We start from the raw sequence: 135498 nt of genomic DNA on the forward strand, positions 1-135498 counted from the left end.
TTCTCAAATACTAATCTGGTAAAAATTAGTAACCACATGTCCCCAGGGCATGCTTTTAAGACATGTGACTCCTTTGAGGAAAGAGTACAAGAATCTAGCAAAGTAAATTACCGTGCTTGGGATTCCTTAATGGATGCTTGAAGAAGCAACGCTGCAAGACAAAGTAGCCAAAACTCTGCTCCATGGGCTCGAGTAGGACTGTGAACCAGAGGGGTCTCAAGGCCACCAAGGCCTTGCCTCAAGGGAATCCAAGACAGACCAGAGGGCTGAGAAGAACAGAGCAGGAGGGAAGAAGCCATCTATAAAATTGGTAACCACCTTCTCTGTTTGCCAAGCAGGAAGGAACTGCGTGAGGCTAGCGCAGGGCCTGTTTGTGTGTGTTTGTGAGAGACTCGCTAAGAGGAATGCATAGCTCTTAATGTCTAACATTGGAGTTGTGTGCTTAATATAACCCTTTACCGCTTGTGTCATTCCTTCTCAATAAGATGCTGTGTACTGAAGATAATTACTGTGGTCCTTTTTCACTGATAGGACAGTAATCTGCTCTACCAGGAGCCAGTAAAGATCCATTTCAGGGGTAGTAGCACCACCTGTTGTCAACACTCATGTATGCTGATATTATCCACTTAAAACAACATTCTTCATTAGCGTAAATCAGTTTTCACTCAAACATCTTACCCAATTGGAATTGATGACTTGCATGATGACTTTAGTATGCTGTAAAATTTCTTCAAATGTATACAGCACCTATTATTCAGTAGAATTTTCCAAATACTATGCAGCACAGCTGAACCCTAGCAACTTCGAGAGGACAATTGAAATTATTTGCTTCACAGTACTGCAAAGGTGTGCTAGGAAGGCAGAGAAAGAAAGGATAGAAATTTTAATACAGTGACTTTCAGTTCTGAGCAGTAGCAGAATCATTGAACTTAGTTTTAAAATCCAAAGATACAATAGACAAGGTGGGGCATAGAGCTTTTGGTGCTTACACCATACGGAGCAGTTGCTTAAGACAGACCCTGTCATACAGAGCTGTGCATTAGAGCTTGCCAAGTTGAAATGAAATTCTGAAGAGACTTTTGAGTCAAAGAAAATAAAATGATCTGTGAGGACAGCCTGTCAGAAATGAGTAGTAAGACAATTAAAGTTCCATTTGAAGAGGTATTTCAAAATAACATTTAATGTTAAAAGAATTACATTCAAAAAGATAACACTGAATACACGTAAGGCCTTTATTTCATATACCACGTTTCAACTTCTGCTGTTCTTTCGCAGTAATCACCTTTTTCTTCTGGAAAATTAAGCTTTAAACCTATGTGACTTTGAAGTTGCAGTTTCTATAAAAACCAACTGAACTAGTGTTTCTGCTTTACCTCATTAATTTTGCAAAGAAAGTATCCTTACTGGACACATACTAAGCAAAAGTATTTTTTACTGTTCCTAACGTCAGGCTTTATGCTCAAGTTTCTTAGGGCTTGTCTACACCCAAGTTATATACTGCATTATCCATACCAATATGGCTAACGTGTATATAATCTCCCTAGTATGGCTGCATTCATCAGTCTAATCTACACAGCATCAGATCAACACAGCATGGCAATACGCACTAGAAGATGTGATTTCTAAAGTGTACCAACATTTGGGGTATGTCTACACTACGAAATTAGGTCAAATTTATAGAAGTCGGTTTTTTAGAAATCGGTTTTATATATTCGAGTGTGTGTGTCCCCACAGAAAATGCTCTAAGTGCATTAAGTGCATTAACTCGGCGGAGCGCTTCCACAGTACCGAGGCAAGCGTCGACTTCCAGAGCGTTGCACTGTGGGTAGCTATCCCACAGTTCCCGCAGTCTCCGCTGCCCATTGGAATTCTGGGTTGATATCCCAATGCCTGATGGGGCTAAAACATTGTCGCGGGTGGTTCTGGGTACATATCGTCAGGCCCCCGTTCCCTCCCTCCCCCCGTGAAAGCAAGGGCAGACAATCATTTCGCGCCTTTTTTCCTGAGTTACCTGTGCAGACGCCATACCACTGCAAGCATGGAGCCCGCTCAGGTAACCGTCACCCTATGTCTCCTGGATGCTGGCAGACGCGGTACGGCATTGCTACACAGTAGCAGCAACCCCTTGCCTTGTGGCAGCAGACGGTACAGTACGACTGGTAGCCGTCATCGTCATGTCTGAGGTGCTCCTGGTCGCCTCTGTGAGGTCGATCAGGAGCGCCTGGGCAGACATGGGCACAAGGACTAAATTTGGAGTGACTTGACCAGGTCATTCTCTTTAGTCCTGCAGTCAGTCCTATTGAACCGTCTTATGGTGAGCGGGCAGGCGATACGGACTGCTAGCAGTCGTACTGTACCATCTTCTGCCAGGCAGGCAAGAGATGAGGATTGCTAGCAGTCGTATTGTACCATCTTATGCCAGGCAGGCAAGAGATGAAGATGGCTAGCAGTCGTACTGTACCATCTTCTGCCAAGCAGCCATGAGATGTGGATGGCATGCAGTCCTTCTGCACCGTCTGCTGCCAGCCAAAGATGTAAAGGATAGATGGAGTGGGTCAGAACAAGAAATAGACCAGATTTGTTTTGTACTCATTTTCCTCCTCCCCTGTCTAGATCACACTGCAGTCACTCACAGAGAAGGTGTAGCGAGGTAAATCTAGCCATGTATCAATCAGAGGCCAGGCTAACCTCCTTGTTCCAATAACAACGATAACTTAGGTGCACCATTTCTTATTGGAACCCTCCGTGAAGTCCTGCCTGAAATACTCCTTGATGTACAGGCACACCCTTTGTTGATTTTAGCTCCCTGAAGCCAACCCTGTAAGCCATGTCGTCAGTCGCCCCTCCCTCCGTCAGAGCAACGGCAGACAATCGTTCCGCGCCTTTTTTCTGTGCGGACGCCATACCAAGGCAAGCATGGAGGCCGCTGAGCTCATTTTGGCAATTAGGAGCACATCAACCACCACACGCATTATCCAGCAGTATATGCAGCACCAGAACATGGCAACGCGATACCGGGCGAGGAGGCGACGTCAGCGCGGTCCCGTGAGTGATCAGGACATGGACACAGATTTCTCTGAAAGCATAGGCCCTGACAATGCATGCATCATGGTGCTAATGGGGCAGGTTCATGCTGTGGAACGCCGATTCTGGGCTCGGGAAACAAGCACAGACTGGTGGGACTGCATAGTGTTGCAGGTCTGGGACGATTCCCAGTGGCTGCGAAACTTTCGCATGCGTAAGGGCACTTTCATGGAACTTTGTGACTTGCTTTCCCCTGCCCTGAAACGCATGAATACCAGGATGACAGCAGCCCTCACAGTTGAGAAGCGAGTGGCGATAGCCCTGTGGAAGCTTGCAACGCCAGACAGCTACCGGTCAGTTGGGAATCAATTTGGAGTGGGCAAATCTACTGTGGGGGCTGCTGTGATGCAAGTAGCCCACGCAATCAAAGATCTGCTGATATCAAGGGTAGTGACCCTGGGAAATGTGCAGGTCATAGTGGATGGCTTTGCTGCAATGGGATTCCCTAACTGTGGTGGGGCTATAGACGGAACCCATATCCCTATCTTGGCACCGGAGCACCAAGCCGCCGAGTACATAAACCGCAAGGGGTACTTTTCGATAGTGCTGCAAGCTCTGGTGGATCACAAGGGACGTTTCACCAACATCAACGTGGGATGGCCGGGAAAGGTGCATGATGCTCGCATCTTCAGGAACTCTGGTCTGTTTCAAAAGCTGCAGGAAGGGACTTTATTCCCAGAGCAGAAAATAACTGTTGGGGATGTTGAAATGCCTATATGTATCCTTGGGGACCCAGCCTACCCCTTAATGCCATGGCTCATGAAGCCGTACACAGGCAGCCTGGACAGTAGTCAGGAGCTGTTCAACTACAGGCTGAGCAAGTGCAGAATGGTGGAAGAATGTGCATTTGGACGTTTAAAGGCGCGCTGGCGCAGTTTACTGACTCGCTTAGACCTCAGCGAAACCAATATTCCCACTGTTATTACTGCTTGCTGTGTGCTCCACAATATCTGTGAGAGTAAGGGGGAGACGTTTATGGTGGGGTGGGAGGCTGAGGCAAATCGCCTGGCTGCTGGTTACGCGCAGCCAGACACCAGGGCGGTTCGAAGAGCACAGGAGGGCGCGGTACGCATCAGAGAAGCTTTGAAAACCAGTTTCATGACTGGCCAGGCTACGGTGTGAAAGTTCTGTTTGTTTCTCCTTGATGAAACCCCCCGCCCCTTGGTTCACTCTACTTCCCTGTAAGCTAACCACCCTCCCCTCCTCCCTTTAATCACCGCTTGCAGAGGCAATAAAGTCATTGCTGCTTCACAGTCATGCATTCGTTATTCATTCATCACACAAATAGGGAGATGACTACCAAGGTATCCCAGGAGGGGTGGTGGAGGAGGGAAGGAAAATGCCACACAGCACTTTAAGCACAGCACTTTAAAAGTTTACAACTTTAAAATTTATTGAATGACAGCCTTCTTTTTTTTGGGCAATCCTCTGTGGTGGAGTGGCTGGTTGGCCGGAGGCCCCCCCACCGCGTTCTTGGGCGTCTGGGTGTGGAGGCTATGGAACTTGGGGAGGAGGGCGGTTGGTTACAGAGGGGCAGCAGTGGCAGTCTGTGCTCCAGCTGCCTTTGCTGCAGCTCAACCATACACTGGAGCATTCTGGTTTGGTCCTGCAGCAGCCTCAGCATTGAATCCTGCCTCCTCTCATCACGCTGCCGCCACATTTGAGCTTCAGCCCTGTCTTCAGCCCGCCACTTACTCTCTTCAGCCCGCCACCTCTCCTTCCGGTCATTTTGTGCTTTCCTGCACTCTGACATTATTTGCCTCCACGCATTCGTCTGTGCTCTGTCAGTGTGGGAGGACAGCATGAGCTCGGAGAACATTTCATCGCGAGTGCGTTTTTTTTTCCTTTCTAAGCTTCACTAGCCTCTGGGAAGGAGAAGATCCTGTGATCATTGAAGCACATGCAGCTGGTGGAGAAAAAAAAAGGGACAGCGGTATTTAAAAAGACACATTTTATAAAACAGTCGCTACACTCTTTCAGGGTAAACCTTGCTGTTAACATTACATACATAGCACATGTGCTTTCGTTACAAGGTCGCATTTTGCCTCCTCCCACCGCGTGACTACCCCCTCAACCTTCCCCCCTCCCTGTGGCTAACAGCGGGGAACATTTCTGTTCAGCCACAGGCAAACAGCCCAGCAGGAACGGGCACCTCTGAGTGTCCCTGAAGAAAAGCACTCTATTTCAACCAGGTGACCATGAATTATATCTCACTCTCCTGAGGATAACACAGAGAGATAAAGAACGGATTTTGGTTGAATGCCAGCAAACATACACTGCAATGCTTTGTTCTACAGTGATTCCCGAGTACGTGTTACTGGCCTGGAGTGGTAAAGTGTCCTACCATGAAGGACGCAATAAGGCTGCCCTCCCCAGAAACCTTTTGCAAAGGCTTTAGGACTACATCTAGGAGAACCGCAAATGCCAGGGCAAAGTAATCCTTTCACATGCTTGCTTTTAAACCATGTATAGCATTTTAAAAGGTACACTCACCAGAGGTCCCTTCTCCGCCTGCTGGGTCCAGGAGGCAGCCTTGGGTGGGTTCGGGGGGTACAGGCTCCAGGTCTAGGGTGAGAAACAGTTCCTGGCTGTCGGGAAAACCGGTTTCTCCGCTTGCTTGCTGTGAGCTATCTACAACCTCCTCCTCCTCCTCATCTTCTTCGTCCCCAAAACCTGCTTCCGTATTGCCTCCATCTCCATTGAAGGAGTCAAACAACACGGCTGGGGTAGTGGTGGCTGAACCCCCTAAAATGGCATGCAGCTCATCATAGAAGCGGCATGTTTGGGGCTCTGACCCAGAGCGGCTGTTCGCCTCTCTGGTTTTCTGGTAGGCTTGCCTCAGCTCCTTCAGTTTCACGCGGCACTGCTTCGGGTCCCTGTTATGGCCTCTGTCCTTCATGCCCTGGGAGATTTTCACAAAGGTTTTGGCATTTCGAAAACTGGAACGGAGTTCTGATAGCACGGATTCCTCTCCCCAAACAGCGATCAGATCCCGTACCTCCCGTTCGGTCCATGCTGGAGCTCTTTTGCGATTCTGGGACTCCATCATGGTCACCTGTGCTGATGAGCTCTGCATGGTCACCTGCAGCTTGCCACGCTGGCCAAACAGGAAATGAGATTCAAAAGTTCGCGGTTCTTTTCCTGTCTACCTGGCCAGTGCATCTGAGTTGAGAGTGCTGTCCAGAGCGGTCATAATGGAGCACTCTGGGATAGCTCCCGGAGGCCAATACTATCGAATTGTGTCCACAGTACCCCAAATTTGAGCCGGGAACGTCGATTTAAGCGCTAATCCACTTGTCAGGGGTGGAGTAAGGAAATCGATTTTAAGAGCCCTTTAAGTCGAAATAAAGGGCTTCACTGTGTGGACGGGTGCAGGTTTAAATCGATTTAACGTTGCTAAATTCGACCTAAAGTCCTAGTGTAGACCAGGGCTTGGTGTACTAACTGACTCGTACAGACCCTGTTGGCACACACTAAAAGTTCTCTAAGTGCACGTTAACATAGTGCAACAGCACATTAGGGAACTTTTAGTGTGCACCAGCCGGGTCTACACAGTCCAGTTAGCATGCAACACATTAGTGTGCTCAAGAAGTCACACACCTAGTACATATTGCTGCACCACGTAGGCAAGCCCTTAGAGTGCTTTAAATGGATACAACTATTCCCATACAAAAAGAGGAATAAGTTATGCTGGTATAAAAGTGTTTATCTGCGTCCACACTAATGTGGTTGTACTGGTATAACTATTTCAGTAAAAAACCCAACACCACCCATAACCAAACTAGCACATAGACGACCAATGAGACAGTCTATATCCCTCTGTTCACCCCCTTTTACAAAACTATAATGGATTTTGTACAAAGTGTGCCTTGTGAGGTATCATTTGAAAACTCACTATGTGCTGATCATTAGTGTCCTGGTACAATGTGTGTGGCAGCATTGTATGTAAAGTTAAGATTCCTCTGTATAACAGTACTAAGACATATTTCATGTTTAGAAAAGCAGGCACCAACAGGTTCCTCGGAGACAAAAGGCAAACTGTCTCTGCCTCAGCCAGGTGTCAGTGAAGTCAAATGGACTATCACCTGGTTAAGCAGCCAAAGAAAGGGTGAGAGTAAAAAATTTACATCTTGGCAACAAAACAGCCGGAGGTTCCCATCTCCCCAGACTTCTTGTCTCCTAAACCCTAGCTGGAGATGATTTTCAAAGAAATAGAGCTGTAAGAATGGGAAACAGAGGCCCCCAATCTCTCTCCCTTCATGTCTACTCTCAACATCAACAGCACCTGAAGGACAAGGAAATTAACACTGAACTGAGGGAAAGATCCTGGCTGAAAGGATTTCAGCCATAAGACTGCTAAAGCATGTGGTGAGAGAAACCTTTGCTTGTATTTACTTAGCTTGTTAAGTTAGGTATTAGTTTGCATTTTGCCGTTATTTCTTTGTAACCAATTCTGACTTTTATGCCGCATTACTTGTAATCTCTTAAAATATCTTTCTGTAGTTAATAAACTTGTTTTATTGTTTTATCTAAACCAGTGTATTTGAATTGAAGTGTTTGGGAAACTCTATTGGTTAACACAAGATTTGCACATATCTTCTATTAACGAAATGATGGACTTTATATGAGCTTGCATTGTCCAGGAGACTGCTGGGCATTACAAGACGCACATTTCTGAGGGAAAGTCTGGGACTGAGAGTTTACTGCTGTTGTCTGCAGCATAATTCACGGGTGGCTGACTATAGCACTCATACAGTATAGCTGGGACTGATTTACTTGCTGGAGGCTGTGTGGGCAGACCAGGAGTGGTGGCTCTCACAGCAAAGCAGTGTAAAAGGTACCCCAGGTTGAAGGGGACATAGCTGTTCATCAGTCCAGATTGTCTGGGTAAATGTCACAACCAGGCCTTAGTCACTTAAAAATATAAACATGTTTTCTTCTTAAAAGTCAGCTGACGTTGTAGTGCAATTAAATCATTCTACAACTATGGGTCGGTGGCCCCCAGACACTTCTCTAGAGGTCCTTAAGGACCATGAAAACAAGCAGAATGCCATATGGAAGTTGGGGGGATTTAGAGCTAAGTGATACTCAAGGGGACCTTGTCTTTACAAAGTGGCCTGCAAAAATCAAGTACGAGAGAGAACCTGTGGTGGAGTGGTTAATGCTATTTGGCTGCTATGTGGGGAAATGTGTTTGAAAGTGACAGAACTCTAGTACTTGTGACAGCTGAAGCTTGGGGAGTCAAAGGTGATACCCCCTGTCTCACGGGATGTGGAAAGGAGAGCAACAGAAAGATGAAAAACCCAGGGAGACCGGTCCACCACATAAGTAATGCTGGTACTGTCAGTGCAAAAGGAATCTGTTCAGGCAGCTGAATAGATCTACAACTGAACTGTGGACCTAGAATGAAAGATTTGGTGGTGAACCACCCCGGACAGCCCTCTTGACATAAGCACTTCATCTGGGTTAGGCAGGAGGAGAATCCCTCACTGAAAACAAAGGGTGCCTCTCGCCACAAAAATTAGTTTACAAATAAAACCATCAAAATACCCTGAGTGTAGCCTGATTTGCCGATTACACTGAATGAAAAAATTCTAGAAGTAACATACGTACTTAACTTTAATAAATGTTCTGCTTCAGTTTGATAGTGATTTATGATTGAGAAGAGATACTACATCTTTGTACCCGTGATTAGGCCAACAGCTTTCACAGATCTAATTTGTCAATAAGTTACATTCGGAAAGAAGTCTGATAATTCACATTCATAATGAGTAAACAATACTACCCTTAATTTTATTTTTACTAGTGACTTAATTGTACCAACGTTTACAAATTATTAAAGTTCAACATAGGACTATAAGTAAATAACTATTCTTTAGTCAATGGTATAGCACAATTACAGCAAAGCATGTTTTGTACGTTTCACCATTTTATTTTGTATCAAAACAGATGAAAAACCTAAGTTTATCTGGAGGCCAACAAGAATTGCAGAGTAGCCTCCCGTGTTTCTCTATAAATCTTGAAAAAAAAAAATCTGTCTGCACCGTCCAATGCCTTTACTGTTTACGGAGACTTTTTTAAATAGAAAAGTGTGATAGTGTGTTTGAAATCAAAAGTCTTGGCATGTCTAGCTTGGCATTGAGGGTTCCAATTACCACTAGTAGCAGTGGCCAACTGCTCAACAATATTGCACAAAAACAAGTCTTTAGAGATGACGGTACTAAAACAGAACAAGTAAAGATCTTCTCCCTGACAAACATGAAAAATGTAAAAAGCCCCCAAATAATTCAACCTACACAATTTATTATCTTATCTGTTGATCTTAATGATTTTATACTTCATTGGATTAATAGGCAGTTTGAAAATTCAGCAACATTTGCTTTCTCAATTAAAAAAACCCAAAAACTTGTAATCCTTCTTCTGCAGGTAACTGCCAGGATGCTCACCATGAGGCCACAATCAAACACATGGCATCCTAGGCAGTTAAGACATATAGCCTTACTGTGTGGAGGGAGAATAAGCCAGTCAATCCCTTTCCTCTAAATCCATCAGAAGTGCTTTGCCACCAGAATTCAGAGGTTGCTCCTGAGCCTTTCAGTCACAGCCCCATGAACTGTCTCCTCCTATCTTTTGTGCCACCTAAAGCAGCAAAGACATTTACCTGTACAAAGAGTCTTTAAAAACTGTAAAAGGTTTTGCTTTTGATCACCTATGAAAGAAGTCTCTACGAAGGACATAATGCACATACATTTCAAGATGTGTAAGTTTCTTATATACAATCGTTTACATTTTTACAGGACTACCTTACTTAAATTGCCATTCAAAAGCTGTAAAGTGATTTTAGACTCTGAAAGAACAATTCCTGAACAAAGTTTTCATTTTAGGAAAGTGACCATTTTTGAATTATGGGAATAATTTAATTCAGCGATATAAATTGCAATAAATGTTACTGAATAGGTCTGTCTTCTAAATTAAATAATCACTGATCTTACAGAATATATTACTATAATACAGATTTGAGATTACAAATGCAGTACATCTGCACATTACTTACATCATCTTAAAGCTGATAAAATACACCTGTTGGTAATTTAAATTTACTTCTGTAGAAGTTTAGTAGATAAATATGTTTGGGCAATTGTTAAAGAAAGAGCACCATAATCAAAATTTAAACAGCTTCTGGAAAATATTTATATATGCAAACTGACTGTACACGGACGTGCAATTTTTGGAAAGTTACATTAGTTTCTTTTTACCTTTAGAAGAAAGGTTCTCAGAGTCAGATTAAAATATCTTCCTAATTTGTTAGATAAATAGTAAATTTGTCGCTTTCCTTCATTAGTCAAAATATTTCTACTTTAATTTCAAAAAGTTTTCTTCAATCCTATTCATGTTTCTATTGTGAAGAAGACTATAATGATAGCTTATCACTGGTACTAAATTATGTTACCTTTCTTTTCCACAGAAGCTGAGCAAAAATCCTCACAGTTCAACACAAAGCAAGAAACAAGACACAGGGAGGTGTACTTTATACCAGTACAAAAAAAAGATGAACTGCAGTTTCAAAACTGGGAGTGTGTGGCAGAAAACACAAAATAAAAAATCAGAAACAAATCTCTTTAACAATGTGGTTGTAGCTTGGTTTCACAATTTATACCAACATAAATCAATTCTCCTGTAATTGCCTTAACTTTCCAGATTTTCCAAAAAGTCACATTCAACACTTTCTTCTAGTTGTTTCAAGATCCTTGTGCTGTTGCCAACAGGATATTCCACTGACAGAGATGCTGAACTCTGTGCATTTTGGGACCTGTTACTTTGTGCTTTGAAAGCACAGCTCAGGGTCCTGAAGAAGGGCATTAACTGTGTGATGCTGGATATAGAACGAAGGTTCAAAAGAGGATATTCACATTTCTCTGAAGTTCTCTCATTAGTGTTTGTTTCCTGCAAACAAGCATACAAACCAGAAGATTCACTGAGTATTATGCAGAAAGCTAGTTTATTCTTCTATGACATAACTTGGTTGAAATTTGCACTAGATACTATTTGTCAATCAACGTGAGATCTGCAGCCTGCTACACCAGGCATTTCTTGCATCACAAGAGGATTTGTACAGCTGTTGCCTTAAAATGGAGTTTTACTTTAAAAAGTGAGTTTCTATCAATGGTATGTGGTTCTATATTCTCTCTCCCCCACAAGTAATCCCTGTTGGTCACCTGCTTAGGAACGGTCAGTGAGTGCTGTTCTGTAGACATATTAGCAATAGATCTTGAAAAAGAACCAAAAGGACTGGGTAGCAGCTTTACATCTTTACTTCTTGGAAGGTGTTGCATACATACTGGAAGGCAGACATGGAGTAGTATGGGAGAAGGATGACAAGTGGAGAAGGATGACAAGTGGATAATGGAGGTTAGAATAATTAACTGTGTGTGAGATGCCCTGCCACAATAAGGTTCTGTGTATGTAATAAGATTCTGAAGTCCAATTCTACCCTATTTATTCCTCACAACTCTGACTTCAAGGGGGTTGCACAGGTGTAAATTAGGGAGCACTTAAAACTTTGATACTGACTCTGTTGATGCACACGCAGAAAGAAAATATAGCTCGTTCACTGAGCTGCACTGCTTGTACTGAAATAGCAGAATTAGTAAAAACACTGACAGGTTTCAGAGTAGCAGCCGTGTTAGTCTGTATCCGCAAAAAGCAAAGGAGGACTTGTGGCACCTTAGAGACTAACCAATTTATCTGAGCATAAGCTTTCGTGAGCTACTGCTCACTTCATCCGACAAAGTGAGCTGTAGCTCACGAAAGCTTATGCTCAGATAAATTGGTTAGTCTCTAAGGTGCCACAAGTCCTCCTTCTCTTAGTAAAACATTGTGACGCTAAGACAAGCACATATTCCTCTGAATAAACACAGGAAGCAGATCTGAAGTTAGAAGATGCATTTCTAAAAAAGTCACTTTTCTGAGTAGAGCCACACATTAAATTTTCTTTTGTGAACAACAGAGTTCTTTGAGTGCGCAAATGCACTTTTAAATCATACTTCCTAGCCACAATCTGCTTTGTCTTCCTTTATAACCCTCCCCATTTTGCGAGGCTATGTTGCAGTATCTAAAGTGATAAATTAGTTTAGTTTAAAATACACATATGATAACTGTGTATTTGAGGCTATATTCTAGTCTCATTTGAGATGGTCATTTTTTAATATATTTGAAAGATTTCCTGTATTAAAAGAATTCCAATTTTTCTTAAGTTATCAATTCACAGTGCAAGATATACATGGAGATCCCATCCTTCAATATCCAACCAGAAGACCTAAATAGCTGCAGTATCTATTATGCCCAGGAGTGAAATGAGCAGGGTTGCAGTAGTTTAGCAAGTTGGTACTTTCCCCTGGAATTCATTCCATACTCCAGAATTTCAGCTTCCATGAAAATATTAGCCCTTATGCTTGCAAAGCTAGATCAGCTTGCAAATGAGACTGGATGGAAAGTGATGGCAGTGTATGCGTGATTCTACAGACAACCAGAAACAATAGCCCTGAGAATCATGAACACCCCCATTCATCTTAATGGGATTTTTGATGCTGAAGCCTAAAAATTTAAAATACCAATATTCTTATCAACTACTTCATTTTTGATCAAAGCATGTAAGATCATAATATTGTTAGTAAATGTTAATCTTTTATTATTCTTTGGAATATTAAAATCATGATTCTTTGGCTAAACTTCCCAGAAACATTTCTGTATTAGCCAAAGAGCTGTCTAAACTCTCATGCTAAAGAGTGCTTTGTTTTAGACTAATGAATGTCTGTAAATCAATAGTAGCACTGTATTTAATTATCCGCTCTGCTTTTTACCCTGATCTTGCTAACCTAGTACAGATGCCCTGGAAGGACTTCTAATAATTAACAAAGGATGCTTATAAATGCGCACTGTAATCGAGAAGATATTAGTAATAGACAAGCTGCACAAGGAACATTTGTTATAACAGATGTGTTCTACAATCAATGTAACAGCAAGCCACTGAGTAACGTATTGATTAATGTCTAAATGATTAAGAGCTAATTATGGTTACAAATGGTCTCAGTAGTAATAAATTAGTTATAGATGTAATTTACTTTTTGATTAGGTAAGTTCAGAATATTCAAAATAACACATGAGAAAGGATATTTCAGCAGGGCTAGCCCTGGAAAAGAAAAATTTTGAAGGATTTTCTTTGATCTAAACCAGAATACAAGGGATGAATTTGGGGGACTGAGTTAGAAGTGAAATGAGCTGCCAAACTTCTCCAGTCACAGACTGATATGTATGTTTTCTTCATTTCTGTATAGTGTTGTATTAAGTAAGACAAATCAATCAGTACTTAAATAAAACTTCAACTGAGTTGTTATTTGACATCAAATCTTATTAAATCTGAACACGTAACACTATGAAGACATGCCAAATCTCCTGTGATTAGTTTCTCATTTTGGGGTCATGAATGGAGGGAGTTTCCAGTCTGACCCTGGTCAGAAGATATTACCTGCATAATTGGTAGATGTGTCTATAGTGAATCACCTGAAATAAATGGCTATCTGGAATCCTCCAGGTAAATGTAATATAATAGGAATATTGTCAAGATAGATCAATTTTAAAGCCAAAGAGCCTTTTAATATGGAAACTGAAATCTACCGCCCAGCTGACTTTTCTGAATGAATAAAAATGGTTCTTTAAAGTTATCAGATTTAATGTTAAATAGAAAATATGTATCTAATGAAGCATTATCTTTACCCCATATTTCATCTTTAACGAGTCCATGATTCTAATGATATGTGGTTTACATTCCTGGTGATTTTCCATTAGATGAGAGGTCATGGTACAAGCCTCTGTGTCCACTTCTGGAACAAAGGCCCATCTGTACCTGAAACAAATGAATTGTACAAGTCAGAAATCATTCATTGAGAGTCCCTTCCCTAGAAATAAATAAAAAATGCTGAAAATTACAACACTAAGCTTTCTTATCCCACTGTTTTAATAGCTGTGCTGACCATGCTCTGTTATAAGAGCTGTATTTTGTGGTCAGTCTGTTTAAGTATTGAAAGGATAGATAAGAGTGAAAATGAAACAGACCCTTGCTCTTTCCCAACAATTCTCTCAGTGTTGGAAACAGCAAAATCTTCTCCAAGTCTGATATCTAAATAGTTGTCAGATATCCAGCAGGTTATGTCCATATGGGACACTGTCGGATTAAAATATAATTATGCAAACCACTGTCAGATAATTGCAACGAATCTTGTACAAAGTGTAACGTATGGCCAGAAAGGGTTAAGCAGCTTGCAGGCTAACTAACCCAGAGCCAGCTGTAGAGACATGTTAGAAATGGTAATTAAGGCCATTCAGTGCTAGATAGGTTTGCATTTCAAAGTTCTAGCCTACATTGTTAAAAGTTCAAAATGATTTAATAATTTTATTAAGATGATGTTGAAGTAAAAAGAAAACGGTACAGAGTTTAAGCATAGAAGTTTCTGGTTATCAGGGAATAAGGTACAGATTATCAAGGGATACAAAATTTGGTTTAGGAACGGATACGTAAGGAATACGTAATCTGCAATCTCCCCGATTGGGGGTAAAAGTTTAACAGGTCAAAGTACAGACATTGAGATATGGGGGTATGTTGTTCATATAATGGCTACGTTCAGGTGTGGAGTATAATGAGTGGATACGATGATGAGGATGGATTTACCCTCATTTGGTGGGATTTAATGTTCGGTGAGACGAATTGTATGTTTACTTATAGATACTAGCCATGTAAACAAACAGTTTTTGTCTTTCACTATAGCTATTGATTCAGAGATCAAAAGGGAATATTAACATTTAGATGAATCTTGGGTGAAATAATGTCTCTTTGAAGTTTGTGATAGATTGCTTAATAGATAAATTATTTTATGTTAATCCATGTAGATAATTACCGGCAATGCTTAGGAAATAGACCTACTTCAAAGTCGCCCTGATTGCCCATTGTTTACCCAGGACTGTATGGTCAAGTGGATGCGAGCACACTGTGTAAAAGACCTTTGGGTCATGATCCTGTCATCTCAGATCTGCTTGAGGTTTCATGCAGGGAAGCCTACGCCATAAGGATTGAGATCCCAGTCCTAAGATGGAACACTCTGAATATAATATTGGACTTTAACCTATGAACTAAATTCTAAAAACGCTTAAGCCTACCATCTCTGCTATGAATCTGAACCTAAAGAACTGAACTCCTGCCTGTATGTATATTGATCTTTTAACCACACTCTCTCTCTCCTTTTTTAATAAATTTTAGTTTAGTTAATAAGAATTGGCTGTAAGCGTGTGCTTGGGTCTGATCTAGAATATTCATTAACCTGGGAGGTAATGTGTCCAATCCTTTGGAACTGGAAGAACTTTTTTATATGATGAATAAGATTTTCATTAATCCTCATCATATCTGACTTGGGTACCTGGATGGAGGCCTGAGGCTGGGTTACTTTAAGGGAACTGTGGTGTTGGCTTCTGGGCAACCAGTGAGGTAATAAAGAAGCTGTTTTGTGCTGGCCTGGTAACTCTAAGTATTGGAATATCCACCAGCTCAGGGGATTGTCTGCCCCATTCTTTGCACTTCACCCTAATTGAGTGACCTCAGCTGGCTCCCCTGGGAATCCAGTCACACCATACCTATATAAAAACTTGTGGATGAGGAAAAGATTGATGAGAGACACACACGTTTTATTAACTATGGAGGAGAAAATAAGAGTCTTAAGAGTACATTTACATATTTTTAAATGGTGCACAAATAGTATGTTACCTACAGTACTATATACTGTATAGCTATAAATTAAAAAAAGTAACTTGAGGACTTACATTTGAAATAACTGCATCTTGTCAGGTGGAAAAGAAAGTGCTGTGTCCAGGAACTTACAAGCTGATAAATACAAGGACAGTTCATTCTGTTGTATGTCTGAAAGTAAGGGGCCACTGCCATCAACTGAAGTTTTCTGTCTGCTTACTTTGCTGTTGCTCCTGTGTGATTAACCAGGAAGGAAAGCACTATTAAAAAAAACCCACTAAATATTTTCCATCTGCCAAAGGATTACAGTCATCTATAAGGGTTCATTTGTACTATCTATTTTATCTTCAGACATTTATTAAAAAAACAACTACATGGTAAAATAGTCAAAAACTGATTAATCTCTTCACCCATTTTTTCCTGTAAGTAGCCCATTTCTAAAACATAATTGCCACATCAGCTGTCCAATGACAACATTTACTGTATGTCAATGCCAGACTTCAATATGCAACATTGCTTGCAAGCTGCAAATGCTATTGTGATTTTCAGAAATTCCAGCCAGAAAGCAACCACAACTCCTCGTACAAGATTCTGAGCCTCGTACAAGATTCTGAGTTTCTTAGACATGTTTTGTTAATTTGTTTCTGTTTTTTGGGAGATAAACAGTTCTTACTTTGATGGTTCATCCTCCTCAGCTAAGTCTTCTTCCAGCTGTATAAACGTCTGAATCTTAACCAAAAATAAAAAAAATAAAAGGCACATTTTTTTTTGGAAAGTTGTAAACTGTTAAAGTGTATACACAACTCAATCATGGAAAAGACTGCTTCATAAGAGATTAGGAAACGCAGGATAAGTTTTATTTTAACTTTGTCATTTATAAAACACCGTCAGCCTATCACAAGAATTAGTTCTTTGAACAACAAAATTTATAAATGAAAAGTAAAATATATTTTCAAACCACAACAGTACCCCCAAATTATCTAATTGAAAATGAAGATGTAAAATCATAAACCAGTTGCACAAGATGGAGTGTGTTTGGAAGGAAGGGAAAGGTGGGTATGGAAAGCAAATGGAATATTTTCTACATTGGTAAACGTAAAGGCATTATTGCTTACCAATTCAGTCACCATGATTGGCCACAGTGAGGTTAGATGCTGAGGAGAAATTCTTAGCAACAGAACTCTGAAAAAGAGAAACATCTGGGCAGCAACTATAGAAGTCTGTCCAACACGGAGGTTCTCTGTCAGTCGTTCTGAAACACATTTTCAAAAAAAAAGTTATAATTTTTCCATGTACATAAAACTAGTTTTGGTAAATTAGAAATGCAGGGAAAAAAATGTCGTTTGCTTTGATTATGTCATCCAGTTTTGATTGGCCGTTTTTTTCACTCCATCAAAGAAATTGTCAGTTTTTCTAAACATTTTCTCAAAACACGACAATGATTTGGAGATAGATTAACTTTTGTTTGGGTTTTTTTTTGTCAAAAACTAACTATGTTAGAGATCAGAGATTTTAAAGGTTTCTTCCCCCCGCCCCCGAACCTAGTAAACATTCAGAGGTGGTAGGGAAATAGGTATTACAACAAAAATATGTAACCTATAAGAAGACTGTATCTATGGAAACAAGGCACATTTAAAACATATACTCTTACCTTGTATTAATGGAAGGTAAAGGTGATACTGATCGATTTCTCCACTAAAGACAGCAAAAGCCTGACGCTTTAACAACATTGCTTTTTGCTCAAAACTTGGAAACATTTTTAAAGAACTGCTCTGCATACCTACAAAAAAGACCATATGTACACAGTTTAAGAGATACATCTTTACTTCAAAAACACAAGTTATTTTTAGGGCTATCAAGCAATTAAAAAAATGAATCATGATTAATTGCGAGATTAAAAGAATTAATTGTGATTAATCACAGTTTTAATCGCACTGTTAAACAATATTAGAATACCATTTATTGAAATATTTTTAGGGGGGTTCTATATTTTCAAATATAGGGTCAAGGTAGGGGCTCTGGGCTTCAGCCCCCCTGAGGGCATGGGGTTTCAGCCCCTCTCAGGGTACAGGGTAGGGCTGCAGAGCTTCAGCTACTCTTGGGGCTCCAAACCCTCTGCACTTCCCCCCCCACCCCCAGAAGCTGCGGATTGAGGCTGCTTCAGCCCCCTCCCCTCCTGGCCACTGATGCTTCCTGCCCTACCCATAGGTATGCGATTAACGCACTAAAAATGCATTAATTTTGCTGTCAATTAATTGCAGGCGTTAACTGTAATTAATTGACAGCCCTAGCTATTTCTTAGGCCGTTAAAACCCATTGAAAGGGGGGACAATTGGCACAGTGTAGGACTGCATGTATGGGTGGGGAATTCTGGTTGCAAGAGAAGCACTTCAGCTGCTAGGAGGTTGCCCAGCAATTCCAACTCCCACCTCCACCCCTGTGTGCCCATCTCTCCTCTACTTTGAGTTCTTATACGTATGATTTTGGATCTCTCAGAAAGAGCTCTGTGACACTGAAATACCTGCCACGGATTTAAAATCGATGGGTCCAAAATAAATTAAGGGTTTCTTTTTAAAAGAGTTTGTATCTTCGTTTTTTTTTTAAAAATTTAAAATGGCTTAAGGGGTATATGGAGGACAGAGACCAAAGTATCCTCCCCTCAACTCTCATGTGTGTTTTAGGGGTCTTCTCTTGTCCTCCCTTAGGCCTTGAGAGTTGGAGACTTCCCATAATTTGGTCGAGCCTGGTGAATGATGTTTTAGAGTGTGAGGGGTCAAAAGAATGCCAAAGCCTTCTGCTCTTATGATGGTGCTCCCCCCTGCATGGAACTCTTTTCTATCCTACAGACAGACGCATGCAAAAATACGATAGCAGGAATCCCTTATCTGAGCTATATGCAGGAGGTGCTACAGTAGGGGGTTTAAACTCCCCAGCAAGATAAGCATCGGTAAGTGACGTGTACAAGTGGCAATAATTCTGATGAAGTCTGTTTGCAGAAATCCAAGTTTATCATACATTTATCACCATTTCTGAAAAGAGAAATTTTAGAATATCTTCCTGAACATGGCTATTACTCTCTACCATTTTGAGCATGTTAATAGAGAAGGATTTCCATGAGTAAATTATTTAACTATAGCTAATCAAGGTTGGTAACATTATGAGCTGTGAAAATGCACTGAAGATAACATATTACCTCCTTAATCTAATGTAAGACAAAATATACGTTTGAGAGCTCACCAGAATATAAAATCCAAATTATTGTAGCAATAAATTACCAGCAACGAATACTTACTCATGAAATCTTTAAACATAGTTTTCTCATGTGTTAGAAGATGATCTATAATGGACCTCCAACTGAATAAAATATACAAAGAATTAAAGATAAACACAACTTGTCAGTGTAGACACACCATCATACAAAAGAGACCCTAGGATAACATTTCATACAAAAGAAGCACATTTTACCATTTCATTTTTGATTTGTGTTTGAAATGCCAGACATGGTTATTTTATGCTCTTGAACCCGATTATGTGAGGATCCCAAAGTTAACGTGGAGAATATGCATTTACACGATGTGAAGAGAAGTTATCCTGCCTCTACACACTGCTGAAAACCTAATCTTTTTATAAAACAATTTGCTAGGACTAGAAATTTGGCACTTATTTCAGTGTTAATATATTCTGTCGGGAAGTTCAAGATAAAGCTTCTTTTCAATAATAGTAGGCTTCCCCTTAATATTTTTGGAAATTTCCAACTGAATTACAGATGACCACAATTCCATTTCTTACTGAATGCATGAAGTGTCCATTTGGAAGAAAGCGGGGTCCACAAATAACTCCAGAACTTCTTTTTTCCAGGCTCGTTTAGTGTAGGCATATCCACTTAGGGAGCTGAGCAACCGAGCACCAGCACGGAAGCTAGGGGTGTTGTAGGCACTGCAAATAAACTTCAAATATTAATATTCATGACAGACATGCCCACCAAATGAGTGCCTTTCTCCCCAGAACTCCAAGCCTAGTCCTGACAGTAATAATTTACTCCAAATTCTGTTTGCTAGATATAGAAGAGGGTTTATTTTCCCTGAGGACTGAGGAAATGAATGTCTCTTCAATTATACAGATGAATTGGAATTAACCATTACATGGCAAAATGCTATCTCAGCTCTTTTCAGATGGCCTGCCATCTTCTGCAAAATTTAAGATTACTGAAGTTTCTAGTCCTTACTCTAAACTGAAGGACAGAGTTTACAGACTTAAACAATAGCATTAGTACCCCACTACTGCCCTGGTTACAACAGAGTCACTGTGACAGTTGCGCAGGGCACTTAGGCCATGCCTACAGATTCTACTCAGAGAAGGGGTTTGGTATTATTAGCAGTTAGAAAAGATCTAATCATTAGGAAAGTGCACGCCTAAACAAAACAGAAGGTGTGTGCCATCCTGCTATTGGCTGATGACCAACAACTAAACTACAGAAGGGATTCCTGCATGGGCAAGGGCATAGATCCACTATGCAAAGTTGCAAAAATTGTTATGAACGTTTACCTGATCGCCTGTGTTTTGTGATAATCATGATTAAACTGTGTTATACTTTATGTTAAAAAAGTTACCTTTATTTATTCAGAGTCCTAAAAATGCTAAAAAGGGCACACACCTTATTTATATACTGCAAGTACCCTTCACATATGTTAAAGATACATCCTTAATTTAAGGCAACCCACATCAAATCCGCTTTCACCCCAAACAAGTCCCCACCCATTATAGTTTCCCTTATGCCCCCATCTCATAAATGCATGGGAAATAAAGTTGAGCCTTACAACATGCCTTGAAGATCAGATTAACATTTAGCATGATTTAAAGAAAATATAAATATGTACAGCAAGCGCTATTACCTGTGATTGCGTAGATATGGAAATACATAATACAGCAGGCGTGAAATTAATGGCACAGCTTTCTCTTTTTCATCACTACGGTAAACCATGTCCAGGAGAGAAGCAAGAACCTTCAGAAAACCCAAATCCCACATGTGACCAAATGCACCCCTGTATTCACATCCTACACACCCTTACAATAATTTTGTACAAAATATGCCTTGTGAGGTATTATTTAAAAACTAATAATTATATGGTCAGTAACATCAGGGTGAAATGAATGTACTAACATTATATATAAAGTTATGAATGTAAGATGAAATCATGACTGAAGTGTGTTTATCAGACAAGTCTGGGGAGTGAGTAAACCTGTTTCTCAAAGACACAGGAAAAGCTGACACCTCTAGACAGGTGTAACCAAAGCTCCTGGGCAATCACCTATCAAGTGGGTACTCATGGGCAAGGAAGGGGGCAGGAACAAACAGATTTGCGTCTTAGCAAACAACAGTATGTCTCTTTCACCACCAGACTCCTGGTCTTTGTCCACACAGCCTGAAGGAACGTTATCTGGGTATAACTCTCAGGAAAATGCATTTCAAAGGGTGACTGGACTACAAAAGTGAGGGGGCAAAAACACCCCAAGTTCTCTTGCTATCCACCTGTCTTTCTTTCACCTAAGATGACAAAAGAAACAGTCTTTGGACTTTGGGGCCGGATCCTCAACTGGGAACTTGGTCAGCAATGTTACTGGGAGCACGTGGTAAGAATTTTATCTTGAACCAAGTCTAGTCTGCTAAGTTTTAAGACTAGGAAGAGTTATCTTTATTTCTGTTTAACTATTTCTGACTTTAATGCATTATACTTGTACTCACTTAAAACCTCTCTCTTTGTAGGTAAATAAACTTGTTTTATTCTTTAATTAAAACTAATCCAGGATTGTTGATTGTGCAGGTAACTCCATTTAGGGTAGCAGACTGTTACATATTAATTCCCTTCAAGGGACAATGGACCTAATATATATGCACTACCAGCAGTGGGCTCTGCAGAACACAATTTTTTGTGGAAAATACAGGACTGGAAGTGTGGTTGGGTCATCCTGCAAGTGGTAACCAAGGCTTGTGGAAGCCAGAGTGTGACTGATGTGTGGCTGACAGGCTGCGGCGAGACACAGATACTCCGGGTGTTGTCTGCATGTTGCAAGGCTGTTTGTGAGTAGCCCAGGTGGGAGCTATAGCAGCAAAAGCATTGTGAGGCACCCAAGTTTGCGGAGAAGGGATGACAGCACCTCACTGGTCTGGATTGTATCCTGGAATGTCCTATCATATTAAGCTGCAATAGAGACTTTTGGAGAGGGAGGAAGGTTAAACTTCAGAAAAAGTCAAAAAGGAAAACGGTCTCACCTTCACTATCATACCCCAGAATAAACCCCACACCTTAGTTTAGCTGTATCAATTGTTAACCACTATATAAAGAAGAATGGCAAGCATCTATCTTGTTAGCTCATATGCCTGACTCCCATAAAGCTTTACGAAGTAATGCTATGGGACGGTTGTCATATAGGCCTAGGACTCCCAGCTCTGTTCAGGGAACTAAAAGGTAAACCTAACTTTGAGCGTATTAAAAGTACATAAGGTGTGCTCTAAAAGCAATGGAAATGTATCTATTTTTACAGCTGCAGAAGGCACTTTTAACTGCATATGTGCTAGCAAATGCAGCAAATATGCTTGGTTTCAGTGCTTGAATAACAGGTTATGAAACTGTAACCAAGACCAAGAGAAAAGGATAAATGGGTAAACAAACATAACTGGAGGAAATGAATTCAGTACTAAGCATGAACCTTTGCATACATTATCGTGAAAAATAATGGAAAATTACTCATAAGTGAGCTCTGTATTGAGTATAGAACAGAACATATAGGGGACATGAATCATCTTGCTTGTGTACAGGAAATGTTACCTTACTGTCAAATTTGTGGTTATGATTAGATAATGTATGTATGTAACGAACTGCAAAGGGCAAAGTGAAGTAACTGTTTAGAAAGTGTTACATAGGAAACCATAAACTGTATAAGTACATAAACAGCCAGGGTATAAAAACCCCACTGAATTGCAACAAACTGGGACCAAATCTGCAAAGCTGTCCCCAGGAAGGGTAAAGTATCAATCTTTGCTTGTGTTCTGTATAGTCCTGATTAATCTTAGATGTAGTCTTTGATTAATAAATTGATTGAGCTTGATTTGAGTCTTGTTGATCAGTGATACAAATCTAATTCCTCTTACAATTTTGTCCTACTTAAGGAGATGTGTAGGAACTTTATATCTTACTTCTGCAAGGAGAGAGAGAGCTTGAACACTGTATATTGAGGGAGCAGAGGCGGACACCATTGAAGATGGTATGAGTGAAGCATCTGAAAAAGACAAAAATGTTTGATTTGCATTTTGAAGCAGAACTTATTGTGGCAAACCTATAAGTTTCAGGATTTGTTTGGTTTCCATCTGGGTTATACCTTGCATAGTGAGTTGCAGTGAAGTATTGCTGGGAACCCTGCCAGCTCCTTATATACATGCCCACCCTTGATCTTACAGGGATTATACATTATATCATTTTAAACTTCCTTAAAGCCATAAACATAGGCCAGTTTCCAATAAACAGGTGTTAACAGAGCTAGCATGTCTGTGGATACAAGCTTCTATCCTCAGATCTTTAAGTTACAGGATTTGAAAAAGAAGAGTAAATGATTATTGGAGACAGCCAATGCACTACTGGTCACATTACACATGTGCATTATACAAGTATTGATGATTTGAAAATTCTGCAGCCTCTATCTGAATGCTTTACATTTAGCAAAGACCTTAGGAAAAATGAAAAATTTACTAGAAAACACTTATTCAGCAACGTTCCTTAGTCAAAACGGGGCATATTTTTCACAGATGATTTGAATGGATTTATGAATCAAGGGTATAAAAGGCAACATGTACCGACCTGTATCTCTCCATTTCCTACCCTACTGCGAATCAGGTGAAGGTCCAAGCACAAGGAAAGGAGGGCAGACTGTGGACTACCCACAGGGACCACACATCTCAAAGAACTTCAGTGATTATAAGGTAAGTAATGCTCCTTTCTTCAAGTGCTGGTCCCTATGGGTATTCACAGTGGGTGATTCCAAAGCAATGCTCATCAAGGCGGAGGATGCAAGAAGTGTTCTGCACCACAGATTGTGAGATCACTGAACCAAAAGAAGTTTCCTTGAAAGAAGCTTGAACCAGGGCATAATGCCTAGTAAAAGGGGAAAAAAAGAAGAAGTGAATGCCTAATCTGCTGCTCTACAAATCACCGAGAGGGGAATTCCAGAAAGGAAGCCACCAAGGTAGCCTGAGCTCCAGGTGAGCGAGCCGTGACAGTCTGAAGGAGGGATGCAGCCTGAAATCCATTTATAGAGCCTTTGGGAAGACTGCTTCTTCCTTCATACCTCTTGGCAACGGAGATGAATTCAGATTCAATCCAATAATTATATAGCATGTGTGGGGGTTAAAAGGGACTTTTCTGGATTTTACTTGAAGTCCCAAAGAGTGAAAGTGGTGACTGCAGCCTGCACTTCCTGATAGGACCATCCCATGAGCAGCCAATGCTCTAGGTAGGAACCTACTGGGGTATCTTGTTGATGCAGGTATGCTGCCACCATGACAGTACCTTTGTGAAAACTCTCGGTGTTGCAGAGTAGCACTTTGTATTGGAAATGTTCTAGAGGCCCACCACAAAGTGCAGGGTGTATGTCTATATGAAAACAGGCATCCTTCAAAACAGAGGGCCGCAAACCACTTGCCTTTGTTCAGGGAAGGGATTATGGAGACCAAGGTGAACTGAATCTTGAACATCATATGATGACATTTAACTGTCTGAGGTCCAGGATGGGTGGGGTTGGGAGGGGGATGAGAAAGTATCTGAAGTAAAAGCACTTCCCCCTATGTTAAGAGGGTATGGGATCTATTACCCTTACCTGGATTAAGAAGTTCACCCCCTGTATGAGAATCCTCTCATGAGAGAAGTCCCTGAAGAGAGACAGGGAGAGGGGTTTTGGAGAAGGGGCAGAAAGGAATTCTATCATGTAGCCAGTTGAGCTTATGGCCAAGACCCATTTGTCCAGTGTGATATGCTCATGCATCAGGAGGAAATGGGCCAGGCAGCCACTGAAATAGGTGGGATGAACTGGCTATGCGGACACTGGCTGGTGGTGCTCGAGCATCCCATCAAAATGCCTTCTTGGTATGCAGGTTAGTCTGAAGAGGGGGTGGCAGTAGTGTGGCATGTCTGCTTTGCTGTATCCTCTGGCACTTCTGAGGGGGCTCATAGGCCCTTTGATGACAGAAAGGCTGAAGGGCAGGGTGATACCCTATGAAGAGGGGGCTTAGAATATTTCCTGTGGAGTGCCAGGAGCGAAGGGTTATGTGAGAGTGAAGTGACTTGTCTGTTTTCTTGCTAAGCAGGTTGTTACCCGAATCACCGTGGGGAAACCCAAGGATTGCAACCAAGAAGCCTGGCTCATAACTACCAAGGTTACCATGGAACGGGAAGCCACATCCTCTGCATCGAGTGATGCTTGAATGGACAATCTGGCAACCAGTTGCCCTTTGTCCAGGATGGCCTGGAATTGGGGCCTATGTTCCTGTAGTATCTTATTAGCAAATTACGACAGTATATTGTAATTAATAACGTCATATTTGGACATTAATTCCTGGTAATTTGCTATTTGCAGTTTGAGTTCAAATGCTCTGTGTAAATCAAATGCTCTGTATAAATCAATCCTGTTTTGTGTGTGAATGAGGAATGTGTGTGTTAGAAGATAAGTGTGAAGGCCATCACTGGACCAGATGGTCTAGGGAGGAATCGAGGACAGACGTAAGGGCGCCAGGAGATTGCAACACATCCCTATTGAAATGTCAGAGGAGGACAGATTGACCACTCTAAAGATGAGACAGGCATCTACCAAAAGGGACAAGATAGCTGTGATCAAAACCAGCATGGGATAACTCCCTGAGAGACTTAATGAAAGAACAAGATAAAGAATGAGAAAGACAATTTAAGAAAACAAGCACTCAAACGACAATTGAGTACAGCATGATGGTGCAAAACCCATTGGTCCCAAAGAAGGAAAATCACTATATAAATGGGGGGCCTTACCATGAAACTTTGGGTTCATCCTGCCAAGACTTCCCCAGAGCATCGTGTTGTGACTGACGGAACCCAGCTCCTCCCTACCCATGATCAACCTAGCTGGCCACTAGATTGATCCAGACTCTAGACTGGTAACTATAACATCAACTGGTGCGATTGTGTGTGAGTGAGTGTGTGAGTGAGAGAGAGATCGAATGCATATGCTAATTGTTGTATTTCCACTAAATGCGGCATATTGCCTTCTCCTCTGAAAAAGATCCTGTGTGCTTCTTATAAGCATAACACCTGCCTGTCCAGTTGGAGCCAGCCAACATGGGATTGAGCATCCTGGGGCTAGCTCTGTTGTAAGTATCTGATCAATACATATAACTACATGTTATTGTATAAATGTGATAACTGCTTAGGCATTCAAGACCCATTTGGAACAGCTATATAAATATCATTTGACCTCTGGATTTAATAAAGGAATTTATGCTTAAATTGTGTTGTGGTGGTATACTGTAACAAACAAACTCACTCGCTCTACCAACTTGCTGGAGGATTCCGATCTAGAGGGCACCAGTGCCAGAGAGGCACTACACAGAGGTTCAAGTCAGTGAGATGGGGAGCGGGAGAGCCCAGGACCATATTGGGGCCCCATGACAGCTTCATTACATGCTTATGGAGCCTAAACTCCAGCGACTGTCTGATAGAAGGGAGAAAGGAATGGTGGATGTCACATTTTGAGGGAACAGGGGATTCCCCAAGGTAAGTACCAGCTCTCGTGGGAGTTGTTAACTGGGAAGACCCAGGAACAGGCAGACAAGACCTGAAGCCTGGAATCTTGGGCATACTGCGTGCCCTGAACAATAGGGAACAAGGGGGGACCCCTTGAACCCCTGAACTAGCTAACTAAATTAACTAACAGCTAACTAGCTAAAGATAAAACTGTTTACACACTATTTACAAAGTTCAAGTGGGAGTGCTACAAAGGCTACTGACACAGAAAGGTTCTGTTCCAGACCATGAAGAGCAAAAAGGAACTGGAAAGGCGGTGGCTCTGTGACACCCTTTATGCCTTTGGTTCGGAGTATGAGGAGGAGTAGGGTGCCGGCACGGACCAATGAACACTACTATGGAAGAGTTTTCCAGTCTCAAGTGGGCGTGCAACCACAGTGAGTACCCATAGGGACCAGCATTTGAAGAAGAATGTAGAATTTCCTGGATTTCTAAAGTTTAGCTTTCATTTAAGAAAAAACTAAAACTGTATAGTTCTTTAAAAAGGAATTTGCCAGAAATATTACAGTTATACCCTATTAATCTCTACACCAAATAGCTCATTTGTGAATGGTAGAGAAAAGTGGCAAGAAGGTCAGAAGTGACACTGGATCCTTAAGAAAGAACCTTACCATACAAGTCATCTTCAGCACTGGATTCAACTAAAGAGATCTGAGGCTGGGCTTTCACCTCCAGGTTCCTGCTCAGCCAGCTAGTCTGTTCCAGGGAGGAACCAGCAACATTCCCCACAGCTTCCAAGATTTTTTGGGTCACCTCCTGAAAAGTAATCAATGCAACACTGTATCAGATGAAAGCTATTGCGACCTGGCCAGACAAGGAAGCTTTTGTTTTATTTGGAAACTGGCAGTGTTTTGTACCTGGTACCATATCTATAAGTATATGGAGGTGAGTAACAACAAACAGAGCAGAGAAACATTTATCAGCACTCTGCAGGTAGTAAAGTGTCACTCATTTCATTTGGTAATAGGCATGAACAATGAAAAAGAATGAAAAGCTTTGGATTAGAGTAGATTCACGTACAGGTCTTAATCTTACCTTTCCATGTAAAGGTCATTATGCACATGTGTATGCACGTATGCTCATATCTGGGCTAAACATTAATATACAAGAAAATTCATCTATGATAGCAAAAAATATGTCACACTATAATTAATCTACTCTTGATGACTATCCTTATAATCATAACGGGAAGGGGGAATTTTTCCCTTTTGACAAACATGCTCTTCAACTGTGGTATAAAAGTTAAGCACTGGCAAGAGAATAGCAGAATCAAAGATTAAAAAATGGAGAAACAAGCAACCCATTTCAGTTTTTCACTTCCTGTGTAGATTGGCATACACTGAGCACACACCAGAACAAGTCTGTTTAGAATGTCTTCATTCTTTCCACTTCCTCATTTGCCTTCTGGGCATTTTAAATTGTAATAATTTACATCAGCAGTTTAGTAGAATCTGTGTCACAGAAGCCATGGGTCTTGTTGCAGACTCTGTTGTATTTTCAGTTTGATTGGGACACCTATTGTTACCATTACGCCCCCTGACAAGTTTCTTTTTTCTAGCTTGAGCCAGGCTAGATGATTAGTTTATTCTTTATGGATCTTATCTCCCACTGCTTCTCTGGCCATCAGGATAAGAGTGCACAACCGGAGCATCCAATAGGAATACAATAGTACTGTTGTTAATGAGATAATCAGGGTCCACACACCCCATTGGTGAGCAGGAGGGTTGAACCCCAAAGAATCCCAAAATGTCTCACACAACATTTTCCCTCATATACTTTTTTAGGTCACAAATTTGAAACATATTTGGGATTCATTCTTACGATAACTGATAAATTCAAAGGTTTCAACTCACTGCGTATTTCCCTAATTGTTCACAGTATGGACTCTTACCTGATTCTCCAGATTTCCAGTCTTTTACCTGCCAAGTTACTATATTTTAAAGGAAGAGTTTTTGTCCCCTGAGGTTTCTTAACTTTGTCCCCTTGGAGGGCCACAGAATTTATCTGATCAAGATATTTTTCAGTTCTAGTGGAGCAGTCATCCAGTGGGTTCAAATGAAGATTGCAAAGTTTTCATTATACTGCATTAATAAGCAGTCCTCTCTCAAAGACTTGTACATTCTGAATTTATTCTTCAGATTTTCAAAAAAAATTGTACCAGTACCCTCTATTGTTCTTTAGGCTCTGAACTGTATGGTCTGAAAACCTGTCTGCTTTTTTCCTTTCCCTTCAGCTACAGGGCTTCCATGTGTTATTAAATTAGATGGGGTGTTGGTTACTTTTAATTGAGTGATTTAACAGTGTCGTTTTATTTTTTGGGAATTCATCTGGCCATATTTAAGTCTTCCCATTGTAGGGTTGGGCCAAACCCTACTTCCAGACTCATGTTTGAGCAACGGAGTTATTCACTGTAGGATGGAGACTCTGGTTCGGAAACTTCAGGTTTCCCTTCCAAGGTTGCCAGAGAAATCAGATCACTCCTTGGTAATGCTGTAAGAAGCTAGGCATTCGCTACACAATTATCTTGCTGGCCAGTTTATGGAGTAGAAGTGGAGGAAGTCACTCACATCTCTACCATATCTGCTGGGGAGCACAAGCACCACAATCACAGCTATTAGAAGATTCACTTTTCAACACTTCATCTTAAATTCAGAGCCAAAGATGATCGTGACAAGTCTGTGGTGCTTGAGCTAGCTTGGCAAAAGCAGAAACAGTTGGAGAAAAGAATCCATCTCTAATCCTCATCTCATTTCCATAATAGGTGAATGGATAAACAGTTGTTGAGATTGCCAAAGCCAACTAGGGGACATAGCTATACAGCTCCCATTGACTTCAATGGGAATAGTGCACCTAATTCTCCTAGTTGGTTTTGAAAATTTCAATGATAATGCAAATGAAGGGATCTGATGACATCATATTTGTGTTATGAATTTAAATCTAGAGGATGACATCACAAAAGACACCCAATCTGAATACAGCACTGGCCAATCAGTATCCTGAGCCATGTTAGAACTTTATCAAAAATATACAATATTGTTTTGTTAGCTAGAAGATTATGTTTTATGAATTCTCACACATTTACTTACTGGCTTGCACCATACCTAAACTTTCTCAGAGTATGTGGATATTCAGACATGGAGTTTGGTTTGGGCTAATCTCTGTTTATAATGAAGAGTGCAGTGCCAGATCTGTGAACTAAAAGTGTGCATATACAGTACCTGCAGGTCTTTTTGGTCTTTTTTATTTTCCAGGTTAGGAGTTCTGGTCACACAGTCATTCAGAGTACTGTAGGAAAAATAATTCATCCCAAATTAGTAATATGGACAGTACTACTCAATCTATCAAATCAAACCAAACCACCTTGTTTGTGCTATACCTCAGAAGCAGGAAATATCCAGGTGGAGCCAAGTTCAGTTGCACAGATTCCTTCAGCACTCCTAACAATGACTGAAAGTTCTCCTGCAGGGCTGAGACAGGAAGTCTGCCAAAAACAACATGCAAGTCTGATGTCAAACAATACACCAGCCACAGATGCAGATACTGCTGGCTCTGGGAGCTTCCCACCAACTTTAGTCTTCTAGTTCTCCCCAAGTCTAATTAACTACTATCCACAGTATTTGTCTAAGTACCATACCATCCTGTCAATACACGATGACACTTATATTACATCAACACACTACTGTGATTGGATATCAAAGTCAAAACAGTACGCGAAATTAACTCAGGTTGTCCTGCAAACAAAAGCTAGGCTTGGAGCATATGGAATATGCCAGTGCTATGAAAGAGGAGGGTCTCCAGGAATGATATAATGAGGAGAAGGCTTTGCAGACAAATATCCTAAGGTATTCCATGCATACACAGCAATGTATGCTAAGAAGAGTTTTGATCACCCCCATGCTGTCTAATATGATGAATGCAGAGTATAAATTGGAAACACAAGGAGCCCTCCCTAAGAAAGCCTGGAAGGGAGATTAAGGAGAAGTATCCTTCATACACTCTTCCAGCAGCTGGGAACAGTGTCAGAGCTGGAGAAAGGTAATACAAACATTTCAGCATAATGTCCTGACAACCGTTTGAGAAGGTTACAGCATGCTGTTGTGTCAGTACACAACGACACTGTCACAATGACACAAACACCAATACATCAATGCAATCACAGAACACCACACCACACAGTAATCGTATGTCTGTCATTTGACAATGTAGTGGTTGTCCAGTTCTGCTTCAGTAAGCACTGATGATGTAGAGGTTTCCTGTGGCAAGCAGATATGAAAGTCAAAGTAAAGCTAAAGTAATAATGCTAGCTGTTAGTTGCTGGAATAGCATTTGTAGCTAAATGCAAATCACTTTATGTAACAACCTACTTACCTTTGAATGAAAGCGTAGCTGAATCTCAGCACTGGGATATCCACTAGAGAAGATTTCTGAAAATAAAACAAGGAATTATGTTCTTGCTTTATAACAAAATGAAATTTAAGCTGTTAGAGGACTCAATGTTTAATGGGAGACTTGTTTTTTTTTCCCCCTGAGAGCAATCTGTCTCCCAGTCTTAGACTGATAGGCTGTGCCTTGTCTGTGTAGATATAGTAGGTAGTTCAGAACTTTTGCTAGGGAAGTCTGGAATAAAACAAGACACATCCTTTCTGTCCACCAGATACGTTCTTCCAAAGCTCTAGAAATACTTATAAATGTACCTCTCTGCATGGTAACAAGGCAGGCTTTGTTAAACAGCAGAATCACCACAGAAGCAACCTCACTAACTAGAATCATTGGAAGTCATTGTTATGCCAAACTGCTATCATGAACCTGGGAAGTGAAGTTTTGTAAAAAGCTCTGAAACCTACATTTCCTGGATAACCAGACCAGATGACAAAGGTCTCTTAAGTTCCACTTACAATTTTAACAGTCTTATTTAATAAAAAGGAAGGCCCTCAAAAAGTTTTACTAATGAAATTACTACATAACGAGTTTTAAAACACTCACTAGGATTAGATTTTGTTTAAAGCTTGTTTTCTGTTTGATAGGCAGGATGATTGTACCAATGTTAAGTATCCATTTCTGTTATGCTGAATTACAGACATATACACACAACTGTACCTTAATACACACATATTTACAGTTTCTAGGTGTTTATTTTATGCAAGTTACTCAATTTGAAGGGAAACATTGGCTCATCATAAAAACCTGAGGAATTTTGGTGTCTGCTTTGTAAATGCTGTTTCTAATGCTTGCTCCAATGTTTCAATGGCTCAAGAGTACTGGGACATAGGTTAGGCCCCAAATTAGAGAGGATTGACCAAACCTAATATGAAGAGAAATATTTTCATGTTTGTTAAGATTTCAATGAAAAGTTAGATTTTATTTAGATTTAAACATTCTCCAGAAGTGTTTGGAGCCTAGATAGATCAGCATTGTAGTCCATGAGAACCAGAAAGTGAAGCTACTAACCAAAATACTTAGTTCTTATATAGCTCTTTTCTTTCTCAAAGTGCTTGGCAAATGTCTGATAATCTTGAAGGGAAACTTAATATTTAAATTATCCAAGCAGAGTGAAATGCAAGAAATACAATAGGATAAAATGGAAAAAAATAAGTTAGATACTTAGAGTTATTTCATTTTTCATAATCTGAACTATGAATTTAAAATAGATGGAGCCAGATCCCTGTGAGTTGCCCGTCTGTACCCCAGGATGGAGTGGGGTCAAGGTGTTTTTTACACTGGAAAGGCCTTAGTGCAGCATCAGGACTGCTGTAAGTTGCAATGACAGGAAACAATCCCCCCACCCCCAGGCTGTTACAGCAGCTAGTGATCAGACAAACAGAATGGGTCTCTGCCCATGCCCCCTTTGCTGAAAGCAAGGGGGCTAGAACCACTATACTCGCCTTATGAAATCTGGAGATTCCTCTATGCTGGGAGAATGCACAAGAAGTCTGTTACGCTGGCTTTACCTCAGCTTTGTGCTGCCAAAGTAACACAAAAACAACTAACGACTACTCTTGTAAAATGAAAATCAGAAACTGTATACACATTGAGTACACCTTTAATCAGGTACAGAATATGATGAGGAAACAAATTCTAATAATAATTACCAGTAACAAAAAAAGAATAATGAATGTTGAAAACCTCTTTCCCATCTAATAAGGTTAGCAGAGATGTTTTTCAGGGACACCTTGGAAGAATGAAGACCTAGTAAAGCTGAGTATTATTTTAGCAGTTACCTCTTCGCCTTTGATTTGGGATGGTTTCTTGACAACTTCTTTTACCAGCTGTAATATAGTGTCAGTCTTCAGAGTGTTAAGTGCACACACTAAATCCACAAGAATAAGCTGAGATGCACTTGCCACTGGAAGAATCTAAATGACACAAACATAATTAAGTTCAATGTACCAGGGAACGATGGAGGAAAACAGCATTTCACACTACTAACCACATGCAAACATGCATATGAAACTCAAATAGGTGATTTAGGAACTACGCAACAAGTTATCATAAAAGGACCCCCAAGGGGATCAGAGTTTGGGTCTCATTCTCTCTCTCTTTCTGACCTGCCCTGGTAGGCTGGGTGCATAATGAGACAATGCATTCCGACTAAGGCAGATTAGGAAGAGGGCTTGTACTTAGTAACCATGTTTGGCTCCAGAGGGAGCTACCTCTAACTTTCCTCCTCTGGAAAGGTTTCTAACCTGGAGCCTTGGACAGCAATGGAGGAAAACTGGAGTTGTCTGGGCTCCAACAACTCAAAATAGCTTGGTATTAAAGTGCTGGACTTGGCTTGGCACAGCACATAGTGCTTACTGATAACTGTTCTTTGCATCTATGCATGAAAGTGGAGATCACCACCTTGGTATCCAAGAACTTTTCCTTTGCAGTTGTTTCTAAAGCTGGTCAGAACATTTTCATCTAAATGAAATTTAGTCAAAACATGCTGTTTCAAAGCCAAAACATTTCATGGAGATTTATATTTTCAATTACATGTCTCCTGGAAAGGATTTTGCGATTCCTTTGTTCAAGTCTGACCAGAGAGACAGAACAAACTGAAAAGCTGAGCTTTTCAATCTGAATACAGCTATTTTGCAAATTCCATTTTGCAAAAATGTTTGCGACGTTGTGTTTTTGTTGCAGCGTGGAATGAATGCAAATTTTTAAACCTTGAAAGTAGTCACAAAAGAGAAAGGTCACTCTCCGGACAGCTATTTAAATCTGAGATAAGATTTTAAAATAAATTGTAATAATGTGCAGAATGAGAGTCCTGTTTCAGTTTGCACATAAATTAAAAAAAAAAATGGTATTTAACTCACTTTTCTATTTTCATTTCCAACACCAAGTATTGACCAAAGTAAATAAGTTCTACTATTTTATAAAAAATAAAATAACTTTTTCCAGAAAAGGGGAAGCCAGTAAGATTATTTTTGTCATGGGAAAGAAATTCTTCAGGTTGTGTTACAGAAGTCTTCAGGTTGTGTTACAGAAGTCATGCCCCAGACAAATGGTCTCTTGATTCTTTAAGTAAAATATTTTCTTCTTTCAGTATTTTTCTTCAACACGCAAATTAAAATCTTTATTTTTCCTATTTGTTTATATTTGTTCCATTTACTTAGAGTCTTCACATTTTAAATTTTAACCATTATATTGAATTCAAATTCTTATCTAATGGATTGTTTTTGTCACTTGTACAACAAAACCAAAATAAAACAAAACGTGGGTCTTTGCAGTGAACCTAGGAACAAAACCTCTGTCTTTTCATTAGAAAAGAAACTATCATATGAATTAACATTTCTTTAACTTCACCTTTATTTTACTTTGATTCTTATGAGCTTTTTTGTTGTTCCACACTGCTGCTACTGCTGATATTAACTGGACTCCAAGGTGTGGCGTCAGCGGATTCAAGAAATCTAAAATTTTATTTTTTATTGTCTATAAAAAAAGAGATTAATATGTTATTGCTAAACATTGTCAAAAACGTTCAAGACTGATCTTCATTGTTCATTTGGAGATTCTGTGGCTTTTTTATGTGGGATTCAGAAGTTATACTATCATTAAAGAATAGTACTGTACACTTTTGATTCAGGTTAATTTAGATTATTTCTCATGGATTCATTCTCCTCCATTATTAAAAAGGTGTGATCTCAAATCCTGGAAAGCTAACAAAAACAAAAATCTATTTTTCATCATGCATATTCTCTGCCCAATCATTTTTCATACACAGTACTTCCTCATTATTAATCAATGTCTGTAAAATGGGGGGAGGAGGAGGAGGAGGAAACTAGTAGTATACATAGAATGACAAATATATAAAATATTTTAGAAAGAGTAGAGAATTGGATGACAATTTAGTAAAGGAGGATGGGATGAGGAAGTTAGTGAAGAGGGCAATGTAAGAATTAATGGAAAAGTGAGTTTTCAAGGAGGGAAGAAAGGATTTGAAGGACATGAGAAGAGTGGCAGGGCCAGCTTGGCAGAGAAATGAAAGGCTATTCCAAGAAGAGAGAGAATATACATTTTAAGTAGTATTTTTTAGGAAACTGTAAGTACTGTGTTTAGAGGACAACTGGAACACTAATTTTACATTTTCTCATTTGCTTCAATGGACTCTTTGCTGCCTTCTTCCTGTAAGAATCAAAAGGTTATAAGAGTATAGGAGCTCTTCAGTAAACCAGATATGTGTCTCAGATTCCCAATTGTTCTGACCTGAGTGGCTTCTTGAAAGAAAAAATGATTCAATATTCTTTGTATAAATGTTATCAAAGCAACAGATAAGCAAAAACAAAGTAAAGAAAACAAAGGATTATACTTCAATGTAAACGAATGATCAACTACCACAACTGTCTAAAAATAAAACCCTTACATACTCTGTTGGGGTATGTAAGGGTTCAGTAAAGACCTGGGTAACTGCTATCATGGTAATAGGGAATAAGGCACAGGCAAGCACTATTTCTTTGCTTGATAAAATTGCCATCCTCTTCCCTTCCCTTCTGCTTGTTAAGAATAGATAAGCGTTGCAGCTGCATAAGGAATATGGTTGTCTGAAGGATACCCTTTGTGTGGAAAAAGTGTGATCTCCCCCCTTCCTTCTTCTCCCAGGTACATAAAGGAGCTCAGGGTCATGGCCCCTTCCTCCCTCCCCTGTGAACTACTGATTAAGGAAACTTATGCTACAATTACTGCAATGAAATGTATCTTCAAGGTAAAATGTCTGTATAATATGCTTAAAGCTGTAAACAGGGGCGGGTTTAATTATATTCAGTATATAGCTATTAATATTTATTATTATTAAATAAAGGTTTTGCCAGCATTGCAGTAAATGTGGGTATTTACATATTAACTTAAATAAAAAAAGAGTGTGATGTAATTAATTTGGGGGTTACTCAACAATTGGGTCGAGGGGAACAAGTACCGTAATAAAGAAGCCCGTTTACTCAATCCGCCTCTGGGTCCTCCTGCTCCTACCTTCCATCTCTAACAAACTTGGAAGTTAGCTCATTGAATGAATACAGTAAACAAACAATCTGTACAAATCCGAAACCAACATCCAAGGAGGCAGCTGTCTGTTTGGTCATATCCCCCACTAAAAACAAAAAAAACCCATCGCCCCCACAACTTTCACCCATGGAAATATACTCAAAAAGGAAGAAACACAAAATTGTTTTCAAGCAAGTTGCCCATGCCCCCGCGCGCCCCCCCCCCCAATGGAGTAGACAACCACATCAATGTGTAATGGAGGGCCTCAACAGGCCCACAAAAAATAAGTAATTGCTCAACAAAAATACAGCTTCTCACCCAATCTTCTTATTCACCCTCCAATATTTCTTAAAATAAAATTTAAATCACACCTATGACAAACTGTCACATCATTCTTCTGCCCACAAAAGAATTGGGAAGCTGGCAGTTACAGGCTGACTAGGTGAAAATTTAGAATGGCTTCACTGGGCAAAGTTCACAGCTTATTCAAGAAAATAAAGATTAACTTCAATACAATCATCAAAAATTAAGATAAATTTATACAAACCCTATCTCTCATACATACTACTTATCTTACCAGTATCAGTTATTCAAAAACTGAGTGTAACAGTAGTTAAGGGGAAAATATGCAGTGTGCTGTGTCATGTTTATGATGTCATCAGCTTTAAAACTCAAATGTTGATCGATATGGCAAAATCTTATTACAATTCAAAACAAAAGCAGAACGAATTCTAAATACTTAAGTAAATGAAAGAGCACGCATAGCTCAAGTTCACTCCAGACAAGCCAGAAACTGTTAACTTGCATGAGGTCCTCTCTCACACTCATTTGGACAGACACCTTGTTTCTGGGTTGCAGTGTTTTTGTTTTGTTTTTGAAAGAGAGAATGGAGAAAAAAATACAAGGAAAGGAAGAGGATTTAATAGCGGGGCGAAAAGCACATGTATGGGAAAAAGGGGGCAGAAAAAAAAATCACCAAAAGGCAAATTAATTTTATACAAATTGTGCATCAATTTAGGTTTGGAAATCTGACACTTGCAACTGACTTGCACAAAAGGTGACAAGTCTTTTATAGTAGGAATTCTGCACCTTTGACCAGGAACATTCTCTGCAGCCTATAAATTTCAGAAACTGTAAAACTACTTTGCTATTTTGAGAATGGCAAAACCATATACAAGAACTTTACACAAAAGATAATGGGGGGCAGGGGAGAAAGAGTGCTTGGAAAGGATTCCTACTTTGGTTGCCTTAAAGTAAACTGAAGAAGAGCCTTTGGTTGCTCCAAGAAAGTCAACTGGTCTTTTTTGAGAGTCTTCCCTTTTTATAACGCTCCAAAGAAGGGCCATTGTGTTAACAATACGAGGCAATTCTTCCAAAATGGCATTCCTGGCATTTCTCAGGTTTGTGGGGTCAGATATAGGGGACACCTAGGAAAACAAATATCTATATTAAACAACATATTCTGTGGACAAACACTCAAGTGTATGCAGATTCATTATTCTTAATATTGTTACACAATCTTTAGTGCGGACATCTGCTTTCCATCCAAGAAGTCTTTTGTAATAATAATTTTGCAAAACATTAGATCATTCAGCTGTTGTGTTTATGAACTTTATTATCACTTACAGAATGGGTAAGTATGTGTAACTAGAGTATAACATTCTACTGATTTTGCTTTTGATTGAAGAGTTCATTTCTCTGTTTGAGACCATATCCTCTTCCAATACATGGTGCAAACTACATATCTCCATTTTCCACATAATTTGTAACAAAAAAAAAAGAGCGTGAAATACATTCTCATTTAGAATACATGCCACTAAATATACTTCTGATTATTTATTCTGTGGCAACTTTCCAGTTAAACAAATGAAGTAAAGTAACTTGGGAATAGAGCCACAAAATGCATGAGTATTTGGGTGGGGAAGATCAAATTAAACTTGTTCTGGTTTTGCAATATAAGGAAAAAAAAGTGAGAAAAAAGGATGCATATAGAGTTGTCTGCAGTGCGGTTTTTCAGATGTACAAATTTTGTTCACTCACTTTCATTTAACAGCATACTGAATATATTTATATTTATAAATGTAAAATTCATATTGTTCTAGAGAAATTTTTAGAAAAAATGCCTTTATAGCTTTTTTGACAGCATGACATTCACATTTCTTTCTTCACACATACAAATTACTTCAGAATAATTTGAGAATATTGTACTTTTTCCATAAACGAGTAGTGTCCAATAATCCAAATATATTTATTGTCAGCACACACTGAGTTGGGGTGAGAGAATAGTTACCTTATCATCTGCAAGCAGAGGGTTCTCCTCTACACAAGCATGTTCCTCTTCCTACATGGAAGGAGATTCTGCTATCCCTATGGTAACCGCCTCTCATTTTTGGGCCCACAATAATAGACATTAATGGTCATGATTCAGCCAAGAACGTAAGTACTTTGCTGAATTGAGGCCAAACTGTCAAACGTATGGTTGGCATTTGGAGACAGATATCTACTGAAGTAATAAGAAGCAGTCTACTACCTTTTTGGCTTGATTAGGATGATCCAAAAGGCAAAAATGACCAATGGTTGTTAAGCCTTCCAAAAGTGTCAGAGGATAATCTGGCGTAATGTTCTCCCTTTTAGAAGTTACACTTTGGAGAAGAACACAAAAGTTATTAATAGTACAATTGGATATTTTCATTCTTTACATGACTACTATGGTCAAAAGAGTATTTGGTTCTATGTTCTAACTGCTGAGGTATCAGAAAGCAAAGCTTTTAAAATAACTTGTCAGACAAAAAAAAGTAATTTTAGAATACTTTAGACAATAGTATGAGGTTTGAGAAAATAAGCTTATCAGTATTTTGTACTGAATAGTTAAAATATCAAAACTCTGCATTTAAGAATCTTACCTCACAGACATCTTCACAGTTTCATTTTCATATTGTTTAACAAGTTCATCCAGGTTTTTACATATCTGTATGATAAATGGTGCCACAGTCCAGCCTAAAGATTTCCCAAAGTATGGCAAAGAATGCGTGACTAAACCTACCCAAGATGGATGCATCCCATAGCCATACTCTGGCTGCAAACCTCTAACTACAGCAGAGACAAATAATCCTTGTGAAGTTATTGGGTGTGGATGCACATACTGCACTGCACTAATAGCCTGCTGGAAATTAAGAGCTCGTTGCCATTCCTTCGATAGGTCTGGCTGGTTCTCCAGTTCCTCATGTGTCTGTCCAAGATGGTGCTCCAAGGCAATCAATATTTGCAAAAGCTTCAGCAGCTCAATCTGAAGGGGGTGTTCACTCCATATCTGATCTTGCCCAAAATTGATAAGGCTTTCTTCAAAGAGGCTCTCTTCGATGACACTATTAATTTTATCAGATGTCATCAGTTCATACCGTTTTTGACTTGTATACATAGAAGCAGACAAAGAAAGAAGAACAAACTCTTGAATTTTGCATCTTCCAAGCAAGTTGTGTATAAACTCGATATTCTTGTTTTCTGCTGACTTTAGCATTGTGGCCAGCTGCACCATCATTCTAATCAAGACTTCTACACTTTTGACTTGGACATCTCTGTTGCCAAGCACATCTTTGTGGGTTACCTTCAAGTAACATGGATAGTAAGAGCGCAGAAAACTCAAACAGAGGTAAGCCAGCAATTCTATTAATAAAGAATGGGGACACATGGTTGGTGACTGAGTCTGAAGCTTACCATAAAAGCTCTGTCCCACAAGAGTTTCCTGGTGCCGAGCTAGAAGATTATAGATGAGATTTAAATGAGCTGTAGAGCTCGTATCCATGCTAGTACTGGCCACAGCTTCAATGAATTCTTTAGGGTTTGTTTTGAGTACTGCCTCTAGCACAGAAAAAGCATACAAAACCCTCTTGGAATCATAAGGCTGAAAATACAAGAGAATGTGTTTAAACAGAGCCTCTATCATCTCTTGTTTTTCTTTCTGCTGCTTGAGCAGCCTAGAAGTTGTAATCGCTTGGAGTTCCAAATCCACCTCCTCATCACTTGATAGTGATTCCGACGCTTGAGTTTTCTCAGAGTCTGCACGCACAAGATTTAATGTAGTACTGGGTTTGGAGCCATGAAGAGGGAAAGCATTAGATGAACTAACATTCTTCATGTTTTCTCTGCAGTCGATTGTAGCTCTGGAGTTCTCCTCATTGCTCATTTCCTGTGGATCCAGAGAAGGAGAAAAAGATGATGTATTTTCACTATCAATATGTCCTGTGCTGGTATCTGCTGATTCTGTGTGTTCACTGTTATCATGATCACCACTGGTATCCTGTGGAGTTTCTGTACAGTGAGAGAGTTCGTTTTCAGGCAGTCCATTTTTTAGCTGAGATGTCTCTGGATCTATTTCCACTTCAGCCCAAATAGCTTCCCTGTCCACAGTTGTAAATTGGCTCACTGGTATGTTTTCTTCAGAACTGCTTTCATGTAGCACAGAGGCTCCAAATGACTCTTTGAAAGAGGCACTTTTCTTGCTAAACCAATGATGCAAGTCTTCTGAAAAAAATATGAAGATTTCAAAAATTAGTGTTTATTATTACAGTTAAAACATTCAATAGCCTTTATGCTGAAAGACAAACTGTAAGAGAAAATGTAATGGTGATCAAGTAACTGACTTTACATTAAAAGTTAAAAATCTTATTTATGCCAAGGAAATAATTTCATTGAGCAGTTATGTTTTATGATGGAATTGTACAAGTCAGAGATACCATAAACCTTCTCAGACTGTAAACTCTTTGGGACAATGACCATGTCTACTTCTATGATTGCACAGCAGCTGGCACAAGAGACTCCCTTTGGGTGCTACTATAATGTAAATAGTGAGAACGATGATGTTTCGCAAGTCAATTAGATAGGAAACAAGGTAGAAAAACTGTTATGCAAACAGATAGCTGGATTAAAAAAAGCAATTCAACTATTAGGAGGTCTAGAAGCTTCTTTTGCAGAAATGCTAACCCAAAAGAAGATACTGATGGGCCTTATACCTTTAAAAAGGTATGACCTACTCTATAACTGCGTTTAAGCATTATTAGAGGTGTAACTGAGAAGAGTGATATATGCAGCTGGCATCGCTGCTTATAAGGAAACACCTCAAACTGAAGAGTATGACACCTAAGGTCAAAGACTGGCTTAAAATGGAGTAAGGTGACTGTCAAGGTTCCTCCCCCACTCTGAACTCTAGGGTACAGATGTGGGGACCTGCATGAAAACCTCCTAAGCTTACTTTCACCAGCTTAGGTTAAAACTTCCCCAAGGTACAAATTAATTTTATCCTTTGTCCCTGGATCTCCACTGCCACTACTAAACTCTAACTGGGTTTACTGGGAAACGTAGTTTGGACACGTCTTTCCCCCCAAAATCCTCCCAACCCTTGCACTCCACTTCCTGGGAAAGGTTTGGGAAAAATCCTCACCAATTTGCATAGGTGACCACACACCCAAACCCTTGGATCTGAGAACAATGAAAAAGCATTCAGTTTTCTTACAAGACGACTTTTAATAGAAGTAAAGAAATCACCTCTGTAAAATCACGATGGTAGATACCTTACAGGGTAATTAGACTCAAAACATAGAGAATCCCTGTAGGCAAAACCTTAAGTTACAAAAAAGACACACAGACAGGAAGAGTCATTCTATTCAGCACAGTTCTTTTCTCAGCCATTTAAAGAAATCATAATCTAACACATACCTAGCTAAATTACTTACTAAAGTTTTAAGACTCCATTCCTGGTCTATCCCCGGCAAAAGCAGCATACAGACAGACAGACACAGACCCTTTGTTTCTCTCAATCCTCCCAGCTTTTGAAAGTATCTTGTCTCCTCATTGGTGATTTGGGTCAGGTGCCAGCGAGGTTACCTTTAGCTTCTTAACCCTTTACAGGTGAGAGGATTTTTCCTCTGGCCAGGAGGGATTTTAAACTGGTTTACCCTTCCCTTTATATTTATGACAGTGACTAACTGTTAATTGACTTAACTCAAACAGTTACATTTTCAGCCTGAGAGCAGCTTTACCTGCTGAATTCTTCTGTTTGATGCAATGGATGGATGTGCGCTGTGTCTTTGGATGAAGAAGCAGCAATAGTACTGGCTCAAGAATTCGTGCAACATCATTAAGTGAGAGAGCACGTATCAACCAGCCCTGTGCTGCGGCACCAATTGCACCATCTGAACAATTTAGACTGTCCAACACCACAAACAGAGATCTGAATGGAGAAATTGCAAAGGAGAAGTAAAATTACAAGCCCTCTTTCACAACACATTTTTAGACTCCACTCCTGCAAATACTTGCCCATGTTTCAGCTTTACTCCTGATAGTAATTCCAATACCCAGAAGTAGTGCCACTGAGTTCAAAGTCGAGCACATGTTTGCAGGAGCAAGGCAAAACATACTATGTGTGTGTATATTGCACACACGCTATCTCCAATTAGAGAACGTTTTTATAATATCCTCTCCTACTTCATAAGGCTTGAAATTTTTGGCTCATATTGTATAAGACTGAGGAGCACAATGAGTAACATGCCACCCTTGCATTACTTTAACAATATTTTGAATGTAGTTGCTTTTGCCGGGCCCTTTTATCCTTTCCTAGGGAAAGGCCCCATCTTCTTGATGTAGGAAGCCACTCCTATTAGAAGATGGGCCTCAGCTGTTCACTCTTTGCTGACAACACGGAAAGCAACTCCAAACTCCTCCCCTTGAAGCACCAAACAAAACAAAACCAACCAAACAAAAAACCCCCACAGCACAAGTACTTTATTACTTTGGGTGAGAGTGTGTTACCAACACAAATAGGGGGTTTTATTTTTAAGTTAAAAATAAATAAATATTTGACGGCCTTACTTTGGTTCATGACTGTCCAGGAGATTTTTTTTTTCTAGCAAAAAAAGTATAATTTCCCTAAATATATTTATATAAACATTAAGCCAGGCAAATCAAAGTACAGCAATACCTGTCAAAGGATCGATTGTGGGAAGTGACTCTGCTGCCTTGGATTTCTCTGGTCAAATGCCATATAACAGAGAATCTGAACAGTGCCTCCAGCCTTGTCCCCTTTACAGAAGAAGACAGAAACTTTTTGATTCTGAGGTACATGTAGTAAGTTTAGTGAATTTAAAAGGCTCTAGTAAAAAAAATGCTTATTGCATAGATTACTTCTAAAATCTTAAGAATTCTGCACCTGTTTTTCCATTTCTAGATAGGATTAACATACAATGTCATTTTCCTGCCATGCACTCACAACCCAAGGCAATCAAAACAAAAAAGCACCTAATGCACAATAAAGCTGATGATTTCAAAGAAAAGACATGTTTGGAATTCCCATTTACAGTATTTTAATCTCTTGAGTTATTGGGGGTTGGATGACAAAGAAGGGTGATACGAAGGGACTGTTATTAGTAGGCAGACCTTACTGAGGATTATCATCCCTGAATGTGTATAAGAGTCTAAAATATAGGATTTCAAACTCTTGACTATTCAGATACCCACAACCCCTATATAGATCTTAATATATAAGAAGTTTCAGAATTGTGAAAGCAGATTAGATAGATATAGCTATATATAAAAATCTATCGTAGAATGTTTAAGACTGCGGTTATAGATTAGCATCAGGTTGTGACCTTTTACTTAATTTACATGTTAGCTGTCAGAAAAACTAAGAAAGAACTGATCGATCTTGAAAATAGGGAAATGAAATTGCTAAAGGGAATTGGCTCATTTTAAATACAGTTTGACTATTGCCTGGTCTAGGAGCTGTTCAGTGCTGTCTCAGACACAGGGTCAAATGACTTATCAGAACATAAGGTTGGGAAGAATAAGTCAACGTCCAGCTCAAAGTGTTTTCAGACTTACCGATGGATCTGGAAAATATTTAGAAATGCTGTGAAGGATTGCTAACTTTGGAGAATCTGTGATTTTAGGGAAAGTGTATAGCATCCAATGACTAAGATGGGTCCTATGTTGATTCATCCAGAGACCCTGAGGGAATTCACCACAGGGAGGAGTGATAGAGATTCTCAGCTGTGGTCTCCAGAGAAGCAGGGGTTGAGAAGCCCTGAAGCTATATGGCTAGGGAGCTGAAGGTTGGCTGGAACCAGAGGTAAGACACTACAATAATGAGGCAGCCTAGGAAATACAGGACTTACTTTATCGTGATCCAATAGCGTATGACAAATAATATCTTCACAAATATTAGCTGATGGAGCCAAGCAGTGCAGCCTATAAAACAGTTCCACACAGGTGATGTGGTGCTCCCTTGTCTCTTTGTTCAGCTGATTCCAAAGCACTTGAGCGACTCTCTGGGGGAACAGATAAAATACATTGTACCACCCCCCCACTGGTTTAAAAGCTTGGTATAAACACTAAAGTGTTTTGTATTTGTGAAAAGGGTAGTTCATATTTTCCTATCCTACATATTCTCAGTTTAGGGAAGAGCAAGAGGCTGATTCACAAATCCGGAACTAGGGGAACACAATAGCACTGTCCTGGAGCTGCAATCAACTCATGTTTGTGCACTAACGGGTGAGGAAAGCAGAGTTCTGCTTCCATTTCTAACTTTAATCCCAACCCTAAACATTCATAATTCAGATGATATAAATAATACCAAAAATTGCAACACAAAAGTGGCACACACGTAAGAAATGGAACACTGGGATGGTTTTACCACTTTGGCATACAAAGAGGAACAAAGTTGAAAGAAGTGGTAATGTGATAGAGCCATCTTTGCCTCACATGACTAAACAGTAGCTCCCAATTAAAGTTTAAGAATTGAATTTAGAATATCCCCCACACCGCACTTCGTTTTAAGAACTAACTAGCTGCTTAGACATGCCCTTCTCAAATTACCTCTCCTTCCAGCTACGCCTCTCAACTGCCCTTCACATTAGCTTTTACAAAGAGTTGAGAATTGACGTTGGGCTGAAGCAGAAAGAAATATTAAGATAACTTTACAGTTGTCCTTAGAAATATTTCCTATAAATAACATGGGATAGATCATAACATATTGCAGAATAAAAAAAATGACTATGGTATTTGATCAAAGAGACACCCATTGGATTTAGATTCAATATTTCGTCTATGAATAATATGGATGCTGATTGTCCAAAGCCATAATCCAAATGAAGACATCCTATCTATGATTAAATATCCAGTGACGCAGAGGTGTAACATTTCCACCTTATTACCAGAGTATATAATTTTAGATAATGGTATCCAGTCTCTTTTCCACTATCCTCCATCCCATCTATTTCTACCATACGGTTTTGTTCTTGTTTTGTTATTCCTGCTTCCCCTATCCCAGTTCATTAGCTTTGCAGGAAAGGTAAGAGAAACTGATGAGGTTAAAAAAAAAAAAAAAAGCAACCATTTTAAACTTCTTTTCCTGCCCCCTATGTTTTGCCTTTTAAACAGCATTTTGGGGCCCACCAGCCAGGTGAAATTCTTACTTTCTATTATCAATAGATAAAATGGAAGCTGTTTAAAAACTCTCAGTGAAGCTCTTTTACAGTAGTAGTTGACAGTGGCTATTGGACCACAAACAGCTACTGATAGGGTACCCTTCAGAAATATTTTTATTCCACATAAGGGGGAAAAAAAAAAAAAAAAAAAAAAAAGGAGAGTACTTTGATTTTCCCCCCCCATTTTATCCACCACCACTAATTTTTCATACTGGGAGCTCAAAAGAGCATAAAATCCTTTCAAATTGTAGTTTTCAAGTTCAAAAAACAAAATCAACTGAAGACATTTAGAGTTAGGGATCAAGATTTTCAAAAAGTGACTAGTGATGTTTGATGCCCCACTTGGGACACCTGGGTCTTTATTTTCCAAAAGTGCTGAGCATCCACCCTCAAACTCAGAGATCTTTAAATCTGTGCACAAGAAATTTTCTAAAAATCTCCACTGACTTTTGAAAATATCAGCCATGATCCATTACAAGAGACATAAGTTATGTCAGAGTGTGTATAACTATGCCATACATGAGACTCTCCAGTAGACATGAAGGCACTACCTTCAATGTTGTGTTAGAATTATCCCAGAAAATCCATTTAATTATGACTAACATATATTTTAGCTAAAGTATATTTGTACAGTAAAGAGTTTGACACCTGATAGAAGTCTGTTTTCTCCGATATTAGCTTTAGAACGCCAGGAGCAATGGGAGGAACTGTGACCATCTGCAGTCTCCCAAAGAAGGGGTTGTGTCCAGAGATTTTATACCGCTTCATTCGATCTTCAATCACAAGTGCCAGTGACTGAGAATGGTTGATAACTTCAAGCAGTGTGGAGATGGACACATTCTGAACGTAGCAGTCATTTACGCAGCAGCATATCGTCATTAGGGATTTAAGCCACAGAGGGAAGCTGGTATCACAACCTCCTCAGAGAAGACAGAGGGAAAAAATGCCTTTATAACATTTAAACGTTAGATTACTTTATCAGACATTTGTCAAATCTGAAGATGCCATGGAATTTACCTTCCCTTCTAGGCTGCACAAAATCATGAGCTTTATAACGACTCTTATATTTCAATGTGTAGCAATAGCTTGACCTACTAAAATATGTTATGTACTACACTTTTATTCTTTTAAATTAAAAAACATTTATACATATATTTTAGGCACTTCTAACACCAGTTAAATTTTATTATCCACTACGTTATCATGAAGCAGCCCAAAAGACTAGGAAAAAACATTAAAACAGCTAAACAACATAGCAAATCTCAACATTCTACCAAGAGCGTCATCCTCTCAGCACCTCCCCACCAAATGCACACATTTTCATTTTATATTCTGTTACATTCATGATACGTCCATTAACAGCTAGACTAATTTGTTTGAGAGAGAGAGATGTTGGGGTACAATTAGAACTAACTAAATATAAAAGTCCTAAAACACAAGCACCTCAAAAATTGTAACAGGAAAGCCACTGACAAGATTTGGTAATAATTACAAATATAAGGCTTTGGATTTTTAGTAACAAAACCCCCCTGACAAATCCATACTTGTAGAAGAATGCTAGTTCCTCATGATCTACTCTGAGCCCAGACATTCCTCTCACAATCAAGTGAAAAAAGACCAACCAATCTGAAAATTAAGAATGTGCATGAAGATGTAATTTTTTTCAAATTAACGTTATTCTTTCTCCTATTCGTGTAGCTTCTGTATGAACTCTCTTATAGAAAGTTACTCACCCCTCCCTTCCTTACTACAAATTCTCTGATTTGGGAGTGAGGTTCTTTTTGTTTCCCTGGAAACTGTTTACTTTGTATGGACTATAGAGAGTAAAAAGCCCTAAAAGTCAGATTGGAACCAAGAATGCCTATATTGACTCCAACATGATATTCTGGGAACTCAGACGCTGTATGACTCTAAACCCTTTAATTATAACACTTTACATAACTGAAGTGTCTTCCCTCTGAGCATCTCAAAGAACTCTAACGTTGAAGACTCAACTGCCCAGGGCGCAGGTAAGTATTATCCTCATTTTACTGGGATGAGAAATCTGTCGCAAAGCCAGAAGCAGAACCCAGGTCTCCCATTTCCTCACTCCTGTGTCCACCACAAGCCTGTCCTTCCTAAAGGCCCACTCTTACTCCCCTGGAAGAGGATATCTGAACTGTCAATGGGAACCAGCCCTAACTATGCAAATTGTTCTGATATTACAATGTTAGCCTGTGTTGACTCTTTCCGCAGGGAACCCTGAGGGGGTAGGGCGAATTGTTTTATCCAGGACCGGAACACCAACGTATTTCAAAGGAGAACAAAGTGGATTTAAAAACTGCAACACAAGCTCAATTCTAAAACATAAGATGCACTCTAATATTGGCATGTCTTGGCCATAGTAAGCAATTTGCCTTTAGTCTCTTCCCATGTCCCTCCAAATACCCAAAATGCACTATAACTGCATTCATAATACACACCCTGTCACATTATATTGTGTACACATTCTTGGTTGTGCCTAGTACATAGTGCACTTAGTTTGCAGTACAATTTACATTTTGGGACACTGAAGTTATTTGTCTAAAGACAATTCTTACCAGGAACTTGAAACAGAGATAAATACAATTGTTCTGTTTCTTTCTCAGAAAGGTAGACTGGGAAGGTAGTACAATCCAGTAGAAGGTGACAAGCAGCAGCAAAGGCCTCTCTGCAGTCTTCTTTCATGTCCCGCAAGTCAAGCATTACCTGGTCAATGTCCCATTCTTCTTCTTTTCCCTTTTTGCTACCAAGGTCATGGTTTGCAGGGGAGAGAGGCTCCAGACTTTTCTGTTTAAATGGTGACCCTCGAACTGTGAACAAGTCTGAAAGCATTTGTTTAAACTGAGGTACGGTAATTTGCTTTCCTTCCCAGGGGTTCTTTTTCTTGCTAGCATTTTCAGCAACTCTGTAATTATTTTCTTTCTTCTCTCCTACGCTCATGTTTGCTATCGAAATTCTGCCATTTCCTGGGTCTTGTAAATGCACCCCAAAAATGTATTTACTAGCAAACTTATCAACTAACTCTTGGATACAGTGCAAAGTCCTCTGAATACTCCCTCCATTTTTCCAAACATCATCCTTCTCAGGAGTCACTCTTGGCAATCCTAAGTGTTGAGAGAGCTCTGGGGATGAGGCACTTAGACCTATGCCACTGTCTTCAGACTTGAGGGGAGCGAAAGCAGCGTCATCTTCATTCTGTACTGCAGGCTTGGTTTCTAAAGTTATATCACCATTTTCTTGTTTCAATGGGCTCTGAAATGGAAGCAGTGGGTGTCTATTTTATTACACTGTATTTTTGGAGTTACTTTAAATAATTGAAATCACACTTGGGGCAGCAGGGGGAAAAGAGTGTAGGACAGGAATCCCTTCCCTTCTGCCTTGATAACTTGTGCTGTGGCTTTGTGAAAGTGGTATCAATAGACTTGTAAGAGTTATGGTCCTGCTGATGATTGCTGTTTAGCTAATATTCTCTTTTTGGGGGAGGAACATTCTATGGCCTGTATTATACAGAAGGCCAGATTACATGGCCACAATGATCCCTTCTGGCCTTGGAATCTATGAATCTCCTGAATTTATGAATAAACCTCCTTATCTGGCAATTGTTGGAGCCAAAGAGATATTTACATGAAATAGATGCGGCTACTGATGAGCGGCTCTGTTGCCTTTAAGACAAAATTATACTTGTTTTAAAACTATTCCTCACACCTCCTCCTCTCTGAGGCTCTGGGCCATGTTCAGCACCTTCATGATCTAATGTTGCGCAATAGTAGCCCAACAGGAAATTTAAGAAGTGATAAAGTGTGGAAGGAAAGGGTTTCCTTGTTATGCCATTGATTATAACGTCAATAACGCAGCAACTGCCAAGTCTGATTGTTTCTAACTTATTTCTATGCTTGTATTATTGCTCATCATTAGCAAACTGTGAAGTTTGTTTTCTACCTTATCACACATAAATTATTTGCCCTGTTCTTGTGAGCTTGTTTAACCATTTGTAGTATTAAAGTGCATCTTGTAGCAGGTCAGGTAATCGTGATAACAAAAAGGCTGGGCTTGATCTGGCCACTTGCACTCTTTATTTCAAATGCCCCAGGGCATCTTACCACTGCATTGAGTAGCGTCCACAGAAGACCAGGCTCTTTTCGGCAGATGGGATGGAGCAGGAAAGGGGTTTGCACCACATCCTAGTTTTAGACAATACTATGCCTTTGCATGGCTTGGACAACAAGTCAGCTAAGGTTGGAGTGGATTCTCAAAATGAGAACAGCTCAGACACATAGCACAAAGTGACTCAGAGTGTATGAAAGGGGCCTACATAGATATACTGCCGCAATGAGTAACCTAAATTTCAGTTAGAGTAGAAAAGTTAGTAGCATTCCATAAAATAATTTGCATTATTAAAATAAGGTGAGTACACCACTCTTGATTTGTGAATAGTTATTTATAATAATATGCAACAGGCCTTGCAGCAATACCTACCGAGTTTCCACTTCCAGTCTCATTATCCAAGTAGGCAGGAGGCATTTGTACTTTGCTAAGCACTTTGAAGCAGGTCTTTAAAGCATGAGTGAGTTCTGGTAAACTTAGAATCTCCACATTCTCCAGAAGAGACTGTACCATGTAACTGAGCATCTGTGGGAGATACTGAGTCTGCACTTCAGAGTAAAGTTCCTAAAATAAGCAGGGATTTAAAATAATTAAATGCTAAATAGCTTAGCAGACAGAAATGGATTTTACCATTGTCAAGCTGCCTAATATAAAGTCTAACTTCAGTGAGCACAGATGTGACTAATATATGATGCACATTGAGTTAAGTTGCATATGGTTGCTTTAAATAGTGCTATTACTCCACCCAGTGCTGAACGTAGAACCAGATCCTAGTGTTGAATGGAATTTGACTACTGATAATAGCCTTGCAAAACAGCCCAAATAACAGATCCACCCAAGCAGCAAAGTGGAAAAAAAACCTGACTTTTATATCCTTTAAAATAGGATACAGTTAAAGAAATTTTTTTTGATGGGCAAGTAAAATGAAAAGTAATCGCCCACAAGCAAGTGGGCATACAGAACTTTGCAAGACTGATAACTCATGCATGACCGTTCTAATTTCTATTTCAATAAATTACTGTTTTATTATAAGGATCCAGTTATAATTAGAAAATTTCAGTAATTTTCTCTTTTCACAAGTTCATTATTTGTATGTAAGTCATCTAATCAATATATTGTGTGATGGGGCAAGGCCAGATGGCTACAGAAAAGTAGTGGGAGATAGATATATTAGCTCCAGGCTCAACAAATCCCTGGTACCAGGTTAAGTGAAATGGAAGCTGCTCCAGGTCAATTAAGACACCTGGGGCCAATTAAGAACTTTCCAGAAGGCAGGGAGAATGCTAGGTTGATTGGGACACCTGAAGCCAATCAGGGGCTGGCTGAAACTAGTTAAAAGCCTCCCAGTTAGTCAGGTGGGTGTGCATGTCAGGAGCTGTGGGAGGAAGTTGTGCTGTTGGAGAGGCTGAGTAGTACACACCATATCAGGCACAAGGAAGGAGGCCCTGAGGTAAGGGTGAAGTGGAGCTTGAGGAAGTGAGGGCTGCTGTGCGGGAAGTAGCCCAGGGAATTGTACATGTCATGTTTCTGAAAGATCAGCTATCATAACTAATGCTATTAGGGTCCCTGGGCTGGAGCCCAGAGTAGAGGGTGGGCCCGGGCTCTCCCCGCCGCCACCTTTGCCCCCTGATTAATCACTGAGACTGGGAGACAGAGACTGTGCAAGGAAGGATAATTTCTCCTCACCTCCCTTGCTGGCTTATGATGAAAATGGCTCAGTAGACTGTGACCCTTGTCTCTAGAGAAAGAAGGGTTACGTGGAGGGTCACAGTGAGCCTCTGAGGCTAGCGAAATCCGCCAGGAAACGCAGGACCCACGGAGGCAAGGACAGAGCTTTGTCACAATTGATTTTCCAAGAAGTGCTGGTATTCTGAGACTGGAGTTTATATGTTTGTCAGATAACTTACGAAGATATTTGCCTATTAGCTGAGAAGCTCAAAACCATTCTTATTAGGAGGATGTGTTGCATACAATGCTGATAGTAAACCCCCCATTAACACCTCACTCTTATACATGCTGAGAAGATTAGGAACAAAGTTCTACTCTTGGTTTACATGGCATGAAGTGGTCTTGAATGGAACTCCTCACACGAGTAGAGTGGGCAGGATTTGGCTCAAAGCATTGTGTATTTATTCATTGGTATTCTTTTCAAATGAAAATATAGTTTCCCCCATTATAAAAATAAATAAATAAATAAAAATGTATCCACCAAAATAAAAGCAATGCTTCTGTGAAACTGAAACTTATCTGATAAAAGGAAAGAAAATGAGTCAGGATCTGAATGATTAACTTTAGGTCAAACTTGCCTTACCAAAGGAATCACATCAAGAAGGAACAACAGTAGTGTGCAGAGCTCTGAAATCGTAGGAGTGTTGACATTCTCAGTAAGGTATCTTGTCTGCATGGATTTATTCCTGGTATTGAAGGAGAATGTGTGTTCTTTCAAAATACACGATTTACTGCAGGATGTGGGTTTTTTTGTTTTTAAAAAAACCTAAACGTACTTTATATTGGCATCCGTGCTAACTACACAAGCCAAGAAGGCCGATTTGTATCCACCATCAGCTTGGCTATTTAAGTCAAGTTCTTATCAACATTTTATTGTGATCACAAAGTTGTATACAGTTTAGAATCCTACCATATGGTAGTTGAGAAGTACAAGAACACATTGTATTATCTTAATCAAGATAAGCACGAGATTCTTCTCTTCTTTAAGGCTCATATTAGATACTCAGCAACGTTACCTGTTAGTCTAATTCCTCTCTGCTGTGCTGAGGAAACCCCCAACTATTAGTAGCCTAGCATATAAAGGGATATTTTCTGGGAATTTCATCTTCTGAAGACAAATTTATAAAACTCACAGAGACAGGAGTAGAGTAAAGGAAGAGTGCTATTATGCCATTCCAATAAATATTGGCTCATTTCAAGCACTAGTTATGGTGCTTAAATACTATGCTTACTGAAATGACACCTCCTTTCAATTACCTAATTAGGTTTAGAATGAAAACACACTCATACTTAATTGCACACTTTGGAGGAAGCACTTTCACGTTAAAATTTTGATTACAGTAAAATAGGTTCACCTATTATAAAAAACAAAATATTGGCCACCTTGTGTGCCTCTTAAAGAATATTAATTTATTTCTACATAGCATGTGAGAAGACACTAGTCCAGATTTTTCTATATGGGGAGGCTGCTGCATGCTGTATTTTATGTACGTTAACTGAAAAAAAACAAGTGGCCAGGAAAGCTCATCCTAGGGGATAAGTATGATCTTATCCCATGTGATCTCCTTGCTTTCTACTTATGAACATGCAGTTTTTTTCTCCAGAAAACAACCATGTTGCTTTTTGGAAAGAGTGACCAAACCATGGCAGTTTATTTTGTATTTAGACAGATAAACAACTGCCTCAGATTTAACTATTTACATTAGATGGTTAGTTCAGTATCTAACCATGCATCTCTCTGCCCCTTTGGTTAGGATCATGACACTGGCATTTGAATCTTTCATTGACACTTCTGTTGTCCTAGCTGTTGTCCTATCTATGTAATTCTTAATTTATCTTTGCATTAACGCCAGACAGCATAACTACCTGAAGCAGTCCTCAAAACATCTGGTCATATAATCCCATAGAAAATCTGTACTTAGGGATGTGATCAACAAGTTGACTGTTTTAACAATTTCTGAGGCACTTCTATTCTCTTTGATCGCACTGTAAGAAGAACAAACAAATGATCAGTGAAGACTAAACAACAAGCATACACATTTTTGTATTATTTGATCTGTTCTTAGAAAGTTGGCCTGAAGAAGAGACATGAAGTTCCTTAATTCAAAAATTAAAACCAACCATTTTGGAATAGCTAAATTTTGCAAGTGTTTCTGAAGCCAAGAAAAATCTTTAAACCTTTAATTTGATTTTGTGGACTAAAAAGTTGAGTTCTATCAATACATTTTATGTAGTAAATCTGATGTTAGAGAGGCACAGTGGGTGTATGTATTTATGTATGTAACACTGCACACATAAATCTGATGTTATCAGCCAAGAATCTAAATCAATGATCTCAAATTCTCTTGGTTGGAAGAGAAAAACCCTGTGATGCCAAAGGAGACTCAAGGTAGGAAATATAAAGGAAAATAAAAGAGAGATTGGAAAAAAAAAAATCAATGATTTTCAGCCTGTTTACATCAAAAAGACACTGTTAGAACTTATGTTATTAATAAACAGGTAAGATTTACCCAATGTGATTACTGAATAGTTTACTTTAGTAAGCTCTCTTATGAAAGATACAATTTCAACTATTAGGTGAAAATGGTTACGGTATACCTTGTAAGTACATTGCCACTTTGACTGTAGCTAAGTTTAAGATCAGAACCCAGGGCATCCTGGCAATAAGAATAAAAGGCTCGAATCACTTCAAGGAACAAATCCCCAACAACTTGTGGCCCTGCAATCAAAGGAAAAATAAATCCAGTAATTACTGCAAACTGATTACAGTATTAATCAATTACAAGCTTTTAGTCTAAAACTGAAGTTCTGATTATAAAGAAAATGTACTATCCCATGGTTACTTACGGGAAATAAGGGGATGAGAAAATTTTCTATGACATTTTAAACTACTATCCAGATTCCACTTGTGAGATCAAAGGTGTGTGTATTAAATAACTTAGTTCTGTACTACTTAATAGAATGTGAGAGCCAGAATTTTACAATTTTTTGTGAAGTTGCTTGAAAGGTTGGGCTATTTATTCCATATTTGACTTCAAAAGATCACATGGTAGTTACTTAATGAATGCCTGCACTGTTTTTAAATCACTTCAGACATTTATATAAATGTGTGCTAATGACCTATTTAATATACAGTGTGCATGTCTCAAATGACAATTGTGCAATCAAATTCCAGAGTCCAGATTCAGGGGGTTCCCACTGCCAGTTTAATATGCTGGCATTACAGTGAAGTCTTCAACTCCATTCATGGAAATTAGAACAGTTGGTAGGATCACACAGGTTAATACATGGAGAAGAGAAAGAAAAAGCCTATCAAGGAAAAAAGGATCAGAAATACACTAAGAGGGCCTGATTTTCAGAACGGTTGGCAACTGTAGTTCCCATTGACTTTAACTGGAATTGTGGGTGCTCTGTGGTTTTGAAAAGCAAGTCCATAGTGCTAACAGCACATCTGAGGCCCAGCCATGAACCTAAAGAGACTGCATAGGAGTACTACTTCACGCTTATGTGACGCATGGCTAGAAAGGGTTAAACAACCTGCAAAATAAATAACCCTCAAAAGGCATGTGGGGAGATATTTGAAGTTTTGTGTATTTACATATATATGAATAGGGTCAACAATGTAATCAACAGTCCCTATTAATGTTGTACTCTTAATACAGAGATCAAAAGAGCATCCTGGCATTTAAATGAATTGTAAACATGGGATATCTCTGTATTCATCTCTCTTAAATGTACAGCAAGTCATCTGTGAATGGTGGAGGAACAAGCAAATAGCTATATGAATTAACATAAGGCAAAGTACCAGGGATGGACCTCCTTCAAAGTCCTGCTAATTACCTTTTGTTCCCAGAGGAACTCCAACTTGTTAAAAAGGACATGAAATTGTATAAAAAATCCTTGGGTCCTGATCCTGTTCATCTCAGATCTGCTTAGGCTTCAACTGGGAAAGTTTGAGTCGCAAGACTGAGGTCCCAGTTATGCTGGTACACCCTGAATATGATATTTGGACACTGGTCTATAACCTATGGACTATTTTTGAAAACTCTTTGCAACTAAAACAGCTCACCATCTCTGCACCTCAGTGAACTGAACTTATGTCTGTATGTATATTGACCTTTTAACCATACTCTCATTGTTTAATAATTTTAGTTTAGTTAATAAGAATTAGCTGTAGTGTGTATTTGGGTAAGATCTGGAATATTCAATAGCTTGGGAGGTAATGTGTCCGATCCTTTGGGATTGGTAGAACCTTTTCTTTTATATGATCAAAGAAGATTTTCAGAAATCATCGTATTTGAATTAGGTACCTGAATGGAGGCCTGAGGCTGGATCACTTTAAGGGAACTGTGTTGTTTTGGACTTCTGAGTAACCAGTAAGGTAATAAAGCAGCTGTTTTATGCTGGTTAGGTAAATTTAAGTATTGGAATATCCACCAGCTTTTGGGGGATTGTCTGTCCCATTCTCTGCAGTTCACCCTAATTGAGTGACCTCAGCTGGCCTGCACTGGGACCCTGGTCAGAGCTTATATAGTGCTTTTTGTTCATAAATCTCAAGGCACTTCACAAGGGAGTTCAGCATCATTATTTCCACTGTATAGATGGAGAAAATGAGGCACAGATAGATGAAGTGACTTGCCCATAGTACCCAACAGGCCAGTGCGTGAGCCAGGAATATAACCCACATCTCCTGAGTCGCAGTCTAGTGCTCTATCCGCTAGGCCACACTGCCTTGAAGAAAAATATTCTCTAAGTTACGTTTTGTTGCATAGTAAGTATCCTTGGAATATATTGATTTTGAAATTAAGTGTTTAATTCACATTGACTTATAAGTTTCAGAGTAACAGCCGTATTAGTCTGTATTCGCAAAAAGAAAAGGAGTACTTGTGGCACCTTAGAGACTAACCAATTTATTTGGAGCATAAGCTTTCGTGAGCTACAGCTCACTTCATCGGATGCATACTGTGGAAAGTTTAGAAGATCTTATTATATACACACAAAGCATGAAAAAATACATTTGGGGACAATGTATACCTTCAGATCAATGGCACTGCTATGGGTACCCACATGGCCCCACAGTATGCCAACATTTTTATGGCTGATTTAGAACAACGCTTCCTCAGCTCTCGTCCCCTAATGCCCCTACTCTACTTGCGCTATATTGATGACATGACCATCTGGACCCAGGGAAAAGAAGCCCTTGAGGAATTCCACCATGATTTCAACAATTTCCATCCCACCATCAACCTCAGCCTGGTCCAGTCCACACAAGAGATCCACTTCCTGGACACTACAGTGCTAATAAACGATGGTCACATAAACACCACCCTATACCGGAAACCTACTGACCGCTATTCCTATCTACATGCCTCCAGCTTTCACCCTGACCACACCACACGATCCATCGTCTACAGCCAACCTCTGCGATACAACCGCATTTGCTCCAACCCCTCAGACAGAGACAGACACCTACAAGATCTCTATCAAGCATTCTTACAACTACAATACCCACCTGCGGAAGTGAAGAAACAGATTGATAGAGCCAGAAGAGTTTCCAGAAGTCACCTACTACAGGACAGGCCTAACAAAGAAAATAACAGAACGCCACTAGCCGTCACCTTCAGCCCGCAACTAAAACTCCTCCAACGCATTATTAAGGATCTACAACCTATCCTGAAGGATGACCCAACACACTCTCAAATCTTGGGAGACAGGCCAGTCCTCGCCTACAGACAGCCCCCCAACCTGAAGCAAATACTCACCAGCAACCACATACCACACAACAGAACCACTAACCCAGGAACCTATCCTTGCAACAAAGCCCGTTGCCAACTGTGCCCACATATCTATTCGGGGGACACCATCACAGGGCCTAATAACATCAGCCACACTATCAGAGGCTCATTCACCTGCACAGCCACCAATGTGATATATGTCATCATGTGCCAGCAATGCCCTTCTGCCATGTACATTGGTCAAACTGGACAGTCTCTACGTAAAAGAGTAAATTGACACAAATCAGATGTCAAGAATTATAACATTCATAAACCAGTCGGAGAACACTTCAATCTCTCTGGTCACACGATTACAGACATGAAAGTCGCTATTTTACAACAAAAAAACTTCAAATCCAGACTCCAGCGAGAAACTGCTGAATTGGAATTCATTTGCAAATTGGATACAATTAACTTAGGCTTGAATAGAGACTGGGAGTGGCTTAGTCATTATGCAAGGTAGCCTATTTCGCCTTGTTTTTTCCTATCCCCCCCCCCCCAGACGTTCTTGTTAAACCCTGGATTTGTGCTGGAAATGGCCCACCCTGATTATCATACACATTGTAAGGAGAGTGATCACTTTAGATAAGCTATTACCAGCAGGAGAGTGGGGTGGGAGGAAGTATTTTTTCATGCTTTGTGTGTATACAATAAGATCTTCTAAACTTTCCACAGTATGCATCCGATGAAGTGAGCTGTAGCTCACGAAAGCTTATGCTCAAATTGGTTAGTCTAAGGTGCCACAAGTACTCCTTTTCTTATTGACTTATAAGGCTCCAGAAGCTTTTTAGTACTTTTTTGTGTACTACAGAAATAGGAATATTTCTAATTTTGTGGTTTAGATGAATGCAGGACAGGTTTTATTTCACTGCTTTTGCTCCTGGATTATAGCTTAATACCTATTTTCTACACTAGGATATAAACTGTTTGATTAATCCAATAGTTTTGTTTAACAGTGTTTTCCTGCTCAGAAATTTTAAAAAATAAAATAAAATCCATACACCAAACAGTGCTTATACATAACAAAAGGCTCTAAGTGTAACAACTTATATCATACAAATATTTCTTAAGCAAGAAAGCACCCTTTAAAAAGAAATCTGTGTTACAATGTGTCTAAAAGAAAGTCATGCCTGGACAAGAAAAACACGCATCCTGTCACATATAACTAAGCATCTGAAGGAATTGTTACTTTCACTCAAGAAGTTTGCTTCCTCTGTAGACAAATGAACACTGAGCCGAGTGCCTTGAACAAAATCTGTACAAGAAACTTTTCACTCTGTAAAGGACAGTACACGTGCATCCTGGTTTTTCACATAAATGCTGTCTGATGTTTTGATGAATTTGTAAAAAACAATGGGGCAAATGCATTGAGAGAGGCAAACAAAGGTATTTTCCTCCATCCATGAAATAGGAGAATCCTCCAGACAAATACTAAATAATTTAAGCCACTGTCAGCTAAATATTTATAAGTTCAGAATGTGAATTATTCGTTCATGGTATCATCTATACAGATACTGTGATAAAATCTTCAAAAGCGGGGTTACCATGCCCAGTTTCCTGCACAGCATTAAAAAACGTCATTTACTACAGGAGATGATTTACAGACATGGGATTCCTTCACAGAGAAAACAAATCTCATAAGCAACAAGTTGCCAAAGAGTACACAAGTTTCAAATAACCACAAGTTACTCATAAGCTTCTTATGTCTGTCACACATTCAAGTACAGTAAATACTTCTGAGTAGGTTTTACAAAATATTGGTACATACAGAAAATCAGGTATGTAATCTTGGCATCTGCATAGTGTAGGAGGATGTGCTGGCCCTTTTATGTGTGAGGCACAGCCAGTTTGCATTATAGGACTGTGGATCTTTTAAGCACATGACAGACTGAGGACCTGACTGCTGCAGGAAACAGGATATGCAGATCAGTCAGGGGAGACTCTGGAGGAGCAAGATGCGCCTGGGAGTCTCTTTATACGGGCCTAGGGAGGAGGCTTGCCAGGGACAGCCAAAGGTTGGGAAAGACACTGTACACAAAGAGGAGAGTTGCCCAAAAAACAAAGATAAACGAGAGAAGGCAGGTGGCACTGCACCATTTGGAGGTGATTAGCAGAAAGCCTTCTAGACATCATGTCATCACTATAGTATAACAGGTCTTAGCAGTCTGTGTCAGTAGTAATATTTAATATTACCTATTTCAGGTTTGTCAAGGAGACTAATTAGGATACGGAAAGGTTTCAGATATGCATGATCTTCTAAGGAAGACTCTGAGAACTTCTGATGCAATATTTCAATCAAAGCCTGTTAAAAGAAAAGAAAACACCAAAATGTGACAACTACTAAGGAGAGATACTGTCATTTTATTAATAATGTTAGGTCTTGATTCTTGCACTAGGTGCCAAACGTAGTCAAACTTTGATTATTGAAACAGAATGGGGGAGAATAAATTAATTCAGATAATCAAGGAAATTTTCAGTTTATTTAATACATACACAAGAAAATTTGGAATAAACAGGATTTGTTTTTAGTAATTCAGGTAGGCTAGCGAAGATGGAACTGGCAGTTTTCATTAGATTCCATTTACATCACAGGCCCATAAAATGGAACAAAACAGCACAACATGAGTTCAGACTTCCTGTCAAATGAATACAAAATAACGATCTCCTCCCATCTGTTATGCTTCAGGAAGAGAGGCCATGAAGGACATACAGTGAACAAGTTGAAAGGCAGTTTGTTCTGAGGTTAAACATAGCATATAAAAGTTATGTAGAATAAATACCAACCTCAACTAAAAGATCTTTGGAATATTTTCCAAAAAAATAGAGGGCATGATCTTCAAAAGCTGCAGAATCTGGAGCAAAAGTACCGCCTTTAATATCAGAGCCTACAAATTAAATAAAAATAATGAGTACAGAAAATACTGATGTAACATACATACCATAAAACAAGCAGTAGAAGCAATTATATTCATTTTAACTTGAATTTGTTCAAGATGTAGTTTATGTTCCAGTCTAGGCTGAATGCCTGCAAAAAAAAGTGTGCTTATGTGGAAAACAACCACCAAGTAACCTGTGTGTCATCTGCAGCTTGGGCCTCTATCCAGGTCCTTTAATACAGGCTATGACTGAATCATGCAAATTTTTCTGCATAACATCTGAAATACTTTCCTATCCATCCACACAGCTAAAACTCTTGTGCAGGCTCTCATGTCTATTACTGCATTTGTCCAGGCCAAAGAGAAGAATGTTGCAATCTTGCCCCACTCGGATTCACTTAGAAAGTTGCTGCAAAGATCATTTTCCCTGCTGGTTGTTTTGACCACATGACCTCTCTTTTTGCATCCCTTCACTAGGCTCCCTCTCCTCTAGCGCATCAAACATAAGCCATTTGTCCTCATTTTCAAGGCCCTTCATGGCCTGCCCCCGACATTCACTACTAACATGTCAGCTCCTGCCTCCAATTGGTCAGTGATGCCAGACTCCATTGCCCATTAGTTAAAATTTTCAAACAAGCACCTTTATGCCTTCTCCCACATTCCTGAGATACTCGGGAGGAAGTCCCCATAAACATCTGCAAAACTGTCTCACTGATATCCTTTAAAAAAAACTCTTAAAACTCCCCTTTTCTGTGATACCTACACAAAAAACTTGATAATGGCTGTGATGCTGGAGTGCTGAGATCGATGCCTATCATGCTGATCAATATTGTCTCATTGTTTCCTGGTTCTCCCACCCTCTCCCTGTCTACATCCATCTGTCTCTTGCCTTAAACTTAGATTGTAAGCTGCTTGGAGCGCGCACCATCTTTTAGCTGTCTTTGTCCAGTGCTAATCAAGGACTAGAATTCCTAGGCATTATGGTAATACATGTATCACCATCATCAACAGATAATCAAATCTCTCCCAACCCTTGAAATGGTGTCAGCCTGACGCACCCTTCTGGAAGTGAAAGATAGAGATCCCCACTTCAGAGCCTATCTATCAAAGTTGTCGCCTCCTCTCTCCCCACAGAGAGTAAGCAACTGGATGGAATTCTGGCTCCATGATATCAATGGGAGTATTGCAACTGACTGCACCAGGGCCAAGATTTCATCATGCTATTTTCTGTGCCTCTCCCAAAACCCTGACAGCCCTGTGAGTTATGACTGAAACTCTAGATCCAACATCAGTTCTCTGCAGAACAGAGCATTGCACTAGCAATAAGAACATACGAACAGCCATACTGGATCAGACCAAAGGTCCATCTAGCCCAGTATCTGTCTTCCAACAGTGGCCAATTCCAGGTGCCCCAGAGGAGATAAATAGAACAAATAATCATGAAGTGATCTATCCACTGTTGCCCATTCCCAGCTTCTGGCAAACAGACACTAGGGTCACCATTCCTGCCCATCCTTGCTAATAGCCATTGATGGACTTATCCATCATGAATTTATCCAGCTCTTTTTTGAACCCTGCTATAGTCTTGGCCTTCACAACATCCTCCGGCAAGGAGTCCCACAGGTTGACTGTGCATTGTGTGAAGAAATACTTCCTCTTGTTTGTTTTAAACCTGCTGCCTATTAATTTCATTTGGTGACCTCTAGTTCTTGTGTTATGAGAAGGAGTAAAACAACACTTTCTTATTTACTTTCTCCACACCAGTGATGATATAGTGGACCTCTATCATATCCCCCCTTAGTTTTCTTTTTTCCAAGATGAAAAGTCCCTATTTTATTATTCTCTCCTCATATGGAGAGAACAGACAACCAAGCCAGCCTGGTATTAAGATGTCTTATAAATGGAAGACTAACTTGGTAACTATTGTCATCAGTTTGTTACTCAAACTATGTTATACTCAAACTATGTTATCACTTTTGTAATTTTAATTGAGATAAGATTTTGATTCTGATTCACTACTTTAAAGCAACCCTTGTTCTACTTGACTGGAGCTCACATACTACAGTTTAAGAATTGCATCTGTACAGAATTGTTGTAGATACTCTTAAATGCTATGGAATGTAAATGAAGATTTACAGATTACAAAGAACAATCATTTCTGCTTCAAATTCAGGGATGTTTGCTCTCTGACTAAAGTTATCCCTCAAACTTGTTATAGACATTCCAAGACTGAACTGTGATGAGGGATATCAAGCATTTGTTAGACACTAAGATTTAAGAAGGCAGAATTTATTTAATTTATCATCTGAAATAATATTTGCTTAATAGAATTCTCAATTGCAAAAGAGTTGTCATTTATGAACAGAATGAAGAGACTTATGTTAATCATCTCTGGAAAAGTATATTCAAATGTAGTGGACAAAATACAAATTAGATATTTAAACTGAATGTCACCACATATTGCACAGTACCTAGCAACCACGCATATAATCTTCTATTTAGTGACATGTCTCTCCTCAAGAGTGTCTGTGTAGCTGCTGAGAGAATATGGACTACATCAGACCTGAGCAGTGGAACAGTGCTTTCATTGTAGTCCTAGACAAAGAATAAAGACAACTTAGCTGTAGGTGAACTGTAAAATTCACAATTAAATAATTTCTAATGGCTACCAGTATCAGATATAATACTGACAAAGATATGTTAATAGATCTAGCCTACTAAAGGAGAACAGGGACAAACCATCAACAATCTACAATTTAAAATCTCAGTAGAATTGATCCACTGAAGTCTTCCTTTAAAATTGTGTGGTCATTTTCAAATTTTTATTGCATAACCACAATTAAGACATCAAGCCTTGGTAACCACCATGTGGGACTTTTGGGGAAACAAAGTGGATGCCTGACCCTGCTGAAGTCCATGGCCAAACTACTGACTGCAAATGTTGCAGGATTAGACTCAAGGCTCTATCTACATAGGGTGGGGAAGAAAGGGAATTTAAAAACAAAACCCCCTCACAAGCCTGCATCAGCAAGTCTCAGAGCCCGGGTCTACAGATTTGTGCTTGCGGACCCCATGCTGTGGCACCAAAAATAACCACATAGATGTTCCAGCCTGGGCTGGAGCTCAGGATCTGAAACCCACTCCCCTCCCGAGGCTTCAGAACCCAAAGTCCAGCCCAAGCCGAAATGTCTATGTGGCTGTTTTTAGGGCCACAGCGTAAAGTTCCATGAGATCAAGTCTGTAGAACTGAGCTCTGAGACTTGCTTCTGCAGGGCTGTTTTGGTTTCTTTTGGCCATGCAGAAATATCTTTAGAAAGAGAAAATAACTGGTGTGTATTCACAGGAGTATCTAGATTATATAGGATCCTACAAGAATCTTTCCTCAGTAAGATCTTATTCTTCCTCCAATAAAGTAATCATAATGACATTCAAATAATGCTCTTACCAAAGATGTATAAAATGGGAAAAAGAAGAGAAGCACTTCCAAAGTGTTTCGTTGCACAAGAACGTTTGAATCCAATACTGACACACGCAAAGATTTTACCTGTAATGTGAGAAATAAATATAAACAAATGGTTATAAATACTGTTGATAGCTACTAAATACTTTATCTTCTTATAGGAATACCAACATCAGTACCTTTACTTGGTGTGACATTATATCATTAAAATGTGAGCATGTACATCATTGTTGCTACCACGGTTATCCAATTGCAACAAATCTTGTACAAAGTATATCATGTAAAGCAGGGGTGGCCAACCTGAGCCTGAGAAGGAGCCCGAATTTACCAACATACATTGGCAAAGAGCCACAGTAATACATCAGCAGCCCCCCCATCAGCTCTCCCTACCCCCACGCCGAGCGCCTCCCACCCACCAGCAGCCACACCGATCAACACCTTCCCCCTTCCTCCCGATCAGCTGTTTTGTGACGTGCAGGAGGCTCGGAGGGCGGGGGGGGGGGAGAGGAGCGAGAGCACGGCAGGTTCAGTGGAGGGGGTGGGTGGGGGCAGGGCCTGTGGCAGAGCCAGGGGTTGAGCCGTGAGCACCCCCGGCACGTTGGAAAGTTGGCGCCTGCTGCTCCAGCCCCGGAGTCGGTGCCTGTACAATGAGCCGCATATTAACTTCTGAAGAGCCGCATGTGGCTCCGGAGCCACAGGTTGGCCACCCCTGATGTAAAGTGTCAATGGAAAAGTTATGATTTGCTGAATATGATTATGTTTGTATGCATAGATCATCTGAAGTTATGAGTATTGACTACATACCTGTATTTCAAATGGGTTTGCTCTTGTGATAACTTACTTAGTTAGTTTACACCTAATCTAGCTAGCACAGTGTGAATGGACCATTCAAGTTGATGGCCCATCAACGAACATAATGGGCCATGGAAGCAGCTTATCCCTGCACAATGGGCCTTCATAGGCATATGGGTAATGCTCCTGGTATGACTCATCACAGCATGCAACGGCATGAACTTGCTCAAGTGACTCTGGACTCCATCTTGTTCCTGTACTTTTCCACAAACTAAGGGTTTGTCTAGACCACCACTTTTGTCGGCCAGGGGTGTGAAAAAAGCACCGCCCTGACAGACAGAAGTTTCTGTGACAAAAGTGCTGGGGTGGACAGCGCTATGTCGGCAGGAGAGGCTCTCCTGTTAACATGGCCAATGCCACTCGTTGGGGGTGGTTTAATTATGCCAGCAGAAGAGCTACTACACAGGAGACCTTACAGCAGCACAGGTGTACTGCTACACCTGAGCCACGTAAGGTCCGTAGTGTAGACATAGCCTAACACTGAGAGTTTTCCCTCCACATGGGAGAAAGTATAAAAGGCCCTGGAAGCATCTCTGTTTTGCCTCTCTCCTGCTCTGATCTCTGGACTATAGACTTACGTTAAAAGGAGCATTCTGATCAATGGACTAAGGACCTTCCAATCTTTCGGATGTTACCAGAGACATAAACCAGCAGTTCATTCCATCACTGCTTCAAACCCGATCCAAGAACTTTGCAATGAGTGTACGTATTTGATTCCTTTGACCATTTGAACTCTCTCCTCTTTCTTTTCTCTTATAAATAAACCTTTAGATATTAGATTCCAAAGGATTGGCAACAGTATGATTATTGAGTAATTTCACAGCAGTTTGCCCTGCATCTGGCATCTTCAGCCGTGACCCACCGAGGCACGGTGACACTTGAAAAGCATTGAAATCTACATATTTAAAAAGAACTTTCTTTCCACAAATAGGAGAACATAAAATTGCATTGAGCTTCATACTGTTTCATATATCATGATTAGCATTTCTACATATCTGGGTAGGCCACATTTTGAATATCTGCTGCCTGCCAATGATAACTAATTTGTTTAATATCTGCATCTTGAGACAACACATCCTGTCTGATAATTAGTTATGGTTATTCCAGTATTTCTGGTAAAAAGATAGGTGATTTAAAACCTATGAAACATTTTTCAATTTCAAGAAAGGAAATTAAATACAAGACAATAGATACTGGAGTTCTTCTGTTGGTTTACTGCTGTTTGGTTTAGTTGCACGTTATTTTAAATAATGTGCAAAGGTGCAGGGTGTTAAAGTTAAAAAAAACAAACAAGAAAATCTTAAACGCTGTGTCTGATGTACAATGACAGAGTTTGACATTCCATTCCTAAAGGCAAAATGGAGTAAGCAAAGATGGTCATATCAGCTTTATTTTTCATTTCTTGTCTTTTCTGATTTAGACCACACCAAATCCTTAATGCTGTATTTAATATTCCTGTAACCAAAGAAATTGCAGCCCAAGGTGAGCGCAGAAATGCTGGTGTTGTAAAGGAGTTTGGTTAATAATTATCAAGGACATGCCACCCTTAGGTAGTTCACTCCCCCACGCACTGCTTCTCTGCTCATTTCCTATTTTTCACATTTTGTCCTACTTTCTGGAGCCAAGAATGATGAGACTCTCCAAACCTTCTTCTCTCAAGCACTTCTGGATGACTGCAATAGGGTAGGCAGCTAATATTAGTGGTTGCAGAGGATAGTCTTTTCATTAATTGAAAGAATACATTGGATCTCACTCCACCTCCCCTTTTTAGTTTTTTATAGAGTATAAAATGGATACTGATTTTGAACTGTTTGTATACAATGCCTAACACAATAGGGCCTCAATTCTGACTGAAGTCTTTGTGCACTACTGCAATACAAATAAACAGGGTTAAATTAGTTTTACTGTAACAAGGCAACACCATCCATTCCTTTTTTGTATCATTGACCATGTTTTTAAATTACCTGTTTGCCATTCTACATATTGATCAAAATTTGCAAGAATTATTTTTCATTATTACCACTTCAGTTGAGATTCTCCACTCATTGAGCAAATTTTGAATTAGACATTTCATTCTCTTACTGATGCTCTTTAAAGAGCTTGGGACTTTAATTTGTACTGAGAAGGATACTGTTTTCGACTGTGTCAGCATTATGGTAGTTGAGAATATCCCACTAGCAACGTAATGAACTTACTGTGAGCTTATAATCAGTTCCCAGCATGTACTTCTGCTGTTTTCCAGACAACTCTCTGTTGATATGACTAACAACAAACAGAGAAGCAGGAAGTCTTATAGAAGGGCTGACCAGAACACTCCCCCAGATAGCAGCATAGAACACTTCTTGGCCTGTTAGTACAGACAGCTTCACAAGCAAAGCATCTGTTCTGTGTGTAAAATAAAAAAGAGGAAATAATATTATAAAGATTTACCTTTCCATGTAAAATACGTTAATTCCATTGAAGTCTGTCACTGAATTCAAGTGCAATACTTTCAGTTTGTTAATACCCCGTAGCTTTTTTAATGTCCATTTCCAATTTCCTCCCTTTATTTACATTTTCAGTGTTACCCTTTCCGAGATGATTTTGCCATAATGGCAAGTGCTGTAACAAATCTTTTATCATCATGCACACTCAATGGAACGTTTGTCTGCCCACTTTGGCAACTTCTCCAGTAACTACACGTTTTGCATAAATGTCACACAAACTGTAACTTGACAGTAAATAATGCAGTAGTTTTTGGTAGCTAATTCCTGAACCAGTTGGACTGAAAGGACTTGCACAGAATGATTATTTTTAGCTGTTTGTTAAGTCACTCTGTTTCAGTGAAACATCCATGCATTTCAGTGTTTTCTCAGTAGCTCCTCTCTGCACTAATGCAATATAAATACTTTAACTTTTCTTCAGTTATGAAATTTGTACAGTGTACACTTTAATACAACATATTGGGTGATCAGGCTCAATACCTATAGTAGCTAAATTTATTATTTTAAACATCTAAAAACTTAGTGATAATTATGCAGAGTTTAGCCCAAAGGATCGCAGGATCATCACATCCCCTTGCCTGAGGAAGCAAAAGTAGCATGTGAAAGCCTTTTCACAGATAGGACAATATCCTGGACAAACCTTATAGAATAAAGAAACTTTACTGAATTAAATTAACCCTTTCTGAATTAAGTTTAATGCCTTTGGGGGTCCATTGTATTAAAAAGGCAATTGTTTATATGTTATTGTGGAATTGTATGCCACTTCTCTCAGAGTCTTGACTAATGAAATCTTTGAATAGTAGTAAGAGCTTCAACTTTTGGGACAGTAAGCATGAAGTAGATTTCCTAGCAAATACTGGAGGTGAGGGGAATGCAAGTGACCCGCCTCTGAGTCCATCCTTTTGAAGCTCTGCCTTGACCAGAAATCCATTGTCTGGCTGACAACCTATTCGTAGTCTCTTCAAAAGGCCCAGACTGGGCAAATGAGTGCCTCACAATCTCATGAGGGTTCTTGTTCTGGGCAAAAGGATGTTATGATCTTGAAACCACAGGAACACCCAATGTGGGATTTTGAAGGACTGCAGGGGCATATGTTGGAGTTGGGATGAGGGATCTCTAGAAAGTTTACTAGCATTCGTGTAGGTTTTTTTAAATTTTTTAAATAGTTTTAAATTAGTTCTCTCTCTGTAATGCTTTTACCTTAAGACTAAAACATTCTTGCTTAGAAAGAGCCGTGTGGAACCTTATATCTGTCGCAACTACAGTGTATCGTCTCTGAAGAGAAGACAAAAGAAGCCTGCTTAGGGAGTCTTTTGTGGAGGATTTCACAGTATAGTCAGGGGACTGAAGTGTGGAAATCCCTTACTCAGAAAGGTATGTGTGTGTCTCTACCCAAGAGAGGCAATGGCTGGGGAGCTGAAAGCTTAAGGGGACCATAGAGGGGAAATACAGATGCAGTTGACCTGCACTGTGTCAAGCTTCTTCCATCTTTTATTTCCAATTGTCTGCAATAAAATTGCATGTAGAATATAAAGCTTGGCTCTACTCTAACAAGCAACCATGTAAAAGAGAAGCACCTTCCCTTAAGAAACCCGATTCCAGTGTACATTCAGTTAGCTTATTTACTTTAATGACCAGAATTTTCACTCACAAAAATTGCTAATCTTGCACAACCAATATAGCTATGAGTATGTGAGCTGCTAGTCTAGTTTATACACAGAATTATTAACTACATTCTGATCGTAGCAGATGTATTACTGCTAATGTCTGAGCCAAAAAGAACCTAAATTGACTTTCAGATTCTAGCGTCAGCTTACTGGGGGTGCAGTTGGAAAATATTTGTACATGTTAATTGAGCAGACTGAGTTTTAAATCATAAAATGGACACAAATATGGGATCACATGATATCTTTTTGCAAAGTCGCTTTTCACAGTATTGCTGCACTTAATGGTTAAATTTCAGCCACGTTAAGGTAACATGACAGAATGTATAAACCACACACACACACACACTTTCAACTCACTTTTTCATGCAGCAGTTGTAGAAGAGGCAACACTTATATTTATCCATCTGCCTAACAGCCAGTAATTCAGCAATTGAAAGCTATTTACCAGAAACTAAACAAACACAGCTTATTCTTGTTCACTCATAACAATAGATGCTAACTGTCAATGTAAATAAAGCTTTTTCTACACCTTCATGACTTGAGACTTTTACAAAGAAACATTACGTGAAGCTAAACAAAACATCTTTTGTCAAAACAGACAATTACAACTAAACTCAATTCCACCATTTCTTGGGAAGAACAGAATGCATCAATCTGGAAAACACATATGTACTGTATACGACAAACGTATTTAGTCACTGTCTAAGTAGAGAGAGTATTCAGTGAAATATAATGAAAGTTATCTAGTGGCGCAATTCCTGCAACAGGTTATTGCAAAATAGTTTTGTTACAGCTATTACTTGATGGAAGTACAATCATTACATAACCAAAAGTCTAGTGACTAAGTGTACTGCAACAGTACCTCTTCAACCAGGTATCTAGATGCATTGATACAAAGTGAGTTGAACTTTGTTGAACCAGACCACACCAGCTGGTCATCATTTTCAACACTGCATTAAGAGGCTTTGGGTGAAAAAGACATTTTTGATAGTGAGTTTTAGAAGTGGTACATTTACTAGTGCAGCCAGGAACACAAGGTGGTCTTCTAATATAGAATGCTTGCAATCTAGATATGTACAGAAAACAGGAATTCCCCTTTAACAAAAGATTTAAAGAGTGCAAAAAACACAGGCTTAGTTTAGTCTGTCAAAAGATCTCCTCAATGCCCCATTACAGATTTGAAATGTAAAGATAAGTATTCAGAAATTTTGAAAGGAGAGCTGTGTTGCTTTCTAAATATAGTGGACGACTCAACTTGATTTAATGCAACTTTCCCCCCAAAGTTTAACTACACAATTTCTTTTTATCCTTTTATTTCTTTTCTCCCTTACTCCTGCCCCACTTCCCCTTGCATTTCATGCATCTGTCTTTCCTCCATTCTCTTCCAACTTCTAGTATTTTTCCCTTCCCATCCCATCCCTCAGTAGCCCTGCATTAGACATCCTCCGTCTGGATGAGGATTTCTAGATATGGGTTCCTTCAAAAATAAATAAATAAATAAAATTCAATAAATAGGGAAGTGATTGAGTATTGCATTTTACGTTTCTCAAGTAACATAAGCAATCCACCTGTCATAAATTTCCGACCCCTCCTCCAATCCAGGCAGCAGTCCAATTACAAAGGCTTGAAGACTTGGCAAGAGGGACTTTTGCAGAGGAAGAAAATATTTCTCATACAGACCAAGGAGAATAGGCCTCACTGACATTGCTGCATTTGCAAGCAGGGGAAACAAACCAGAGCTTTAAAAAAAGAAAAAGAAAGATTTTGTCATTTTAAAAAATAATCTATTATGAAATTTTAAGTCTGAGTTTTCAAAGAGCAAGTTACCTGTAGAGGAATAAGTCTTTGGCAAGCCATTTTGTCCCAATAATTTTAAAGATGATTTCATAGGTCTCTAGTGCTTTTAAATGCACTCCACTAGGTAAAGCTGGATGTAAACACTGAGATAATCTCTTACTGATAATCAGACGTCTTGGCAAGAGGGAGTACTTCAAGTTACTTTGAAGAGCCTGTACAAACAGTGGGGATGGGGGAGAAGGAAGGAAGGAAGGAACAAAAAGTTATTGTACATGCACAACATCCAACATTAATCAACCAACATTTTAACTGAAAAAAGGTTTTGTGATAGAAAATTTACTTTGTAGAATTAAATAAGGCATTCAAGAGTTTTCTTCCATAAATGCATAATATTACATTAACAGAGCAGAGATCACTAGAGTTGAAGAATTGGTGTGGAAATTCTTTTCTTTGGAGGATGGAAGACAGCAGTCAAAGGCTGACAGTAAATCGGATAGGAATTGAGGAACAGAAGGAAGAATTTTTCTCAGCATTCAGGGTCTGGGAAAGGAGGAAAGAGTTCAGTAGTAACAGACTCTTTCCTTGTTGCACACAACCTGTAAGCGTTTTTTTTTTTTTGTTTCACATATAAGGATGGCTGATTTTGTTATCTCATATTGGACAATAAAGTGTAAGAAGTGTGGCAATGTTTAAAGAACATGACTACAACAATCATTACTAGCTCTAGGCCTTAGACTGAAACTACAGTAAAAGTGAAGATTCTTAGAGCGGCTCCATGTAAAGGACTGGTATGTTACAACATACTGAAAAACTGATCATCACTTAAAAAACAATTTAGCTGGACAAAATACACACAAATGTAACATTTGCTATGTAGAGGACTCATTACAAATCTAAATCCAAGTATTATCTCTTCTATTCATGACATAATAAAACTTTACATATAAAATTAAGGTAGAACACATTTATGGAGCGCCCCTTCAAATTTTAGAATGTTCATGAAAGATTCCTCTACATAATGTTAGTAATGCCTACAGCAGCAAGGTACAAAGACTGCCTGAATGCTGGACTTTGGTTGGTATACTTTCACAATCTTAACAAATGGCTCACACCCCCTAAATATATACTTAAATTGTTTACTCTAAAAGTTCTAACTCATCCGTAAAAAGAAAATATCTAGGCTGTAAATACTTTTTCTTCTTGTTCTGACTTATTCAAATCAAGACAAATACCATAATATTCTATCAGTAAATTAACAATTAAGTTACTTATTGACTAGTCATGAATGACACTATTCAGTAAAATCATGGAACAACTTGAGGTATTGCAAAAATATCATATTATATAGTACGTGTCCCTTGTACAAATTTACTTTCTAATGACTGCAAGTAATCTTCCCTAGCAGAATAGGACACTTAAAGCCCTGGGAATAACAAAAGAAAAAATACTCCTGGCATCAGCAAAAGCTGGGTGGAGGAAGGTGTGTAACTAATTCTCCTGCACAACAGCAAGTCTGTAATGTTTGTGTGTCTTCTGAAATTTGGACAAACATGAACTAGTCTACATTCTCCTAAATCCATGAGCTATGCTGCCTGCCATTCCTCAATCACAGAGCACCTGTGTGAGAATTTTGCTCAGTGAGTGAGCTCTCGTAAGAAGGGCTTTTCCATTTGAATCACAGCTTCACATGCAGGCTGCTTAATTCACCGCTTCTTAATGAATAATCCTACACTAAGCATAGAATCATAGAAATGTATGGCTGGAAGGGACTACAAGAGGTCATCAAGTCCAGACTTCTGTGCTGAGAAGAACCAAGTAAACCTAGACCATCCCTGACAGGAGGCTGTCTAACCTGTTCTTAAAAACCTCCAATGATGGGGATTCCACAACCTCCCTTGGAAGCCTATTCCAGAGCTTAAACTATCCTTATAGTTAGAAAGTTTTTCCAATATCTAATCTAAAACTCCCCTGATGCACATTAAGCCCATTACTTCTTGTCCTGACTTCTGTGGACATGGAGAACAATTGACCAGTCCTAGTCACAACAATCCTTAATATATCTGAAGACTTACCAGGTCCCCACTTTGTCTTCTTTTCTCAAGACTAAACATGCCCAGTTTATTTTAAAACTTTTCCTCACAGGCCAGATAGTCTACACCTTTTATAATTTTTGTTGCTCTTCTCTGGACTCTCCAATTTGGCCACATCCTTTCTGAAGTGTGGCATCCAGAAGTGGACACAGTACTCCAGCTGAGGCCTCCCCAAGGCTGAGTACAACGGGAGAGTTACCTCCCTGTCCCCAATGTTTTATATAAGACATCTGTTAATACACCCCAGAATGGTAACAGACTTTTTTGCAATTACGTCACATTGTTGATTCATTCAATTTATGATTCACTATAACTTCCAGATCCTTTTCAGCAGTACTATCGCCAAGCCAGTTATTCTCTATTTTATAATTGTGCATTTGACTTTTCCTTCCAAGTATAGTACTTTACACTTTTCTTTACTAAATTTCATCTTGGTAATTTCAGACCAATTTTCCAATTTGCTAAAGTTGTTTTAAGTTCTAATCCTGTCCTTCAAAGAGCTTGCAACCTCCTCTCAGCTTGATGCCACCTGTAAATTTTATAAGTCCACTCTATTATCCATGTCATTAAACGAAAATACTGCATAGTACCAGACCCAGGACTGACCTTTGTGGGACTCCACTAAATGCATCCTCCCAGTTGGACAGCCAGCCAGCCATGGATAACTACTTTGAGTATGGTCTTTCAACTAGTCATACATCTACCTTATGGTAATTTCATCAAGATCACATTTCCCTCGCATTTCCTTAGCCTTTCCCACATTTTATGAATGCATAAAATTATGTGCAATCATCAAGGCTTACTTCATCCAGACTTCCTTTCACCAAACTGGAAGAATTCGGAGATTAATTAAATTATTTTTTTGAAAATGATCTCATGCCTTCAGGATTTTTCTGGGGTAGTGGGTGAAGATTGTTTTTAAATCTTTTCCTCATTAGCAAGTTGCATTCTAATACTCTACTCAAGATGGACACTAGTAAGCAACATTAGACGAAAATACATGTATTACAGGTTAAGACTACCACTGGTTTTCCAGCAGATACAAAATGCCTTTACGTCAGACTGCAGAATACATTAGAATATTATGGAAGCACCAGTCACAGTTCCATTAAAAAAGGCGGAATTGTTTTAAACTTAAATCTTGGATTCAACCACTTCCCCCAAAATTGCAGAAATTATTCTTTGATTACAGATAAGAAATTTAGCAGTCTTTGTCAGAGCCTTTTTGTCCTGAACAAGTGGAATATGGCAGGCTCTTCACATTTTCCGTATTGTTAAAGCTCCTTGAAACCTCCTGCATAAGCAACATTTGAAGGAATTATGTTTTAATTAAGCTAAATTACTAAATATTTTATCTGTTACAATTAGAGGTTATAGACAGGGTCAGGTCAACAACTCAGGATTTATTTACACAAAAATTGGCAGAAGTTAATTTTAAGTAGATTTGGTAAAACAGGTAGGTTTTATTTGAAAGATAGGATCAATGGTAGTTTGTTTTGTTATTTTTCTTAACTGAAAGTTTATCCCTCAGTATGGAGTAGCTCACTGAGTTAGGAGAAATAATAGGCATATCTGGAAGATTTGAAAAAAAAAATCTGTCCTTTTATTTCTTTTCAGTTGTTTTTGGAGTCTTACTGAGCTAGAAATGATGGACGGCTGTTTTGTGGAAGGTAAATGTGTGAGGAAGAGGCAGAATTAGCCAGGAAAATGGAAAGAGTAGGTGGAGCATGAATCATTTATGCTTTACTTATTACATGTATAGCTACTGTAGCCATGGCAACGAATTTGAAGAATGTTGGTTTATTTTATAGAATTATAAACTTTACTTTAAAGATAGGATGCCAAAAGGAAGCCAATGTTATTAATTGGACTCTAAAATATGTCCAACTATACTGGAGATCAGCTGACATGTCAGAAGTGACAGAGAACCAGAAGCTGAGTGAACATTTTCCAACTCAAGTGCTTAGCCAATATTCACCAAATTTGACATTATTCCTAATTTGGATTGCATACAAATAACTGTTAATTTGTAGAATACAAACATAAGTAACAAAGACCTTGTTAAGAGTACAATAGAAAATTCCTAGTCATTTTCCCAGTTTCCCTCCCACAATTGTCTTAAACATATACATTAACTTGTTCTAATTCAGTAACTTTCCAAGTTCAACAAAATAGAAAATATTACAGCAAAGATCCAAATCTACATTTATGTTGTAACCTATATTTTACTTTGCTTAACGATATATTATGCATTTGAGTTCATTAGTTGCATTGTGTGGGATTGAACAGTATGGCCAGTAAAGGTTAGTCATATTATGTATGTCATTAGGATGTGCAGTCTTGAACAAGATCCAAGGGACATTTTTAGTAAAAGGTTACAATTTCATAAGAACAATTATATTTATTTTCAGACCTTAAACCTCTTTTCTGCCATGATGCCTACCAAAAAAAGTGACTGTTAGGTAGATGGTTTGCTATGTGGCCACTGTTCTTCATGCTGAACACTGTCATTTAAATTGTTTCCCTGTGATCCCCCATCTGGTTGTTTTTAATCTACCATTACTTACAGCATTACACTTAGGTCATAACCTCTTTGGGGCAGAGGTGTGCTTCTGTTATGTTTCTACAGTAGCTAGCACAGTGGGGTCCCAGGCTCAAAGCATAGTCATCTTCATTATAATACTCAATTTTGGGGGCAGGCATGAAAAGGAAGAAAGTGTATAACTGGAACAAATATACTACACCATAGTTAAGTACTCGGTTAACTTATTTCAGTACACTTAATTGTGACGTTTGGGAATTTTAATGTCGCAAAACATGGCTCACGGTAACTATCTAATACTACTTGGGACTTTGAACATGAAAAGTGCTTTACAAACATTACCTACTACATCCTTACAACTGTCAAATAAGGTATGTAAATTAACTTCATGAGGCAGATGGAGAAGCTAAGCAGAGCAGTTAAAGGCCGGATTAGCGCTCACAACTCCCTGTGAATTCAATAAAAGCTGTGGGTGCTCAGCACTGTTGAATCCAAAAGCCATAGATCGGGGTTTAAAACTGAATTAACGATGAACTAAAATTATGATAGCACCCACACCAGATGCTGTAAAATGAGCATTGCCTGATCTACTGATTGTATATTGATTAAATTACTGATTTAGTTTCCCCATTTAGCACACTGAAATTTGGTTGGTTCTTGTCCCAAGATCAGGCCCAGCATTATCAGAATTACCGTTCAGCTATGATCCCCAATGTGCATTGTTTGCAATGCTCTCTCACTTAGCACATCACACTATAGTTATAATAGTTTTAACAACACACTTAGCAAATTCACACACACACACACACACACACTCACTCACTCCCAATCCAGCAAGGCAGGTAGAGGTAATAACAGAATGAGCAGAGCATCCCGATATTTACACCATCCCTTGCAAAACAACCTGAAGTGTTAGTTATCTTCCTCATCTTCTCCCTCACCGTCACCACTGGTAGTCATCCTGGCCTTTCTCAAGAGCTACATCTCTCTCTTCCCTCGCACACAGGCTGGGATATAACTTTTATGTGTTACACTGATGCCACCATGCCTAACGCATATTCAGTAGGGGTTTCAGCCTTTTTTCCTTATTTGTAGTTCCTCACATTGCTAATGTTGGCATGCCCTTCCCCCACAGGTTATTACTCCTTTTACCTTAAGCTTATTAACATATACATCACTTAGTTACCATGGCATCCTTGTGGTCAGCTGTCCCGAACTAAAAATAGCCCAAGCTGTTATAAACTACCACCTCAGTGATTACCTACCAGCAGTTTAGTCATCACAGCATTCTATGTTTTGATATCTTTTATCTAGGATTAGTCTTGGTTAGCTACTTTTGCTAAGTTTTTTGGGCCTCATGCCTTAATTAGTTTGGCCAAGTTATTATCTTACAGGCCTTGAGCCTTGTAGGCTTACTGCATAAATTAAGGCAATAATACCTTACCTAGCAAATACCTATACCTGCTCTGAACAACTTCCACCTGGTTCCTAGTGCAACACTTGCAATAGACTACCATAGGTTTAGGAATTTATGATAATTTGCCAAATATATTTCTGATTCTCATGAGTCAGTGAAATCTGACTTCAGTTTCTTCAGATACATAGTTGCTTATGCTCACTTAGGATACATTTTTTTCCAACTGCTTTCCAAGTAACTGGGGGGAGGAAGAGGAAAAGTGCTAAACATCACAAAATGTCCATGTAGTTCAGCTTCTCAAATCAACTATTTTACTGGCAACAAGTTTCCTAACATTCATAATAATTCTATAGAGTTTTGTTCTTACAGTTCATTGAGAAACTACTGATTCTACAAATCTATAAAACATTTGAACTAGTCATATAGTCTTAAGAATTTTGTTCTTTCCCCACCTCCAAGCCATAAAAAAAACCCATGACAAATAAAGTTTAAGCTGAGAGGCCCAAAATGTTATTTAGCACAATTTTTTGTTGTGTTTTTCTTCAAAGTCCCCCCCCGTGCTCAAAAAACATTTACGGCTGCTTGTAACAGTGTGTTCTACATATTAAAATGCCCTCAGTGTAAATAAATTTTCCTCGATTTCTTTGAAGATTACCTGAAAACTATTCGCCCTTTTTTGGCAATAGGTAAAGGAGGCCTGGAATATAAATATAATATTTTTTAAATTTATTTTTATTTATTTAAGAGACAGTCCAATTTACATTCAGGTCTTATCTATACTGATTCCCTAGGACAAGGGTGGGCAAACTTTTTGACCTGAGGGCCACACTGGGGTTGCAAAATGGTATGGAGGGCTCGGTAGGGAAGGCTGTGCCTCCCTAAACAGCCTGGCCCCCACCCCTTATACGCCCCCTCCCATTTCCCGCCCCTGACTGCCACCCTCAGAACCCCTGACCCATCCAACCCCCCTGCTCCTTGTCCCCTAACCGCCCCCTCCTGGGACTCCCTGCCCTTAACCAGGCGGACACAGCAGGGGAGGGGCCGTGGGCTCGTCTCCCCAGCCGGGAGCTCAATGGCCGGACAGGATGGTCCCGCAGGCCATAGTTTGCCCACCTCTGCCCTAGAAAGACTATAGACAACTGGAGAACTAGTACAATTATGACTGAATCATCAAGAAAAGAAAACCCAAACAGCAGAAAGGGAACATGGGTTTGCTTGTGTTTTTGTAAACATGTATTTAAAGCAAATGCTTGCAATGCAGTTACGGGAAAAATATTTGCTAAAGAATCATCATCCCAAACTTTCAATTAAGAGCTTAGAAGATTCCCATTCCTGCTCCCTTCTCCTCCAAGATCTCCAGACAAGAGGATATTCCCAATATTTATAAAGGTAAAGAAACTGCAACAGTACATACATCACACAGCAGCAATGAACAAAACCCCTTTTTAATGACAAGCAAAGCAGAGGGAAAGGACTGAAACATTCCTATTTTTAAGCCTGATGGTATGAAATCTCAAATGATTTCATGGCAGCAACTCGTTCTCTACCTCAGATTTCATACATCTCAATCAGGTACTATTAATCACATCTAACTTCATTTTCTTAACCTTCCCAGCACTACAAACCCATGAGAATATTTAAATTGGAGTCTTTTGCATCTCTCCCTATTCTTCAGTATTCCTTCTGTAATGCAACACATACAACTACCACAACTACGTGCTTCCCCATCAGTGTTACGAATGTAAAATCAGCCCAGATAAAAATGTATACTTTATTAGTATTCAGGGCTCTCTTTACTTCAACAAGTAAATAATGAAATAGTTTTCAGTAACACATACATTTAGAAACTTATTTAATACATTTAATTTGGACAACAGTTTGCTTCCAAAAGCCAATTTACTTAGCTAATATATTGAATGCATCTGATGAAGTGAGCTATAGCTCACAAAAGCTTATGCTCAAATAAATTGGTTAGTCTCTAAGGTGCCACAAGTACTCCTTTTCTTTTTGCGAATACAGACTAACACTGCTGCTACTCTGAAACTTAGCTAATATACTGTTCATCTTCTTAAATGCAAATCCCCACCATATCAACATCTTCCCTTTATAGCTGATAGGTGAAGGTCATACACATAAAACGTTCTTATTCCCTAGGACTTCAAAACAGAATGTTTTTTCTGAAGGACAAATAATGTTCATGTACAGTACTGAACTGAACAATGTGATAAAGCGTGCTATTGTTAAACAATAGCACCACAGGTCAGTCTGACCAATTTTTGCTGAAATTTAACAACCAAGTAGGAGATCAGATTATATATATATTTACACACACACACTTACTTTTTAAGAGTAGACTGGGCCTTAACAGTTGATGAATCATAAGTTTTCAGTTTATTGCCTCTGTCTCAAACAAGTAAGTTGTTAATTCTTAATTAGAGCTAATGCTATAAATTAAGAAGTGTGTGGATCGTGGTTATAATACAGAACACACTTCTTAATTTATAGCATTAGCTCTAATTAAGAATTAACAACGTACTTGTCTGAGACAGAGGCAATAAACTGAAAACTTATGATTCATCAACTGTTAAGGCCCAGTCTACCCTTAAAAAGTTACATCAACATAGTTATGGTGCTCGGGGGAGTGAAAAAGTCACACTGCGTGCCACAGTTGAGCCACCTAACCCTTGATGTTGACGTGAGTAAAATCAATGGAATAATTCTTGGGGAGGTGGATTATCTAAAATCCATAGAACAAACCCTGTCGATGTAGGAAGTGTCTACAGTGGTGCTGCAGCTGTGCTGCTGTAGCACCTATACGCGCACAGGGTCTCAGAAAACAGGCACTGAAGACATTTGCTATAAAAACAGGGGACAAGAGTTTTTATGGTTTTCACAGATAGTGGTGAGGATAGAGTAAACAAGGAACACGAGTTTAAAAACACTTCCATAAGCTGTTTACTTGTGATTGCTGCGCAGAACAAACACCTAAAGCTAACATTCCATAGCCCTGCCCGCTGCCTTCATGTATTGGGAATACTGATGTTCTATTTAAATAAACCATGTTTCATGATCTGATTAAAAGGAAAAAAATCTGACTGTTCCTAGTTTTCTTAAAGACTTTTCTTCACTGGAGGGGACGTGTACTTACCTAGCGTTAAAAATCTGGGGAGCATAAGACAGGGTTTGTAGTTTTCATGTGAGTTAGCAGGTTAAATTACAGACAATAGAGGACTGGAGCCTCAGTGTTAACGTTTTATAGCTATGACAAGGTCTTGTATTATCGTGGATAAACCCTTGCTGAATTAAGTTTAACATCATTGTATCATTTAACTTCATTGTACTAAAAATGCAATTGTCTCTGTGTTATTGTGACAGGTTTCAGAGTAACAGCCGTGTTAGTCTGTATTCACAAAAAGAAAAGGAGTACTTGTGGCACCTTAGAGACTAACCAATTTATTTGAGCAGAAGCTTTCGTGAGCTACAGCTCACTTCATCCGACGAAGTGAGCTGTAGCTCACGAAAGCTTATGCTCAAATAAATTGGTTAGTCTCTAAGGTGCCACAAGTACTCCTTTTCTTTTTGTGTTATTGTGGCAACTTTTTTTAAGGGAGGTGGGGTATGCTAATGGAATGCCTCTGGTTATCAGCCCTTTGAAGCTTCACCCTGGGGAGGGAACCCATTATCTGGCTGGATTACCTTTCGAAGCTTCAAACCGGATTCTCTAGACTAGAGATCAACTGACAAAGAAAGGACATTGGGATAAGTAATTTAAGTTTAAACTGACTCCGGGTTTTTGTTCTGATTCAGCAAGCAGACAGACTGGTCCCCAGAGGGCCCCCAATCCTTAGGGAAGGTTTGGAAATACTTTGTCCGACCAAGGCCCCATAAGACTGGATTCTTGTTCTGAGCTGAAGCTACGATGAACCTGAAACCACAAGAAAACCCCTGGGTGGGGTTCTGAAGGACTGCTCCTGCCAGAGCCCATGCTAGAGTTAGGGTGATCTCTAGTAAGCTTATTAGTACGGTGTAGGTTCTTTTATTATTTTAAATGTTTTCTGTGTATTGCTTTTACCTTACGAATAAAATATGCTTGCTTTGAAAGAATAGCGATAACTTATAACTGTGGCAATTACACAGTTAATTATCTCTGAAGGGACCTGCTTAGGCAGACTGTCTTTCGCAGAGAACAAAACAGCAAAGGCAGGGAACTGTTTACCCTGGAAATACACGTCACAAAGGAAAGCAGCAGTGGCCTCCACCCAAGTAAGGCAAGGGCAAGGGGGCTGGACCACTACTGGGAAACAGGTGCTGCTGCCCTGAGCTGTAAAAAAGGCAACAGTGGAATGCTTCCTATATAGAATTAATCTCGTCTTCAAGCTACAGTATTTATGTCTTTGTCTATGATTCCCTCATCTCTCAGAGGGAGCCATAATATTGCTATAACCTGAAGAATGTGGGCTTGCTCATCACAGCCTCCTCATGAGGATCTCACAGGAGCCAGGAGTATAGCCTAAATGGTCTCTACAAGATCCTTTTTACAGAGTTCAGGATGGCACTATTTACTACAATGTTCTCAGAGTATGTATTTACAACCTCTCCCAGTACCTTCATATTTGGGGCTTTCAGAAATCTTCCCAGGAAAACTGATTCCTCCCACCTCCAACTTTTTTTAAACTTGCTTCAAAACTGATTAGAAATGCTTGTATTACAGTATTTATATTATTTCTTGAACTATAAAATACATATGATTGTGTGTTTTGGAATTTCTTCTCTTTAGAAACCATTTTAAAAAACAGTGAAACATGGAATCTTCTATCTAGATGCTTAATGTCTAGCCATCACCGTGGTCTGAGTGCAATCAGTGTAATATGATTTTCTGTAAGCTTTAACCTTTGTCAGTTTAGTTGGAGTAGGTTTGCATGTTTGTGAGCTAACTAGTTCTGATGGCAGAACTTAAATGTGTACGCTGTGACCAGGAAGAGGTGAGGCACATGTTCTGGCACTGAAAAACTTATACCTGCTGGGGAGCAAGTGAGAAAGATGACTTTGTCTATGCTACCATATCAAAAAGATTATATCCAACTAGGGATGGTGGAAGATTTGCGCCTGCAGTCAGTGTTACTCCTGCAAGAAAATAAATGGAGGGTAGCATGGAAGCGTGGGGCATAAGTTCTGCCACTCCCTGTTCCTTTCCTGAGGTATTACTAACTGAAAGGCTTGTTGGAGGGGATCCTACAAGGCCACGGAAAAGGAGCTTGTTTCTGAAGAGTTTGCCTTCTGTCTCTCCGAAGTTCTGCCTCATTTTGCGCCAGCCTTTCTGCCCCCCCCACGGCTCAAGTAAAAATATCACCAGTGGCCACAAAAATTCCCCTTCCTTCCAAACTTATTCAGCTTTATGTATGGTAGCATATTCTAAATCCGAGGTCACCCTAGTATTGCACAATTGGTAGAGGTATTAGTCATGGAGCTCAAACATTATAGGTTCTGTTATTGTTCCAATATACTTTACCAATACAGAGGTAAGCACCATTGCTATAGGGTGGACGGGGGGAAATGCTAGCCAAATTCTCCACCCTATCTCCCATCAGTAATTGAAGATTCTGCTGCTGCCAGATCACAATCAGAAATGTGCACATGAACAACAATCACCATCATCCACCTCCGCTGTGAAGCTTCTGTTGCTAGCTTACCAACTGCACTCATTGGTAGTCTGGTCAACCAGAGCCAAAATGGTTTTCCCAATGGATCTATCAAAAGTTATTGAATCAAAGAGCAGGGTGAATAAGAAACAGTGAGAACAGTTTGGCATATTCCACAACCATAAGCCATTCAGCACAAGGATTCTCTCTTTTTATGCTTGTACAGAACCTAGCATAATGGGTTGCAACCTGAAATGGAGCCTTTGAGAGTATTTACTACTAAAAACAACTACCACCACCAGCTATCCCTGCCTCTCCCTGAGGATAACTTGATACAAATTTTAATATATATATTTTGAGTTTTGATATGACACTCCAAATAAAATCAAAATATATATATTTTGAGTTTTGATATGACACTCCAAAAGCAGAAAGCCTCTTTAAAAAACCCACACCACTTTCGTGTTTCTTGTGTGGCTTATCAGATGAGCCTCGGGGTTTGGTCAGTGATCCAAACTGGAGGCCATTTGAGCAGAAGGTTCCTGAGATATAGCTTTTCTTAAAGCTGACATGTTCTGGCAATGAATTTTGCTGCCCAGAGAGAGATCAAACAAGGGCTGAGATCATCACACCAGGATCTCAGACACCTGAGAGTTACCCCAACAGGGTTCATGCCACTCATTAGCCCTCTGGAGAAAATCAGATACAATGCTATTAACCAAAGACTTTAGCTCTTTAGTTTGGATCATCAGCCTCTGAAGTTCTTGATGTTGCACCAAACAAATGAGCATGTGTGGACAGAAGAGTTAACAGAGTTTTTAGCCTTGAAAGTTTTAAGCAGCTTGGATGGCTTAAGAGAACAACCAGTAGTCCTTTGAACTTGACCTACCCAGCCAGTGTGAGCCTGAGTCCCACCTCATGCAAAAATCTGGAAAAGGTCAGAAGACCTACTGCTAAAAATCCATCTCCATCAGAATTGTGGGGGTTTTGTTTTTTATTTTTTTGGAGAACAAAGTATTTTTGTAAAACAAAATTAAATGTGCTTGCTGACAGGGGAGGGCCATTGTAGAGGGTGGAGGAGGAATGGCGTGAGGGGGTGGGGCCTCAGGTGAGAGGGAGGGACATTGGGAAAGAGACATGAAGGTGAGTGACAAGGGGAAGGGGGCAGGGAATAGGAGCAGGAGTGCCTGTGAGCCCTACACTCTCCCCTTTTGTGCACACCAGAATCTGGGGACCCATGTATAGCAGTTTGACCCCCTTCTATGCCCCTCCTTATGTAAGCCAGGTTCTCGGGGGTGTTAACTTTCTAGGGAGTCCCTCTTCCTATCCCTCCATAGGATTGGGGGTCCCTGCCCCTCTGGGAGTGTTTGAACCTCAGTCCCTGCCCTCTTGTGTGTGCCAGGAGCCAAGGGGCCCTGCCCATCTATGGTGGTCTGACCCCCATCATGTGAGCCAGGTTCTGTGGGGACCTGCCTTTTTGGGAGGGGGTCTGAACCCCACACCTTACATCTATGTGATCTGGGGGTCTCTGTCCCCATGTGAGCCAGGATCTGGAGAAGTAATGTCCTTGTGGGCGAGGAGGTGAGAACAGACGTGCTAGGAGCATGTACCAAGAACACACTGTTAACACTGGGATGAGGAATTGAGAATGGGCATGCTTGACACATCAGAGTCTCTCCAATCAAGCAGATCACACATCTCAGAGTGGCTATTTCAGGTTGTATTCATCTCCCTGGGAGGTTCTCATTTAGCTGAGACCATCACATGGAGATGACTACTGCCGTCTCTGCCACTGGCCTGCTGGGTGACCTTGGTCAAGTCACTTCCTTATTCCCAATTTATATATGGGAAACAGGTGAAATAAAGTTCTTTGAGATCTATTGCTGAAAAGCACTGTATAAAAGCTATGTCTTTTGAATACTATCCAGCCACAGTAGTATATCAACTGCATACTGAGGTGAGAACTACAACTGCCTAAATGGCCACTAACTTCTATGAATATACGTTTATCCAAAAAAACAAAAACAAACAAAAAAAAACAATCCCCCCTCCCCAACCCTAGAAAACTAAATTGCAAGAAGCTTAATTAACACAGAGTTAAGGTTGCCTTTTCTGATAGTTTGTGGCCTTTTAAAACAAGGAGTTTATCAAAACTCAAACTTCTGAAAACCAGGAAATACAGACTTAAAGAAAACACACACGTAACCTGAAGTATGCCCTCTTTGAGAGATGCCACAAAATACCATAACACACATACACATACTCTGCCTTTTTACTGTACTGGACGGCTGCTCTCTACACTGTGCCTACTCCCCTGAAAGGTTTCAGAGTAACAGCCGTGTTAGTCTGTATTCGCAAAAAGAAAAGGAGTACTTGTGGCACCTTAGAGACTAACCAATTTATTTGAGCATGAGCTTTCGTGAGCTACAGCTCACTTCATCGGATGCATACTGTGGAAACTGCAGCAGACTTTATATACATACAGAGTATATAAAGTCTGCTGCAGTTTCCACGGTATGCATCCGATGAAGTGAGCTGTAGTTCACGAAAGCTCATGCTCAAATAAATTGGTTAGTCTCTAAGGTGCCACAAGTACTCCTTTTCTTTTTACTCCCCTGAAAGAATACCAAACTTGTTAAATTTAACAATTTACAACCCCCTTCACACATGCACACAGGATACCACCTAAACCTATGCTTTCCCCTACCCACCATTAAATCCATAGACTGCTCTCCTATCTCATCACTACTGACAATACCCATAGCAAGACCACCCCAGTGCCCTTCTCCTGACACAGCCTACACAATTCCATATTGAAATGATGCCAGACTGGAACCTCAAGGTACACATGCACCTCTTTTCTTTGATCACACATCTCCTCACATCATCTCAATGACAGCTCTGTGATGCTCCTCAAACTAAATCCCAGATCTCCTCATATCACAAACACATCTGCACCAACCAGCACAGCTACACCTAACACGGGGACTGCAGCTGGAATGCATGCAGATAGATCCCAGTGGCTCTTGCCAGTTCCAGGGGACAGAGGTAAGACTGGATGGATATTTTATATTGTAAAATACCTCGTATTTCCTGGTTTTCAGAAGTCTGAATTTTGCTGAACTTTACATTTTCGAAGGGCACAAACTATCATTGGACAACCCTAACTCTGCATAACACAATTTTAGATCATTTAATTAAAGATATTTTGGCTATGAACATGTATGTTAAAAGCACTAACTTTACTGATATGCCTACACACAATGAACCAGCACCAGTTTCCAGACAAAAACTGCTGTTAGCTTCTATCAGCAGTAACTTTACAGAACCTCACCCCATTCTGTTAGCACACAAAGGCAAAATCTGCAATAGCACAATTACATTTTGGCACCAGGACTATTAAAAAAAAAAAAAAAAAAAAAGGATTACCAAACCCTGTACACTGCAATCTGTACTGAACATTCTAAATACCGGCATTCATTTTGTTATTTAGCAACAAAACAATATTTTCCTAGCAGTTAACACACACGTGTATATAGACAATAAAAATGCTGGTGAAAGCACTACTCGAGAATAGGAATGAGAAAAGAATAACCTTATTTCTAAAAATACATAGTGAACTAAAAAGGTATAAAAGCCTCATGAACAGTTTGTCAAAATCACTGCTGTGAAATAATCTTTCCACAAGACCTTGTATATTTCAATTATACAAAATAGATTAAGGGAATAAGGATACAGGATTTATTTTTATAACACTCAAATTTAATTGGACTCTTAAGTCTGGTCATACTGTGCATCCACAGTATAGGAAATAAGCTGTTTAAATCCCATGAAATGCACTTACATCAAACAAGGATTATGTTTTGAAGTGATACATAAGGACAAAGAACACATAAAATTCTAAGCAACAAAGATCCCATTTTCATGCTAAAGAGAAATATGGAGACTTATCTATAATTGAAATGTTTTTCATAGTTTTCCCACGAAACAAAGCAAGTCTTTAAAACACTGACGAAGGTGTCATTATTTAATTTTTGGTAATTAACACAGTCCACTTCCATGTATTTGGAATAGACCTTTTATAAACATAGTACATTATTTTCTACAGTAGTGCTTGAAAAATCCACTTGTAAGTGACAAATGGAAAGTCTTCCCTGGCAATCACGGGGTCATAAATCACCAATTTCCACAGACTTTAAGCTTTCATTATAAAAAATGAATTCTCACCGTTTCAGGGGAACTGCACAGAAATAAGGTCTCCAGGGTCCACTCCAGGAGCACCTAGTCAGGTCTCAGACCTCCAGTTGTCACCTGTCTCTGCGCAGGGTCCTGTGTCCTACTCCCTTCTGACAGGGGATTTTAAGGCTGCACAGCTGCCTGACATACTCTGTGATATCCACAACTACCCAGTCTGCCTTAAAGCCAGCATCTAGGATGAGCTTTCTCTCCAAGGACTATGAAAGGTGTGATTTACCGGTAAAGCTCTTTCTAAACAAGCACACTTATTCTTAGGGCAAAAACATCACAAGGAAAAAAAACAAACAATAAAAGGATTTTAATGCTCACTAAACACACCAGGAATCGCCCATCTTTCACTTGGGGCATCTGGTAGACCAACATTCCCTCTAACTAGGGTGACCAGATGTCCCCATTTTATAGGGACAGTCCCGATATTCAGGGCTTTTTTTTTTTTTTTTTTAAAATATAGATGCCTATTACCCCCCACCCCGTCCTGATTTTTCACACTTTCTATCTGGTCACCCTACTTCTAACCCTTCAGCAAGGATTGAAGTCTTACCTCTTGGACAGAAAGTTTTGTCCATTTGTTGAATCAAAATCAAAGTGTCTGTTTAAAGTCATCTTTTTATTAAAAAAAAACAAACAACAACAACAACAACTTGTTTTGTCCCCCAGTCTCCTGAAAACAGATAAAATCAGTCCTTCCCATAACTCCCCAGGCCAAGCTTCAAAGCTCCTCCCCCCCTTAAAAACACACAAATACGTATCACTCACACTGATACCAAGGGCTATGAATATTCTACAGCTAATAATGTCTAGCCCGTCTCAATATAATGGCTATTTCACATTCACGCATTAAAACAAAATACAACATGGTGCCCAAAAATACTGCACGTGGTTGCAGTATTATCACAGGGATCTCTAATCCTTACGGTTGCAATAAGCGTATTAAGAACATTAAATGAGGTAGTGCTGTATTTCTCAGTCTACGGACTACTCTAGTGCCACTGTTGCAGTTTTGTCAAGCAGCAACGGACTAAAACGAACAGAAGTCCAGTCGGCTTCACTGCTGCTATTCAGAACCCTGGGGGCAACAATGAAATTGCAAAGAACCACATCAGCTTCATGCTGCTACTGCTTGATAAGACTAAGCAGAGCGAGACATTGGAGATATTCACAGAGGAGAAGCACAAAAAAAAACCACACACAGCAGGGGGTGGAAAAGAGTGCTAGAGTTGCAGAGCTCTTTTCTCCCCTTGCTTCACCACAGCCACGAAGCTGGAGGAGGGGTAGTGGAGAGCTACTTCTTCTTCCCTTTACCCCTCATCCCCACAGGCACCAGTTTACCGTCTTAATACAGGAAGAAATGGAGATTACAATGAAGTTGAATGGCAACAAGTTTATACACCCACCCCCACAATTATCTTGTGGAATTCACTACTGCAAAAATCCGTGAAGCCAAGAGCTTAACAGAATCTAAATCAATCAAAATATAAGAACGTTGATAACTACATGAAATAAGAGAAGATTAAAAAGTTAAGAGAGATTAATTCTGATGCTTCTCCCAAACATCTCCTTGCCATCACTCATGCTACCCAGTATGCAGGAAGGATCTCCCTGAGCTTGTCAGCAAAGCTCCCCATTCTTTTCACATTCGAGTTCCTCCTGAAGGCCCACCTGTCACGATGCCAAGAAACTTGCTGTTAAGCAACACTGTCATGCTCATAGAGTATAACGGAGTATAAATTTTCATGTATTTTTAAAATACATCTATTAACACAGCAATATTTGTTGCTTCCCTCCGCACTGTAACTTTAGGTTATAAAATCCCTGCCCAGGGGACTGCACTGCCTATATAAGGAAAACACCAGACACTCCATGGGCACTCCTGGAACTAAACAGTAATTAATAATTATCTTCAGGCATAAGACAGCTAGTAACTGCTTAGGCAAGAGGAAACTTTCCTTACAAGCAGATTATTTTGTAATTTTCCATCAATAGGTGTTTTGGACCTTCCTCTGAAGCATCTGGTATAGTCTATAGCCTCAGACAAGATACAAGACTAGAGGAACCACTGGTATGATCCGGTAATTTTTATAACCCTAAGAAGATTAAGTCTAAAAAATACCAGGGCAGATGGACTGACGTAACAGATAAAAGCTTTTTGTTTGGTTTGCACTATACTGCTGCATGTTTTGTCAGTTACACATCTGAGCAAGAGTTTTCAGCTAGTAGATGTCAGCTGGCCCCAGTGAGCAAGACTAGCCAAGGTAAAAGATCAGAGCTCATCTTCCTCCACGTGCAAGTGCCCAGTGACATCTGGAAATGATCAGTGGAACTCTCTGAAGGTCCCAAGTTCTCCTGGCCATTCCATTCAACCTCTCTCTCTTGCAGGGACTAGCCTATCAGTCCAAAAAAAAAATGAAGGTTTGCTGAGGATGCGAGGGTATAACTGATAACTCGTGCAGCCCAGGTAGCACCATCCAACTTCTCTCTTCTGAAGACAGCACACACTGAAGGCAGTTAGTAAACCTACTAACTCCACTTTTTGCACAGCTGTGGAGATCTGTTAGTAAGGTTTACACAATGTAGCCAAAGAAGATTATACTAGTAAATGTGCAGTTTTGCTAGTATAACTGCATCTACATTGGAGGCTTTTGCGGACACATCTGAACTTGGAGATCTGCAGTTTCCACACCTGCTTCAACTGTATCTGAATCTGAATCTGTATCTGTATCTGTAACTGAATTCTGCACCAAAAAACTACAAATTGAGCACAATATTTTAAAAATCTGCAAATTTTATTTGTCAATAAATAAATGTGGAGGCTCCAGCATGGCAGTGGGGAGCACAGTCCACTGGCTGCATGGAGGTGGGAGATCACCCTGCAGCCCCCTCCCAAGACACAGACTTGGTGGTGAGGCTGCACCTGACCCTGACACAGCGCAAGGGCCGGGCCTGCCCCAGAAACACCCTGAGGCCCTGCCCCTCCATACCAGGCGCACCAGATGTGGGCAGACAGGTGCAGCCTGGCAAGATCCAAGTGTGGAGGGGCTTGGTGTGGGGTGAGAGGGTTCTGTGTGGGGCAATCTGGGTGCAGGCGGCTCGGTCAGGAGTCCGGGTGAAATCTGGATGCACAGGGCTTGTTGCGGGGTTCTGAGGCAATGGGACTCTGCATGGAGGTCTAAGTGAAGGTGGTTAAGGCTCAGCAGGGTGAGTGTGGGTGTAGGGGGGGATAGGGCTCGGTGAGGGAGGTCACTGGGGGGGTGCAGATGCTGGGGGAGTGGGACTTGGTGAGGTGGGGGTCCAGGTGCACCTGGTTGGGGTCAGTGGACTGGGGGTCCAGGCAGCTGGGGCTGGAGCTCGTCACGATAGGGGTTTGAGTGTGGGGAACTCAGCAGGCGGTGGTCTGGGTGCAGGGGGAGTGGGTCTTGGCAGGGAGGGCTGGTGCAGAGAAGGTGGGGCTAGGTGGGGTGGGGGTTCGGGTGCAAGGGGTCCAGATGCACAAGGATTGGGCAGACAAGGGAGCAGCTCCCCATACAATTTCCTCTCCCCCAGCATGGCTGAGGAGCGATGGGGGCAGGAAGCAAGGGGGGAGGGTTGCGGAGCCAGGAGAGGTTTCTGGGGGTAAGTGTACCCGGTCCTGGCCATTCCATGCAGGGGAAGTGAACTCCTCACCCACCCTGAGTCAGAACTATCAGCTGAGCTCAGTGCAAGGTAGGAGCCCCAGGTGGGGCTGGGGAGGGCCAGGAGAGTGGGGCTCCGGTGCAGAGAGACTCTGGGTGAGGCTTGGCGGGTGTGTGTCTGGTAATAGAGGGTCTGGATGCATAGGGATTGGGCAGATTGGTTTAACTGGCCCCAGTCAGGGCGTACCCAGCCACACAATTTACCTCTCCGCTGGCTGCTCCAGGCACCCAAAATGACACGCCCTGCTCCTGGGAAGGGGCACGTAACCACTCTTGAAGCTTCCCTGTCAGAAAGTCATTTCTGCAATGGACATGAATTCTGCACACACGCAGTGATGCAGAATTCCCCCAGGAGTAATAGCTGCATTAACTGAAAAAGCCCTTGGAATTTTTTGTTTTTTAAAAACAAACTTCCCACTATTTTGTCAACCTATAATTGTTCCCTAAGTTGTTTTCTGGGCTTCGACACATTATTAAAAAGATCTTTAGCTGTCCTAGTCTCAAAGCCAGCAATAAAGGGTAACCCTAATAAAAAACAAAACAAAACAAAAACACTTCCAAGATAGAATACCTTATTGAGTTTGCCAAGTGAAGATATGAGATCTGCCCATTCGCTTGAAGATTCAAAGTTCCTCAAAGCTTTTTCAATCACTGAAGAATAATTTCTGTATCTGTAGTCCCTGAACAGCTCCTGCTCTTCTGGATCCATCTTAGGTTCTCATAGCAAGCCAAAACTACCTGGCAAACTAAAATGAATACACACTGTTATGAAAAATTAACCAAGAATTAAATATTGACAAAGCCTACACCTGCAAAGATTGCAAGGGTGTAGTAAGTATGCAGACATGTTTGAAAGGGAACTGTAAACAATTTATTTAATTTAAAAAACTGAATTAAAAGTAATTTAAGGCATGACACCAATTTCCCATTGCCAACTTTCGTGGTTTTTCAGTCACAGTTTCCTATTTTTAGAAATGCTCTCTCCTATGTCTGAGTGATTCTTTTATACAGTACCAGTAGGGGAGAGTCACTACACAGAAGAACTCATTATACACAAAGTAAATAAACTGGGGATGAATAAGGGAAGGAGAGGAAGATTTTTTTCCTATTTTTTCAGCTATAGTAATCGATGGCATTTTACCTGCAGCAACAGAAAGTTAAAAATTCACACTAAAGCATGATTTTCTACTATGTGCCAATTTGCATGATTTTATTTGAAGTCTCACAATATTTAGTGTTTCTCTTAAAATCCCAGCTCCTGGAGTTGTACAAAGTGAGAATATCAGTTCTCACTTTTTAAAAAAAGTTTTGAGTCTTCATGGTTGTAGAACAAAGCCTTAAAACATTACCTGAGTGCATACCAAAGGCTCAAAAATCAGAAGTAAGTTGAAAGAACATAAAACATATTTTTTTAGAATCTCATGATTTTTAGACCCATCTCATAGTTCTGAGGCTCCTGATTCAAGTTTCAAACAGCTGGGATTGGCAATACTGTCAAACTCACTAAAAAATGTTCAGTGAGAGGCTCCTACTTTAGTCATTAAAATAAGTCTGTATCTGAAAACAATTCTAATCAACTTACTCTTTAAAATGTTGGTAGTTAAGGGACAAGTTCTATTCTTCCCTCCATCAAAGATAAAGCCTTTCCCCCTCCACCAGCAGAGCTTTAAGTACAAGTGCATTCAACATTCTGGAAAGGTAATGGCACCGCCAGTCAATATTAGCTCTGCATTAATGAAGTTTCTAGGCAGTGAATACATTAGGCTTCATCTTCACTTCAAAAAAGGTCTTTCCTTAATTGGTGATAGAGAAGACCAGGCAATCTGTAATTTTCACATGTTGGCTGGTGGAGCTGTAACCCAACCTCTTAACACATATGAAAACTACCTGCTTTTCTCTAGGATTTTATGTTGAATTAACTAGGTTGAGTTAAGAATACACCCTTTTTTCCCCTCTCCAATGAATATATGGCCTTAGAAAGTGGCAAATTATGAACAAACACTTGAAACTATAACACAACTTACTTATATTTCATCTTTCAAACCCATTTTTTAATCTTCAAATAGAAATGCATGAAAACAGGAAGAAAGATGTGGTTACTACCTCACTATCAGTTAAGAAGTTAAAAAGCAAAATTATCTGACATCCATCCAGGCTATGTCTAAACATACACCTACTGCGCAGCAAGCTGGGATATAAATCTACAACACTTCAGCGTGTTGTGTACTAGCTCTCCATGTGGACCCCGTTCTTACACCTTAAAAGTTCCCTCGTGATCTCTGACATATGCTGTTTCAAATCTATCTATTCAGCAGTGGTACTTTATGACTGGAAAAATTTGTGAGTGGGCTTGTACAATAGGGTTGCTTGTGATAACGGGGGGGAGGGAGGGGAAGAAGCGGGAGACAGGGCTCAGCAGTTCTGAGTGTCTCTTCTGAATCAAGTCAGATGTTCCTAAAAATCTCATGCTTCAGGGCTTCAGCCAATCACCTGCAGAGGTCAGGAAGGAATTTCCCTCTACTCCACCTCAACATATTCTGTTTTTTGGTCTCCTTCCTCTGAAGCATCGGAGATAGCCAGCTGGAGACAGGATGCTGGATGGGGGAGGCTGGTACTCTGAGGAGGTACTGAGTATTCACTCTCTCAGGTGCTTGGCTGGCTGGTTCTTGTTCATATGCTCACAGTCCAACTGATCACCCATCATATGTGGGGGTCAGGAAGGAATTCTCCCCCAGATCAGACTGGCAGTGCCATAAGGGTTTTTCCACCTTCCTCTAGAGCATATGTATGTGGGTTGCTTGCTAGATTCATCTGGGTATATCTCACTTAATCAAGTCCATGCCACTGCAGGGGCCATGGGCACTGGTGCAACTTGGTCCCTCCCATCCTTTGCCTATGGCACATAACAGTTTAGTCTGAGAGTTGTAATACCTTGGTCTAATTTCAGTTGCTGGGTTATGTTTCTAGCCTGTGATATACAAGAGGTCTGACTAGATGATCTGGTAGTCCCTTCTGGCTTTAAATTCTATGACTATGACACTTGGGCTTGGTCTACACTAGAAAATTAGGTCGGCAAAATGACATTGCTCAGGAGTGTGAAAAATCCAAACCTCTGAACAGCATATTTAAGCCAATCTAAAGCCCCATGTACACAGCAGGGTGGTGGATTACTTACACTGACAGGAGAATTCCTCCCATAAGTGTAGCTAGTGTTTACACTGAAATGCTACAGTGAGGCAGCTGTAACATTTTAAGTGTAGATAACCCCACTGATCTATAGTATGCAAGCAACTTTATTTATTATTACTTAAAATAAAGAATGCCATTTTTTTTTTTAAAAGAGAGTTTACCTTTTTCAGGCCCAATTCTCTCTCTCATTGTATTACATGCTTTATAAGTTAGAATTGTCTAGAGTGATGCTAAACATAGCAATGCCAGCTTTAACTACTAGAATCAGGGTACTTATAATGAAACAATTGGATATGTCTGATACAAAACAAAAGCACAAAAAATGTCAGTTAAGGTGTTACTCCGATAGTGAGCACATCAGTATAGTAATAATCTCCACATCCTATTGTGCCTACAGGTTGAAGTATAGTCCTAAGATTGTCACATTAATCTTTAATATTTTAAGGTAGGATTTATAGAGTAAATTTTAATGTATTAGTTTACAAATTAAAATGGGGCTTTCTAGCAATGGAATGTGGGCTTTAGGGTCACCAATAAAAAGTATTATTTAATTACTTGTTGCTGTCAGAATATTTTCTTGTATAATACAATCTTGCCTTCATTCAAATATTATTTTGCAGTTATTAAAATTGAATGTAAATTTGTTGACATCTAGCTACACAACTCAAATTGACTTCAGAAGTCAATAACAGGAGTAAATAACATTTCCCTATTTATTTTCTCCACAAGACACATTACTGTGCTTTTGGATAAATACCCTTATTATTTCTGAAATTGGCGTGCATTGTGGAAGTACTTTATATAGGATGAGAGTGTAACTACTAAACATTTAAGTACAAAAATGGATTCTTGATGGCAAATGGTCCATTGAGAGAAATAGGTACATCTTTATAATTTGAAAATGATTTGTGATTCCATGAAAATCAGTCACTGTTAAATGTGTTTATAATTTGATCATAAAGTGTTCGGCTGAATAAATTCCAATCTAAATATACTCAGACGCAGTTTTATACCAGGAAAATTGTGCAGTTCTGCTGGTATAGCTGTGTCCACACGAGGTGTGTTTTGCAAATATAGCTATTATTTGTAGTTTGTATTTTCTATATTACCTCAGAGTACAGTGACACTAGGATGCAGGACTAATCACAATTAGTATAGCAGTGCAAGTACCCTGATTCTAGTAGTTAAAGCTGGCATTGCTATGTTTAGCATCACTCTAGACAATTCTAACTTATAAAGCATGTAAGAGAGATTATTACTATACTGATGTGCTCACTATTGGAGTAACACCTTAACTGACATTTTTTGTGCTTTTGTTTTGTATCAGACATATCCAATTGTTTCATTATAAGACTATTGTTGAAAAAAAGTATTAAATGATCCATGTTTTGCATCATTTACTACTTTCAGAATTATCTTACCTTAGAATCTAATATACTGGAGTAAAGGCTTTAGTTTTATTTCCTTATGAATTCTCTATTCTTTTACTTTAATCTCTTGCTACCTCACTGTATTGCTCTTTACTTTAATCTACTGTGTCAACACAGTAGATTACACTAAAAAAAAGTTTTAAAAATCATATTATAAATCAAAATCTCTGTGATTTCTTTAAATGACAAAAGCTTGCTTTTAAAACACCCCAGCACTGATGAATAAAAGTGAAATTTGACCAGCCTGTTTTCATAGTTAAAGATAAGATCAATGAAAAAGTACATAGACTGAATAAATTATGTAAAGTAATTGAGACATTTCCTCCCATTTTTATCTATCTTTGATGAAAGAGAGACAAGAAAATACGTTTGGTTTTAAAATATTACTTTTAACCTGAGATGTACCTTTAATATTTGTGGCTGATCCCTATAGATAAACACTTGCTTGATAAACAAGAATGTTTTTGTCCAAACACACCATAACTTGGTTTAAGTTTCTCTGTTCTCTTTCCATTTCCCCTATTAATAATGACAATGCAGTGTATACGCCAAGTTCCAACCATGCATCACTGTGCAGACGGCAGGGCACTTTTGCTCACCAGGAATCAGGGGCTCCCTTTCCCTGGGTGCCAGACTAGACACCGTGCTTTGGGCAGAAGTTCACCCTAAGTCAGTGGGTACCGTTGGAGGAGGAAACCCTGCAGCATCTATGCAGCAAACAGGGCCCACACAGCCCTCCCCCGCAGCATCTAATAGCCAGGCACTATGGCAAAGACCACAGCTGTTACAACAGCTTGCCAATGCTGCAGGGAGGGGAGGGTGTGAGCTGCAGCATCTCAGACAGTCTGCACTTCTGCACTAGAATAGGCGTGTACATATATACATCCTCCCTCCCGGACACAGACACACAGATCCCCTGCTTCTCATACATAGGTATACACACACACACACACAAGAATGACCATACTGGATCAGACCAATAGTCCATCTAGCTCAATAGGCTGTCTTCTCACAGAGCCCAGTGGTTGGTGCTTCAGAGGGAATAAAGGGAACAGGGCAATTACCGGATGATCCAGCCCCTGTTCTAGCAACTGGAGGCACAGCGAGACCCAGAGCATGGGGCTGCGTATTGTGTATATAAATCTCCCCACTGTATTTTCCACTGAATGCATCCGATGAAGTGAGCTGTAGCTCAGGAAAGCTCATGCTCAAATCAATTTGTTAGTCTCTAAGGTGCCACAAGTCCTCCTGGTCTACCCACCCACCCACCCACACACACACACACACACACACACCGCTCTCCCTGTGGGTCCCGGCGGGGGCGGAAGCGGCAGGGTAGCAGGGAGAGCGGGGTGGGGCGGCGCAGGGGCCCCAAGGACCCACCTGGCGAGGCGGCGGCGGCGGCTCCAGCCGGGCGCGGGCGCGGACGCTGCCTCTTCCCAGCGACTTGTCCGTGTCCGTGTCCGGGGCGGGGCCAGGGCGAGGGGGGGAGTCCCTCCGTTTCTACGGTAACCGGGCGGGGTCTCGCGCCTGAGCTCGGGGACCCGCCTGCCTGCCCAGCCCGGGCGGCTCCGCAGCGGCCAGCTCGGGCAATACCATCCTGGACTGGCGAGGGGGGAGCCTCAGCCGCCGGAAATGAGGAAGTCCGGTCCACCTTCCCCCTCCCTCTTCCCCGCTGTCAGGGATGTGGAGCTGCTCGGATTCATGATGATTACATTGAGACGTATGACCCTCCCCCCCCCGTAGGGCCAGGGTAAGTGGTACATTCCGGTAGCCTGCCTGTGTATCTGGCGCCACCTGTCGGCGAAGGTGGGGAAGCGCAGCGGACCCGAGCGACCCCGCTCCTGCCGCTGCAGGCAAAGCCGGGGTCGCCCCTCGGGACGCTGCTGCGGGGTTGCGCTCCTTCAAGCCGCTCCCAGCGCCGATCTCTCACGCCCGCTCGCTCTGCGGTGGGCAGTGCATCTTGCGGAGCAGGTGCCAAGGCCACCTATGCAGAGGGGCGTTGTTCCTGTAACACAAGCGACGGCAACGCCGCCTGCTGAAATGATCAGCAGTGACATAATCGGCACAATAGAAACAGCGGTCACTGGGGAGTCAGGTTTCAGAAGGGTAGCTGTGTTAGTCTGTGTCAGCGAAAACAAGAGGCATCCTTCTGGCACCTTAGAGATAACAAATGTATCTGGGCCTAAGATTTCGTGGACTAAACGCCACTTCATCAGATGCATGGAATGAAAAATACATAGGCAGGTATATATATTACATCAGGTGAAAAGGTGGGAGTTGCTTTACCGTGTGGGGGGGAGTCAGTGCACTGCTGACGAGGCCAATTCAATCCGGGTGGATGTGGCCTATTCCCAACAGTTGACAAGAAAAGGTGAATATCAACAGAGGGATACTCACACCTTCTTGTCAACTGTTGGGAATGGGCCACATCCACCCTGATTGAATTGGCCTTGTTAGCCCTACAAAAAGTAATAGTCCAATGCCATTTCTATTGGTTTGCTGAAGGGAACATTTCTGAGAACCCAACAATGAAGTGTGAGGAGGAGAGCAAGTCTAGAAGAGGCTCTGCCTCTCTTATGAGATGGGGTATCTGACAGAAAAGTGTAGAACCACTACTCTACAATAAGGCTGGATGCCTACTGGCTTGCCAACAGTGCCTAAAAAGGCCAAGTACAGGCAGCACCTTGCAAGTGGTGAAGCCTAGGAAGGAGCAGCGGGTAGAGTGGCCTTTCTGTCACCTTTGCACCTCCAGAATTCAGGATCCAGTCAGGGACATACCTATCCCATAACAGGTCAGACCAGCCTCCAAGGCTACTCTAACTTAAGCTGTTTGTATTGCAACAGCTCTTTATGGATCCACATTACCTCCTGTTCCAGCATGTCCCCAACCTTTCAACTGCCTACAAGGTCCCTACATGAGAGAGTGCCAGCACAACAATGGCCAGGGAAACCCCTAATGCAGGGAGTATTCCTTGGGCATCAGTTCAGCAGAAGTGCTATAAAATGTGTGCAGCAGAATCCAGGAGGAGAGGGGACAATGTTTAACAAGCTGTTGCCAAACCAGGTTATATCACAGATTGGTAACTAGTATAAATGGAACTAAAAAGAGTGTTGGAACACCCATAGTTTAGCCTAGCTGGGAGCCTAGGGGTGCAACACTCTTCTACTATAACTAGATCCCATTCACAAGCGCTGGTCATGCCTTGTTAGAATCTCTTTGGACTACAAACATGTCTAATCTGATCATAAGCAGGGCTTGAAAGTCAGTGCATGTGGAGCCCAAATTGATCTCTGCTGGGCAACTTGACAAACAACTCAGAGCACTGGGGTGAGTTAGGTTATGGGTATACCTGTGACATTGTTCTCCTTTCACTCTTCTCTGAAATTATAAAGGAAAAAGGATGGCTTAGGTCTGATATATATGCTAAGTGACTAGCTGAGTTAGTGCATTAGCCTTTGAACACTAGAGGCTTAGATATAATAATCTTTGCTTAATTCTCAAGCAAAAATAAATGACTCCATTTGTCAACACAACAAAAACACAATGCAACTAGGTAAATCCATTTGACTCAAGAGAAAGACAGGAGTGGACAAGAAATGTTACATGAAAGAATTTTCATTGCATACATCCCATGAATTAAAGGAGACTTAAACTATGCCTATTTCACTGTAACTATTGTATTGAAAGATCTTAATATGACACTTTAATAAGCTCCAAGTTCACTCAGGTTTTGGGAGGGAAAATAGCTGGTGCAAAAGGACACACTTTAGAGACTTGAATTGTAGTAGATATTATTTCAGATACAGCTAACGTTGTATAATAGATGCACTGAACTCCCAAGTAACTCAGTACATCAGCTTTGCCACTTAATTTTGTTTCATTCATATGCACATTTTGTACTTCCCTTCTGTACATTTTTGTAGAAGTTAATCCAAACAATTTGAGATATATCTTACATAAAACATTGTAAGTCTCAAGCAGTATTTATGATTTAAAAATAAACAAATAATCACATGTAAAATTTATATACACATTGGTATCAAGCCAATTCATGGACACCTGGTTACACTGATAATATGTGATCACTTATATCTTGTAGTGTTAATCTATTAATGTCTAGTTGCATTCTCCAATAATATTTACCTCTCATATAGCAACATTCATGTCCAAAACTTAATTCTTTACAAACATTAACCCACACTGTGGCTTTAAGCCAGGGCCTGTGTTGAGGTGAAGGGGGTGAGAAAAAAACATGCAGCAACTGCATTCCCAGAGAAAATGTGGGCCAGCAGTCCAAGCACACTTTGAAAAGGCACTCTCTCACAACAGCTCAGCTCCACCAGCTGGTGCAAAGGGGAAAGTCTCTGGTCCACAATGCCTTTGGAGATTCTGATGCTGGGGTTGGAAATAGATTAGCATAGTACTTGCAATCCCCAATGTCAACGTGCCTGGCCCCTGAGCAATTTGAAGGGAAAGGATATAAAGAAGCTCCTTGTTCTCTCCCTTCCATACCCACCCTAGGCCACAATCCAGTTCATAATCTAACTTTTTTATGCATATGACACACAAAAAGTCACCACATGTGAACTGTTTTTTCACTAATCAACTGCCCATGGAGCCTATCAATATCAGAGGGTAAAACAGCTAAATATACTGCATTCTGAGCTCCCTCATCTGGAGTTTTAGGAGCATTCAGACCTACCAAGTCAGTCTTCAGTCATCTGGGGCAGTCAGAACTAAGAATTCTGTCAAATTTCTTTTTCTCATTCATCATCCTGGTTTGAGTCTTGGACAATACTACAATTCCTATTTCAGACATACTGTAGGCTCTATGTGGTCAGCCCTCCTTCTCATGTACTCCATTCTTGGTATCTTTCACAAATGTTTTCCATAAGCTTCACTAGCTGCTTCTTAATGATTGTATCACTGTGAAATTTCTGCTGCTGATCTTGGCTGCAACTTGCAAATGCCCAAACACCCATGACATTTGATATGTTTACACCTTTGGTTATAACAGGGAAAATACCATATTTCAATTATTGACAAAATACTGTATAATTTTAGAATAATGGAGAAAGAAAAATGATTGATTTCAAATAACATATCTGTCATTAAAATGAAAGAGTGAAATAGCATTGCAAAAAGTTAAATAGAAGAGTTTCTGGACAATGGTCCTAATTATAAAAAATAAAACCAAATAAGATTCTAAAGAATAAATTTGCAGATGACACCAAATGGAGAGGGTTTGCAATCACTTTGGAGGACAGGATTAGAATTCAAAAAGACCTTGATAAATTGAAGAATTGATCTGAAATCAACAAAATTAAATTCACTAAAGTACAAAACTACATTTTAAAGGAAAAATCAAATGCACAACTACAGAATGGGGAATAACTGGCTAGGCAATACTGCCAAAAAAATTCTGATAGTTATAGTGGATCACAAATTGAATGAGTCAACAAAGTGATGCAGCTGTGAAAAAGGCTAATATAATTCTGGAGAGTATTAATAGGAGTGTCATATCTAAGACACAGTAGGTAAATATTCTGCTCTGTTGAGACTGGTGAGGCCTCAGCTGGAGTACTGTGTCCAGTTTAGGGCACCACACTTTTAAAAAGAGGTGGACAAATTGGAGAGGGTCCAGAGGCGAGCAATAAAAATAATAAAAGCTTTAGAAATCCTGACCTATGAAGAAAGGTTAAAACACCAGGCATGTTTAGTCTTGAGAAAGGAAGACTGAAAGGGAACCTGATATATGCAAGGGAGTTGTAGCTGTGTTGGTCCCAGGATATTAGAGACAAGGTGGGTGAGGTAACATCTTTTATTGGACCAATGTATGTTGGTGAGAGACAAGTTTTCAAGCCACACAGAGCTCTTTCTCAGGTCATGATGGATCTGAAGAAGATCTCTGTGGCTCAAACACTCTTACTACCAGAAGTTGGGGGAACCTGATAATAATCTTCAAATATGTTGAAGGCTGTTACAGAGGATGGTAATCAATTGTTCTCTATGTTCACAGAAGGTAGAACAAGAAGTAATCAGCTTAATCTGCAGCAAGGGGGACTTAGGTTAGATATTAGGAAAAACTTTCTAATTATAATGATAGTTAAGTACTGGAACAGGCTTCCAACGAAGGTTGTGAAATCCCCATCACTGGGGGTTTTTAAGAACAGGTTGGACAACCACCTGTCAGAGATGGGCTAGGTATACTAGGTGCTGCCTTATCATGGGGTGACGGGCTAGATGACCTCTCAAGTTCCCTTCTGGCTTTACATTTCTAAGAGTCGATGAAGACTATGGCCCAGAGCTTCAGCTACAGCCAAGGAGTGCACATTTCAAGAGGGAAGTACAAAACTGAACTTTGATCTCTTCTGAACATGAGCCTGACCTGATAATGGTCCAGCCCTCTGGTGAAACTTGGGGCAGCCTACAGGATTCCTGTAAGTTACACCCCCAGTGATCAGCAGGAAGTAGGGACCTTGCTGGCTGAAAAGGAGGAGTTTGGTGTGAGAGCTGCAATACTGGCATGAAACCACTAGAAGACTCCCTATGCTAGCTTTAGCACCAAAATCTGTTGTCAGCAAATTGTAAAACCAGCCACACCAGAGGATCTGGGCCTGTATTTCTAAGCCCTGGTCTACACTAGGACGTTAGGTCGAATTTAGCAGCGTTAAATCGATGTAAACCTGCACCCGTCCACACAATGAAGCCCTTTATTTCGACTTAAAGGGCTCTTAAAATCGATTTCCTTACTCCACCCCTGACAAGTGGATTAGCGCTTAAATCGACGTTGCCGGCTCGAATTTGGGGTACAGTGGACACAATTCGATGGTATTGGCCTCCGGGAGCTATCCCAGAGTGCTCCATTATGACCGCTCTGGACAGCACTCTCAACTCAGATGCACTGGCCAGGTAGACAGGAAAAGAACCGGGAACTTTTGAATCTCATTTCCTGTTTGGCCAGCGTGGCAAGCTGCAGGTGACCATGCAGAGCTCATCAGCACAGGTGACCACGATGGAGTCCCAGAATCGCAAAAGATCTCCAGCATGGACCGAACGGAGGTACGGGATCTGATCGCTGTTTGGGGAGAGGAATCCGTGCTATCAGAACTCCGTTCCAGTTTTCGAAATGCCAAAACCTTTGTGAAAATCTCCCAGAGCATGAAGGACAGAGGCCATAACAGGGACCCGAAGCAGTGCCGCGTGAAACTGAAGGAGCTGAGGCAAGCCTACCAGAAAACCAGAGAGGCGAACAGCCGCTCTGGGTCAGAGCCCCAAACATGCCGCTTTTATGATGAGCTGCATGCCATTTTAGGGGGTTCAGCCACCACTACCCCAGCCGTGTTGTTTGACTCCTTCAATGGAGATGGAGGCAATATGGAAGCAGGTTTTGGGGACGAAGAAGATGATGATGAGGAGGAGGTTGTAGATAGCTCACAGCAAGCAAGCGGAGAAACCAGTTTTCCCGACAGCCAGGAACTGTTTCTCACCCTAGACCTGGAGCCAGTACCCCCCGAACCCACCCAAGGCTGCCTCCTGGACCCAGCAGGCGGAGAAGGGACCTCTGGTGAGTGTACCTTTTAAAATACTATACATGGTTTAAAAGCAAGCATGTGAAAGGATTACTTTGCCCTGGCATTTGTGGTTCTCCTAGATGTAGTCCTAAAGCCTTTGCAAAAGGTTTCTGGGGAGGGCAGCCTTATTGCATCCTTCATGGTAGGACACTTTACCACTCCAGGCCAGTAACATGTACTCGGGAATCATTGTAGAACAAAGCATTGCAGTGTATGTTTGCTGGCATTCAAACAACATCCGTTCTTTATCTCTCTGTGTTATCCTCAGGAGAGTGAGATATAATTCATGGTCACCTGGTTGAAATAGAGTGCTTTTCTTCAGGGGACACTCAGAGGAGCCCATTCCTGCTGGGCTGTTTGCCTGTGGCTAAACAGAAATGTTCCCCGCTGTTAGCCACAGGGAGGGGGGAAGGTTGAGGGGGTAGTCACGCGGTGGGAGGAGGCAAAATGCGACCTTGTAACGAAAGCACATGTGCTATGTATGTAATGTTAACAGCAAGATTTACCCTGAAAGACTGTAGCCACTGTTTTATAAAATGTGTCTTTTTAAATACCGCTGTCCCTTTTTTTTTCTCCACCAGCTGCATGTGTTTCAATGATCACAGGATCTTCTCTTTCCCAGAGGCTAGTGAAGCTTAGAAAGAAAAAAAAACGCACTCGCGATGAAATGTTCTCCGAGCTCATGCTGTCCTCCCACACTGACAGAGCACAGACGAATGCGTGGAGGCAAATAATGTCAGAGTGCAGGAAAGCACAAAATGACCGGGAGGAGAGGTGGCGGGCTGAAGAGAGTAAGTGGCGGGCTGAAGAGAGTAAGTGGCGGGCTGAAGACAGGGCTGAAGCTCAAATGTGGCGGCAGCGTGATGAGAGGAGGCAGGATTCAATGCTGAGGCTGCTGCAGGACCAAACCAGTATGCTCCAGTGTATGGTTGAGCTGCAGCAAAGGCAGCTGGAGCACAGACTGCCACTGCTGCCCTTTTGTAACCAACCGCCCTCCTCCCCAAGTTCCATAGCCTCCACACCCAGACGCCCAAGAACGCGGTGGGGGGGCCTCCGGCCAACCAGCCACTCCACCACAGAGGATTGCCCAAAAAAAAGAAGGCTGTCATTCAATAAATTTTAAAGTTGTAAACTTGTAAAGTGCTGTGCTTAAAGTGCTGTGTGGCATTTTCCTTCCCTCCTCCACCACCCCTCTTGGACTACCTTGGTAGTCATCCCCCTATTTGTGTGATGAATGAATAAAGAATGCATGAATGTGAAGCAACAATGACTTTATTGCCTCTGCAAGCGGTGATTGAAGGGAGGAGGGGCGGGTGGTTAGCTTACAGGGAAGTAGAGTGAACCAAGGGGCGGGGGGTTTCATCAAGGAGAAACAAACAGAACTTTCACACTGTAGCCTGGCCAGTCATGAAACTGGTTTTCAAAGCTTCTCTGATGCGTACCGCGCCCTCCTGAGCTCTTCTAACCGCCCTGGTGTCTGGCTGCGCGTAACCAGCAGCCAGGCGATTTGCCTCAACCTCCCACCCCGCCATAAACGTCTCCCCCTTACTCTCACAGATATTGTGGAGCACACAGCAAGCAGTAATAACAGTGGGAATATTGGTTTCGCTGAGGTCTAAGCGAGTCAGTAAACTGCGCCAGCGCGCCTTTAAACGTCCAAATGCACATTCTACCATCATTCTGCACTTGCTCAGCCTGTAGTTGAACAGCTCCTGACTACTGTCCAGGCTGCCTGTGTACGGCTTCATGAGCCATGGCATTAAGGGGTAGGCTGGGTCCCCAAGGATACATATAGGCATTTCAACATCCCCAACAGTTATTTTCTGGTCTGGGAATAAAGTCCCTTCCTGCAGCTTTTGAAACAGACCAGAGTTCCTGAAGATGCGAGCATCATGCACCTTTCCCGGCCATCCCACGTGGATGTTGGTGAAACGTCCCTTGTGATCCACCAGAGCGTGCAGCACTATCGAAAAGTACCCCTTGCGGTTTATGTACTCGGCGGCTTGGTGCTCCGGTGCCAAGATAGGGATATGGGGTCCGTCTATAGCCCCACCACAGTTAGGGAATCCCATTGCAGCAAAGCCATCCACTATGACCTGCACATTTCCCAGGGTCACTACCCTTGATATCAGCAGATCTTTGATTGCGTGGACTACTTGCATCACAGCAGCCCCCACAGTAGATTTGCCCACTCCAAATTGATTCCCAACTGACCGGTAGCTGTCTGGCGTTGCAAGCTTCCACAGGGCTATCGCCACTCGCTTCTCAACTGTGAGGACTGCTCTCATCTTGGTATTCATGCGCCTCAGGGCAGGGGAAAGCAAGTCACAAAGTTCCATGAAAGTGCCCTTACGCATGCGAAAGTTTCGCAGCCACTGGGAATCGTCCCAGACCTGCAACACTATGCGTTCCCACCAGTCTGTGCTTGTTTCCCGAGCCCAGAATCGGCGTTCCACAGCATGAACCTGCCCCATTAGCACCATGATGCATGCATTGTCAGGGCCCATGCTTTCAGAGAAATCTGTGTCCATGTCCTGATCACTCACGTGACCGCGCTGACGTTGCCTCCTCGCCCGGTATCGCTTTGCCAGGTTCTGGTGCTGCATATACTGCTGGATAATGCGTGTGGTGTTTAATGTGCTCCTAATTGCCAAAGTGAGCTGAGCGGCCTCCATGCTTGCCTTGGTATGGCGTCCGCACAGAAAAAAGGCGCGGAACGATTGTCTGCCGTTGCTCTGACAGAGGGAGGGGCGACTGACGACACGGCTTTCAGGGTTGGCTTCAGGGAGCTAAAATCAACAAAGTGGGTGTCTTTACATCAAGGAGTATTTCAGGCAGGACTTCACGGAGGGTTCCAATAAGAAATGGTGCACCTAAGTTATCGTTCTTATTGGAACAAGGAGGTTAGCCTGGCCTCTGATTGATACATGGCTAGATTTACCTCGCTGCACCTTCTCTGTGAGTGACTGCAGTGTGACCTAGAGGAATGAGTCCCCTAGACAGGGGAGGAGGCAAATGAGTACAAAACAAATCTGGTCTATTTCTTGTTTTGACCCACTCCATCTATCTTTTACATCTTTGGCTGGCAGCAGACGGTGCAGAAGGACTGCATGCCATCCACATCTCATGGCTGCTCGGCAGAAGATGGTACAGTACGACTGCTAGCCATCCTCATCTCTTGCCTGCCTGGCAGAAGATGGTACAATACGACTACTAGCAATCCTCATCTCTTGCCTGCCTGGCAGAAGATGGTACAGTACGACTGCTAGCAGTCCGTATCGCCTGCCCGCTCACCATAAGACGGTTCAATAGGACTGACTGCAGGACTAAAGAGAATGACCTGGTCAAGTCACTCCAAATTTAGTCCCTGCGCCCATGTCTGCCCAGGCGCTCCCAGCCGACGTGGCCAGGAGCACCTCGGACACGACGAGGACGACTACCAATCGTATTGCACCGTCTGCTGCCAGAAGGCAATGGGTTGCTGCTACTGTGCAGCAAAGCCGTACCGCGTCTGCCAGCACCCAGGAGACATAGGGTGACGGTTACCTGAGCGGGCTCCATGCTTGCCGTGGTATGGCGTGTGCACAGGTAACTCAGGAAAAAAGGCACAAAATGATTGTCTGCCCTTGCTTTCACGGAGGGAGGGAGGGAACGGGGGCCTGACGATACATACCCAGAACCACCCACGACAATGTTTTAGCCCCATCAGAGTGCTCCATTGTGACTGCTCTGGACAGCACTCTCAGATGCCCGATTGTTTGCCATTGCTCTGACGCCGGGAGGGGCGCTTACAGGGTTGGCTTCAGGGAGCTAAAATCAACAAAGTGGGTGTCTTTACATCAAGGAGTATTTCAGGCAGGACTTCACGGAGGGTTCCAATAAGAAATGGTGCACCTAAGTTATCGTTTTTATTGGAACAAGGAGGTTAGCCTGGCCTCTGATTGATACATGGCTAGATTTACCTCGCTGCACCTTCTCTGTAAGTGACTGCAGTGTGATCTAGAAGAATGAGTCCCCTAGACAGGGGAGGGGGGGAAGCAAATGAGTACAAAACAAATCTGGTCTATTTCTTGTTTTGATCCACTCCATCTATCTTTTACATCTTTGGCTGGCAGCAGACGGTGCAGAAGGACTGCATGCCATCCACATCTCATGGCTGCTCAGCAGAAGATGGTACAGTACGACTGCTAGCAGTCCGTATCGCCTGCCCGCTCACCATAAGACGGTTCAATAGGACTGACTGCAGGACTAAAGAGAATGACCTGGTCAAGTCACTCCAAATTTAGTCCCTGCGCCCATGTCTGCCCAGGCGCTCCTGATCGACCTCACAGAGGTGACCAGGAGCACCTCGGACATGACGATGATGGCTACCAGTCGTACTGTACCGTCTGCTGCCACAAGGCAAGGGGTTGCTGCTACTGTGTAGCAATGCCGTACCGCGTCTGCCAGCACCCAGGAGACATAGGGTGACGGTTACCTGAGCGGGCTCCATGCTTGCAGTGGTATGGCGTCTGCACAGGTAACTCAGGAAAAAAGGCGCGAAATGATTGTCTGCCCTTGCTTTCACGGAGGGAGGGAGGGAACGAGGGCCTGACGATATGTACCCAGAACCACCCGCGACAATGTTTTAGCCCCATCAGGCATTGGGATCTCAACCCAGAATTCCAATGGGCAGCGGAGACTGCGGGAACTGTGGGATAGCTACCCACAGTGCAACGCTCCGGAAGTCGACTCTAGCCTCGGTACTGTGGAAGCGCTCCGCCGAGTTAATGCACTTAATGCACTTAGAGCATTCTCTGTGGGGACACACACACTCGAATATATAAAACCGATTTCTAAAAAACCGACTTCTATAAATTCGACCTAATTTCGTAGTGTAGACATACCCTAAGAGTTTGTTAGTTTCAATAGCTTAATTTCTTACAGTGGAAAATGATCCCAATAAAAATGTGAGATTCCCTTATGATCCATAGATCATAATACAAAATAGCAAAATTTCTGAGAAGAGCTGTTTAATGGTTTGTGGAGTTCATGTTACTGGAGGGGATCTTAATTTGTATTTATTTATGCATTTAAAAACATTTATTCAACACAATAAAATTAATTATTCAGTGCTTCAGGGTATATTTTGTCACTGCATGAATTTAACTCCCATTAACCTGAATTGGAGTTATACATGTGCACTGAAAAGAAAACACATTTCTTAACTCACTAATCTGTGTTACTCAGACCAACGTTGTAATAAACATAACATTTTATATTGTTGGCAATCCACTCGTGATGCCTAACAGTTTAATTGCAAAATTAAATACCATGTGTCCTTATTAATACACCATTACCATGTGTCCTTATTAAGTATTTTTACATCAAGCCTTTTTCAGATCAAAAGTTCAGATTCCCCAGTCCCCCATCTACATATTTTTACTTATCCTCTCTGTAAGGCTCTGTCTATAGTACACTTTTTTCTTAGTTTCCTACAGTTGTTGCTACCAGTGCATCTTCATTGGTGTTTCCACCATGATAGCTTATGCCGGCCACAAACAGGTCTAGACAACACGGTGCTTAAAATGCTGCTGGGTGCTGCACCTTGATTATGCTAGTGCTTCTACTGGTGGAACTGAACCAGTGATAGAAAATGTGAGTAATTTTAGGAAAGTGAGTCTACTGGTGATGAAGCTGTGTATGAGCTTATATTTACAGTAATAAAATCTCCTCAGTTTACAAAATGAGATCGTGAAATACACTGCAGTGATCTAGTACCTCACCTCAGTGTGGAAGAGATTGTCACAATATTATGAGTTGAGTTAACCATGTGGTTTTGTGAGTGGTAATAATTCATTGCAGACCATCTCTCTGCCTGCAAAAAAGTTAGTTTTTAGTGTTACCTCTGCTTGAACGTGAAATGGTGTGGGATCAGCAACACCTTATATGGCAAGAAAAATAAAAACCACAGTAATGAATCAAGCTACCATACTGTACAAATACAGAATTCCAACATGCACATTATATAACGCATCACATCCCAATTCCTGTTTAGAAAAGGAGAATTTATTGACCCTGTTTTTCTCCCCCCATCCCTGCAGGGCTGGAGCTATGGGACAGACTTCACCCCCAGAGGGGCAGCAAGAGCACCTACTCTTGCACACAGGAGCATCCTGAGCACACAGGTGGGGAGAAATACCTGGGTGCAGCTCCCACTCCAGCTGTGCTCTTTAGGCAGGTCCTTGCCCTGGGCAGACAGTGGCTATGGGGGAGGAGCCTGGAATCTTCCCCATCTCTGTGGGGTAATTATCGGGGTTACTCTCTACCTCAACCCTCTAGGGTGCCTCTCGCGTGTCTGATGTACTGCATCTTGAATGCAAGCTTTGTTGGTGCATCAGCAGCTAGCTCTTGTAGGTGCTAGCCCTAGTGGGTCCCAATAACTGCCCAAACACATGGCTAAGGGAAAGGTTTTTACTAGGGCTGGCAGGAAGGGGAAAGGTTGCAAATACCCTAGGTCAGTGGTTCTCAACTTATTTACTGTTGTGGGCTGCATGTGCAGCTCTCTGTGTGTTATGTGGGCTGCATCCACACAATATATATACTGCCTGTATGGCCCTGAGGATGTCACACAGGCTGCAGCAGTGTGGTGATTGGGCCTCAAGTGCTTACACAGCGACAGCTCAAAATGTGCAATAACAGTTCTTGTTTGGGTCCCTGGGGCAGTCCAATTGAGAGTCGGCATTCTTCAGGCTGAGTGCCCGGGTGCCCTCTCCAATCCAGTCTCTGTTCAAACAAATAAGCATTTGTGGGTTTCCCAGCCAGGCTCAGTTAGTGAAGGAGGCATCACCACAGGGAATGAGGGAGCCAGGTGCCTCCACTCAGCCACATCCCATATACCTTCCCTGCTTATGGGGAACAGATTCTTTATTGTTATAGCCAAGGGAGAACTTACCCTCCCTCGCTCCCTGCAGCTTGGGTGAGATGGTACATTCCAGCATCAGGTGAGTGGTAGGCGTGAGCACTGCAGAGCACTGTGGGTGGCTTCCTAAAGCTGGCCTGGGGGAAGGCCTGGGTACCACAGGCTTGTGCCTACGACTCTGTTCCTGCAGTTACGCTCTTAGGTCCCAGCAATGTCCCAAGAGCCGTAGTCTAGCCCAGCTACCCTGTTTCCCACTCCCAGGATTGTATTATGAGCCTCAGGCTATTTAGTGATTTTCCAGAAGCCTCAGCTCCTGGAGTCCTCTGATTAAGTGAAAATTTTAGGTTTTTAAAATAAGTTTCTTGCTTCCCTGCCCCCCAGCCCCGGATGAGCAGAAAAGCTTGAAAATGGGATCTGCATGTATCTTGCAAGCTCAGAAACCAGAAGGCAGATTAAAAGGAACCAAAATTTATGATTAAAAATAAATCTAATGATTTTTTAACTGCTGGGGTTAGTAATAGCATAGCTAGGAGTATAGGGTTACGTAACGGGGTAGGTCACCTCCCAAATGTTCCCACATGGTCAGGTTGGCCAGTAGCCTGCCTCAATTTCCCTCTTCAACAGGGCTCCTTAATAAATTCCACACACCCAGGTCATCTTCTTCTTACCAGATGCGGAGTTTGCCAGGTCAATCTGCAGCAGCCTCATCAGTGAAGTGCAAAGCCCTCAGCGAAGCAAGCTTGAGTCCCCCTTTCCTTCCCCCAGGTGTGCTCGACCCCTGTCCCCGGCAGCTAAGCCTGGGCAGGGAATGTACCACCACTGCCTCCCAGCCAGGCTCTCTCAGACATAAGCGGCTCTGTCCCACTCCTCACCAGGCTGCCAGGGAGAGCAGCTGAATGTGTAGGGGTGGAGACCCAGGGAGAGAAGGACAGAGCCCCTCTCCCTACCAGGCAGGCCAATCTGGGGAGGGACACTTGACCCTGCATACCCTCGCTATGCGTTGCCTTTGAACTGACCCTCTTAGTTCTACCCCCTCAGGCTGGGAATCAGCTGATTAATTATGGCACAAGTAGGGCTGGCCCTAGGGTTGCCAACTGTCTAATCACACAAACCCAAACACCCTTGCCCCGCCCTCTGCCCCACCCCTGCCCTGCCCCTTCTCTGAGGCCTGCTCTGCTCACTGCATCCCCCCTCTCTCCATCACTTGCTCTCCCCCACCCTCACTCACTTTCACCAGGCTGGGACAGGGGATTGGGGTGCAGGAGGGGGTGTAGGGTGCAAGCTCTGGGAGGGAGTTTGGGTGATGGAGAGGGCTCAGGGCTAGGGCAGGGGGTTGCGGTGCGGGAGTGGGTATGGGGAGTGGGCCCCAGGAGGGGGCTCAGGGCTGGGGCAGGAGATTGGGGTACGGGAGGGGGTGAGGGGTGCAGGCTCTGGGAGAGAGTTTGGGTGCAGGAGGGGGCTCTGGGCTGGCACAAGGGGCTCTGGTGCAGGAGGGGGTGCAGGCTCTGGGAGGGAGTTTGGGTGCAGGAGGGGGCTCAGAGATGGGGCAGGGGATTGAGGTTCAGGAGGGGGTTTGGGATGCTAGCTCCAGGAGGGGGCTCAGGGCTGGGGCAGGGGGTTGCAGTGCAGGAGTGGGTGTGGGGTGTGGGCTCAGGGCTGGGACAGGGGATTGGGGTATGGGAGGGAGTGTGGGATGCAGGCTCTGAGAGGGAGTTTGGGTGCAGGAGGGGGCTCCGGGCTGGGGCAGGGGGCTGGTACAGGAGGGGGTGCAGGCTCTGGCAGGGAGTTTGGGTGAAGGATGGGGCTCAGGGCTGGGGCAGGGTGTTGGGGTGCAGTGTGCAGGAGGAGTTTCGGGGTGCTGGCTCCAGGAGGGGGCTCAGGGCTGGGGCAGGGGGTTGCAGTGCAGGAGTGGGTGTGGGGTGTGGGCTCAGGGCTGGGACAGGGGATTGGGGTATGGGAGGGAGTGTGGGATGCAGGCTCTGAGAGGGAGTTTGGGTGCAGGAGGGGGCTCCGGGCTGGGGCAGGGGGCTGGTACAGGAGGGGGTGCAGGCTCTGGCAGGGAGTTTGGGTGAAGGATGGGGCTCAGGGCTGGGGCAGGGTGTTGGGGTGCAGTGTGCAGGAGGAGTTTCGGGGTGCTGGCTCCAGGAGGGGGCTCAGGGCTGGGGCAGGGGGTTGCAGTGCAGGAGTGGGTGTGGGGTGTGGGCTCAGGGCTGGGACAGGGGATTGGGGTATGGGAGGGAGTGTGGGATGCAGGCTCTGAGAGGGAGTTTGGGTGCAGGAGGGGGCTCCGGGCTGGGGCAGGGGGCTGGTACAGGAGGGGGTGCAGGCTCTGGCAGGGAGTTTGGGTGAAGGATGGGGCTCAGGGCTGGGGCAGGGTGTTGGGGTGCAGTGTGCAGGAGGAGTTTCGGGGTGCTGGCTCCAGGAGGGGGCTCAGGGCTGGGGCAGGGGGTTGCAGTGCAGGAGTGGGTGTGGGGTGTGGGCTCAGGGCTGGGACAGGGGATTGGGGTATGGGAGGGAGTGTGGGATGCAGGCTCTGAGAGGGAGTTTGGGTGCAGGAGGGGGCTCCGGGCTGGGGCAGGGGGCTGGTACAGGAGGGGGTGCAGGCTCTGGCAGGGAGTTTGGGTGAAGGATGGGGCTCAGGGCTGGGGCAGGGTGTTGGGGTGCAGTGTGCAGGAGGAGTTTCGGGGTGCTGGCTCCAGGAGGGGGCTCAGGGCTGGGGAAAGGATTTGGAGTGTAGGAGGGAGAGAGGCATGTGAGCTCTGGCCAGGCGGCGCTTACCTCGGGTGGCTCTCTGTCAGCGGCGCAGCGGGGCTAAGGCAGGCTCCCTGCCAGCCCTAGCTCCGTGCTGCTCCCAGAAGCAGCCAGCACATCCCTGCAGCCCCTTGGGGGAAGGGGACTCCACATGCTGCCCCTGCCTTCAGGCACCGTCCCCACAGCTCCTATTGGCCGCAGTTCCTGGCCAATAGGAGCTGTGGAGTCAGCACTCGGGGTGGGGGCAGCACGCGCAGACCCCCTGTCCTCCCCAGAGGCCGCAGGGACATGCCAGCTGCTTCCAGGAGCAGCATGGAGCTAGGGCAGGCAGGGAGCCTGCTTTAGCCCCGCTGTGCCACCAGACTTTTTTCAGCGTAAAATCTCCCAGTTTGGCTTCAGTAGCCTCTGGGAGATAGAGCCTGATTCCAGGAGACTCCCGGTGAAACTGGGAGGGTTGGCAACCATAGCTGGCTCCCATATCTCCTTAAAAGGGCCAGTCAACCTGTAACAAGCTAGAACACTAATTTTGAACACTCTTCTACTAGCTTGATCCAATCTTCAATAGCCAGTCACCATTTTACAACTCTGTTTTGCTCTAACCACCTTTAAACTGTCCTCAGTTTGAAAACCCATGTCAATATAACCCAAATTTATCTTGGCTTGCCCAACAACCAACTCAGAACACAGGGCTAAGTTAGTTCATGGGTACATACATATGTGTTGCCTCTCAGTTTGTTCAAACTGAATATGATAAAGGATGGTTTGGAAGATAGTCTATAACTCTGTTCAGGCAGAGAGCTGAATGGATGGACCCTTATACCTGCATGGAGCCCCAATGTCTTCAACAGAGCTCCATGCAAGTCCAGGATCTGCCCTCAGGATGCTCCTGGCAGGATCAGGATCTAGGTATCAGTCTGAGTTACCACTGTACTAGCCTTGAACTCTAGCGGTTTAAACCATAATATTGGCTGAATTCAAAAGTAAAAGTAAGTTTGGTGCCATTCTTGTCACTGTTTGTCAACTTCCATTTTGCCCATGTAAACAGGCAAATCTGCTTCATTGAGTATCTCATGAAACTCATTCCTGTCTTGGAACATTACATTGCCTGCATTACAATAAACATACAAGGAATGCTTGCACAATGCATAGTTCACTTTTGCTATTATATGGAAAACTCTTCGCCTTACATTCTGATGAGCACTAAATTCGCATAGTTTCCAGGATGTATATCACAACTTTGCACTTGCTTACTTTATTTTCATCCATGTACACATTCTGAATTTCATACATTTTCTTGTTGTAAAGTGGGGTGGATATTGATACATAACAGTAACTTAAATGATTTTGTAATAAACTGTGTGTAATAATAATTTGTGCATATTAGGGTGCATGCCCTCAACCTTAAGATGAATTTATGGTTTTAAATCAAAAAGTAATCACATATTAGAGTTACATATACATTAATATTAAAACAAGTTAGTGACTTGTACTGTTATTAGTGTTAAATCATAGCAAATATGTTGCCTAATTCTGTCATATAGCAATGCATTTTACAAACATTGGCCCAGATTGTGGCTTTAAAACATGGCCTGTGTTAGGCAGATAAGAGAAAAAGCCACGCAGCAATCATAGTTTTATGGAGAATCTCTACTACCCCATGAAAAGATATAGTACGTGCCCCCTCCACCTACTACACAATGGTTCAGCTCCACTGGCTGTTTTGGTGAAGGGTGTCTAGTGTCAAGCATGAAGTTAGATTAGTACCATGCTTGTAAGCTTCACAGTGATTTGTTACTGGTGGATGGGAAGAGAACTCTTTGTAACTTCACCCTTGAACATCTACGGAGGGACAGAATCTCATTATCACTTGAAGAGAGACACACCCAAAAATTGCTGTTCACCAAGTCTGTACAGCTTTTTCACTAACAAACTGCCCGTGAGGCCCATCAGCCTCAGGGGCTAAAAGCACTAAGTAAACTAGAGTCTCGGCTCCCTCATCTGGACTTTTAGGGGCATTGGGACCTGCCATGTCGGTTCTCATCCATCCAGGGCAACAGGCATTCAGAAGAATTTGATCAGCTTTCCTTTCCTCGTTCAACATCCGAGCTTGAATTCTGGACAAGACTGTGACTCCAATTTTAGACACACCATAAGCAGTATTTGGCCAGCCCTCCTTCTCATGCACTCCGTTCTTGGTATCTTCCACAAACTTCGTCATGAGCTTCACTAGCTCCTCCTCAGTGATTGTGTCACTGTGAAATTTCTGCTGCAGGTCTTGGCTACATCTCTTGAGTGTCCGAACACTTATGAAACTGGATACATTCACCACTCTGCCTATAAGAAGGAAAATACCACAGTGCAATCATCATCAAAATACTGTGAAGTATTAAAGTAAACAAGAATGGAAAGTGACTGATACCACAATAATTTGTCTATTAAAATAGATCAAATATTTATTAAAAAATAAATGGTCAAGTAGCATTGCCAAAAACTAAACAAAAGAATTCTGGACTAACAGCTGATACAAATGCTAAAAAACGAATAAACCAAATGAGAGTCTAAAAGTAATTTATAATGTATATATATTGTTGCTTAAGAATGCTAAAGACAGCCACAGATCCTCAGCTAAGACCAAGGAGCATGCAGTTCAGAAGGTGTGGAAACATGGTCTTTGCTTTTCCCCAATCCTGTACCCGCTGGGTTTCAGCAGGTCCCCAGTGTAATTTAGAGCAACGTACAGGTCTACAGACTCCTCCAACTTACTCCAGCTGCCAGTGCCCCAATAGAGTAGATGCAGTACCTGGGGATTAGCCAGGGACTATCTGTCTAACCACAAGGAGACGACGAAGGGGACATGCCCCAACATTTTAGGCATTACCTTTTGTCCTTTTGTTACTTTAAATGAGAAATGGATGATGGTGCAACTTTCACCAGGTTCCATTTCTTATTTAAAGTACCAGTGTGCCAGATTGAGTGAGACAAGCGCTCCAGAACTTTTTTGGGCTGGGAGGGCCTCTCCACATGATGAGGAATGCTGACCGTGGTTGTTATGCAGCAAGCCAGCTACAGGGCCAGAAGAGGCAAGCACCATCCCTCCACCAGTGCCTGTACCCTGGGGGATGCCCATTTAAGAAAGTGCTGGGGGCAGCCTCCATCTTGGTAGCATAGCTGGAATTATACTGCAAAAGAGGATGGGGCTGGAAATCTCCAGAGCCATCGCAGACTCAGCACAAGGTCTCTGTGGTGCTGTCTTTGCTCTTCTGTGGATCACCCAGGGTGCTCACACAGCTTGACAGATTCACTGGGTTCTGGGATGTTATGTGACCCTGCCTCAGCCAGTTACTGACCAGAATCTTTAAAAAAGCTATTTTCCATCTAAGAGAGCAGTTCAGACTATTTTGGGCCACACGATCCTTTCTCAACCAACTGTATTTCTCAGCCCGAGAGCGTGTAATAAATATAGTGGGCCAGATCTCAGCCGGAATGAATCAGTTAATGGAATGAGGTCACTTTCTAACTGCTGAGGCTTTGGTCCAGTTTTTATTATATTGTTGTAGATGTGCAGCTTCCACATTAGTCACATCCAACAACTTTTATAGCCAAACAGCCCAGGTCAAATGTCCACTTGTAAGTGTTTTTACACTCAAAATATCTCAGAAGTTTTTTTCTTCCCAAATTTGTATGTGGTTCCTTCTTTGTTTCTAAGGGCCTGTCTACACTTAAAATGCTACAGCGGCAAATCTGCACGGCTGCAGCTGCACCATGGGAGCACTTCAGTGTAGACGCTACCTACGCTGATGAGAGGGGTTCTCCTTTCGGTGCAGTTAATCCACCTTCCTGAGAGGTGGTAGCTAGGTCAACGGAAGGATTCTTCCATTGACCTAGTGCTGTCTATACCAGGAGTTAAATCTGTTTAGCTACATCTCTCAGGGGTAGGGTTGCCAACTTTCTACACGGAAAAAACTGAACACCCTTGCCTCGCCCCCCCTCCAAGGCCCCGCCCCCCGCTCACTCTGTCCCCCCTCCCCATTGCTCGCTCTCCCCACCCTCACTCCCTCGCTCATTTTCACCAGGTTGGGGCAGGGGGTTGGGGTGTGTGGGGGGGTGAGGGCTCCGACTGTGGGTGCAGGCTCTGGTGTGGGGCCGGGGATGAGGGATTTGGGGTGCAGGAGGGAGCTCCAGGCTGAAGGGTTTGGAATGCAGGAGGGGGCTCTGGGCTGGGGCAGGGGGTTGGGGATTGTGGGGAGTAAGGTCTCAGGCTGGGGATGCGGGCTCTGGGGATGATGGGGCTGCAGGAGGGGGCTCCGGGCTGGGGCTGAGGGGTTCAACGTGTGGGAGGAGGCTATGGGCTGGGGAAGGCGGTTGGGGTGCAGGGGGTGTGAGTGCTCCAGATGGGGATGCGGGCTGTGGGTGGAGCTGGGGATGAGGGATTTGGGGTTGCAGGAGGGGGCTCCAGGCTGGGACTGATGGGTTCGGAGGGTGGGAGGGGGATCAGGGCTGGGGCAGGGGGCTAGGGCACAGGAGTGGGTCAGGGGTGCAGGTGGTGCTTACCTCAAGCAGCTCCCAGAAGCTCTGTGCTCCAGCTCCAAGGGGAGGTTCGGCCAGCAGCTCTGTGCACTGCCCTGTCTGCAGGCGCCGCCCCCACAGCTCCCATTAGCCGCAGTTCCCAGCCAATGGGAGCTGCAGAGCTGGCGCTTGCAGCATACGTAGCCCCTTGCCTGCCGCTATGTGTAGGAGCTGGAGGAGGGACATGCCACTGCTTCTGGGAGCTGTGTGGAGCCAAGGCAGGCAGGGAGCCTGCCTTAGCCCCGCTGTGCCGCTGACTGCACTTTTACCGGCCCAGTCAGTAGTGCTGACTGGAGCTGCCAGCGTCCCTTTTTGACTGGGCTTTCCAGTCGAAAACCAGACACCTGGCAACCCTACTCAGAGTTGTGGATTTTTCATGACCCGAGAGACGTAGCTATACTGCTGTAAAATCCTAGTGTAGACCAGGCCGAAGGCTGTGTCTAGACTAAACTTTTTCTTAAAATTACCCACCCTACTACCAATACAACTTCACCTATGGTAACAACGGTGGGAGTCTCTCACTGGGAGAGTTAATAAAGACTGACCACTGCTGTTTTCACTACTGCGCCAATGGACTTTGGTCAGAGTGTGTATATATGAATGACATGGTAGTTAAATGCTGCCAGGTGACTCTGCCCTGTTTATTCTAGTGCTCTCACATTGGGACCACTGATGGAGCTGAATCAGTTGTAGCAATGGTGGGAAATTGTAGGAAAATAAATCTAGTATACAGATTTGTAGTACTAAATAGTATGAGCAGTATAATAGTAATAGCATAATACTAAATATTGGCTACTTAAAATGTATGGCAAAATACACTGCGGTGGTCTAGTACTTCACCTCATTGAGGAAGAAGTTGTGACAATATTGTGAGTATGTTGAGCTTACCATGTGGTTTTATGAGCGGTAATAACATATTGCAGACATCTCTGGTTCCAAAAAAGTTGGTTTTCAGTGTTCCTCTGCTTGAATGTGAAAGGGTGTGGGATCATCAACTTTTTATAGAGAAAAAACAGCAACAACACAGGAGAGAGTCAAACTGCAAATCTGAACAATTACGTAATTATGTAAAAATTGACAGACAGGAACATGCGTCACACCTGAATCCCTATCTAGAAAAGGAGAATTTATTTGGGCTGGGGTGTGACTGTTCCCCTAGTGCAGTCTGACAGTTTTCTCCTTAAGAGACATGCAGGTAGTAGCCAACAGGAGCTAAGCATTCTCCCCACACTCTCTCCCACCAGGATCAGCACCTCTTCTTTTGTCTGGAAAGGCTAGTTGAGAATTTTGGACTACAACTTTGACTATGATTGGTAGGTTGCATAGAGAGAAAAAATAAATAAACTGGGCTAAAAGAACATTATTAAAGTTGCAAAATCAAGCGCTTCCAAAAGTTAAGAAATGCAAAAATTAAGGTTTCTTGTGTATATGCTGTCGTTAATTATATAATCACATACTATCTTTTCCCACACCTACGCAGGGAACGTTTTGCGGCATGAGAGGGCAGGGCATGGAGTTCTTTGGACCACTGTAGCCAGCAGCATTTAGAACAGCCTTAAACTCCTGCAAGCCCCAGGCTTGGGGTGATAGAAAGGTGGCATAGAGACACTCTTCCACATCTCAGCTGTCCCAACTGTGAGCTTGATGTAGATGAGTATTCAACCCAAATATTTCAAACAGCACTTACAGTGGAGCAAACTCAGATTCAAAAATTCAGAAGAGTCATCTGACTTAGGGTATGTCTACACTACGGAATAAGGTCGAATTTATAGAAGTCGGTTTTTTAGAAATCGGTTTTATAAATTCGAGTGTGTGTGTCCCCACAGAAAATGCTCTAAGTGCATTAAGTGCATTAACTCGGCGGAGCGCTTCCACAGTACGGAGGCTAGAGTTGACTTCCGGAGCGTTGCACTGTGGGTAGCTATCCCACAGTTCCCGCAGTCTCCGCTGCCCATTGGAATTCTGGGTTGAGATCCCAATGCCTGATGGGGCTAAAACATTGTCGCGGGTGGTTCTGGGTACATATCGTCAGGCCCTCGTTCCCTCCCTCCCTCCGTGAAAGCAAGGGCAGACAATCATTTCGCGCCTTTTTTCCTGAGTTACCTGTGCAGACGCCATACCACTGCAAGCATGGAGCCCGCTCAGGTAACCGTCACCCTATGTCTCCTGGGTGCTGGCAGACGCGGTACGGCATTGCTACACAGTAGCAGCAACCCCTTGCCTTGTGGCAGCAGACGGTACAGTACGACTGGTAGCCGTCATCGACATGTCCGAGGTGCTCCTGGTCGCCTCTGTGAGGTCGATCAGGAGCGCCTGGGCAGACATGGGCGCAGGGACTAAATTTGGAGTGGCTTGACCAGGTCATTCTCTTCAGTCCTGCAGTCAGTCCTATTGAACCGTCTTATGGTGAGCGGGCAGGCGATATGGACTGCTAGCAGTCGTACTGTACCATCTTCTGCCAGGCAGGCAAGAGATGAGGATTGCTAGCAGTCGTATTGTACCATCTTCTGCCAGGCAGGCAAGAGATGAAGATGGCTAGCAGTCGTACTGTACCATCTTCTGCCGAGCAGCCATGAGATGTGGATGGCATGCAGTCCTTCTGCACCGTCTGCTGCCAGCCAAAGATGTAAAAGATAGATGGAGTGGGTCAGAACAAGAAATAGACCAGATTTGTTTTGTACTCATTTGCCTCCTCCCCTGTCTAGGGGACTCATTCCTCTAGATCACACTGCAGTCACTCACAGAGAAGGTGCAGCGAGGTAAATCTAGCCATGTGTCAATCAGAGGCCAGGCTAACCTCCTTGTTCCAATAAGGACAATAACTTAGGTGCACCATTTCTTACTGGAACCCTCCGTGAAGTCCTGCCTGAAATACTCCTTGATGTACAGGCACCCACTTTGTTGATTTTAGCTCCCTGAAGCCAACCCTGTAAGCCGTGTCGTCAGTCGCCCCTCCCTCCGTCAGAGCAACGGCAGACAATCGTTCCGCGCCTTTTTTCTGTGCGGACGCCATACCAAGGCAAGCATGGAGGCCACTCAGCTCACTTTGGCAATTAGGAGCACATTAAACACCACACGCATTACCAGCAGTATATGCAGCACCAGAACCTGGCAAAGCGATACCGGGCGAGGAGGCGACGTCAGCGCGGTCCCGTGAGTGATCAGGACATGGACACAGATTTCTCTGAAAGCATGGGCCCTGCCAATGCATGCATCATGGTGCTAATGGGGCAGGTTCATGCTGTGGAACGCCGATTCTGGGCTCGGGAAACAAGCACAGACTGGTGGGACTGCATAGTGTTGCAGCTCTGGGACGATTCCCAGTGGCTGCGAAACTTTCGCATGCGTAAGGGCACTTTCATGGAACTTTGTGACTTGCTTTCCCCTGCCCTGAGGCGCATGAATACCAAGATGAGAGCAGCCCTCACAGTTGAGAAGCGAGTGGCGATAGCCCTGTGGAAGCTTGCAACGCCAGACAGCTACCGGTCAGTTGGGAATCAATTTGGAGTGGGCAAATCTATTGTGGGGGCTGCTGTGATGCAAGTAGCCCACGCAATCAAAGATCTGCTGATATCAAGGGTAGTGACCCTGGGAAATGTGCAGGTCATAGTGGATGGCTTTGCTGCAATGGGATTCCCTAACTGTGGTGGGGCCATAGACGGAACCCATATCCCTATCTTGGCACCGGAGCACCAAGCTGCCGAGTACATAAACCGCAAGGGGTACTTTTCGATAGTGCTGCAAGCTCTGGTGGATCACAAGGGACGTTTCACCAACATCAACGTGGGATGGCCGGGAAAGGTGCATGATGCTCGCATCTTCAGGAACTCTGGTCTGTTTCAAAAGCTGCAGGAAGGGACTTTATTCCCAGACCAGAAAATAACTGTTGGGGAATGTTGAAATGCCTATATGTATCCTTGGGGACCCAGCCTACCCCTTAATGCCATGGCTCATGAAGCCGTACACAGGCAGCCTGGACAGTAGTCAGGAGCTGTTCAACTACAGGCTGAGCAAGTGCAGAATGGTGGTAGAAAGTGCATTTGGACGTTTAAAGGCGCACTGGTGCAGTTTACTGACTCGCTTAGACCTCAGCGAAACCAATATTCCCACTGTTATTACTGCTTGCTGTGTGCTCCACAATATCTGTGAGAGTAAGGGGGAGACGTTTATGGCGGGGTGGGAGGTTGAGGCAAATCGCCTGGCTGCTGGTTACGCGCAGCCAGACACCAGGGCGGTTAGAAGAGCACAGGAGGGCGCGGTACGCATCAGAGAAGCTTTGAAAACCAGTTTCATGACTGGCCAGGCTACGGTGTGAAAGTTCTGTTTGTTTCTCCTTGATGAAACCCCCCGCCCCTTGGTTCACTCTACTTCCCTGTAAGCTAACCACCCGCCCCTCCTCCCTTCAATCACCACTTGCAGAGGCAATAAAGTCATTGTTGCTTCACATTCATGAATTCTTTATTCATTCATCACACAAATAGGGGGATGACTACCAAGGTAGCCCAGGAGGGGTGGTGGAGGAGGGAAGGAAAATGCCACACAGCACTTTAAGCACAGCACTTTAAAAGTTCACAACTTTAAAATTTATTGAATGACAGCCTTCTTTTTTTTGGGCAATCCTCTGTGGTGGAGTGGCTGGTTGGCCGGAGGCCCCCCCACCGCGTTCTTGGGCGTCTGGGTGTGGAGGCTATGGAACTTGGGGAGGAGGGCGGTTGGTTACAGAGGGGCAGCAGTGGCAGTCTGTGCTCCAGCTGCCTTTGCTGCAGCTCAACCATACACTGGAGCATACTGGTTTGGTCCTGCAGCAGCCTCAGCATTGAATCCTGCCTCCTCTCATCACGCTGCTGCCACATTTGAGCTTCAGCCCTGTCTTCTGCCCGCCACTTACTCTCTTCAGCCCTCCACCTTTCCTCCCGGTCATTTTGTGCTTTCCTGCACTCTGATATTATTTGCCTCCACGCATTCGTCTGTGCTCTGTCAGTGTAGGAGGACAGCATGAGCTCGGAGAACATTTCATCGCGAGTGCGTTTTTTTTTTTTCTTTCTAAGCTTCACTAGCCTCTGGGAAGGAGAAGATCCTGTGATCATTGAAACACATGCATCTGGTGGAGAAAATAAAAGGGACAGCGGTATTTAAAAAGACACATTTTATAAAACAGTGGCTACACTCTTTCAGGGTAAACCTTGCTGTTAACATTACATACATAGCACATGTGCTTTCGTTACAAGGTCGCATTTTGCCTCCTCCCACCGCGTGACTACCCCCTCAACCTTCCCCCCTCCCTGTGGCTAACAGCGGGGAACATTTCTGTTTAGCCACAGGCAAACAGCCCAGCAGGAATGGGCTCCTCTGAGTGTCCCCTGAAGAAAAGCACTCTATTTCAACCAGGTGACCATGAATTATATCTCACTCTCCTGAGGATAACACAGAGAGATAAAGAACGGATGTTGTTTGAATGCCAGCAAACATACACTGCAATGCTTTGTTCTACAATGATTCCCGAGTACGTGTTACTGGCCTGGAATGGTAAAGTGTCCTACCATGAAGGACGCAATAAGGCTGCCCTCCCCAGAAACCTTTTGCAAAGGCTTTAGGACTACATCTAGGAGAACCGCAAATGCCAGGGCAAAGTAATCCTTTCACATGCTTGCTTTTAAACCATGTATAGTATTTTAAAAGGTACACTCACCAGAGGTCCCTTCTCCGCCTGCTGGGTCCAGGAGGCAGCCTTGGGTGGGTTCGGGGGGTACTGGCTCCAGGTCTAGGGTGAGAAACAGTTCCTGGCTGTCGGGAAAACCGGTTTCTCCACTTGCTTGCTGTGAGCTATCTTCTTCGTCCCCAAAACCTGCTTCCGTATTGCCTCCATCTCCATTGAAGGAGTCAAACAACACGGCTGGGGTAGTGGTGGCTGAACCCCCTAAAATGGCATGCAGCTCATCATAGAAGCGGCATGTTTGGGGCTCTGACCCAGAGCGGCTGTTCGCTTCTCTGGTTTTCTGGTAGGCTTGCCTCAGCTCCTTCAGTTTCACGCGGCACTGCTTCGGGTCCTTGTTATGGCCTCTGTCCTTCATGCCCTGGGAGATTTTCACACAGGTTTTGGCATTTCGAAAACTGGAACGGAGTTCTGATAGCACGGATTCCTCTCCCCAAACAGCAATCAGATCCCATACCTCCCGTTCGGTCCATGCTGGAGCTCTTTTGCGATTCTGGGACTCCATCATGGTCACCTGTGCTGATGAGCTCTGCATGGTCACCTGCAGCTTGCCACGCTGGCCAAACAGGAAATGAGATTCAAAAGTTCGCGGTTCTTTTCCTGTCTACCTGGCCAGTGCATCTGAGTTGAGAGTGCTGTCCAGAGCGGTCATAATGGAGCACTCTGGGATAGCTCCCGGAGGCCAATACCATCGAATTGTGTCCACAGTACCCCAAATTCGAGCCGGCAACGTCGATTTAAGCGCTAATCCACTTGTCAGGGGTGGAGTAAGGAAATCGATTTTAAGAGCCCTTTAAGTCGAAATAAAGGGCTTCATTGTGTGGACGGGTGCAGGTTTACATCGATTTAAGGCTGCTAAATTCGACCTAAAGTCCTAGTGTAGACCAGGGCTTAGAAGAAGGAAGTGAAACTGGTCTTTGGGAGAATGGTGGAGTTTATTTGCCATTTATTTATTCTTCAGTTATAATCAAGTCACCCCCCTGGTGACTCAGCTATCAGTCAAGATAGCATGCTGACCCAGTTACAACAGTTAAAAGTTGTACAGTTAACAGGACCTAGTTGCACTGTAACCAGGCCCCTGTAAAAGGGGCCTTAATCCTGTTGGAGGATGGGAAAGCTGCTTAAATTGATTGCAACCTGCGTGACAGTCAATCAAAGGAGGGATTTGGCCCCAACTCAGTCACAGAACAGTAAACTTTCCAGGGCAGATTCAAATTGCTCAGACATTGGTTGCACAAGAAATTGAAGTTTGAAATGTGATACTTAGTTAATACACCTGGAAGTATTATGTGTGGTGAACAGTATAATTAAGTGTGCAATACAATTTTCATGGTATCACTCTGCTTCTATGTGCTCAGAACTTTCTGGAGAATTCCTCACATCCCAGTCCTCAAAACACCAGCTCACATGCTTAATTTGATGATTGTAATCAATGGGACTATTTATAATAATAAAGTTAAGTATATGTGTGAATGCTTTCAGAATCAGGACTATAGTTTGGAAGTTTTCATGCTTATTTTTACTCCAAAAATGGAAGAAAATTCTCCCCACCTTTTTGGAGATATATAAATGAAGAAAAATATCCCTTTGTCAAAAAAAAACACAAGTAACTCTTGCTAATTTTTGTTACCTCATGTAAGTAAAAAACAACAACCAGAAACTGAATATTTAATTTTCAAAATGTAATATTGCATTGACATAAGTTTATTACTTGCTTTTCTATGTTTTAAATGTTAGTACTGAATTGCATACAATACCTACAAGGCTGTTTTTCTTATTCCCTGACATATTTTGGATGAAGAGGATCTCCAGCTATGTCTTTTAGGGACCATAGCACGGTCTGTTTGTTAGCTCTGTTTTCCAGAGCCATAACAGTGTGCTTCTGTTGGATTTGCACTATCAGCAGAGCTAGTTTCTTCTAAAATGGTCAACTGGATTGAGGCAGTGAACTTTCTCTTTGATATTATTTGTTATTATGATGATTTAACTTTAAAATAATAATGAAGTTTAAATGGAAAATTTAAGGAAATCAAACCAAGTTACCACTCCACTCCTCTACCCAAATTCCACTAATAAAATGTGTGCATAAATTTGGGTACCATAATAGAGCCCTGATCCAGATAATGGCCTCCTGGTGTTAATACAACAATAATTATTAACAATTATAACACCAAGCACAAAGCAATGCACATTACACCACATATTTTGCTACTATCCTAATCTTATGTACACTGAAGCCCTGTCTGCACTAAAATGATAGCTGTGTCAGCGAATCGAGTCACTACACAGTGTAGACATAATCTAATTTTGTCCATGGAACCACGTTCAAACCTTGCTCAGGCCAAAGCAAGGTCTTGTCAATCAGCCAGCATTCTATCTTTGAACCAGAATCCTGTGTTGTTAACCAGCACATTCAGCCCTCCGTATTTCTCCTTCAGGAAGTTGGTGATGTCCAGCTGGTGGAAAAGCGGGCTCAGTCCCTCCTCCTGCAGCTTTGCCACCACAGCTTGATCCCGTCCTGGGTCCCGGGCTGTCAGGTACACATCCCCAGTGAACTGCTTACACAGAGCCCGCACAATAGCAAATCCAATCCCTTTGTTGGCCTCAGTCACCACAGCTACTGGGGTGCTGCTGGACATCCTCCTGGGCTAGTAAATTCCAAAGCAAAACTCACTGGGGACTACTTCCTGCAAAAGGCAAAAATAGGTCTGCATCAATGGACTTGGCACATTAGACCATTATTACCTCTCTGCCAGCATGCTGTATAATTCCACTCACAGGTGCCAGGATCTGAAAGTAACAGAAAACTCTGAAGGTTAGCAAACCTCAGTCACACAGCAACGCCTGCTCTGCACAGCCTGTGCTCCACCTCTGCTCCCATCCCAGCCTGAAACCAGCCCCCTCCTAGCAGCCTGCCATGCATAATACACAGTCCCAGGCACTCCTCCTGGCTTCCTTCTAGCACCCTGTGGGGGAAGGGAATAGGGAGACTCAGCATGCAGTGGGGATATCTATGCCTGTAGTAAGTAATTTAGCTGATAACATAGAGCCTATGGGTATTTGGGGAAGAGGGTTTTTCACTCCAATTTCTATCATCAAGCAAGTAGCCCATCAGGAGGTAATGTGGCACTAGTACTCTCATGGCTGCACCAGTCAGACATGCTTATTGGTGCTGGGCTACTTCACTTGTAGCTGAGGCATTGAGCAGAGCTGAGTTAGAGCAGATCTAGTGCCTGATGTTGCCCCTGCTCTCAGCCTAATGCCCGCTGCTCCAGTTATTGCCCTGTCCCCAGCGACTTGCCTGCAGTTACTCCTGAGGGCATTCTGCACCAAAAAATTAAAAATTCTGCACACAATATTTTAAAATTCAGCAAATTTTATTTGTCAAATAAATGTGGAGGTGCTGGCAGTGGGGAGCACAGGCCACTGGCTGCACAGAGGTGGGCAATCACTGTGCAGCTCCCCCCCTGGAGACACTCAGCGGTGAGGCTGCACCCAACCCTGACACAGCACAAGGACCGGGCATGGCCCAGAAACACCCCAGGGTCCTGCCCCTCTATGCCAGGTGTGGCAGGTATGGGCAGGCAGGCTCAGCAAGACAGGATCCCCCTACTGTTACTCGTACCTTCTTGTCAACTGTTTGAAATGGGCCACCGTGATTGCACTACAAAAGTGATTTTTCCTCCTGTTGATAATAGCTCACTTCCACTTTAATTGAATTGTCTTGTTAGAACTGACTGCCCACTTGGTAAGGCAACTCCCATCTTTTCATGTACAGTACTGTGTATATATATTCTGCATACTGTATTTTCCACTCCATGCATCTGATGAAATGGGTTTTAGCCCATGAAAGCTTTTGCCCAAATAAATTTGTTAGTCTCTAAGGTGCCACAAGGACTCCTCCTTGTTTTTCCTGACACAGACTAACACGGGGACCAGTCTGATACTCTGTGCAAGTTTTGTTGCAAATGTAAAACAGTGCTAGCAACAATGATCTACATGGTCATATTTTAATCATATAATGTCACACCCTGACATCTAGTTTTGAGCTGGGGAAGAAGACATCAGGAACTGACCTTGTGTACATTGACGCACTCACTCTGCCTAGGTGCGCAGCATGATGGAGCCGTTTGCCCACATGACCTCTTTTGGCTGCTGTTGGATCGCCTATCACTTTGTTACTGGGTGCAAGGGTAATAAAGTGTTGTTACCCTTGTTGTGTGAGTAAAGGGCAACAGCACTGTGCTTGACATGCCCTGACTGAGGAGTTCAAAGTCAGCTGAACTGCACTTGCTAAGCAGAGGATAGGGGTGCCAAAGCCCAGTGGAGGAGAGGGAGGGAGGGGAGAGATGTTTCTGTCTGGTCCCTGCATAAGGGTCCTAGACACTATTTGAAACGCACCCCCCCCCCCCATTTAATGACAGAGCTGATTAAGGCTCAATTGAAAGTCTTTTGTTATGGATACTAAAGCTGAAATCACTGATAACCAGGTCTAAGCGTTAGACCTGGTAGGTGACAGTCTCTCTAGAAAATGAGACTGCCCAGCCCGCGGTAGCAGTGAGGCTCCCCCACACTAACTGCTGAAATCCCTGAGAGCTGAAAGAATAGAGTGGTGGGATCTCAGGACATTCCAGAGGTTGCAGGAGAGAGGGCAGTGGTGGAGCGAGTAGCCGTGGAGCATGTGGCGACTGGGCTAGTGGCCAATGGCAGCGCGAGTGCTGGCAGAGTGAGTGGCCAACGTCAGAACAAGTGGTGGAGGAGCAGCATTGCTCAGTGCCTCCCTCCTACCCTCCACAGGTAGGAGGGGAACTCACACAAATGGACCTCTGAACCTTTGCTGACTAAAGACAATTGTGAGTGGGGTGTGGTGAAGGGAGAGGGGAGTGGTGTGTTAAAGCATCTTTGTCAGACTTTCACACTGCAAGGTGAGAGACTGAGGAAAAGGACACTGCCTAGCATACTCTGGGGTGGGTGTTTTGTTCATGGTCATATGTTTTCACATCATGCTTGTGGTGTTTTCCCAAATTTCCTCCCTTGGTATCCTACTGTTAATTGAATTGTCTCACTAGACTGACCTCACACTTGTAAGGCAACTCCCATCTTTTCATGTATTTATACCAGCTCTTGTATTTTCTACTCCATGCATCTGATGAAGTAGGTTCTAGTCCACGAAAGCTTATGCCCAAATAAATTTGTTAGTCTCCAAGGTGCCATAAGGACTTCTCTTTGTTTTTGCTGATACAGACTAACACTGCTACCACTCTGAAAAGTTTTGCATGGTGGCTGAAAAGGACTTCTGGTATGGATCTAGGAAATGTTATTTTAACTGGCCTATGTGTTGTTTTACACCTAAATTTCCTGTGGTGATAAATGGAGAAAAAAAATCTATTTTGTACCAGTTTTTTTTACAATTCAATTAAAGTAAAAGCAAAGTTAAAATTACAGAAGGCTTCTTTACAGGTGTAGCAATCTTAAAATGTGGGATTACATCCTGGTGGATTATTCCATAGGTTGTGATCTTACACCCCCTGGTTCGTACTTTGAGCCTAGTATTATGATGATTCAAATAATTCCAACTATTGGGAATGTGTTGCAAGGTAATAAACTTAAGAAGGCACAGAAGGACAGGAATATGATGCAAATGAAATGAATAATTATGGAGAAAAGAAAAGAAATAAAAAGAAGAAAAACAGTGGAATATAAAATGGCTTGACATAAGTAATTGAACATAGGGGAAGCCTCATTTTTTGGAAGACAGGATTAGGGAGGTAACTGGATCAGCAGACTGAAAATGGAATGTTTTTGCTAAAATAAGCAAATGGGTCAGTAAGCTAAAAAACAGAAAGTCTGAGCTTGCTAATATAAGCAGGGGAACATCCAGGGAACCATTTACTAAGAACAAGATACCAATGGACAAGAGAAATTGGGAGTGTAAAGATGAGGCAAAAAGTAAAGTCAAACATGGATAGCATGTGGACAGAGCATGCTGTACAGAGATTGGTTCCTGCAAAGTAACCAAGCCAATCCCACATATGATGCAATGTATAGTGAATGAAATGTGAAGAGTAAATCTACATTAAGGAAGGAGGTTTGGATGTGTGGTATCCCTTGTACCCACTCCCATTCTTCATCCTGATCTACTCAAATATAGTTTGATTGTGTGCCAGTAAAGAAACCTCAGTAATGAGTTTGGAGTAGAGCGGAGTGTGACACTGCACCCCATAAAGCTTTATGGAAAAATGCTTATGAATGTATATATGTCATAAGTGAAATATGTTTTATGCTACATATATCATGTAACATATCTCTGTAAAGGTTAAGATCTACTGAATCTATTCATCCTAGTTGTATGCATGTATCATTTTTGTATTCAAAGTTATGAATATTGGCTGTGTACTGGTTTGATTTTAAGTAGCCTTAGTAAGGCATTTGGGCAGCTTCTTTAGAAAAGAATTTGCAAGTTAAGTGCCCAATCAAGAAACACTTAACGAACAATGGATCTTGGAAGGCTCCAATCCACATAAGAAGTCAACTTGAGGATGTACAAGGTAGCATGTGAACTATGGCTGCTACCTGTAAGTTCTGAGTCATGCTGGGCATGTGTCTTGCCCATGTGACTCCAAAACTCCATCTTGTAGCTGGGATTCTACAGAGGGGGAGGGAGGGGTGTCCAACCACAAGAGAAAGTCTATTTAAACGCCTGGGAGAGCCCTCCATTTTGTCTTCAGCTGGCTCAAGAGATAGCCTCTCCATCCCCAAAGGATACCTGAAGGAAACTGGAACAAAGGACAGTAACCACAGGGGGTGTGAGTGATTGCTGGACCCAGACTAGAAGGAGACTAGTCTGTAAAAGGAAACTTACTGGAACACCTCTGAGGGTGAGGTTTTATATGTATTCAGTCTTCTTATGTATTAGGCATAGGCTTGCATGTTTTATTTTATTTTGCTTGGTAATTCACTTTGTTCTGTTTGTTACTACTTGGAACCACTTAAATCCTACTTTTTGTATTTAATAAAATCACTTTTTACTTATTAATTAACCCAGAGTATGTATTAATACCTGGGGGACAAACAGCTGTGCATATCTCTCTATCAGTGTTATAGAGGGCGAACAATTTATGAGTTTACCCTGCATAAGCTTTATACAGGGTAAAACAGATTTATTTGGGGTTTGGACCCCGTTGGGAATTGGGCATCTGAGTGTTAGAGACAGGAACACTTCTTAATCTTTCAGTTAAGCTTGCAGTTTGGGGGACGTGGTTCAGACCGGGGTCTGTGTTTGTGGCCGGCAAGCATGTTTGGCACAACCAGGCAGGGTTCTGGAGTCCCAAGCTGGCAGGAGAAGCAGGGGCAGAAGTAGTCTTGACACATCAGTTGGCAGCCCCCAGGGGGTTTCTGTGATCCAACCCATCATACAGAGTTCCTGGGAACCAAGCTGATGAGGTCTCAGGAACCACCCCAACATACTCCTGAGTGGATAAGAACATAAGAATGGCCACACTGGGTCAGACCAAAGGTCCATCCAGCCCAGTATCCTGTCTACCGACAGTGGCCAATACCAGGTGCCCCAGAGGGAGTGAACCTAACAGGTAATGATCTAGTGATCTCTCTCCTGCCATCCATCTCCACCCTCTGACAAACAAAGGCTAGGGACACCATTCCTTACCCACCCTGGCTAATAGCCATTAATGGACTTAACCTCCATGAATTTATCCAGTTCTCTTTTAAACTCTGTTATAGACTGAGCCTTCATAACCTCCTTAGGCAAGGAGTTCCACAGGTTGACTGTGCACTGAATGAAGAAGAACTTCCCTTTATTTGTTTTAAACCTGCTACCCATTAATTTCATTTGGTGGCACCTAGTTCTTATATTATGGGAACAAGTAAATAACTTTTCCTTATTCACTTTCTCCACACCACTCATGATTTTATATTCCTCTAGCATATCTCCCCTTAGTCTCCTCTTTTCCAAACTGAAAAGTCCTAGCTTCTTTAATCTCTCCTTGTATAGGACCCTTTCCAAACCCCTAATCATTTTAGTTGCCCTTTTATGAACCTTTTCTAATGCCAGTATATCTTTTTTGAGATGAGGGGACCACATCTGTACACAGTATTCAAGATGTGGGCGTACCATGGATTTACATAATGGCAATAAGATATTCTCCATATTATTCTCTATCCCTTTTTTAATGATTCCTGACATCCCGTTTGCTTTTTTGACTGCTGCTGCACATTGCATGGACGTCTTCAGAGAACTATCCACGATGACTCCAAGATCTTTCTCCTGATTAGTTGTAGCTAAATTAGCCCCCATCATATTGTATGTATAGTTGGAGTTATTTTTTCCAATGTGCATCACTTTACATTTATCCACATTAAATTTCATTTGCCATTTTGTTGCCCATTCACTTAGTTTTGTGAGATCTTTTTGAAGTTCTTCACAATCAGCTTTGGTCTTAACTATCCTGAGCAGTTTAGTATCATCTGCAAACTTTGTCACCTCGCTGTTTACCCCTTTCTCCATATTATTTATGAATAAGTTGACTAGGATTGGTCCTAGGACTGATCCTTGGGGAACACCACTAGTTACCCCTCTCCATTCTGAAAATTTACCATTTATTCCTACCCTTTGTTCCCTATCTTTTAACTAGTTCTCAATCCATGAAAGGATCTTCTCTCTTATCCCATGACAACTTAATTTACGTAAGAGCCTTTGGTGAGGGACCTTGTCAAAGGCTTTCTGGAAATCTAAGTACACTATGTTCACTGGATCCCCCTTGTCCACATGCTTCTTGCCTCCCTCAAAGAACTCTAACAGATTAGTAAGACATGATCTCCCTTTACAGAAACCATGTTGACTTTTGCGCAACAATTTATCTTCTCCTACGTGTCTGACAATTTTATTCTTTACTATTGTTTCAACTAATTTGCCCTGTACTGACATTAGACTTACCGCTCTGCAATTGCCAGGATCACCTCTAGAGCCCTTCTTAAATATTGGTGTTACCTTAGCTATCTTCCAGTCATTGGGTACAGTAGCTGATTTAAAGGACAGGTTACAAACCATAGTTAATAGTTCCGCAATTTCACATTTGAGTTCTTTCAGAACTCTTGGGTGAATGCCATCCGGTCCCGGTGACTTGTTACTGTTAAGTTTCTCAATTAATTCCAAAACCTCCTCCAGTGACCCTTCAATCTGTGACAATTCCTCAGGATTTGTCACCTACAAAAGACAGCTCAGGTTTGGGAATCTCCCTAACATCCTCAGCCGTTAAGACTGAAGCAAAGAATTCATTTAGTTTCTCTGCGATGACTTTATCGTCTTTAAGTGCTCCTTTTGTATCTCGATCATCCAGGGGCCCCGCTGGTTGTTTAGGAGGCTCCCTGCTTCTGATGTACTTAAAAAACATTTTGTTATTACCTTCTGAGTTTTTGGCTAGCTGTTCTTCAAACTCCTTTTTGGCTTTTCTTATTACATTTTTACATTTAATTTGGCAGTGTTTATGCTCCTTTCTATTTATCTCACTAGGATTTGACTTCCACTTTTTAAAAGATGCCTTTTTATCTCTCACTGCTTCCTTTACATGGTTGTAAAGCCACAATGGCTCTTTTTTAGTTCTTTTACTGTGTTTTTAAACGTGGGTGTTTTTAAATACATTTGAGCCTCTATTATGGTGTCTTTGAAAAGTGTCCATGCAGCTTGCAGGGATTTCACTCTAGTCACTGTACCTTTTAATTTCTGTTTAACTAACCTCCTCATTTTTGCAGAGTTCCCCTTTCTGAAATTAAATGCTACAGTGTTGGGCTGTTGAGGTGTTCTTCTCACCACAGGAATGTTAAATGTTATTCTAGTATGGTCACTATTTCCAAGCGGTCCTGTTATAGTTACGTCTTGGACCAGATCCTGCGCTCCATTCAGGACTAGATCGAGAGTTGCCTCTCCCCTTGTGGGTTCCTGTACCAGCTGCTCCAAGAAGCAGTCATTTAAAGTATCGAGAAATTTTGTCTCTGCATTTCATCCTGAGGTGACATGTACCCAGTCAGTATGGGGATAATTGAAATCCCCCGCTATTATTAATTTCTTTATTTTGATAGCCTCTCTAATCTCCCTTAGTATTTCATCATCACTATTACTGTCCTGGTCAGGTGGTCGATAATAGATCCCTACTGTTATATTCTTATTAGAGCATGGAATTACTATCCATAGAGATTCTATGGAACATGTGGATTCATTTAAGATTTTTATTTCATTTGATTCTACATTTTCTCTCACATATAGTGCCACTCCCTCACCCCGCACGACCTGTTCTGTTCTTCCGATATGTTTTGTACCCCGGAATGATTGTGTCCCATTGATTGTCCTCACTCCATCAGGTTTCTGTGATGCCTATTATATCAATATCCTCCTTTAACACGAGGCACTTTAGTTCACCCATCTTATTATTTAGACTTCTAGCATTTGTGTACAAGCACTTTAAAAACTTGTCACTGTTTATTTGTCTGCCCTTTTCTTATGTTTCAGATTCTTTTTGGAAATGTTTCTCATCTGATCTGGCCCATACTTTATCCTCTTCCATCCTCTCCTCCTGACTAAAACCTAGAGAATCTCTATCAATAGATTCTCCTCTAAGAGAAGTCTCTGTCCGATTCACGTGCTCCTCTGCAGCAATCGGCTTTCCCCCATCTTAGTTTAAAAACTGCTCTGCAACCTTTTTAATGTTAAGTGCCAGCAGTCTGGATCCACTTCGGTTTAGGTGGAACCCATCCTTCCTGTATAGGCTCCTCCATCCCAAAAGTTTCCCCAGTTCCTAATAAATCTAAACCCCTCCTCTCTACACCATCGTCTCATCCACGCATTGAGACTCTGAAGCTCTGCCTGCCTACCTGGCCCTGCATGTGGAACTGGAAGCATTTCTGAGAATGCCACCATAGAGGTCCTGGATTTCAGTCTCTTTCCTAGCAGCCTAAATTTGGCCTCCAGGATGTCTCTCCTACCCTTCCCTATGTCATTGATACCTTGGATATGGTCATTGGATAAGGTCTCAGAAGCTACCCCAACAATGTAGAGCCACACTTGTGGTCTTTCACTGTGCTGGAGCAGTGTCCACATGGGACACTATTGTGCAGCAAGCTGGTGCACTGTAGATTCACATCCTGGCTTGCTGCAACTTGCTGCGTAGACAGGCCTTTATTAGTTTTACAATCAGTGTAGCAGTGAGCACTATCAAGTTGGTCTCATCAGGCCCTTGTGTTCAGGTTGCATTTTCCTTCATGACTATTTTTATTATTAAAATAGGTTGATTTCTTTGGGAGTAAATCAACAACTGACAGCTTGTATGCAAAGAGCATTCTGGAAACTTTGACCAGTAAAAATACAAGTATTGCAGCTACACATCCTAAATATCAAGTACACACGGCATATCATAGTATCCTGACAATATTTATTTCATTTATGTTTATGGACCTGTATTCAGGATAACGTGAAATTGTTACTGACTGTCTAGAATTGTGTTCTCACGTTTTTTGGTGCCTGGTGAAATAGAAAGTGGCTATAATATGCAGAAATGTAGTAGAGCTCCAATAACTTGTTTATGCTCAGATCGCAAACATTGGACAGGGCCAGATTGAGTGGTATTTCTGTGTTGCTGAGTATGCCTGGGAGGCAGTTTGAATTAGTTTTTCATTTGGTATTATTATTAAATTATATTTATTACAGCAGTGATACTCAGATCTCAGTGGTTCAGGAGCCAAATTAGCGATCAACATTACCAAGAAGAGCCACAATAGTGTGAATGACAGGGGAAATATTTAGTTTTATATATCTAAAATATTCTCACAGCAAGTAAGTTGATAACTTAAGTGGCTGATAACATAGTAAAAGCCTCCTGATGGGCTAATGATTAAACCACAGTGTGTTAATATGTGCTGCAGAGAGCCGCAGGAGACACATTAAAGAGCCACTTGCAGCTCGTGAGCCCCAGTCAAAGTGTCACTGTGTTACATTTATGCCTAAGGCCCCATTGTATGAATGCATAGTAAAAGACAGTCCCTGTCCTAATGAAGTTACAATCTAAAATAATCCTGATAAATCAGGTTTACCCGCTATCCTTACAATTCAATCTGTGCATAGAAGCCTGGGGATGAAAGTTTGGAAGAAAGATTAGGGAGAAAGAATTATAAAAATACTTAAACAAAAAAAAAAAATTTCACTGCCTCTCTTGGGCGTATTGGTCAGGGCATTCAACACAGAGCTGGAATAAATTAAAATAATTTGTTTACATGGCACTTATCAAGCAGTTGAACTGTTCATGTTTTGTAGTATTAGAAGAGTGAGGTGAAAATCAGCAATAAAATGTTATCCTATTTTTTGTGTTACCAGAGGAAATAGGTTAATTTATTCTGAAGCTGTGGACAAAAGGCTAGGACTACCTGAATTTATTAATTCACTGTGGGCATGAGAACAACACAAAATGTGAATTAATTTACAATGGGCTAAAAATTACTCTCAGGGTGAATCTGACTATAGATCTAATATCTCCAAGCTTTTACTTTGAATTATCAAACTGCTCTTTAGCTTCAGAAGATTGAGTATCCCAGATGGGTCCTACTCTCATTGAAGTCAATGGGATTTTGCTGCAGACTTCAGTGGGAGCAGAATGAGGCCCTATTTACTGAAGAGTTTGAGGAAGCATTCAACCAAACAGCATATACAGTTTCTTGGGGACCTCTGGGCTGAGAATATAATGATTTGCAGGAACGGTTTAGCATTAATCAATGCCAAGTCATCCATCTTTCCCATCTCACTTAAAATGAAAAGACTTTCTATTCCAGAGGTGGGCAAAATACGGCCCACGGGCCACGTCTGGCCTGCGAGACTGTACTGCCCGGCCCCTGAGCACCTGGACCAGGAGGCTTGCCCCTGGCCCCTCCCCCACTATTTCCCCTCTCATGTAGTCATGCAGGCAGTGGGGCTGCGAGCCCCTCTCCTGCCGCTCTGAGTGGCATGCTAAGGGGGCGACAGGAGCGCGGCAGTGGGGGGGTTGGGTAGAGGGTCCCAGGGGGCAGTCAGGGGACAGTTGGATGGGACGGAGGTTCTGGGGCGGTCAGGGGCTGGGGAACAGGGGGGGTTGGATAGGGCATGGGAGTCCTGGGGGGCCTGTCAGGGGGCGGGGGTGTGGATAGGTCGGGGAAGTCAGGGGATAGGAGCAGGGGGGTTGGATAGCAGGTGGGATCCCAGAGGGGGTGGTTTAGGGCAGGGGGTCCCAGGAGGGGGTGGTCAGGGGACAAGGAGCAGGGGGGGGGTTGGATGAGGTGGGGGTTCTGAGGGGGACAGTCATGGGGCAGGAAGTGGGAGGGGGCAAAT

General features: G+C 42.0%; 2 protein-coding genes and 1 pseudogene across 7 annotated transcripts; all 3 read right to left on the minus strand.

The window, feature by feature from the left end:
* Positions 1–4515: 4515 nt before the first annotated feature.
* On the minus strand, positions 4516–6006 carry LOC311512655 (uncharacterized protein). The gene is made up of 2 exons (XM_084614006.1): positions 5578–6006; positions 4516–4990 (listed from the first exon to the last, which is right to left on the minus strand). The coding sequence occupies exons 1-2, from the start codon at positions 5981–5983 to the stop codon at positions 4905–4907; spliced, it is 492 nt and encodes a 163-aa protein (XP_084470132.1). The 5' UTR covers positions 5984–6006; the 3' UTR covers positions 4516–4904.
* Positions 6007–8685: 2679 nt separating this feature from the next.
* Positions 8686–96123, minus strand: DOP1B (DOP1 leucine zipper like protein B). 5 transcript variants are annotated; one of them, XM_084611781.1, is made up of 37 exons: positions 96010–96123; positions 90579–90753; positions 70425–70606; positions 70166–70336; positions 66643–66832; positions 63581–63679; positions 62607–62730; positions 60044–60144; positions 59453–59561; positions 54084–54204; positions 53352–53471; positions 52069–52171; positions 50130–50321; positions 48212–48905; positions 46281–46552; positions 44322–44474; positions 43130–43230; positions 42192–42382; positions 39060–40674; positions 38687–38798; positions 37395–37583; positions 34486–34611; positions 32916–33050; positions 31066–31121; positions 30074–30178; positions 29916–29982; positions 27309–27453; positions 23073–23155; positions 20770–20879; positions 19667–19813; positions 19170–19231; positions 17529–17657; positions 16993–17129; positions 16551–16606; positions 15952–16110; positions 13858–13987; positions 8686–11028 (listed from the first exon to the last, which is right to left on the minus strand). In XM_084611781.1, exons 2-37 carry the CDS (start codon positions 90714–90716, stop codon positions 10771–10773), a joined length of 6882 nt encoding a protein of 2293 aa, XP_084467907.1. In that variant the 5' UTR covers positions 90717–90753; positions 96010–96123; the 3' UTR covers positions 8686–10770. The 5 variants fall into 5 exon arrangements, with proteins under 5 accessions (XP_084467907.1, XP_084467906.1, XP_084467904.1 ...); XM_084611780.1 differs by having other exon boundaries at positions 39060–40677; positions 46281–46549; positions 96010–96122; XM_084611778.1 differs by having other exon boundaries at positions 39060–40677; positions 96010–96122.
* Positions 96124–113752: 17629 nt separating this feature from the next.
* Positions 113753–124995, minus strand: LOC311514390 (carbonyl reductase [NADPH] 1-like; annotated as a pseudogene). The gene is made up of 4 exons (XR_014714701.1): positions 124914–124995; positions 124513–124822; positions 117311–117417; positions 113753–114190 (listed from the first exon to the last, which is right to left on the minus strand). The product of XR_014714701.1 is annotated as a carbonyl reductase [NADPH] 1-like (transcript).
* Positions 124996–135498: the final 10503 nt, after the last annotated feature.

Source organism: Lepidochelys olivacea (genome assembly GCF_965140295.1).
Source record: "Lepidochelys olivacea isolate rLepOli2 genome assembly, chromosome: 1".
Taxonomy (NCBI): Eukaryota; Metazoa; Chordata; order Testudines; family Cheloniidae; genus Lepidochelys; species Lepidochelys olivacea.

Excerpts from the sequence above, each read along its gene's own strand:
- LOC311512655 (XM_084614006.1), bottom strand. The coding sequence starts at position 5,983 with ATGAAGGACAGAGGCCATAACAGGGACCCGAAGCAGTGCCGCGTGAAA. Across the intron at positions 4,991-5,577 it reads AGGCGGAGAAGGGACCTCTG|CTGCATGTGCTTCAATGATC; the intron begins GTGAGTGTACCT and ends TTTCTCCACCAG.
- DOP1B (XM_084611778.1), bottom strand. The coding sequence starts at position 90,716 with ATGGATCCAGAAGAGCAGGAGCTGTTCAGGGACTACAGATACAGAAAT. Across the intron at positions 59,562-60,043 it reads CCAAAGATCTTTTAGTTGAG|GCTTTGATTGAAATATTGCA; the intron begins GTTGGTATTTAT and ends TTCTTTTAACAG. Across the intron at positions 33,051-34,485 it reads AGAATCAAAGTAAAATAAAG|ATTCTTCCAGTGGCAAGTGC; the intron begins GTGAAGTTAAAG and ends TGTGTCATTTAG.